Source organism: Lepidochelys olivacea (genome assembly GCF_965140295.1).
Source record: "Lepidochelys olivacea isolate rLepOli2 genome assembly, chromosome: 2".
Taxonomy (NCBI): Eukaryota; Metazoa; Chordata; order Testudines; family Cheloniidae; genus Lepidochelys; species Lepidochelys olivacea.
In genome coordinates, this window is record NC_140412.1 from 74,341,031 (window position 1) to 74,462,926 (window position 121,896).

General features: G+C 41.5%; 1 pseudogene across 1 annotated transcript; it reads right to left on the reverse strand.

Annotated features, from left to right (window-relative positions):
• Positions 1-8,580: 8,580 nt before the first annotated feature.
• On the reverse strand, positions 8,581-120,944 carry LOC311516739 (chloride channel protein C-like; annotated as a pseudogene). Its single transcript, XR_014714624.1, has 17 exons — positions 120,913-120,944; positions 114,825-114,923; positions 112,426-112,555; positions 109,258-109,338; positions 108,150-108,325; positions 105,815-105,907; positions 101,431-101,677; positions 89,843-90,038; positions 83,076-83,173; positions 78,901-78,998; positions 78,207-78,378; positions 72,576-72,645; positions 54,074-54,239; positions 36,780-36,959; positions 17,061-17,157; positions 16,415-16,510; positions 8,581-9,162 (listed from the first exon to the last, which is right to left on the reverse strand). The product of XR_014714624.1 is annotated as a chloride channel protein C-like (transcript).
• Between the last annotated feature and the right edge of the window lie 952 nt (positions 120,945-121,896).

The following is a 121,896-nucleotide window of genomic DNA, read 5'->3' on the forward strand; positions in this document are numbered from 1 at the left end:
CAAATTGTAACCAAACTTGTTTGTCTGAGCGATTGGCTGAAGTAGGACTGAGTGGATTTGGATACAATTTTACATTATTTTATTATTTAATGCAGGGGTTTTTTGTACCTAATTCTACATTTGTAAGTTCAACTTTCATGATAAAGAGATTGCACTACAGTACTTGTAATTAGGTGAATTGAAAAATACTATTTCTTTTGTTTTTTTACAGTGCAAATATTTGTAATAAAAAATAAATATAAAGTGAGCACTGTACACTTTGTATTCTGTGTAGTAACTGAAATCAATATACTGGAAAATGTAGAAGACATCCAAAATTGTTTAAATAAATTATATTCTATTACTGTTTAGCAGTGCAATTAATCATACGATTAATTTGTTTAATCGTGCGATTAATTTTTTTAATCGCTTGACAGTCTTAGCTCAAACAATAAAATAATTTCCATTAAAAAGTGATAAGGAAGATGCAAACTCCATCAAAGAAATAAATGCAAACGAAGATAAAGGACAGAAATATGGGCAGGAAATGACACAATGAAATTCGGCTTGGAAAAATGCAGCTAATTCAGCTATAGAGAAATACTGGGAAACCCAGATATCCAATGGGAGAGAGAAATCTGAAATGCTCAGAGAGACTTAGGGGTGATCATGGACAGCAAATCCAATTTGATCTTACATGGCAAAGTGTCAACCAAAAAGGCCAACACCATTTCAAGTCCATACCCTCAAGAGCAAGTCTTGTAGAGGAGAAGCAGCAGTCCCTCTGTATGGGATTTGGGGAAGATCTCACCTGGAAAAATACATTCTGTTCAGGTCATCTGAAAGGAGTAGAAAAAGTGGAGGTAGGTCAGGGCAATCTAACAAAACAGACTATGGAATTGGCTGGAGTCCTCTATGAAGAAAGAAAGTAAGAGCTAAATGTCTCTAACTCAGCTCAGAGGTAACTAAAAGAAGATATAATCAGAGGCAGCCAATGGGCCTGCTCTCTTCTGTGGCATTCTCCTTTCAAGCTTTCCCTTCCAATCCCTCCTTCCTTCTTCCAGTTCCCAACTCTGGAGGCTCTTCCTTCTGGTCTTCTTTCCCATCCCCTCTCCTCCACCCATTTTTATGTTCCCCTTTTCTTTCCCTCAATCCCCTGTAAGGTTCCTGCTCTGTCTTCTCTCACTCAACTCATGGGAGGTTCCCTGTGCTCTCTCTTCTCCACATTCACTACAGGGTTCCCCGTTACTATCTCTGGTCTCCCAGCATCATCACCACCACTGAGTGACCTGGTACTTCTCCCCTCCTCTCGACGCACACCACCACTGCACACACTGCAGGGCTTTCCCCCTCTATGGGTTTTGAGCTGGAGCAGCCCCTTTCCTCTGCCTTTTCCTCAGGAAAGCAACAGAGGGGAGGAATCAACAGCAGTTGCAGAATGGGGTTCTATGGCTATTCAGCATCTCTCAGAGGAGCAGCCTCTGCTGTCCAGAGGGAAGACTTGCAACCCACAAAATGCTAGATTCGGGGCAGGGACTTGAACCTGTCTTCCCACAACACCGGTGAATGCCCTGACCACTGGACTATGCACTCAGTCTCTCCCTGGCCCGAGGAATGTTTGTTTATACAGAGTGGAACAGCTCCTGCGGGAGAACTTGAGAAAGAGACTCTATAGCCTGGTAATTAAGGCACTCACCTGGGAGGCAAGAAAGCTGGGTTCAAATCCCTGCTCCAAATCAGGCACAGGAGGGATTTGTATCTAGGTTTTCCATATCCAGGTGTATGCCCTAACCACTGAGCTAGTGGCTATTTGGGGTACTCTCACGCCCCGTGTGGAGCTGAGAAACCCTTCCTGATTTCATGGACCCTAGTATGTTCCCACAAAATAGTTCAGTTCGATGAATCACCACTTTCTGATGAGAAAAGGTTTTGCTGAAAAAGTCCAGACCAGCTTTAGAATGAATGTCCAAGACCCAGGCAATTGTGCTGAGAGCAAACCCCTTCCCTAAAATTAGAAGGTAATCAATTTATTGATCACCCAAGGTGCACTGACAGCTCTGTTGACTGAAATCCTCTCTTTATAAAAAGCAGGTATAGCACAGGCAACATTAACCCAGATTTTACTGCACTGCCTCACCAGTTATTCTCCAGATGTAGGCCCATGGGGACCTCCTCTTGCAGCAATGGGTAGTTCTTTTTCCATTCCCATTCAGTTTTTGGCTTCTCAGTGAAGAGGCTGGCATAAAGGATGCCGCTTGGAAAGGTGTCTTTCTGTGGTGTGAACACCTGATCACTAAGAATCTACACTTTTCACATATGTCAAAATACACATCAGATGACAATGCTTTAACCATCTGAACTAGATTCAAACAGAGGACCTGGAAGTAAGCAAGTCCAGAGCAGTTTACCAATACCTTGTGTCATACAGTTCCCCCAGACCACAGGACACTAACATACCTTTTTCCATAAAAAATAAATGTTCCTTTTGCTATTTCCAGTCTTGCAGGCTCCTTTCTCACTGGCCAGTAACTTCAACAGGGACAAGTATCATCATTTCCCATTGGAGAAGTAAGTAATGTGAGGTGGGGAGATAAACTTTTCCTCATTCTCCACTGGAAAGACCGTGATAACCTACTGAACGGATGCAGCCAAGAATATATAATACCTATTTAAAAGCAGAAGTGTTCAATCAAATTCCCCACTTGCAAGTTAGCTAACACCTGAATCAAGCCACATAGATCAACAGAACAAAAGGAAAAAAACCAACATATTTTGGGAACAAGATACATTTGAAGAGTCAGATTGTGTGTGTACTTCTCCACTGCCTCCTCATTCTCCAGTCCTAAACCAGAAACTTTTGGTTGCTAGGAGGAGTTTGAAAACCGAATCATACCAAATCCAAAGTCATGAAAATGTAACAATAAGCAAAGTTTTGCAAAGTTAAAAGAGAGTTTAAATTACCTTTGCCCTCTTTCAAGTATGACATTAAACATAGGTATATATACACTATAGGGCCTAGACAAATTGGAGGATTGGGCCAAAAGAAATCCAGTGAGGTTCAACAAGGATAAGTGCAGAGACCTGCACATAGGACGGAAGAATACCATGCACCGCTACAGGCTGCGGATAGACTGGCTAAGCAGCAGTTCTGTAGAAAAGGACCTGGAGATTACAGTGGATGAGAAGCTGGATATGAGTCAGCAGTGTGCCCTTGTTGCCAAGAAGGCTAACAGCATATTGGGCTGCATTAGTAGGAGCATTGCCAGCAGATTGAGGGAAGTGATTATTCCCCTCTATTCGGCACTGGTAAGGCCACATCTGGAATATTGCATCCAGATTTGGGCCCCCCTCTACAGAAAGGATGTGGAGAAATTGGAGAGAGTCCAGTGGAGGCCAACGTAAATTATCAGGGGCTGGTGCACATGACTTACGAGGAGAGGCTGAGGGAACTGGGCTTGTTTAGTTTGCAGAAGAGAAGAGAAGGGATTTGATAGCAGCCTTCAGCTACCTGAAAGGGGGTTCCAAAGAGGATGGAGGTAGGCTGTTCTCAGTGGTGGCAGATGACAGAACAAGGAGCAGTGGTCTCAAGTTGCAGTGAGGGAGGTCTAGGTTGGATATTAGGAAACACTATTTCACTAGCAAGGTGGTGAAGCACTGGAATGGGATACCTAGCGAGGCGGTGGAATCTCCATCCTTAGAGGCTTTTAAGACCTGGCTTGACAAAGCCCTGGCTGGGATGATTTAGTTGGGGTTGGTCCTGCTTTGAGCAGGGGGTTGGACTAAATGACCTCCTGAGGTCTCTTCCAACCCTAATCTTCTATTCATAGTGGCGATAATGATGTGTTTGGCTGCCAACAGTCCTCAGTGCTGAGCTGCGGTATTCTGAAGGCTAGCCAGATAGCTTGACCATTATATTTAACTATGTTCCTCGTAACTGGGACAATTTGATGCATGCCAGTACCATGGCTTCCTGTGTTAAGCAACATTCCTGTGTTAAGCACTCCTCCACACATCCATTGTGAGGATGCTACAGTCAGAATGGTTAAGAAGATCAGGGCAAACTCAAGTCTACCACAATACACAGGCTTCTACAACCTCTCAGGAGCAAGCTTGTCATCAAGGCACCTGTTGTATGCCTGCTGGCACTGCCCAGATTTCTCTGTGCCGTCGATGTGGCGTGAAGAGTTGTCTGCAGCTGATGTCAGAAACCAGTCTCTTATAACTGACCTGCCCACACACGTTCCTGGTTCCACCACATCACCAGTTTTGAATGGGCCAGGGTCAATGTGCAGGCAGTTTTCATACCTGGGACTAATGAGAAGATTCCACATGCAGCTGTGGCCGAAGACAGATGGACAATGTCTCACATCACTGACGACTGCCCTCTGACAAGATTTGATGGTGGTTTTAGGGCTCTGCACAGCTGATGAGGCTGCCACAAATTAGCTTGGCAAGCTCCACATCCAATATGAAGACATTCATAATGTGGGCTGCATTTTAATAGATAAATTGTCTTTATCACACGAATTACTTCACCATCACATAGCTTCCTTTTAGCAACTACAGCAACTGCTTACACGGAAAAGTAACATTTGGAACATATTTAATGTATTTAGAGCTTCTTTCAATGTAGTTTGGCAGCTAGCAACAAGGCAGAGGAGCCAGCACCATGTGACCAGCCAGCTGTCTGTGACTGGGGCTGCAAGTGCCCCAGTTTGAGAATCACTGGTGTACGATAATCTCCATAAAGTTACATTTTTAGGGATTAACATTTTGCAGAGTTCCAAGTGAACACAGATTATTTTTGCACCATATTACTTAAATAAATATAAAGTACAATGAGATCCTCAAAACATGGCACTATTGGAAACTGCTGGGAGAACCAATATGAAAATTAGTTTAGGGAAAAGAAAGTTCCAGTGGGATACCTTATACATAGAGCTATAGATTTTCTTTAGAAAGCTTTCTTACTACAAAAAAATCATTTTTCATCATTTGGGTGGATTTTGTGTTACTTTAGGGAAAGTGATGTAAATGATTTGCCATCACTGTAACCAGACCACCCACTCAAGAATGGGAGAAAAAGTTTAGGCACTATAAATAAAGATGAAGTGTGGCGTTAGTCTATACTTTGTAATGGTTATAATAAATAGAGCTCTTTGTTGGCTTTTGCGTAGTTGCCTTTTAGATATTCTAATAGTAATAATACTAATATAATGAACCCAATAACTCATTTAGAAACCAAGGAAATTAAAAAGGATCATGCATTATGATGAGTTACACTTTAAGTACTAAACAGCTAATTCCAAAGTACATATCAGCAGTGCCGTGTGATAGGAACACTAATACACTGAATACTGGAATAAGTACTTAAGAACACATGGGTCATAAAGTGGTATTACATTCTCTTAGGAGACATGTGGCAGAAAATTATTTACCTCAGCAATGGCCCTTTATAGGATTTTATGCTCACATACAGGGGATTTGTAATAGCTATTGTCAGACACAATGTTGATAAAAAGAAACCCTTTTAATTCAAAAGGGAGTTTTTTGTCTCAATATACTTTATTTTGGATCTTTCTGTCTCAAATCTGGACAAAACAAAAGCCATGTCATTTGCAAAATAGATTTCATTCTGGGGTACAAATAAGTGGTGGGAAACAATCATCATAAAAATGGAGTCAGTGGGAAGATGTATGACTGCATACAAAGACCAAAAATGATGGTGAAGGACTTGAAATGGACCTTCCCTTGAGGATTTCTTCCCCTTCTTCACTGGGATGTGTTGGCAAATTGTGAACATCCATAATCTAAATACATATCTCATGCAAAACCATAAGACAGTTTCATCTCAGTTTCTCAAATCATTATGCCTAAGTACCAAAAGGTTCACCTCTCAGTAAAGTGGCGCTCAAAAACAGAGAAGAGTAGCTGGCATCATCCCTTGTAAAAAACACACTTTGCTGAAGAGCCTGGTCTGTTTGCCATTTCCATTCTTTAGAAACCTGTTGGATGTGGGGATCATGAGAGCCAATGTGTTGATGAAGTATCACGAAGAGTAGACTGCAGAATGCCATTTCTTTTCACCATTTTGTACATAGTGTGTCATGAGTGTTGTCAGAGTCTCTGAGTGGGACACTTGACTGTGGGGCCCACAATCTCTCTCTTCCTTTGAGCCTCATCTTCATGTCTCTTGGGAAATGTTGAAAGGAATTCTATCTGTGGTAGTATATGCACATCTTACCCTTGTATCATGTATGATTTTACCATTTTAGGCATCGTCTGTTGGTGATATTGGGCGTAACATGTGGGAGAATGCAACCCCCATAATACATAACAGGGCATTTAGGTGATATGTGGTGAATGTTTCCTAAGAAACATTGTCATGATGGCAAAATTAGCACTGCTTTATCATTGGTATAAGATAAATAATTATAATTTAAAATTAATAGTTCATATTTTTATATAGAACTTTTCATATGCATTGCACAAAGCCCTTTACAGAGGTGGTTCACCATTAATGTCCCCATTTTTCAGATGGAGTAACTGAGGCACAGGAACTTAAGTGACTTGCTCAAGGTCATGTGATGAGACAGTGGCAGTGCTGGGATTTGACTCGATGAATCTTACTCTCTAAGCCTTATGTTCATTTCAGTAGACCACAACTACAGAACATAGTTGATACTGTTTTCCTGAGGTAATCAGCCTGAGATGTAATTAGTGGAAAGATGAAGGAGACTTACACTGCATGGGTGGGCACATAATGACTGAGTACTAGTGGAATGGCATTGTTTATGCACTCAAGGAATCAAGGAGCCCATTTACCAGCTGGAGTACTGGGCCTTGAACCAAGAGCACAAGTTTACAGCAAGCATGCTCCAGATATGGGATTAGTTGTTAGTTACCAGAGGGAGTGGGACTCAAAGCCAGCTTCATAGCACCAGTTTTTTAGGGGAATTCACAAGAGGGCTCTAGATTAGATCTATTGTCCTGCTGATGCTCAGTGATCCACAAAGCTCAGGACACTCCATCCCCACATCCCTGGAGTAGGTGAAGCACATGTCAGTAATGACGGTGACCCAGCCAATATACTAGTTATTATAATATTACTGGTTTGAAAGGGAGATGATTAAAAATCCACCTGTTCCCCACCACCTACCAGCTAGATGGTCAATAAGACATTCCTCGTTCATTATCTCTCCTATACCTAATTATGGCTTTGGACTGCAAGCTCTTTAGCATTTCATTCTCTGCCCTTTGTCTTGTAAACTTCAGACACTTTAATGCGCTCTGTACCCTCTGCAGTGCTAGAAAAACTGCATTACTAAGTGAAGAACTATATCGGGGGAAAGTCCTATAAATCTCTGACTAATAGGAGGCTAGAAGCTGCACAATTCAAATACCAGAAATCTACTTTCAGATAATCTGGCAACTTTTTATAACCAGTAAACAGTTACTAGTTTTTCTTGGTAATCATTATAACATTAATCATGGTAGACCCTTGGGACAAAAGTGTGGTTTTAATAAGCATGTTTATGGGAAATGCTTTATTATTTAGCAGAACAAAAATAACAATTAATTATGATGTCAGAGAGGAAGTCTACCAGTCTCTTATCCAAAAGATTTGTCATATTCATTTATCAACATTTAATGAAGTTTCCATGGAAGCATATAATGTTTGAAACCAAAAATCACAAAGGATGGGGCCTTGTATATTATATTCTGGGTGCCTGGTTTCCAAATATGCTAAAATATAAACAACAGCTACATCCAAACCAGAGAGCAATTGTGATCATCTCCTCTGTGTGTGACACTCAATACATATGAAATTACACCAGGTGGGTGAACAGAAAGAGAAACTGTTCTAATAGCTGCAAACATGAAAGGAAATGTAGTCAAGAGCAGATGTACTCAAACTTTGCACCACTGCGAGCCACATTAGCAGTTTGCCCCCTAGGGTCTCAGGACTACGCCTGCCTGGCATACTCACTGAAACTACGATTTTAAAATATATCTCAGACAAGTAGGATGCCCAATTTCCATTCATTTTAGTTGGTTGTACATTTTAAAAGCATGTACTTGTAGGCGGTGTTTAAAATCAGCCTACAAGTACATGCTTTTAAAATAAAAAAGAAAGGTGCACACAGTAAATTTTTTAAAAGCGTCTAAGTCAGTTAGGAGCCTAGGTCCTATTTTTTAAAAGTGAGTTAGACACTTAGGAACCTGAGCTCTAGTCTGCACTTAAAGTTTTACTGGCATAATTATGTAGCTAAGGGGTGTGATTTTTTTACTGACATAAATGTGTCAGTAAAAGCCTTAGAGTAGATACAGTTATAGTGATACGTTGTGATACTGATATAGGTTATTTTGTTTCGCCAAACCAGCATAAGTTTTACCAGTATAAGATCATCTGTGCTAGGGCATTTTTGCATCTAACTTTGCCAGCATAGTTATAGCAGTACAACTTTAAGTGCTGACAACGCCTAAGTGAAAATCAGCAGGCTGCTAAAAATTAGGCTGCTAAATGACTATGTCATTTTGAAAATAGATGCTTTTGGACACTTTAACCACAACCTTCATATCTGATTGTACTTCTGCCTTCCATGGTAGATGAGTAGAAAATTCCTGATTTAGTTCACAAGCCTTAAAAATATAAGAACATACATAAGAACAGCCATACTGGGTCAGGCCAATGGTCCATCTAACCCAGAGCCCTGCCAAATCTGCTGTCAGTGAACTTTGGCATCATCCTATGGTTCAAGGGAGCTAGTGGTAGGATACATTTAAGGGAGCTGTGTAGGATGCCTTTGAACTTCCCTGCTCTAAAGGAATCAAACAGTACAGTCTTATCCATTTTTCCTTTACCTAAGAAGAATGCAGGCTTATTAAAAACAAAAAAATAAAGTTTGTCAGCTTAACAAAACAAAACATTAACAGTTCTGTTCTCTTTTCCTAATCTAGGGGCTGCTCATCTGAGTCACGTTTTTGCAATGCCAGCTGGCACGCCAGCCTCTCCTCCAGCTGGAAAGACATCAGATCATTCCTGGTTATTATCCCAACAACTCGGTTCTGTAGGTCAACAACTGTCAGATGGCGAAGCCCCAAGGTCCGAAAGATGATGTATGTGCATTGCAGAGAGAAATGAGCCTGAACTGACACCGCTGATTTGTTTATGTACGGCTCCTGCAAGACAAAGAGAGAGAAGGTGGGGGTTGGAGAAAATAAGTGTGTAGCCATTCCTGTTGCAGCAGGCTTCATGAGTGGTGGGGGGTTAGATTACTACACATTCTTTTTTTATTTCAGCTGTGCCCAAATCAGTATAAAGTACACAGTAATAAGCCCTTTCTTTTCCACTAAAAGATCAGGTTCACATTAAGCTGTTATGACTGGAATATAACCAAATCTCACAGGCTGGAACAGCTAAGCTGAGCTCCATTGATATGATCTGAATTCCTGTTTGGAAATAGTAAATGACCAAGTATTTATTAAGTCAAAGAGATGTTTAATAATTGCTCTTTCATTAAACAACCCATTTATGACATCCTGTAATATTCTTTAGTTAATGTTAGTAAAAATCAGCAAATCAGAAATATATACTGCATGAGAGAGGACAAAAAGAAAAATTATATACTATGAGGTCTGCTGGGTGCTGAATGCTGATCATTGAATCCCACCTTAGACATAAATGTTTCTAGATTTAGCTATAGCTAATTTGGTAAGTTTCCCAGGTAAATATTGGTATTTTAAGTAGGTGTTCACCAAGTTTCTATATCTTACCTATCCATACAGCATCCTACTCATAACTTGGGCCAAATTCTATCCTTGAGTGCATATGGGTGCACAGGGAAATCAGTGGAAGCTCCCCACACCCACCTGAGGATGGTGCGTCTTGTAGTCTCTCCAGGAATATTTTTGGATAGTGGGTAGATTGGAACCAGAGGAGAGAGAGCATTCAGATTTCTTTGAAAAATAATTTTTTTAAAAGGACTAATGAAGGGCAAGATCCACCCAGAAAGTATTAGGAAATACAAATTGGACCTTTCTGCAACAGGGAGGCCCTCAGCAGGATTCATCCTCATAGGTCAGTTTGAGTTCTGACCAGGAGCTCTATAGGAGCCTATCAGCAAAGGCCATCAAGAGTTTGCTGCACTGAATCAGTGCATCTCTCAACTGCCCTGCCCATACCCTCACCCCAGCCATTTCTGGTATCTAGGCCACCTGGCAAAGTGAGGTTACAGCCACTTTATCCTCCACGAACTCCTCCATAGTAGACTTTCCACCACCAGAGACTCCATGCATTGGCTTATGCCTAAGTTAAGGTTGTATTTCACCCAAAAGGAAACACTACAAATATGCTCTCAAGCTCTTTCTACAGGCATTTTTCTCCCGTTAGCCCTGACCTGCTATATGGCTATTTGCCAGAGTTTCTTTTTCTGGTACTATGAAACAGATTTCCTTGCTTCCCATTGTCAAACTTTTGACATTTCTTGGTGCAAAACTGACTAAAACAGTGTGAAATGGGCAAGGTGTAACATAAAAAATGCAGAAACACCTCGCTGATTAACCTAGTAGGGAAATCAGCAAGTGTTGGTTAGTAGTTAAGATTAAAGCTCAGTGAATAATGCACTTTGTAGTTTGTTGGGAATTTTGAAAAATTGAAAAAAAATTGTTTCGTAAACATAATATTACAAACATAATATTAATTTCAACAACAGAACATTTTGTTTCAGTTTCAACCTTTTCATCATTCTGGAATTTTTAAAAAAAAACCTTAAAAGAAATTTTGAAAACATTATTTCAAGTAAAAATATAGAAACATTTCATTTAAAAAAATGTCAAAATAAGATGGGTCAACTTTTTTCAGAATTTTGGAGTTTGTGTTTCTTTGATTTTTAATTAACAATTCAGTGAAACAAACAAATTCATGAAATGTTTCAGTGCCACTGAATCTGCATTTTTGCAAAAGAAAAAAAAGTTTTGGCCAAAAAATTTTGCCCACTTCTACGTGCAGCCCAGATAGTCATCACAGACAAAGTAGTTTCCTTAAACCAAACAAATGTGCATGCTTTCCCTTGAAGGAACTTTTTTAGGGTTACCAACTTTTGTAATGAAAATTTCCAATTTAGCTGTCAGTTCAGGAAAAAAAAATGTCAAATCTGTTGAAAAATAGAAGCCTTAAATATACCTTCTTGCCAAGTCAAGTCTTCAGATGTACTTCACATTCTCCATTTAGTCTATTTAGAGAATAAACTATACTGCGGTTGAATAATAATATACTCCTTAGTATTCTTTTGTCTGGTCTGCAGTCACATCACCTCTCCAGATGTAATCTAGTCAAATCTCACAAACTAAATAGGGCCAATAGTGGTTGAGAGACTAGCAGGGAAAACTCAGAGGCTGCAGGAAATTAAATTCATTATCAAAAATCCCAAGCAAAATCTTTGCCTACTGCCAGTTTAATCAGCTGTAGGGAAATTTCTAATTAATGATCCACAATGAAGGAAATGAGCAACTACTTTTACCTTCACATTTCTCTACCATTTTGAGGAGCAGATAACTAAATGTGTAAAAACAAACATGAAATTCTTTAAACGTTTCAGAAGCAGAAAGCTCACAAAAGGATTAGTGGCTTCACTGGATCACCAGTGGATGAAGAGAGCAATTAAGGAAGATAAGGACACTGTTGAGATGCTACAGTCCTACTTCTTGTTCAGCCAATCGCTAAGAGAAACAAGTTTGTTTACATTTATGGGAGATAACACTGCCTGCTTCTTATTTACAATGTCACCAGAAAGTGAGAACAGGTGTTCAGATGGCACTTTTGTAACCAGTGTTGCAAGGTATTTATGTGCCAGATATGCTAAACATTCATATGCCCCTTCATGCTTTGGCCACCATTCCGAAGGACATGCTGACATGCTGATGATGCTCATTAAAAAAATAATGCGTTAATTAAATTTGTGACTGAACTAGGGGGAGAATTGTACGTCTCCTGCTCTGTTTTATCCACATTCTGCCATATATTTTGTGTTATAGCAGTCTCGGATGATGATCCAGCACATGTTGTTCGTTTTAAGAACACTTTCACAGCAGATTTGACAAAATGCAAAGAAGGTACCAATGTGAGATTTTTAAAAAATAGCTACAGCTCTCAACCCAAGGTTAAGAATCTGAAGTGCCTTCCAAAATCTGAGAGGGACGAGGTGTGGAGCATGCTTTCAGAAGTCTTAAAAAAGCAACACTCCAATGCAGAAACTACAGAACCCGAACCACCGAAAAAGAAAAATCACACTTCTGCTGGTGGCATCTGACTCAGATAATGAAAATGAACATGTGTTGGTCTGCACTGCTTTGGATTGTTATCAAGCAGAACCAGTCATCAGCATGGACGCATATCCTCTGGAATGGTGGTTGAAGCATGAAGGGACATATGAATCTTTAGCACATCTGGCATGTAAATATCTTGCGACGCCGGCTACAACAGTGGCATCTGAACGCCTGTTCTCAATTTCAGGTGACATTGTAAACAAAGAAGAGGGCAGCAGCATCTCCTGCAAATTGTAACCAAACTTGTTTGTCTGAGCGATTGACTGAAGGAGGACTGAGTGGATTTGGATATAATTTTACATTATTTTATTATTTAATGCAGGGGGTTTTTGTACATAATTCTACATTTGTAAGTTCAACTTTCATGACAAAGAGATTGCACTACAGTATTTGTAATTAGGTGAATTGAAATATACTATTTCTTTGGTTTTTTTACAGTGCAAATATTTTTAATAAAAAATAAATATAAAATGAGCACTGTGCTCTTTGTATTCTGTGTTGTAATTGAAATCAATATATTGGAAAATATAGAAGACATCCAAAAATACTGAAATAAATGGTATTCAATTATTGTTTAACAGTGCAATTAATCACATGATTAATTGAGATTAATTTTTTGAATCACGTGATTAATATTTTGAATCACTTGACAGCCCAATACGCATTACAGGTCATAAATTAACTTTATCAGCTCAGAAAAGGGACCTGGGGTTCCCTGTAGACAGCTCAATGAAGACCTCTGCTTAATGCGTAGCTGTGGGTTAAAAAAAAAAAAAAAAGCTAACAAAGTGTTAGGATGCATAAGGAATGGGACTGGAATAATACAAAGAATATTATAATAATTGTATCTATATCAGTGGCATGGCCTCATCTGGAATACTGTGTGCAATGCTGGTCAACCCATCTCAAAAAGAATACTGCAGAACTAAAGGGGTAGGGGCGGTCAAAGAAGAGCAGTGAGAATGATCAAGGGCCTGAGAAAACTCACAAATGAAAAAAGAGATTAAAAAGACAGATTGTTTTGTGACTCTTTCTCAGGATGCCCAAAATTACAGGTTACCATGCCTCTACCTCAGTAAGAGAGAGATTTGCTGGTGCTAAACTGGGTGAAACTCCCTGTTAGCCCAATCTGCTAGCTATCCCAGACAAATTTCTCAGGACTCTGATGGCCCTTACTTTGCTTTGCAGGTAATACGTGATGCACCCCTAGTCCTAAGCCCCTGAAAGATCGTTCTCCCGGAGTACCCAGCCCCTGTCACTGGACACTCACAAAAATTACCAACTTCATAGATTCTAAGGCCAGAATAGACCATTTTGACCATCTAGTCTGACTTCCTGCATAACACAGGCCATAGAACTTCCCAAAAAAGTCCACTATCTCCAAAGAGAGTGTGCACACCAGCTTGTTTGATTCACATTTTGCTAATATTACAGCACAGAGATCTACTCATAAAACACAGAAGTTTATTAACAAAGACAGAGGTTTAAGTGATATAAAGCAAGGATAATGAAAACAGAATTAGTTACAAATGAAACGAAAGTACAACACACTTCTAAGAGACTAAACATAACTTTAGCAAGCTACAAAATCCTTTGGATAAAGCCATTTTCTTACCCTCAGAGTTTTTCTGTAGAGCTTGCTGGTTTTCAATCAAATCCAGATCCAGATTTTCATGATTTCCCCTACTCATTACCAGAGGTCTCCTCAGTCAATGGATAACAGAACGTCCTTTTGCTTCTTCTTCTATTTCCCAAAGTTCCTAGGGAGTTTATTCCCAGAAACAGGGTGAACCGCTGGGGTTCAGATTACAGTGTTTTCCCAAGCAGAGTTCACACACCCCTATCAACCTGGCTTTTCCTGTTGACTTCCATGCAAAGGTAGTTCCCACTGTATTTGGCTCCACAATGCTCAATTTACATGAGAAACAGGGAGATAACTACCTTCCCTCCTGTCTGGGAAAAAAACCTGTTTCTCCTTTTGTTTGGTTACAGACTTTAAAGCATAATATCAGTGAGTATCCATAATTCTTCATATAGTACTAACACATACGTTTCACAATTATATTAATGGCTGTTATGTTACCAGTTTTCATCTGATACCTTACAAGACATTCTTTATAGGTAAATACTATGACAGCAATGTGTTAGGTGTAGTGAGTTTGTCAGGCCTGTTAAGAGTAGCTGTTACATGACAGTGAATCCTTTGCCAGTTGGAACTGTGGGGCTCTTAAGGTCACGTTTACTTTGGAAAGGAGAAAGAGAGGACAGAATAAGATAATGAATGATATCAAGAAGGTAGATCAGGAACTTGGGTTCTCCCAATCCTATAGTATAATACAAGAACAAGTGAACATTTACTGAAACTGAAAGAAAGGAAATTCAAAAACAATAAAAGGAAATATGTTTGCACCCAATGTGTTATTAAACTGTGGACATTGTCACAGGAAGTCATTGAGGTCAAGAATCAAAAGGAGATGAGACATTTATGTGGACATCAAGACTATACAGAGTTATCACAATTCATAACAAACATGTAGAAGGGATATTAAACCTTATGCCTCAGGGTTTAAACCCATCTCTAACTATTACAGATCAGGATGAGATCCATGTAAGAGGCAGGTTATCTTGGAAGGGAGGCAAGGTTCTTATGCTTTCCTCTGAAGCACCTGTTCCTGGCCAATGCCAGAGACAGAATACCAACCTATATGGACCTCGGTGTACGGGGAGACTTTGGCAAACCAGTAAAGTACCTGAAACCACTATGACTTATTGCTAAAAGCAGCCAAGTCAGCAGGCCGTAAATTAGCCAAGTCAGCAGGCTTAGCTTAACCAAGGCAGGAGGGGAGGGGGCTTTTTGGGTACCACAGAAAGGGCAGCTTGACCCCATGTCCTTCCTGATAAGAACTGTGTTGAAGTTGCTGATACATGCATCTTAGAAGAGCAGGATGTGCCCCAGGAATGTCTATTGGGGCCTCAAGGCTACAAACTCTGGAAAAACCCACAGCTGGTTAATCGATAATCAGAAGGAACCTCTCGCTTGACCATTGAAACTGCTTACTTAACAAGTTTGCTTTAAGGGACATGTCATTCTATTACTAATGTGTAAATAAGGGGGAAAAGTTTGAGGTAGTGGGACTCTTCAGGACTGGACTCTCTCTTTCTGGATGCATCTTGTGTTTCCCTGCGGCCTCTGGAGAGCCACACTCAGCTTTGGTAATTATCAAGGGTTGGGGGTGTTTTACTAACCTCTTGAGGACGTGTGTATAAGTGCTTGAGACTATGTAAAGTTTAGCTTTAAGTAAAAGCACTCTTGTGTTGTCCTCTTTGTGCCAGCCATCTATCGGTCGGAGGGCCGTGACTCCCCTGATTTATTTCCTGACACCACCTCGCACAGAGTAAAAGTTACTAAGAGCTTTGGGTTGAAAGAACCCTGGGTAACATCGGGTCTGACCCAGTATGGCAATTCTTGTGTTCAACAGAATCACTACAGTGAACTCAAGCAGAGCTCAAAATATATATATTTTTTACGTAAAAACCCTCTAAGTCAGTCCCAACTCTGAATTTCCCAGGGTGCCACATTTTATCCTTGTCTACTCTGTGCATTGTAAACTCATTGAGGCAAAGACTGGTTTTATTTAATTAATTATTTATTTTTCTTAAGCTTTGTACAGTGCACCAAAAACTATAATGTGCTTGGGCCCAATATTCTGGTGCAGTATTTAGGAAATAAACATGGAAATGCTTTCTGTTTGCTTTATAATGCTAAAGGAGCCAAATGATGACAGTTAAATGATCTATTCCATTAACGTTGTATCTTTTGGTCAATCTGGAATGTATTTTAATCAAAAGCCCCCTTGAAATGGTCTCCTTTGTTGTATTTTCTTGTTGGCTCATTTTATCAACATCTGTTACGTTTATACAATATGAATTAAAACTCTGGAATGCTCTTTGTACTCAGCTACTTTTGTTGAGAGTGTAACATCCCAGGATCGGCAGTGTTTATGTAAGTCAGTGCGGCTGACACAGCCATCATAAACAAATGAGAAAATATAACAAATACATTGTTCATGGAGGAAATGTTTGTTTTTAGAGTTGGCTTCACTCTTACCAGATTGATGAAGAGTTGCTGATACTGAGGATCTGTACTGTAGCGATTCAGCAGCGTGGTCGCCTGTGGTGGATCAGGCAACTTCTCCACTGTTATCTGCAATAGGCAAGATTCTATTTCTCCGTCCAAACCTTTCTAATTTGACTCTAAACCATATGATGGATTTTCATCTGCATCTGTACATCCTAATTTATTTTTACCAAGCTCACACTTAGGATTTTTTTAAATCCTTTCTTCATTTTGATAAATTAACTTAGCACTTCTATAGTTCTTTGCACCTTTGTTATGCTTTACCAACATTAATTAAAATTTGCAAAGGTGATTATGCTCACAGAGCTAAGTATTATCTGCCCCATTTTACAGACAGGAAACAGAGAGAAGATTGGAGTAGCTGATTTAAGGACAGTGTCAGAGCCAGGATTAGAACACAAAAATTTCTGGCTTCCACTCCTGCGTGCCTCCCAGGAGCGCCTGTAACTTATTGCAGTTTTATCTGGCTGTTTATGGGCTCCCCTTTTATTTAGTTTATAATTTTACTACTTATTTAACAACATATTAATAACTATTTTCATTCCTAGTACAATCCCTGGACATATCAAATAAGCATCAATTAACCAAATAGAGAAATAAAGAAAAAAGTGATTACCTTTTGGTAGAGGAGAAGAGGACAGCAGGAAAGAGAATCATGGTTAGTCTCTGTTTCAAAGACGGGTTCATGTTCCAGCAGCATGCATAGCTCTAACCTAGTTTTTACAAGGAATACATTCACCATCAAAGCCAAATTTTAAAAGGTCCAACGTAATAGATTATGATCTCCAGAAACTAATGCCTGACAATGCTAAAAATATACAGATATGATGAGTCTAATATTAGTGGGGAATACATTATTTATACAAAGCAAGTTTTGCTTTCCTAGATTTCCAACAAAAATTGTGTGCATGTCTTCGGGTTTTGGTGTGGAACTCCTCACAAACCTACATTTTTTTTAAATGGATTTATCTCCACTACATTTTTATTTTTTATCTGAATTAATATGATTGGCAAGAACTGCTTATGTAGTCTGTCTAGTTTGTTCCAATCAAGTCATAATTGCAGTTACAAAGGGGGTCAGGTTTGTCATCTTTGTTTGTATAGATTTTTTCAGTTCCACCTTATGTCCACATTAAAGCATGAGACCCATGTTTGTAAAATTCTTTCAGACTCATTGTGGTTTAAATAAGGGGTGAAATCCTGGAATGCAATTACTTCAGTGGGACCAGGATTGCACCCACGATCTGTGTGAGACATTCATCTTTGCTGTCTGAATCAAATTCAAATGGCCATCTTTATCGATATATGTAAAATTTGTGGCCACAGAGGTACACCTGGAATAGCAATCACACAACTTTTAATTAGGAGTTCGGCAGGGAAGAGATTGAAATACAAGGTGACTTTTCTAAACGGGGAAAGAAGAATTAGGGTCAAAGCTCCAGTTCACAAGTTGTTGTTATAAACTCCCATCAGTGTTCTCAGAGTGCAGAGTCTAGGGGAGTGTAATATGCTCACGTACACAGGGTTGAAGATGGAGACCCAACCTCAGATCCCTCGCTTCCAGACAGGAAACAGTAGGAACACTATCACTGCTCTCTAGTGAACCTTCTGGATGACAGAAGATGAGGCACTGACAGGCTCCCAGATGGAGGAACATCCAACTTTCCTAAGCCAGAAAATGATCAGAATGGCATGGGTCCTTCGAAGGTACTAGCAGTCCTCCTGGCTGATATAAGGGAAGACTATAATAGACTCCAGCAGGAGGAACATCCCCATCTCTCCCCAGCCAGAAGGAGGGTCACATGTCTGGTGCTAGTGGGGGAAACTAATGGAGGGGGATCCATCTATGGTGGGAAATGATGACAGAAACTTCCAGGATACGTATCAGTGCATAGCTCAATTCGTAGGCAGTAGGAGAAATTTAAATAAAGGGGGACTATGAGGAAAAATGACCAAAATATTTAATGAATTTGAAAATGAAAAACATCAGCAATATAGTGTTTTTCCCTCTGATTCCTGGGACTTTTTATAAAAGCGGGGGGGGAAGAAACGCATGTTGCCCATAGTAGCTAGAGACATGACCAAGTCACTAGTTTTGGTTACCTGGAAGTAAGTTAAAGAGGGATTTATGCTTTAGATGAATATACAGTAACTATAGATTTGCTGATCCAGTTTAATAGTGATTCAAGTTGTTCTTGGTTTACTCAAGATAATCTCCAGGAGACCGTGTTTCTCAATCTTGTGTTATGGCAGATAATCATAGAATATTAGGGTTGGAAGATACGTTAGGAGGTCATCTAGTCCAATCCCCTGCTCAAAGCAGGACCAACATCAACTAAATCATCCCAGCCAGGGTTTTGTCAAGCCAGGCCTTAAAAACCTCTAAGGATGGAGATTCTACCACCTCCCTAGGTAACCCATTCCAGGGCTTCACCACCCTGCTAGTGAAATAGTGTTTCCTAATATCCAACCTAGAGCTCCCCCATTGCAACTTCAGACCATTGCTCCTTGTTCTGTCATTTGCCACCACTGAGAACAGCCTAGCTCCATCCTCTTTGGAACCCCCCTTCAGGTAGTTGAAAGCTGCTGTCAAATCCCACCCTCACTATTCTCTTCTGCAGACTAAACAAGCCCAGTTCCCTCAGCCTCTCTTCTCTTCTATTTGTTCAGTATTTTGTAAAACACTTTTCATCAAACCTTCCTGAAATTTAAAATGAGATATTTCGCCCTTCTTCCAGGGCTCTCAAAGAGCTTTAGGATTATTAAGCATCCCTGTAAATGGGGCATATATATATGCCCTTTTCACAGATGAGGTACAAAGAGATTAAATGACTTGCCCAAGGTCACATAGTAAATCAGTGGCAGAGCCAGGAAGAGGTCCCAGGAGCCCTGAGTCCCAGTCAGCTGCTCCAACCATTAAACACACTTTCCCCTCCCAAGAAAAATGAGTAAATAACTAAACATAGCTCAGATTTACTGTTGCAACAAAATTACTCACTCCACATCCCCCCCAAACAACCTTTTTTGGCACTGACATTTTTTAAAATCACTTTCACATTATTAATGAGAGCAAAGCTCTGAGACAGCCCTCAGTCTGTACCTAACTAGTGCAGTTATAACTCTTGATAGACAGGTTTCAGAGTAGCAGCCATGTTAGTCTGTATTCGCAAAAAGAAAAGTACTCCTTCTCTTCTTGATAGACAGTTGTTTCTGAAGATCAGCAAGTACTCTTCCCCAAAACAGATACTACAGCCTGGGGACATGGACAACATGAAAATCCAGTAATGTCTGGTCTTTAATAGTATTATGCCCTCTGCTTGCAAGGATCGCCTGTTCAGTTATACTTATTGGTTCACATTATATAACATTTTTCACAAGCCTCCGAATCACATTAAGTAACTGTGAATTATACACCTGGGGCCAATATCTGCCCCCAGATATTCATTTACAACTCCTATGGGATCATTTCATTCACCACTGAAATGCAGCCACCTTCAGGGAGCAAAACTGTATGGTTGATCTCTGGGCCAGAATTCTATCTGTGGCTTTCAACGATACATTGCTATACCAACTAGACATGGGCCCCAAATGCTAAGTTTTGATCCATAGCGGTACTTTTCCAAAGTCTGGAGGTGTTCATATCCAGGATATGGTTTGAGCCTGTCCATGATACAAACCCTTTTGTTTTCCACTTTAACAGTGTCAGACTGGAGGAAAAAGCAGGCAACATTTACAATGAGCTTAAAGAGCAGAAACATTTGCTCATCACCAGTGGTTTCTTGGCTGGTTTTCGCAGCTTGCAATTTGCTCAACCGTTCTTAACTAAACTCAGTGGGGAGTCACTTAGCAGGGCTTTGAGAAGTGAGAGGAATTTGGCTAGTCAAAAAAGGCACACAGAAACACAATGAAGGAAATTGTTGGAACATTTCTGATAAGAATCCAATTCTATTAAAGCCTGCCATATTCAAGAGAAAAATGAGTGCACATTATTTGATTTAGGCCTCCAGAAGTCATGCTTTGGAGGTATAACATCACAACTCTTTGATGTTACACACAACATCCTTCCTATCACATCATCAAGCCTTAGAAAGAGCAGACCAAACATGTTCCTTGCACTATTTTTTGGACTTAACAGGAAGTGCTAGGATTCAAACTTGGACTCAGCAATTGTTCGTTTACTCTGTTTATTTAAGAAGGAAGAAAACCCTTAAGTAATGAATCTCATTTCAAAGACACTGTTGCAGTTTGATATACTATATCTGTTACAAAACATGCATCACGAGGACACACATAATTAAGATAACACATTATTATCACGACCTCCAAGTGTTACATTCGGCATGATACTCAGGAATTAAAAGTATCTGACAACTTAGAGTGTCACCCTTTTCTTGTCAAAAAAGCCTATTTACCAGAGGACACTGCAAATTCTGTGCATGGGGGACTGACATAAGAGGAACACAAGCTCAAAAATAGCTATAAATACAAAGACAGTAGATTAAACAATCCTATCACTGGCAAACCATTCAGGGCATGATTCTTTCACCATGAATGTAAAGGATAGCCATGGATTTTATTGAGAAAATTGGAGAACCTGGAGTATTTATTTCAGTTTTTTCACTGAAGTTTAAGACCCATTTTTTCTTCATTAATTCACCAAAGATACCTGCACTGCTTCTTGCATGTGTATTTTGTTTCTGAAATTTTATTGTCTATGTGTGGCTCGATATGGACTGTGAATTAATGTGTGTCATGTATGAAGCAGAGCACAGTGAAGGAACTTAATATAATTATCCCTCCATCTGCAAAAAGAGCCGCTTCTCTGTTGCATCTTCATTAAGGCATGATCCAAAGGTCCAGTGACAAGTCTTGGTTTCAATGGGCTTTGGGCCAGGCTCCATATCCTAGCTATGCTTTTTGTAAAGTAAAGGAGATAAATTTCAAAATAGGATGATAAAATGAGACAGAAGCCCCTCTGTGGTCTCTAATGATCCTAATTGTGTAGGGGTGCTGCTGATTGCCCCATCCACTGCACTGGCAGGCAAATCCTTAGTTAGGGTTGCCAACTCTCCAGGACTGCTAATCTTTAATTAAAGATTAGGTCATGTGATGAAACCTCCAGGAATATGTCCAACCAAAATCATCAATCCTATCCTTAGCTGGTGTAAGCTGTAAAAGCTCCATTGAAATCAATGGCGCTATGTCGGTTTCCTGCAACTGAGGATCTGCCACCATGTACCTTCAACTTTTTACAGAAGTCAATAAGAATTATGGGTGCTCAGCACCCTACAGGAAACCCTCAGCAGGACTGGATGATAACTGTACTACTCAGTAAAAGTTAAGCACTTTTTCTAATACTCACGGTAATGTGGCCTTCACAAGATAATACAATGGCAGAGACTTTATGCATGCAACTATAAGAGGGATAACCAGTTTGAGGCAAATAGGCCTACTTCTCTGAGTCATTTATATGCTTTGTATTAACATAGCTGCTGTTAAACTAGGAAAGATGATTTTCACATGTGTTTCTTTAAATTGTGGAAAAACTGACATTTTTGTAAAATGGGAAAATGATTTATTAAGTTTGGGGAGGATTAGCAAGGGGATGAGGATTAGATCCCTGGGTACATGGCATAGCTAGAGAGCTTAGATTTTTCATTTACGACAGGAAAATCTCAGAACGGTTAGAGGGTCAGTTCAGGTTAAGCAGCCAAAATTGCCAGTGTTTATCCAAACCACTTGAGCCTACAAACTTGGGCTGGAAACTGTAAGAACAAAAAGAAAAGGAGTACTTGTGGCACCTTAGAGACTAACCAATTTATTTGAGCATAAACTTTCGTGAGCTACAGCTCATTTCATCTGGAGTACTGTCATGGATGGTTATAAACTGTTCAGGAAGGACAGGCAGGGCAGAAAAGGTGGGGGAGTAGCACTGTATGTAAGGGAGCAGTATGACTGCTCAGAGCTCCGGTACGAAACTGCAGAAAAACCTGAGTGTCTCTGGATTAAGTTTAGAAGTGTGTGCAACAAGAGTGATGTAGTGGCAGGCGTCTGCTATAGACCACCGGACCAGGGGGATGAGGTGGATGAGGCTTTCTTCCGGCAGCTCACGGAAGCTACTAGATCGCATGCCCTGATTCTCATGGGTGACTTTAATTTTCCTGATATCTGCTGGGAGAGCAATACAGCGGTGCATAGACAATCCAGGAAGTTTTTGGAAAGCGTAGGGGACAATTTCCTGGCGCAAGTGCTAGAGGAGCCAACTAGGGGGGGCGCTTTTCTTGACCTGCTGCTCACAAACCGGGTAGAATTAGTGGGGGAAGCAAAAGTGGATGGGAATCTGGGAGGCAGTGACCATGAGTTGGTTGAGTTCAGGATCCTGACGCAGGGAAGAAAGGTAAGCAGCAGGATACGGACCCTGGACTTCAGGAAAGCAGACTTCGACTCCCTCAGGGAACAGATGGCCAGGATCCCATGGGGGACTAACTTGAAGGGGAAAGGAGTCCAGGAGAGCTGGCTGTATTTCAAGGAATCCCTGTTGAGGTTACAGGGACAAACCATCCCAATGAGTCGAAAGAATAGTAAATATGGCAGGTGACCAGCTTGGCTTAATGGTGAAATCCTAGCGGATCTTAAACATAAAAAAGAAGCTTACAAGAAGTGGAAGGTTGGACATATGACCAGGGAAGAGTATAAAAATATTGCTCGGGCATGTAGGAATGATATCAGGAGGGCCAAATCGCACCTGGAGCTGCAGCTAGCCAGAGATGTCAAGAGTAACAAGAAGGGTTTCTTCAGGTATGTTGGCAACAAGAAGAAAGCCAAGGAATGTGTGGGCCCCTTACTGAATGAGGGAGGCAACCTAGTGACAGAGGATGTGGAAAAAGCTAATGTACTCAATGCTTTTTTTGCCTCTGTTTTCACTAACAAGGTCAGCTCCCAGACTGCTGCGCTGGGCATCACAAAATGGGGAAGAGATGGCCAGCCCTCTGTGGAGATAGAGGTGGTTAGGGACTATTTAGAAAAGCTGGACGTGCACAAGTCCATGGGGCCGGACGAGTTGCATCCGAGAGTGCTGAAGGAATTGGCGGCTGTGATTGCAGAGCCATTGGCCATTATCTTTGAAAACTCGTGGCGAACCGGGGAAGTCCCGGATGACTGGAAAAAGGCTAATGTAGTGCCAATCTTTAAAAAAGGGAAGAAGGAGGATCCTGGGAACTACAGGCCAGTCAGCCTCACCTCAGTCCCTGGAAAAATCATGGAGCAGGTCCTCAAAGAATCAATCCTGAAGCACTTGCATGAGAGGAAAGTGATCAGGAACAGCCAGCATGGATTCACCAAGGGAAGGTCATGCCTGACTAATCTAATCGCCTTTTATGATGAGATTACTGGTTCTGTGGATGAAGGGAAAGCAGTGGATGTAGTGTTTCTTGACTTTAGCAAAGCTTTTGACACGGTCTCCCACAGTATTCTTGTCAGCAAGTTAAGGAAGTATGGGCTGGATGAATGCACTATAAGGTGGGTAGAAAGCTGGCTAGATTGTCGGGCTCAACGGGTAGTGATCAATGGCTCCATGTCTAGTTGGCAGCTGGTACCAAGTGGAGTGCCCCAAGGGTCGGTCCTGGGGCCGGTTTTGTTCAATATCTTCATAAATGATCTGGAGGATGGTGTGGATTGCACTCTCAGCAAATTTGCGGATGATACTAAACTGGGAGGAGTGGTAGATATGCTGGAGGGGAGGGATAGGATACAGAAGGACCTAGACAAATTGGAGGATTGGGCCAAAAGAAATCTGATGAGGTTCAATAAGGATAAGTGCAGGGTCCTGCACTTAGGACGGAAGAACCCAATGCACAGCTACAGACTAGGGACCGAATGGCTAGGCAGCAGTTCTGCGGAAAAGGACCTAGGGGTGACAGTGGACGAGAAGCTGGATATGAGTCAGCAGTGTGCCCTTGTTGCCAAGAAGGCCAATGGCATTTTAGGATGTATAAGTAGGGGCATAGCGAGCAGATCGAGGGACGTGATCGTTCCCCTCTATTCGACATTGGTGAGGCCTCATCTGGAGTACTGTGTCCAGTTTTGGGCCCCACACTTCAAGAAGGATGTGGATAAATTGGAGAGAGTCCAGCGAAGGGCAACAAAAATGATTAGGGGACTGGAACACATGAGTTATGAGGAGAGGCTGAGGGAGCTGGGATTGTTTAGCCTGCAGAAGAGAAGAATGAGGGGGGATTTGATAGCTGCTTTCAACTACCTGAAAGGGGGTTCCAAAGAGGATGGCTCTAGACTGTTCTCAATGGTAGCAGATGACAGAACGAGGAGTAATGGTCTCAAGTTGCAGTGGGGGAGGTTTAGATTGGATATTAGGAAAAACTTTTTCACTAAGAGGGTGGTGAAACACTGGAATGCGTTACCTAGGGAGGTGGTAGAATCTCCTTCCTTAGAGGTTTTTAAGGTCAGGCTTGACAAAGCCCTGGCTGGGATGATTTAACTGGGAATTGGTCCTGCTTCGAGCAGGGGGTTGGACTAGATGACCTTCTGGGGTCCCTTCCAACCCTGATATTCTATGATTCTATGCATACTGTGGAAAGTGTAGAAGATCTTTTATACACACAAAGCATGAAAAAATATACCTCCCCCACCCCACTCTCCTGCTGGCAATAGCTTATCTAAAGTGACCACTCTCCTTACAATGTGTATGATAATCAAGGTGGGCCATTTCCAGCACAAATCCAGGGTTTAACAAGAACGTCTCGGGGGACGGGGGGGTGTTAGGAAAAAACAAGGGGAAATAGGTTACCTTGTATAATGACTTAGCCACTCCCAGTCTCTATTCAAGCCTAAGTTAATTGTATCCAATTTGCAAATGAATTTCAATTCAGCAGTCTCTCGCTGGAGTCTGGTTTTGAAGTTTTTCTGTTGTAATATCGCAACTTTCATGTCTGTAATCGCGTGACCAGAGAGATTGAAGTGTTCTCCTACTGGTTTATGAATGTTATAATTCTTGACATCTGATTTGTGTCCATTTATTCTTTTACGTAGAGACTGTCCAGTTTGACCAATGTACATGGCAGAGGGGCATTGCTGGCACATGATGGCATATATCACATTGGTGGATGTGCAGGTGAACGAGCCTCTGATAGTGTGGCTGATGTTATTAGGCCCTGTGATGGTGTCCCCTGAATAGATATGTGGGCACAGTTGGCAACAGGCTTTGTTGCAAGGATAGGTTCCTGGGTTAGTGGTTCTGTTGTGTGGTATGTGGTTGCTGGTGAGTATTTGCTTCAGGTTGGGGGGCTGTCTGTAGGCAAGGACTGGCCTGTCTCCCAAGATTTGTGAGAGTGTTGGGTCATCCTTCAGGATAGGTTGTAGATCCTTAATAATGCGTTGGAGGGGTTTTAGTTGGGGGCTGAAGGTGACGGCTAGTGGCGTTCTGTTATTTTCTTTGTTAGGCCTATCCTGTAGTAGGTGACTTCTGGGAACTCTTCAGGCTCTATCAATCTGTTTCTTCAATTCCGCAGGTGGGTATTGTAGTTGTAAGAATGCTTGATAGAGATCTTGTAGGTGTTTGTCTCTGTCTGAGGGGTTGGAGCAAATGCAGTTGTATCGCAGAGCTTGGCTGTAGACGATGGATCGTGTGGTGTGGTCAGGGTGAAAGCTGGAGGCATGTAGGTAGGAATAGCGGTCAGTAGGTTTCGGGTATAGGGTGGTGTTTATGTGACCATCATTTATGAGCACTGTAGTGTCCAGAAAGTGGATCTCTTGTGTGGACTGGACCAGGCTGAGGTTGATGGTGGGATGGAAATTGTTGAAATCATGGTGGAATTCCTCAAGGGCTTCTTTTCCATGGGTCCAGATGATGAAGATGTCATCAATATAGCGCAAGTAGAGTAGGGGCGTTAGGGGACGAGAGCTGAGGAAGCGTTGTTCTAAGTCAGCCATAAAAATGTTGGCAGACTGTGGGGCCATGTGGGTACCCATAGCAGTGCCACTGATCTGAAGGTATACATTGTCCCCAAATGTAAAATAGTTATGGGTAAGGACAAAGTCACAAAGTTCAGCCACCAGGTTAGCTGTGACATTATCGGGGATAGTGTTCTTGACGGCTTGTAGTCCATCTTTGTGTGGAATGTTGGTGTAGAGGGCTTCTACATCCATAGTGGCCAGGATGGTGTTATCAGGAAGATCACCGATGGATTGCAGTTTCCTCAGGAAGTCAGTGGTGTCTCGAAGGTAGCTGGGAGTGCTGGTAGCGTAGGGCCTGAGGAGGGAGTCTACATAGCTAGACAATCCTGCTGTCAGGGTGCCAATGTCTGAGATGATGGGGCGCCCAGGATTTCCAGGTTTATGGATCTTGGGTAGTAGATAGAATATCCCAGGTCAGGGTTCCAGGGGTGTGTCTGTGCGGATTTGATCTTGTGCTTTTTCAGGGAGTTTCTTGAGCACATGCTGTAGTTTCTTTTGGTAACTCTCAGTGGGATCAGAGGGTAATGGCTTGTAGAAAGTGGTGTTGGCAGGAGAGTGGGGTGGGGGGAGGTATATTTTTTCATGCTTTGTGTGTATAAAAGATCTTCTACACTTTCCACAGTATGCATCCGATGAAGTGAGCTGTAGCTCACGAAAGCTTATGCTCAAATAAATTGGTTAGTCTCTAAGGTGCCACAAGTACTCCTTTTCTTTTTGCGAATACAGACTAACACGGCTGTTACTCTGAAACCTGTGTAAGAACAGTCTTTGATTAGATTTTGGCACTCTGACTTCCAAAGGGATCGTCTTGTGGGTGATGCACTGGACTTGGATCCTCAAATTCTGGGATCACAAACTGTCTATGCCACAAGCTTCCCATGTGACCTGGGGCAAGAAATTTAATCTCAGTGCCTCAGTTTCCAACTCTGTAAAATGAGGATCATCTTCCCTACCTCAACGGCATGTTATGAAGTCAAATATTTAAAGGTCGCAAAGTTCTCAGATACATATTTATTAGGACCCCATCACTGCAATAAGTAAATGAGAGAATGAATAAATAGACATAGTCCTAGCCTCAACGTGAAAATGCAGAGATCACACCAAAATTGGAAAATAAATGGGGAAATGCAAACTTAATATTTCTGAATTTTCAAAAGGTTCCATTTGGTTTGATTCTAGAAATGGACAAAAGCCCAGAATTGGATTCATATTTGTTCCTCTCCCCCAAAATCTGGTTTGTTACCATCCAGATTTTCAATTTTAGAACTTAACCACACATTTAAACTATAGAACAAAATATGTGATCAGTCTTTCCATACACACACCAGTTTTCCCCATGCCCATATTTGATTTCCACATTAACAACAGTCTGCACTTGCCTAAAAGCCACCCACATGTGGCTGAATACTTTTTTAATTTAGCTTTGTGAGTTAAGCACATACACTCTGCATCACTCTGGCTGTGTGGCAGAATCCTGCAACACCTGCACAATTATTTGTATAATGAAACAGGCCCACTCATTTTGAAAGTATCAAATAATGTTGTTCTTTGTAAGAAGTTTCACATTAAGATCCAAAATAAAAATCTCTGCCATAAACTCCGTAACCTTCCTCCATCTTCATTGCCCATGAGCTACACTGTCCTAGGAGTCTGACAATATATGGGGAGGAGTATAATGTCAAAGGGGTTTTTTGAAAGTGCTGGATTCAATTTATTTTAACAAGCAACCCAAATCAGCAATAGAGTGCTCTCAGTGAGTTGTTCTAATTTAAATGTCAGGTTCCTGTATACTGTATCTTTTTTTTTTTAAATCTCACATTTAAACTAACTGGGTCAGCTTTTCAAACTCAGGAATTTATGACATCATACAAACAAACATGTTCTCAGATCCCATACTTGTACTCAAATAATTTCAAAAGCACCTTTATATGCAGTCAACTACCCCATTTGCACACACGCAAAGTTTTCATGTACGTAATGTGCTTTTTTCTTTTATTGTTGGCTCAATTTAAATTCAGCATTTTAAAGTGTAGTCCACATAATTTGCTCATTTCTATCACTGATCAGTGCTCGAAGGATCACCATTATGAAGAAGGGATGATGGGAAGACCATGCATGATCTTCTAGAAGAAAAGAAAATCTTTATGCAATACATTTATCTCCTCACGTATTGCATGAACTTTGCAGCCTTCTGTATCAGATTGAGTAACTTTGCATTCCTGGGATCTAAATTTAGTATCCTCTCAACAAAGTGCCAGAAGGAAAAGGTTCTCCAACTTGCAAAATGACAAATTATTTCAGAGGGTGCCAGCAGAGAGAGACTTTGCTGATATTAAGGTAAATCTTTCCACAGTCACACTCAAGAATTACTTCACATATTAAGTGTTTTGGGCATCATGAATGTTAGGATCTTTTCTTAAACCTTCCATTCACTCCCAAACTGTTGCACTGCATTTTTCTTTCCAAATGCAAATGCTTCTCATACAAAATATAGGGACATTGGCTTATTAAAAGGGTGTGAGAGAATGTGTGTGTATATGTGGGGAGCCATCTGGTGAAGTGGATGCAAGTAAACTAGAAAAAACCGTCCCCTCTTATGGATGCATTCAAGTGATAGAATCATAGAAATGCTTCTATGTCCTGAACACATCTGTAACTTTTCACAGTGCCATATTCCTTTCCCAGCAGCACATATCAGCAGTCTTTACCCTGCCACAAAAGATTCTTCACTCACAATGGTTTCTATTCACTTTGCTGACCAGATACAAATCATACCTTTAATAAACTGCCATGAAATATACATATATACAGTACTTTGGAGCAATTATTTCCCTGTTAAAGGATGTTACTGTGTAATACAGCTTTAAGTTTTCAACTTTGTCATATTTTCTAAACTATGATCTCTTCGATTTACTTTCAGGTCTGTGACATTCCCCTTTACTGGAGTGAAAGCATGCAATAGCTAAACAATGTGGTTTGGATTTAGTGTTCCCATGCATCATCATGAAAATGTTTGTCTCAGCAATAGTGTCATTATTGTTACTTGGAACAGCTGCTCTACCATCTCTTTAAATTGAGGAAAACAAAGCATCTCCTTTCCTTACTAGTTTACAAGCAGGGAATTTAAAACAATTTAAAACAAGACTAGCCAATAGAGGGTTTATGAATATAGTGTTTCCTCACAAAGGAAGCAGAATGACCAGTACAACAACAACAAATAATAGTGTTGCAAATATAAATGCTGTTTGGTTCCCTCTGTTGGTAGCAATCTGGATCTGGATTTGCATCTGGATAGAAGGTTATTGGAAGTTCAAGCCCCACACTATAGCTTGGACTCCTGTGTGGACTGCAGCACTGGACATTAAAGGTGTCCTCTGAATGGAAAGTCAAAGAGAATTTTCTAATGGCTGTGTAGTTGAAGGTTCACTATCTCAATGCACATCCTGAAATGAGTAAAGAATAACCCTGGGTATCCTGGCCAGCATTCCCTGCCTAACTAAAACAGGTACTAACATCCAGTGCTGTGCAGGAACTGTTCATGAGAGCATAACAGCAGCTCTGTTTGTCTGTGTGGTAACTACCAGTTTTCCTGTTCTCCAGGAATGCAAACTTTCAACCTTTAATCACAAAAGGAGTCTTACTCACACAAGTAATACCAATTTTATTGAAAGTTCTCACGTGAATACAGACTACTCACATGATTAGGGCACCAATATGCTGGATCAAGCCCTAATTCGGCTTTTAAGCCAAGATTTTCAAAAGTCATTTTGAAACCCATTTGGACCCATTTTCACAAGTATGTACCTTCTTTCCCTCTGCACAACCCCCTCAGATTTCTTTCTTGATTAAAAGGAGGGATAAGCTTGTACGGAATCCTATGCTTACGTTTGGGTGCCTCAAACTTTTCAGTACGCAAAAGTATGATATACTTTAAAGGAGCCTGACTTTCAAACAATGCCAAGTACCAACTCTGAAAAAAAAAATAATAGATCCCTTTAAGATGTCTGAAGATGGACACCCATTATTTGAAGCATTTAGAATCATTAGCCACTTTTGAAATCTTGACCTCAGTTTCCACCTTTTCAATTAGAGGAAGAGTAAAAATGAACTAAGGTGCCTAAGTGACTGGGGACCCTAATTTCCATTTCCCAAAGGAACAAACTCAAGTTAGTTTTGAAAAATGGGACTTAGGCACCTAAAATCATTGAGATATTTTTACCTGAAAGCTTTTAAGCTGAGGTAGTTTGATCTGAGGGCGACAATTGCACAGGACACAGCCACTCCTGGTCCCGTGCAGCATATCCAAAACAGCTAAAATAGCTGCAACCAAAGTGAAATTGGTTTGTTTGTTTGTGCTTTGTGACAGTTTCAGTTTGGATGTAAAATTTTTGGCACTTTTATTTATTTTTGTCTGAAGTATAATAATTTCCATTAACCATAAATGCTGACGTCTCAGTGAACATCATGGGTGGGAGGAAATGGGGTTTCCTAGGTGAAAAAAGTACACACACAAAATGTGGGCAAGATGCCAGAAATATCCCACTCAGTGGCAATAAGCCAAGATTTTACCAGTTTTTCATTAGATCCAACATATTCTGTAAAGTCCTGCTTAGACTCTATGACATTGTGGTTTCTGTGCAATTACCTTCTCCTGATCAAACTAAATCAACCTAAAAAAATTCCTTCAGTTAAAATGGGAAATAATGGATAACAGCTGTGCAGGTAATGATGCAATGGCAAAAATACGGAAAAGTGCCCCCGTCCCTTCCAGCAGATAAATTGTGTAAGATACAAAGCCTACAGGTTTAGGTATAAAGAAAATGGCCTGTTTTGTGTTACCGATACCCAAATAGGCTAGTCAGTGACCACTTTGTAGGCAATCTCTATGATACAGCTGTAGCACTGGGTACTCAGTGCCCTGTCTGAGCAGAGTTTAAAGCTGCAGCAATTAGGATAGGGTGGGAAGAACTCAGGCTATGAAAAATTCTTCCCTCACTCCTCAGTGTCACCTCATCAAAAGGAAGCAGAAGAAACAGATCCTGCCATGAGAAGCCATCCATCCACCTGCCTTTCCTGGGTGAATGTTGGGAGGATCTGACTGAAGAAATACCCAGTATTTCACTTTCTTAGACAATGTGGAATTAAGTCTTGAGATGCTATCCCTGGTTTTGGAAGAGACACTGGGTAAAAGGTGCTATTTCCTCACTCCTCAAAGAAAGAAAGAGAGCAAGTTGGAGAGGTACACTTGCATGGGGGTGGAGAAGGCCAGTGTCTTGGGAGGCACAAATGTTGCCAGGCTAGATATCATGAAGGATGGTGCCCATATAAGGGTTGTCAAGTGGAGGGAGGACACCACGTCTGAGCGGCACATGTTGTCTCACAGAGGAGTGAGACACATGCCACAGCAGCCAAGACAATGGGAAGGCCAGAGCATCTCCCAGGCAGCTTCTGCTGAAAATGCTCTTATTGATCCCCAGCAAGAGTTTAAAGATGCACCTCGTTTCTCCTACAGAACCCCATGGGAGGGTAGAAGCAGTACCTCTGGCCTCTGTCAAGGGTAAATCCCATCTTGGACACAGTTACTTCCATAGGAGCAGGGCAATGCAATTTACAGCCCTCTGAACCTCCAGGGGTGACCCATTTATACAATGCTTTTCATTTGCTGTGTTTGCTAAGCATCCTGCTTCACCTGCCCTGATAGAAAATAGCTTATTTTGGCGAGCTGGGATCATCTGGGACATTTTTAAAGCCAGACTCTGAATGTCCTATATTCAGCAGCATAAATCCCCCATTCTTATTAATTCCATGCATCAAGTTCTCCAGACACACGTTCCTCAATCTGAATTCTGTGCGGGTTTCCCTGGACTGCACTGTGTACTGAATGTGGCAAAATGGCAAGATCCTTACTCTAAGGAGTCATTTGCTTTGGAAGCTTGTGCTTCAGTTATAGCTCCTTTCTCTTTAACAATTTTAGTCTCTGTTGCAAATATGTTATTAGTTTCATATAGGACTTTCTCAGCCAGGGAAGACCTCACGCTTAGGTCACCCAAGCAAAAATAAGTGTGGTGATCTCATCCTAACCCCAAGTGGATGTGTGTCCATATCACAAAAGCTAACACAAAATTTGGCTCTATTAAGCAAGGCTGAAAGTCTGAACAGGGTTGGACTAGTAGGGTGTTTGTTACAAGTCAGCACAGAGGTGCATTTGTAGACCTGTGCGAGAAAGCTCACAAAGTGCCTGCCAACACTGTCTGGCTTTAGTCTTTGCTTTCATAAGAACTAAAGTTCACCAGCCTTTTCTTGTTAGAGGCAGAATAATTCACACTTACAATAAATAATACTTTGCCCTCATACAGCACCTTTCATCTCCAGCATCTCACAGTGTGGGAAAGTTCAGTATATGCTTTTATATTCACTGTGGGGTAGCCATAGCTATTTCATGAGGAGAAATGGCAGAGAAACACCAATGACTGAAAATCTTCAAATGAGAAATAGTTTTAAGATTATGTGCTCCAAGTCCTGGTGCATGAAAGAAGCTAGTTTAGCACAGAGTTCATGGCTGAGCTGTTACTTTTCCCCTCTTTGTTCCTCTTTCTGATTTATTTTTACATATTACCATCATATTTTGGTGCCAGAGGAAGCCCATTTGATAATATAATTGCAATGTCGAAACAGGTCCATATGAAAACTTTGGGGCACTGTACATTTTTTTAAAATGGAAAAACGTTGAAACTGAAATTTTTTTGCCTGTAATCACACCACCTTGGCTTGTGATCATGTCAGATCTCATAACATAAGCAGAGTCAGGCAGCTTCAGTACTTGGATGGGAGACATCTAAATGAAATCAAAGGAGCTACAGAGAATGGTGTCTTAGATTCAGTAAGCAACACTCTTCCCTCTGAATCAGTTCTAAAGCATTTCTCATCATGGTCTTACAAGACACAGTGGGTATATCTAAACTGCAATTAAAAACTCATGGCTGGCCCATGCCAGCTAACTTAGGCTCGGGCTAAGAGGCTGTTGAATTGTGGTGCAGAAATTCAGGCTTGGGTTGGAGTCCAGGCTCTAGGACCCTGCAAGGAGGGACAGTCCCAGAGCTCAGGCTGCAGTCCAAGCCCAAAAGTCTGCAGCACAATTAAACAGACCTTTAGCTTGAGCCCCATGGCCCCAAACCAGCTGGCATGGACCAGCCATGGGTGTCTAATTGCAGTGTAGAAATACCTTGTGTTACAGGAGGTAAGTCATAAAATCAAGCCCTAACTATCCATGACACATCACAAGTTCAATGGATAGATTCAGACAATGGCTACACAGAATTCCACTCATGAGGGTGTAGGGGTGACACAGCAATACAAGGAAATTGTCCACAACCTTCATTTCACCAAGGCAGCTTAAGCTGGCTAGCAAAGCTTCTGCTGTGATTGACCCTGGAGAGGGCAAGTTGTTAATTAGAGTCCTCAGGCCACCAGGATTCAGCACATCCCCTGCAGTCTTTGCCTGCAGAACTCCACTGAACTGAGCGACAAACTCTAAGACAGTCAAAACAACATCTTCTACCTTCTTCTTGTTGTCTCCCCAGCCTACAAGCATTACCTCGGTCTTTTTCCAGATTGAGACTCAGATAATATATCATGTATACCACAAATCCTACAGAAAAGTCATTTCCATTCACCCATCTGTAAAATATGGTACTAATTGATTTGACTCTTCTTTTGACATAAATTAATAAATGAAATAAATGAATGTGTTAGTTTATGTTATGAAACATCTTCAAACCAGCACACTGCAGCTTGTCAACCATTGGATTTGTGTTTCAATGGTTTATCCTTTACTAATAACATTAACAAGAGCAATAGTATGAGGGAACAAGCAAATCTGTGTTATCTATGTGACATTCCACTTTATTGGTGCCTACATTCTGTTTGGAAAACTGCACACCAAGCAAACCTAACAGTGGATTTCCTTGTACTAAGCAGTTATTTCCCTCCCTTTGGGAATCCCACACAGTGTTGTCCCTCTTAGTGAAGCATAGTCAGTTTTTATTAAAGCAAATGTTCTCGAACACCTTTTTGCCCTCAATTGTTCACCTAAACTTTATCTGACCACAAAGCCATCAGATAAGCCTAATAATGACCAAGTGGAAACTGCTAAGTATCAGTCTATTTATTTATTTGAAAACAGACATCTAAGAACAAAACTGTAAGCTCTGGGGGATAAGGACTATCTTTGTGTTATGTGTTTGTACAGTACCTAGCAAAATGGGGCTTTGATTGGGGGCTTGCAGGTGCTACCCTCATACAGACAAATAATAATAAGTACAAGGTTTAAAATCAAGTTCTCCTCTTTTTAGGGATTGCTTTGATAACTGGAACACCCAAAATATGTGGGCAGCCTGATCCTGTTGAAAGCTCATCAGTCTCAATTTGCTGGAACTAAAATGTTAAAGAGGACCTTATGTACATACAGAGTTACTTCCAAATTTCCCTCAGGAAAAACACATTAATGGTTAGGGTGTGGGAAGGACATTTTCTGGGCAGTCACAGAAAAAGATGTTATTTAAATGTTCCCAGGCTCCCGCCTCCCAACCCGCAATGAACTCATTCACACACTTCTTGATGTTTGTCCATCAGGGTAGGGCTAGAGGTGGTAATGTGAGTCTTTCCAAAAAACAGTTAATGCTGTGCCTCAAGCTGAGTGTCATTTTGGGACAGTAATTTGGCTAGCAGGTTTTGCGCAAGAATCTATAGAAGTCATCAGCATGGCCTATGAGGAACAGAGGCAATGGTTCTTGGCTAGACACTTCCAACAGAATGGAGAGATTATGATACACCTCTCCTAAGTGGTGTTTCTAGACCTCTGATGTGTCGGTTTGGAGAGGATTTTAGCTGTAACTTCCAGAGGCCAGGTCTACACAATGGACCTATATCTGTATGATGACATTGCTCAGGGGTATAAAAAAATCCACACACTGAGTGATATAGTTATGCCGACCTCCCCCACCACCTCCAGGTAGACAGCACTGCATTGATGGGAGAGCTCCTCCTGCTGACATAGCTACCACTTCTCCCGTCAAACTAATAGCATCTTCTCTAAAGCACTACACTGGTGCAGCATACCAGTACAGCTGTGCCACAAAGAGCTGTACATGAAGACAAGCCCTTAGTCTTGTTCCAGGGGTTAATTCAAACAGATGATAAATGCCATCTCATTGACTTGTCCATAAAGATCCTTGACTCATTGATTATCCATAAAGATCCTTTAGTACTTCTTCTAAGAATAAGTCCTGGCCAAATTTCAATTGAAGAGCCTCTCCCTTTACTCTACCAGTTTAGTTGGATACAGTATTTGTATCCTTGTGTTGTTATTAAACAGCTTCTGGCTTCCACTCCAGTGGTGGTAGAATTCCAGCAATAGATTAAAGGACTTCTTTTAAGGAAAGTTTGAAAAGACTCAAGAGTTTGAAAAGACTCAAGAGGAACTTGTATCTACATAGTGTCTTTCATTGCACAAGACACTATAATATTATTATTATGAAACTGAGTGGCTGCATGTTTATGGTATGGTGATTATATGGATTAATATTTTATTGCTTTTTGAGATGTGAATTCCTGTTTACCAGCATTTTTGTGCATTATTTTCCTTCTCTTCCCCCCCGCCCCATAAGCAAGGTTGTGATTAAGCTGCAATTTCTTCCACTTCTGGCTCACCCTTCCCAAGAACCAATCTTAAGGTCCATTCCTACAGGAATGGAGTCAAACTTGTGTTATTATGAAATGGAGTTCCAGCAATAGTTTCTTTATCAAGAGATTTTCTTTACCCTTTGATAGTCCTCACTATGACAGAGTTTGCTTAGACTAAATCCTGTTTACGGTAATCTGTTGTTTGCGCTTCTGACTTTGTTGTTTTATCTTGACTATGATATGTTTTATCTTATAGCATTTAATTCTAATAAAAGCACATATTAAAAAAGGAAGATAATTGTGATTACTCAGCAGGTTATTTTTGTTTTGACGTGGCTTATTTTTATGGTTAGTTTGATCACCTAATTCCTTCTGCTTTATAATTCTTGTGAGTCGTCAAGGATTAGGGGTATTTCCCATTTCCTGTGGACCCACACATACCACACATACCACACAGGGTCACCTCTTTGGAGCTCTTCAAGCAATATCTGATACGACACACATCAGCATCCCAAATCTGCTTCAATCAAAGGGAGATTTGCTATTGGCTTCAATGAAAGCAGGACCAAGACCTGTATTTACATCCTGTAATCTTAATAAACACAGTGTGTGAAACATTTCTTTCATAACCTGAACGATGGCCAGAAAGGCCACACAACAAAGAAATAGCTTGATAATGTTTTACCTTGTAATAGTTCCTAGGAACACCTCTGCTTGGTCTGGCTTGGGTTTGTAAACCACTGGGAATCCACCATGGCTGGTGCTAGCAAGAAACTGAGCCAGTGAGGCAATGTTTTCCCTTCAGTGGAGGACTCTAACACAAGGCTCCATGACATCTCTGGCAAAAAACAATTCCAGGTTTAACCTGAAAGACACAAAACAGACGTCCAAAGGATTATTTAGTAAACAGGAAATGAGGCGTACTGTACCATGTTAGCATCTGACGAGTTTATAATGTGTTAGTAAATTACTTCAAGCTGGAAATCAATCTGTTTTATTTGCGAATATAAAAAAAGTAATTATCCAATAAAATTGCTTATCAAGCTTTGCCTCTCTGTGTGTTAAGATACATATGCATGCCAGGATGTTGTAAAAGCTATTCATCAACCTCCATGACTTTTCTCACTTTAAAAGAATCTTAATCCGAACTAAAATCCTCTGGAAATCTGTCCCAGATTAGACAGTTTGAAGTAAAGCACTTTGGAAAAATTCAAGCTTCCACTCAACTTTGCTGAAGTATTCATGGTAAAGGTGGTGACTGGGGGGTGAGCCTTTGAAGATTTCTGACAAACCAAATGTAAGGAATTTTTTTAAGTCTCTTGTAGCATCTTTAAGGTCCTGGTCAAGCTTTATGGGTTGTAGCTCTGCTGTTCATTAATTGCAAATTATGTAGATACACTTTATGGGTGGGGGTTGTTTTTTTTTAATGGTGGAAAGAGATGTAAAATAAAGATATTTTCTGCAAAATTCTAAAGTAACCTCTAAAGACATACACTGGGATAGAGCCTTACCACTGAGGTCAATGGAACTACATCTGTATACCTGGCCTGTGTTGTTTTATTATTTTATTGTCTTTCATTTTAGGTAATGTATTCATTTTTAAAGAGGTCTGTGAGACAATCATGGAGACCAAAATCCTTTAACATCAGGATAAACTTATCTACATCCTGACTTATGAAGGTACCTTTCAGCCCTGTCCTGAAAATACCACCTCAGGAGGTACAAGAAGAATGCTGTCAGTTGTTGTCCTCCCTGTTGAGAGTCGCAACAAAGGTACTAAATAATGCCAGCTGTAGTGGTGGTTTTGTGATGTGTCACCTGTCCAGGAAGACCTGAACTGAGATGACAAACTCACTTCCCGTGTGGCATTAAGTACCCATGAAACAACAATGAGTTTCGGCCACTACCAATCTGGACTGGATTTTTGAACAAGTCATATACAGGTGCAAAGTCCTGTAATCCCTTTGCAAGTCCCCCTGCACCACACAGTACTCTATTCCTACTGATCCCACACAGGCTTCAGGCAATAACAGACACGGCACACCATCCTCAGTTCTTATGGCCAAATAAAAATCTAGTGGCCACATTCTGTCACTCTTATTCACACTTACATGGATCTGCATGCAGAATGTAATGCTATTCAGTGCAAATAAGGCTGCTAGAACCAGGTCAGATTCTTCTATCCTCACTCTCATTGAGTAACATCAATTCTTCCTTTTTAACCAATGGAAGTACTCACAAAGTAAAGGTGCTACTCTTCATGACATGACTGGCAGAATTGTTGGGTAAATTGCTGTATTTGGGTAACCTTTTATTTTTTTAATATCCCTGTTTCCCCAACATTTAAATAGACTACTTAAAATATACTTCCCATTTTAAATTATATCTCCACAAATCATTAGTTATACTATTTCAAAATGTACTGCACGTAGTGTACTGGATTTGAATGCAAAAATACGATTAACTCTTTCCAGTATTACAAGATGCAAATGAAAGATGTATATAATTTGTAAATAAAATAAATGTGGAAATCAATGCTAGGTGATTACAATTGAACAGCAGCAGCTTCTACAATTTATTTTTATTGGTGAAAAATTGTTTCTTCACCACCAAAGAGTATCTGGGCTTTGCTCTCCGCTCACCCCTCAACATTGCTATTTAGCATGCAGGATGAATGTTTCAAATTATTGTAATATGCCATGAAACGTCCTTAAGTTTGCTCAAATAAGTCATTAGTGTAGGAGAAACAGCTGGCTTGTTATATGGTTAACTATTCTTGGCTGTGCCTGGGATCACGAAGAGTCTATTACAGCTATTGTAATGGCAGAGCCTGAATTATCACAGGTCAGCTTTTACAGATGTGAGACAATTCACGTTTCTGTTCAACGTCAGCAGTAATTTTTTTTTTTTTTTACTTGTCCATTATTCTAAGGGAGAACACTGCTTTAAGGAAAAGCATACAACAGTATTGTTTATAAAACAGAGTTACATGGCAAAGGGAAATTTAAACATAATTGGCCAATTTCATCCCTTTCCGATTTGGTGCTTCTTGGAGGACATCAAGCCACAGTGGAGTTATATCCACTTATGCAATGTGTCCCTTGACTTCATCAACCAGGCTGAATTCTAAGCAACAACATTTAAATTTGTCTCTCTTCAAAGTCCCTTTAAAGAGTTTAGACTTGAAACGACAGATACTTAACTATGGATCTATATCCTTTAGACCTTTCTGATGTGAGTAGTCAATAAGGGAGGGATGCAGGATTGGATTTGACAGTGGCATTGCCTAAATACTGTTATATCACTAAAATAGAGATGACACAGGTCTTCTTTTATTAAGACACATGAGAACAATGTTTTCCAATGGGAATCACTAAGTATAACATACCATACAATAGCACTGGGGTATTTCAAAGGACACCAAAGTTTCAGATTCTTTTTTCACCAGAGCACAGATGTCTTGCATAGTTCCTATGAACAGTAACAATTGCATAGACAATTCTTCAAGCAATACAGAACAAAAAATATCTGCCCCTTAATCAACAGGAACTCAGCAAGACACATTCATTTGGTAAAAAAAATGAATATCCCAAGAGGTAGGCTGTCTTGAAATGGTTAATGAAAATATAGGTTCTGGTCCTGCTACTCTCTAATTCAATGGAAATTTTCCCATTTAACTACATTGCAAAAGGGTCTTCTAATAATACAGAGGTCTCCTTAGACAACAGCTCACTTAATAAAAGGGGACAACACTTTGCCTCTTCAAATATAGTTTTCTCTTAATTTTGAGCAACTTTTAAATGACTAAAGGATTTAAAGTTATTTTTTAAAAATCCAAATCAGACCATTTTCTAAGGATTGAGTTGCATTAAGAACACAGGACATACTGCTTGTTCAGATTTATTTGCTTTCCTCTTTTTAGCAGTGACTCCAACCCTTCACTTTATGTGGTGAGAATGTTTAGCTATTGACTAGCTACAGACCATCTTGCTCAGAAGAGCATTGGATTTTATTTGGGCTTCTTGTAAACTATTGTTTTATTATCCTGTCTGATTATTGGCTTTTATATAAATAGTTCTCAAAAGTTTGTTGTTGGGTTTGCTTTATGTTTGTGATGGTTGCCAAGAGCATTTAGACAGAACAATTCAAACTCCTAATAATTGAAAGTTCAGCGTGATTAACTTAAAGGGACAATTCCTAGGTGGAAATTGTAAAAAATACTTACTTGTGTTATTAACACCATTGATCATCAAAACTGTTCAATTGTTTAAATATAATTTATGTTCACCAGGTATGCTTTAAAAAATACACTCAGTTTGGACAGTGAAACTAGCTGGATTTGTTTCATTACTTCTATTCAAGTACAGCACCCACTCTTATTACTGGGGCCTCTGGGCTCTACTGCATTAACGTTCACTTTCTGGTTCTCAAGCATACAGGAATCCAGCTGTGCTGGGGCTCACAGCATAGCAGGGGACTGTTTACATTTAAAATCCACTTTCTTTTTTTAACTTAATAAAAAGGTTTCAGTGCATATTAGCTATGTATTAACCCCTTTTCTTTTACACAAATTTTTAGCTTAAAAGTACACACTGTCATTAATAAAAGCCCAGCAATGAAAGTATCCTAATCAGGAACCTTGCATTCTAGAATTGATCTGGTCATATTTTGGAGTCAGGATAATAATACATACAACATATATACTGCCCTTAGAGACCAATCCTGTACCACTAAAGGCAACGGGAGCTTTGACACTGATTTCACAGGGAGAATTCCCACTGATGTCAATGTATGCAAGTCAAGAGCAGTATAAGACCCTGTCTCTGCTAGAAAAATCACACTGGTTAACTAGATTTATTTTAAAATTGATCTACTTAAATCCATGCAAGCACCTAAGATACAGGTATTTAAATTTATTAAAAATTACCAAACTAAACCAATAAAAGCAAGATTTAAACCTATTGAAGTGTGTCTACAGTGTGGGTATGCACTGTTTGAACTAGATCTATTTAAAATCAATTTTAGATAAACTTTCTAATACAGATATGACCTGGGACTCTATGCCATCTACTGGTTAGCTGAGTACTAACTGAGAGTGCCTTCTAGTTAAATCAGGAGGCAAAGGTTTGGCAGAGACTTCAACCTCAGTTCAATACAGTTACAAGGGTATGTATGTATATATATATATATATATAGATCTCAAAAAGGCAAGCTTCCCAGCATCCTCTGGTCCTGGCTTTCTCAAGCTGTTCAAATGAGAGGAGATTTGGCTGTTCCCGCTAGAAGTCATTTAGATAGTACAGTACTTAGTTTGAAATGTGTTGTTTAGGTTAGCTGAATGTCTCTGTCACTTGTTTCCCAGAGAGGATTTAAAAGGTCTATCTGTTTAGCCACTACTGTACACGGATGACAAATGGATTTCCACATGGTCTCAGATGTCTGTTGGGAAACAGGACCCCTCTACAATGTGAGAACATGCAGAGCAAAAACGGGGGGGGGGAATGGATGAGAATGCTTATGACTAAGGCTAAAATTTTGTCACAGAGCTCACGGAAGAATCTATGACTTCCAGGGACCGCCCTGACATTTTCCGCTTCAGCCCAGGGGCAGCGTGACTGGATGTATCAGCTGGTGGAGACCCCACAGCTCCCAGCCACCGTGGGCTGCGGTAGGGACCCCACAGCTCCCAACTAGCAGTAGCACTATGGCGGACCTTGCACTCTTAGCCACTGTGGGCAGCAGGGGGAACCTCTGAGCCCCAGCAGCCATGGTGGCTGGACCCTCCTCACTTCCCATTTTGTCATAGTTATTTCCAGAAAAAGTCAGGGACAGATCACAGGCTTCAGTGATTTTTTGGTTATTGCCTGTGACTTTTACTAAAAATAACCATGGCAAACTCTTAGTCTTACTTATGATTTCTGGAAAGGAGACATTCTGCAGCTTAGGGCGTTTGCAGAAAACAACACAAACATTTTTTAAAAACACAAATCCTGATGCTTTGTTGCTGTTCCTAGGGTTGCCAGGATTGTCCTGGAGTCTCTAGGAATTAAAGATTAATATTTAATTAAAGATTATGTCATGTGATCAAACCTCCAGAAATATGTCCAGCCAAAATAGGCTACCCTAGCTGTTCGCCTTGTGAAGTCTTTTACATCAGTGCAAAGTGAAGATACAATACTAGCTATTCAGAACAGCAGCAGTTTAGACCCAGTTTGAGAAGGTATAAATGATGGCACAAGGAACAGGCCAGTAGAAAACCATGCCCATTGTGTGTAGGGCTGCCAGGCGTCCGGTTTTCAATCAGCACGCCTGGTAGAAAAGAGACCCTGGAGGCTCCGGTCACCACCGCCAACCGGGCCGTTCAAAGTCCAGCGGTGCTGCGGATCTAATGCAGGCTAGTCCCTACCTGCCCTGGCACAGCGCTGCACCCCAGAAGCGGCCAGCAGGTCCGGCTCGTAGGCAGGGGAACCACAGGGCTCCATGCGCTGCCTGTGCCCCGAGCACTAGCTGCGCACTCCGATTGGCTGGGAACCGCAGCCAATGGGAGCTGGGTCGGGGGGGGGGGAGTTGGTGGTGCCTGCAGGTGAGGCCCCCCCCACATACACACACACACATACCTCCACCTAGGAACTGGACCTGCTCCTGGCCACTTCCAGGGCACAGCACAGAGTCAGGACAGGCAGTGAGCCTGCCTTAGCCCCGCTGCGCCACTGACCGAGAGCTGCCCAAGGTAAGCCCCTGCTCCAACCCCAAGCCCCAACCTCCTGCCCCAGCCCTGAGCCCCCCCTGCACCCCAAACCCCTCATTCCCGGTCCCACCCCAGAGTCTGCATCCCCAGTTAGAGCCCTCACCTCTTCCCGCACCCTGACCCCCTACCCTAGACCCGTGAAAGTGAGTGAGGGTCGGGGACAGCGAGCCACCCAGGGAGGGGGAATGTAGTGAGCGGGGACGGGGCCACAGGAAGGCGCCGAGCTAAGGCGTTCAGTTTTGTGCGATTAGAAAGTTGGCAACCCTAATTGTCTGTTTAATTAATTTTTAATGTGATTATCTAACCCACTGAGGTAGACAAAATACTGTCTGAGACATTTGTTAGCATGATCAATGTGCTGGAGGCATCCAAGTGGCTTCTTAACCTAGTCATGCCTCAACATACTCAAAACTGAGTGGTTATGGTCTGGGTACAAAATATGAAAAATGCAGTTCTTGACTACATTTCCACAGGGCATGGCGCAACTCTGAGAATTGCCTCAGGAACTGTGACTCCCTTTGCCCTTTCTACTCCACCAGTAATACCAGCCACAGCCCTCCTATTTATCTGCTTCTCCAACAGTCTTTGTGTTCTCTTCCACACTGCCATTTACATATGGAAAGCCTTCCCTGAACTAGTTCACAAAGCCATTATCCTCTCTTGCTTCAGATCCTGTCACAGACCATCTTCTAACTGCGATGCCACTGGAAAATTAGCCAAGGATACAGTTAAAGATATCTGATACTGACAAAATAAATAGAAAGTAAAATTATTGTATGTTGTATCCTTTCCCTGCACCCTCAGTTCTGCTGCTTCTGGTCTTAGATTGGAAACTCTTCAGTGCAGGAATTGGGTCTTGTGTGCATGTAGAGTGCCTAGAATATTGTGAGCACTAACAAAATACAAATAGTAACAATATAAATGGCTCCTAAATATTGAAAGATAACCATATACACAATTCCCTATTCCTCTCTAATCAAATCATAATAAAGCATGCCAGCAAGAGATGAACTCAAGCCATTAGGTTCTGACCTCAATCTGCACATTCCCCAGTTTTGATTGCACAGTCTAGGGAATCCAAATTCCAGGGCTGGAGCTCGTCGCTCTTACTGGCATAATTCAAAACAGGAAAAAGTACTTGATACAAACCTGCTACAAAAATGAACTTCAAATCCATTCATTCCAATTGGATTGCACCAGTGAAGTATTTAGCCTATTATAGTTTATTATTCAGGGAATATTTACAGCATAAGTAGCTACGTTCATTAAAAGCAGGAGACATTGATACACCTTGTGGAACTTACAGTCTAAGGACCTGATCTTGAGGTGCTCCAAGCACCCATAATGTCCACTGACTTCACACTTAGCACTTCCAAATGTCAGGCCCTAAACAGGGAGGCAAAACAATACACACCACTGTGTGCTGAACTGAAGGCCGGGGTGGGTGGGGAGGATACATGGACATACCCTTACTGATGGGAACCTATCCCACAGAGGAGAATGGGACCGCGAGACACATGAACTACAGCTCCCAAGAGCTACTAGCAGCATTTCAGAATTGAAACCCTTTAGTTTATGGCCAGAAACATTTTGGGTTTTGGACATGCCATTTTTTGTAATGAAAAATTGAATTTTTTTCACAGAAAGCAGACACTTTTCATGAAATATTGTTTAGACGATGATCCAATTTTTTCATAGAACAGCAGTTTTCTTGGAAATTTTTGACTAGCTGTAATTCTTATCCACACTGACATATCCAGGAGGGAAGGGCAGGACTGATGCATGCAGAGGATACGTGGACAGATGGAAATATATAATGCATATGAGTGAGAAAACAAAGAAAGAGAGAGATAATTATGTTTGTATATATGTAGCCGCTGACTTAAATGGGTTAACACTGGTAGAGATAGGGTATGTCTACACTGTGATAAAAGACCCCTAGTACAGACACAGCTGGCTTGGGTCAGCCTACTCAGGCCCATGGATCTCAGGCTGTGGGGCTATAAAATTGCAGCATAGACATTCAGGCTCAGGCTGGACCCCAGGTTCTGAGACTCTCCCACCTTGAAGGGTCTCAGAGCCCAAGCTCCAGCCCAAGCCCAAATGTCTATACTGCAGTTTTACAGCCCTGCAGCCCAAGCCCCGCAAGCCTGAGTCAGCTGACGCAAGCACTGAGATTTGGTGCTGCGGGGTTATTTCACAGGAGTTGTATGGTAATAATTCAGCTATCCCTACGTTCTCCAGACCATTACAAGAGTCTGCAAAAATGTTCACTTAAAAAGCTAGGCCTGTCCACAATCCAGCTGTTCTGGCAGTATAACCAATTAGAGTCCGAGAAAGTTATTTCCCAAAATGCAAGTTATTTAAATTCAAACAAATGTTCCAAACAAAATTCCAAAGGCATAAAGAGAGAAACCTGTAATACTGTGTGCTAAAATAAATAGCCCATAATCCGAACAGGGAAATAAACATTTTTTGGATGGATCATTTCAGAGCACCTTCCATGGGAAATTTGAAAAATACTAAATTGGCTCTTGCTGTTCAGATGCAATAATCTGATGAGTTTCTTGCAGTCTGTGCCAATAAAGCTATTTCAAAATTGGAGAGATGGAGGAGGGCTCCTGTGGGTCCATTTTTCTGAAAGCTTCATGCAAGGCCTCCGCCATCATATACAGTACCAGCCACCTTAACATTTCCATTCTGGCTGATGCACGATAGCACAGACTAAAATTCGAAACCCTGACTAACACAGTATTTGGACAGGGCAGAATGACAACAAGTGTTTTAATGTTCAGGTAGAGTTTATCAGATGGCCTTTCAAACAAACTGAAGTTTGGAGGTCTGGGACTTAGGGAGACCATAAAAGTGGAGATTGCAGTCATCAAGATGAGGGAATATAAACTCATGGATTTGAGGGCACTTGGCCTGTCTTTGGATCAGGCCGTTAATGTCGGAAAAGGCTAGTCTTGTGGCTAAAGCACAGCAGTGGCAGACAGGAGATGGGGGTGAAATCCTGGCCACAGTAAATTCAGTGGGAGTTTTGCCATTGACTTCAATGAGGCTAGGATTTCACCCATGGACTCTTTTCCCAGCTGTACTACAAACATCCTGTATGACCTTAGGAAAGTTGTTTCACCCCCTCAAGCCTCAGTGTTCCAGTGTGTAAAATGAGGATGATACTAAATCCTACTTCGCAAAGATATTGCCAGGTTACATTTACTATTTGTACAAGTACAGATATTAAAAAAAAAAAAAAGAAGATACTATACAAATCGCCAAAACTCATCGTCATTGTTAGAGATATTCCCTTAACCAAAAACATAGATCTATAAGCACCACCCCTATTTTATACGGTTTTGGTCCCAGATCAGAAATTCATAGCTTTGACCCATCTATAATTATTGGCCCATCTATAATGTATGTTTGTCATGGCCATGACAAAAAAATTGACTTTCAGGATTTGGTTCTTTCCTCCTCCTCCTCCTCCCCCCCCCTCCTTTCTGCACCCCCCACCCCCAAAAATCATGATTGTGTCACCTTGGCCATTCTACAGCTGAGCAATTCTCCTCCATGTATTTTTCCTAATCTGATTCTACATATTTCCAGTGTACTGAAGTATGGGTTCCTCCAATGACTATTTGTCAAATACTATAAAAATGTTTTTAAATAATTTATATTATTTTGAAAAGGATATTTGACTTCTCATGACGTGCACTGACAAACAACTGAATATTAATTAAAGTACTGTATGCTTCCACTTTTATTGTAAATAAAGGATAATTTCTGCTGTGACAACCACAATTGCTAATTAATTATTATTATTGAGGATGAGGCAAAAAGTGGGAAGGGCTATAATAGAGAAGAAATTATAGATTTGAATATCAGCAAAAAATAACAATAATAATTTCAGCTTGCAGTGAATTTGGAAAGGTTTCCAAGAAGGATAATAAACATATCATTGTACCTCAACAGCATTAAAACATTTACAATGAATATATTTATTCTGATACCATAACATAGACATGCGTTTTCCCCTATACACTCACTCATAGGCCTGATCCAAAGCCCCTTGAAGTTAATATAAAGACTCCTAAATGACTTCAATGGGCTTTGGTTCAAACTAGTTATTCTGCTGAACAACTGTTTGAATTCAAATCACTTGTAATGACATCTTCAAAAAAATGGGCTTGTCTGACTGGCTGCTGTGAAAGCATAGCTGGCTTTCTGGTGGGTTTGGTTGTTAAGTGGAAAATGTCAGTAATTTGTTGTGTCTGCCAACTGGAGGCCAGACATTAGAACAGGCTTAACCAATTAGTGGAATATCCCATCCGGTTGCTGAACTTGCTGTGTGTTCCACCTGTACATTACCACATCTGAAAGCTGAACTGCGACCCTCCTGATCCACAGGCAGCAAGTTGCACCAGGTGAGCCAAAAAGGAGTCTCCCTCTAGCTGAGCCAGGAGAAACTGTATCAAGCTTCCCCCAGCTGGAAGTGACTCAATGCATCTTTTAGATAATGGCCTATAGGAAGCTGGAATGGCTCATGCACTACTGCTGAAATAAAACTTATTCATTTCATGTGCTGCTGTAGTGCATTTCTTTCTGTGGAAAGTGTGTAGAAGTCTCTCCTTTTGGTTTTGTGGGACTCCTCAGAAATAGAAAACATATCAAGAGACAGTATGGATTTGACATTCTCCTCCCTCAACAGAAAATGAGTTATACTGGTAACTAAGATGTTTTTGGAAAGAGTTCTGCAGGATCTAAAAAGCTGCCTTGGTGAGATGTCTAAAGTTGCTAGCGAGGTAGATTCTGTTCTCACTAACACCAGTTTTACATTGTTGTAGTACCACTGGTTTAAATTATGTTACTTCTGATCTATACCAGTGTAAATGTCTGATTCTACTGGCTCTCAAGTCAATGTTGAAACACCCTTGACTTCAATAGTGCAAGATCAGACCCTAAATGAAAGACAATGATTCTACAAGGTCAGATGCACAGTAAGGTGCATATTGTGGGCCAAATTCTGTGCTCACACCAGTATAAATCCAGAGTGACTCTATTAAATAAAACTTCATCATACTGCCCTTCTGGTTGGTAAATTGCTTGTCTTAAGACCTCCACTCCAGACTGGATCAAGTCCCCATGTATTTTTACCAAGACAGAATTTGATGATTTATGCTTACATACACAGAGCCAAATTCCAATCTTAATTAACGCTTCTCTGTATTTACAGCAGTATAACAGAGACCAGAATTTGACTCTGTGTATCTAAGCCTTTGGGTTAGTCTTAATTGTGTAAATTATCACCCATGAAAATTCTGTCTTGATAAAAGACCAGCTGACATGATCCTGTCCAGACAGGAGGACCTAAAAATATGCATTTTACAAACCAGAATGGCACCATAATCAGACAAATTACACAGCCAATGAATCCCATGGTAAGATCCAAAGGACAAGGTACAAAGCAAAAATGTCAAGAAGAAATAGGACAGGTAGGTTCAAAGATGTAAATCTGATAAGGAGAAACTTATATCAGAAACATCAAAGATTTATGGGAAGGAAAGAAATGCTCTTGGCATGTGGTCTGATGTAATATCCTCTCTCAAACATACCTGGCTCACCAAAACCAGGTCTCACCATACAGGATCTAGGTTCAAGAAGGGGTATCCTTTCTCACCTCAGAGCCTATCCTTTAAGTCCCCATTTACACCATCATTAAAACAAATCAAGGGACCCGGTTGCAATATAGTTGTCCCCTGATCCATTTATTATGTATGGCACAAACAGGTGCTTTCTGGTTTAAGCTTTGGGCATGTTAGAACTTTGGCATACTAACTGGTCATGGAACCACCCAGCATTAAGCATCCAAATTTGTAGAGGCACAAGTGGCACTCAGCCTACAAACTAAGACTGACTAGCCACAGCTCTGTGATGGTCTTACACGTCCAGGGCTTCACTTGCAGTGCACTGACTGGTTCCATGTGTGTCCACTCCATGTCAACAGGAGCAAGTAACCTGGAGAACACCATTCATGCTGGAGGTTGAAGTACGAATCACTGTACTTTGTACAGTTTGTACACGTCACATACTTAAGCCAGATTTGACATCTTTAAAGTTCCATTCACATGACAACTTGAAACCATCTTGTAAATGGATCAGAGAACAACATGATTTATGAATGATATAATATTAATATATTAAGAAATCCATTCAAATTATCTAGGAACAAACTTCATATTTTAAAATTACTTGAATCTATCAGAGAAAGAGAGAGAGAGCGAGAGAGAGAGAGAGAGAGAGAGAGATTATCCACCTTGCATTAATATATAATCGTTATGACCACCATTCCATATCTTGAGCAAGACTGATTTTTAGAAAGACAGACTTTTTCTATTATGGCAAGAATAAAGAAACTGTATGTGTACACACACACACTTTATTTATTTGTGCCATAATAGAAAAAGTCTGTCTATTAGAAATCAGCCTTGCTAGAAATCTAGAACAATCAACATAATAAGATAATATATATTGTAACGTGGAGAGAGAAGGACAGCATATATAGAAGGATAGACAGATAGATCAGATCTCATACAAAGAAAAATGCAAAATAGCCCTGGCTATGGTTACCTGACAGTTAGAAAAACTCAAAAAAAAAAAATTGGGCATTCAGGTGAACACACAGTAGTAAGACTACATCTGGCAATAATTTCAGCATCTCATTCATGTTCACATAAAACAACATTTCTCACTCGGTTACAAATCTACAAAATCCTGATATTTTTATGAATGGTTCTTGAGAGTTCAGAACCATACATAACCTGGAGGCTTGTTCACAGGTAAGTGGGCTGACCAAAACTCCTCTCTCAATTAACAGAACTTATAAATGGAGACTGGTTGTACTTTAATAAGTATCTTTACTATTAGGCTGTAGATACTGTATTTGGCTTCCCAGGTAATGAATGTTACTAAAATTCTCAGCTATGCTGAGCAGCAGAGCTGAAAGGGGAAGAGAACAAAGATGGCTTTATGCCACCTTTACACTCCTCTAAAACTGAGGCCATTTTGGGGCCCCAGATTAACTTAGAACACACTCACTCATCTTCCAGCTTGTCTCATGTGCCAGTTGAATGGCACCCCACACTAGGGAACCCTCAGCTGTTCCGTTAGGGAAACTCTCTCCTCCCTTGTGCTGCCAATGCAGGGACCAGGATTTGCCCTGAATTCTCCCTAACAGATGGGCCAGTGCCCTCTGATGTGCAAATATTTCTCTCTCCATTTCTCTTTTGTTTTGTTATAATGCTCATCAGGATGTAAGCACTGATTATGCATGAAATGCATCTGCTTTGAACAGAGGTTTAACAAGATGTGCTGTGTATGTCTTGGAAAGCTCTATTTGAATTAAGACTTGCATCAGCAAAATGAGTATGGAATCTTTTAGTTTGGTTGTTACCAAAACCCCAAGGCTGATCACCCCCAAAGCCTAGGGATTTTCAAAATCCGAAACCACATCTGAAATTCACTAATTGCCCCTATCTTCATAATGAGCCAAACCAAGACCTTGGATCCAAAACAATGCTCAAACTCTGGTTAGTTTGATATCTGGATCTGAAGTCTGCAGCATGAGCTCAGGGAAAAGTAGACAGAGAAGGAAAATCTCATCCTTATTCCATGGATCTTTAATATGAAACCACTTCTGATATACTTTTTTTAAAAAAAAAGGAGGGGACATATAATGAGCCCACTACAACATACTCTGCAGCCAGAATTCTTGGCTCCCAAATATATCTTTATATGGTATGTAATACAGAAACACCCAGGAGACTATAAGAACCTTGACAAGGCTAATATTAAGCTAGAACAAAACAGAACTACTGGCACCAGATCGACTCAGCTCTTAAATAAACTTGTTCCATTAAAAAGTAGCCTCTAAGATACTTTCTCTCTGAAGTGTATAGTAGCTTATAAAAAGCAGGAAGAGTTGCCAGGTTGTAGATGTGTTCAAGTACTCTTTACCCTCATTAAAGAGCATTCCCTGGCAGCTAGCAGCTTTGAGTGTTCCAGTGAACTAGATTTTATAAGGAGGGTGTTTATAGTGGTGTGCAGTATAGCTGGTGCTCTGTAGTGGTGCTCTGTCGCAGCTATGAATTAGATACAGCTGTATTGGGAGCCTTATCATCCAGAGCACAGAATGTAACAGACTGTAAGATCAATGAGGTTCAGAAATGCAGAACAAAGTGAGTTTCTCTGCTCCATAGCAAGAAAGGCAACAAAAGAGTTGGGCCTAATTGTTCACCTGTTTTTTGATGTACAGTTTGCTGGTCTCAGTTTAATATCTGACACATCTTCTGTCTGGGATTGATTATATCCGGCCTTGGAAGGCAGCTGGGATTGGATGACAGGGGATGGATCACTTGATACATTGCACTGTTCTGTTCACTCCCTCTGAAGCATCTGGCACCAGCCACTGTTTGAAGACAGGATCCTTGGCTAGATAGACCTTTGGTCTGACCAAGTATGGCCATTCTTATGTTCCTAAAGGACTAGATGAGCTAATGGAAAAGTTCTTTTCCATCTCTAACATCTATGATGTACTGGGAAAGGGGAGACCCAAGCTGGGCCTCTTTAGCTATGGGTGCTGAAGACCAAAAATGTAGGACCTCTCTCTTTCCCTCATTTCCACCTCATTACCAAATAATAAGTTATTATAATTTAAGAATGGCCATACTGGGTCTGATCAATGGTCCATCTAGCCCAGTATTCTGTCTTCCCACAGTGGCCAATGCTGGCAATCATCAAGCGATCCATCCCCTGTCGTCCACTCCCAGCATCTAGCAAACAGAGACTAGAGACACTCAGCAGGGTGTTGAATCCTTGGCCATTCTGGCTAATAGCCATTGATGGACCTGTCCTCTATGAACTTATCTAATTTTTTTTTTAATCCTGTTATATTTTGGTCTTCACAACATCCCCTGACAATGAGTTCCACAGGTTGACTGTGCATTGTGTGAAGAAGTACTTCCTTTTGTTTGTTTTAAACCTGCTGACTATTAGTTTCATTGGGTGAACCCTAATTTTTGTGTTATGTGAAGGGGTAAATAACACTTCCTTATTCACTTTCTCCACACCAGTCAAGATTTTATAGACCTCTATCATATCCCCTCTTAGTTGTCTCTTTTCCAGGCTGAAAAGGCTTTTTAATCTCTCCTCATACGGAAGCTGTTCCATTTTTGTTGCCCTTCTCTGTAACTTTTCCATTTCTAATATATCTTTTTGGAGATGGGGTGACCAGATCGACACATAGATAGTCCAAGTTCTTTCCAGTTTTATTTGAAGGAGCCAAGTGGAATTTATTATGGCTTTTGAGAAAGCAATTCCAGATATGTCTTAATTGTGTGTGGGTGTTTGTGTTTGTGAGTGTGTAGATAACTTGGCTATGCAAATTATCAGTTGTTTTCAAGGGTAAATTCATCGCTAGTTTCTGTATTGCTGACCTTGCTATCTTTTGTGTCTTATTTAAAAGAACATTAATATGCAGAGCAACTGAGCTGTTTCAAAAAGCTCTTTGAAAAAAATGGCCCTGGGAGGAGACTGAAAGGGAGGAAAGGGAACAGAGTGGGAGGTAAATGACTGAGAGGATATATTTTTCTGTCTGTGCCTTCAAATGCATGAGACCTCACTCTGAACCAGGGAAATTAGCTGCAATTCTTTCCATGGCCATGTCATTTGACTGGACTACCAAGGGAGACTTTATCTCCCTTTCTGCTCTATTTTATCTGCCATGTTACATACATAGGACATAGATAATTTTGCAGATTGTTTTTATTTCCTCCTACCACATTGCTAGCTCTCTCTTGCATCAAATGCAGTTAGTATCCCCTGTGCCTGATAGAGACTTTTTATCAAATGTAATGGTACCCAAAAGTGACAAAGCATAGACAGTAAGAATCCCTGATAGTTCTCATTCTTCCAAAGGTTCCTTTGAGGAATCAAAACTGTCCAATGGACCATAATATTGGAGGAAATAGGTAATACAGCAGTAGTCATCTATGAAGAGCTATTGGACCTGGCTAACTATTATTTAAATGAGTCTGTTAAACAGAAAGAAACTTTGGGTGTCTACACTTTGAGCTGGAGGTATAATTTCCAGTTCCAGTAGACATACCTTCATTATCTCTCATCAAGCTCATGCACTAAGAACAGAAGTGTAGCCATTGTGTCAGGAGATACTAGCCATCCCAGGTCCAATCCTGTCTGAGACACTAGGCAAGTACTTGGGGCATCTAACCCCTCCCACTGTTAGCACTGCTGCAGAAACACTTTTATTTTTAGAGCGCTAACTCAGTCATGGTTAGCATACGTATGCCTCCTTGATCTGGGAATTACACCTCGAGCTCAAAGCGTAGACATAATCTCAGTCAGTCAGAACCCAGATCGATAAATAAATAAAGAGTTTCACTTTTTCCCCTCATAGTTTCCTCAAGATTGCTCTACTTTACTCCTGGTTAGCAAATATTATGTGGAACAAGGATTAGGGCTGTTTAGTTTACAGAAGAGAAAAATAATGAATGGTACAGAGAATGTAAATTAGACACTCCATTTTACCTTCTCTTATAGTACAAGAGCAAGGAGACTTCTAATTAAACTGAAATTTATATGGATAATGAGAAAATACACAGTTACTTTAGACAACATAAAAATATAAGACCCATAAAACTTCATGCTTTGCAAAACCAGCCACCCTGTAGGAAATAACTTCCCCATATGGGTCAGATATTACATGAGAGTCCACTACAGTGATGAAGCTTTTGGCAGTGGCTGCTGTTAGAGGCAGACTAATGCACTAGACAAATACTAGTTGGATGTGGCATAGCAATTCCTATGCTCCAGGCCAAGAATCACATTAGCCAATAACCAAACCATAAAAATTATCATGAGTCCCTCACAAGTCTCAGAGAATCTCTATTAGACCCATCAGACCTTTCTTTTAAATACTGCCTACCTAGCTATCTTAGGCGTTGCTAGAGCACATATCACAGTCATATCTGAGTCTTGAACACAGTAATTTAATTTGCATGGCATTGTCCATAGTATTTGCGTGGCACATGCCCTGTCTTTGGTCCTTTATTCAATATTCCAGAGCATCAGGTTCTAAATTAACAAAGATCACCCTTGTATCTGAGGGCAGAATTAGGCCCATAATCTTTTAACACCAGAAAAATTAGTAAACTCACCGTTTTTTCCTGTGGCTAGCAAGAGGTTCAGAGTCTAAGTAGGGAATGCCTTTCAACTTCAGTAAAGAGCTATATAGGGACATGTTACACCAGTCGCCGATGATCTTGGCCACATGACAGCCAGTATCACAAGTAGCAAGGACTGTACATCGTTTGTGATCTCTACCTGAAAAGGAGAATGAGGAACTTTCCGTTACTTTATTAACATATTTGGAGAGAACAGTGGTAGCAATGGCTGTGATGCATATCCAATGGGAATTGGAACAAGACCACAACTCCTTGACATAATACAGGGGTTAAGGTAAAAGGAGGGAGGGAGGGGCACCACTCTCTTTCCCTGCTGAAAGTAGAAGTGAACTCCTCATCCTATAACAACTGCCCTTATATTTAAAATACATTTGACTCCTAGATTTCAAGTAGCTCGTGACAATCTCTCTCACTGGGCCAGAGTAAGGAGAGATGGAGCAACCAGATTTGTAATGCCTTGCCACTGTGACAAATACTTTCAAAGAAAAACAAACAAATCAAATTATTATTTTTCCTTTCTTGCTGGGTTCACGATAGATTAGTCAGACAAACAGTTTCCCCACAATTCTCCTTCCTGACAGAGCAAGCTTCTTGTACAGGCTGCCTTGGGTGAACATCATTCTAGAGGATGCTGGAGAAGGAAACAAGAAGCCCCCAAGTAAAAGCCCAGGTTCAAGACACACAAAACCTGAGGAGGAAGAACATTAGCAGTGTGACACTATTACTGCTACAAATATTTAATTGGATTCCCCATGATTAGGCATGCTTCTCGGGCTGTTCTTTCCTAGCAAAACAGCACCCTGCCCCTCATTCTCCACAACCCCAGGATTAACAATTGCAGACCAGACTGTAGATGTGCAATGTATGTGTGTACAGTGTGTTATCATAAAATGGTCTAAAAATCTAGTAGGAATAAACTGAAGATAATCACTCTTCCTTTCTTTCTAAACACTAACTACATTTCACTATACAAGACTACATTCTTGGTTACAGGACAGCAGTGCAGCGTCATAAAAAAAGTGACATGGATGAAACCAACACAATTTATGCACAACTGACAACTGAGCCATTAACAAATATTTATGCTGGCTAAGATAATTGTGCAGCATCACTCCATCGCAAATTTTCTTTTTAAAACATTTTTATCCAGTCTCCGTATTCTCCAACTGACCATTATTTCCCCTACACTTACATTCTAAAGATACGTTTTTTGTTTCTTTTCCATTCAAACTTCCTTCCCAGTGTGCTGCAAGACAGACAGACACACACACAAAGACCTTACTCCATTTTAGATAAAGTGAATTATAGCATAATATCTGTTAAACTGCAACAGCTAGAGAATAATAATAAGGACCCCCAAAAAATCTATGTTCAAAGAATGTCAGTAAGCCTGCCTGATAAACTGGTAGCCGTAGCACATTTGCCCAATGATTACACTCTCACCCCTATCCTGCCCTCATTTCTGTGTTCCAAATCATAACATCAAGGGTGATTTAAAGGGTTTCGTGTAGTATGTGAGACCTTGTACGGCAGGGTCATGTGACTGTCCTTTCTGTTTGGACATAGTTAATATGACATCTAATAACTTTGCAGCATTCTTTGAATGTCTTCATAAGCCTAGAATCCAACTGCTTTATTTTAAAAACACCAGTGAAATGTCATTTAAAAGAAAAACATCAACTGTGGGATTTTTAAAATTGCTTCATCATATGTGCCACAACTCACTCATTTGGAAGGAGACTCAGTTGTGGATTCCTTTTAAGGCTATTTAAAAAGCATCTTGCCATTCTCCCTTATGGAAAAGCTTTTATAGAATCAATAGGCATAAAACCAATAGGATTCTATAGAAACTACTTTAAAAAGCAATAAAGAATGGTATTGTTCCTACAGAATTCTTAAGTCAACATATAGAATTTAATAGAGCATTACATTATAGAATTCTCTACATTGGTATATAATTCTATAGAAAGATCATTATTTCTACTAAATTCTAAAGGACTTCTCATGAAGGACAGATGAAGAATTTTGCTAAGTTTTTCAGTTACACATTTACAATCTTTACAAAATTTTAGCCTCTAATGGTCATGGACAATCTTGTCTGTCCCGCATGTAAGCATGTTTGTGGTTCTTGCATTGGTCTGAACTCACATATACATGTTCTTCTTCAGTGTTTGTTGAATACTCATGTCAACATCAACATGAGATTCCATCATTTATAATCTTCTTCAGAATATGTTGAGATCTCATTCATTAAATTGCCTAGATCTTAACAGTCCTGCTTTATAATTAATATTAAAGTTTCTATGTTCACTAGTTTTTAATCCCTTCTTCAGTTCTATTTCAACCTACGTGCTTCCTCCTTTCTTTCAGTTGCAGACAGCAGACTGTTCAACAAACAGCAAACGAGACATGCACTGAAATAGGCAAAAGGTATTTGCTATAATGGGCCATAGCTGCAAAGTGCAGGTGCAGATCTGAAATTTCCCAAAGTTCTGGGGTGTTGTGATCCCGGGGTTTGGTTCAGATCCTTCTCTATAATGGAGCATTCAATATTTGTAATGCACCATCCAGAGTAAGAAACAATAGCCATTGTGTGTAACATTAGCCACTGGAGTCAGTGAATTCTAACTACTGTTGTGCACCAAAGATACTAATTTTGATAAGACAGGTCTATGTGAGATGGTTAGGGCCAATTAATAAAGACAGGTAAGTAACCCGAACTCTTGCATGTCACATCTTTATTACATGGGGGCAGAAGTAAACTAAATATCTGCCAAAAATAGAGCAAATGAAGTTCCCCTGCATCTTCATTAGATAAGGGAACTGAAGGAGGCGATTACAGTGCTTTGAAATTTTCCTGGAAGCAAGTGGTACTGAAGCTAAAATGGGGAGGGCAAAAATATCAGAGGCCTTGGGAAACAACAATTCATTCAAAGTGGGAATATGAAGGGGAGAGCAAACTGCTAAATAAAATAAGATTCATAAATGTCAAGGAAACTTTGATCTGTGAAAGAATGTCACATGATATAGGCACTTTTTCTTTTTAAGCAAACCAGATGCCAAGTAAGACCATTGATCCTTACCTTAAAGACCTGATAGTCACATGAATTTGAATAGTTAACATATAAACCAATTAGAGAACAAATTGTTTTTGGTTATTGGCACAACCAATAACCAGTTTAAAGTAAGTTTGTCACGAAAAACGGTCTTGGCTTCGCAGAGCTAAAGAAGATTGAGCTTCCCAAATGATACTGTTAGCAAGCAGTAAGGCGACCATATTTCCATAAGATGAATACGGGACACCTGGTAAAATTACTCATATTCAAGTGAGTTCAATGGCAATCAGAACTATGCAATACAAACATTCAAATTACCATCAAGTTGGCTGAGCTCCTGTTAAAAAGAAATGCTACGTAGTTGGATTCTTTTTATTTACCTTCTTATCTTTAAGGCTTTAGGGTTCACATGGGGCAGGGTGACACACACACACACACACACACACACACACACACACACTCCCGTACACCTCTCTCACACAGGGGTGGGGGGTGACCAACCTACCCAACCCTCCCTGCCCGGCGCTCTCCGCGCTCCATGCCTGGCTGGGCCCCCGGGACTGACCCGCCTCTACTGGTACCTGGTGCTGCACATGGGCGGGGGGGCACACAGGGTCACATGCCCCCTCTCCCCAGATTTCTGCCAGGATTCACACCAAAATGTGGCCAGCAGCAGCCTTTCAGAACTGTGCGGGAGGGAAGAGATGGGAACTGCTTCCAGCCACAGGGGAGGAGGAGTGTAGGGAAGGGATGACGTGGCCCATATCTTTGCAGAGCTCATCTCTTCTCATCTCTCCCCTGCCATGTGGCTGGAAGCAGCTTGTCCCTTCCTGCCCGCACAGGGTCAAAAGGCAGCTAACACTTCCAGGCTGCTGCTGGCCACCTACATAACCCAGTCACCGCTGGCTACAGTGCGGGCAGGAAGGGGTTAAGCCCTCAGGATGCATTGAACACCAGGGCCCAGGGAACCTCACTGCAGGGGGTTCTGCGAACTTGGCCAGAGAGATGGCTCAGCAGGGAGGGTGCCTAAGGGACGGAGCAGCCCCGTGTTCCCTGGAGGCAGGACCCAGGTGGGAGGGGGTGGGTGAAGAGGGTGCTAAGCCCCTGCCCCAGGGGCTGCTGTGGAGGCTGCAGGTTCAGGGCAGGAACAGGCTGGAAATCACTTTTCCCCCCACCACTCCAGAGCTTAGCTAATGGGCGGAGAAGCTTCCCCGTGCCAGTGCTGTGTGGGGCTTTGGCACATGTGCACAGGCCAGAGGGTCTTGGGCTTTCCCAGGGGGCCAGCCCAGCCATAGGCAATGGGGGAAGGAAGGAGCCTGCCCACCAGGCTGTTGGTGAGTTGAGCGCTCCGACCAGGGGCTGATTCTCCGCACAGCACTGGGAGTGGGACGTGCCCCTCTGGGTGGGATATGGAGAGCAACAGGACTAGGCGGGGTGAAGGGGCAAAGCAGGGAGAGGACAGAGAGGGGGGGAGCACATAAAGGAACAATGGGTGGGCAGCAGAGGAGACAACTGGCAGCCACCTGGCACCTGCCCACACACACCATCCACTGCAGCGTGCAGCCAGCCCCATCCGGAAATGGGACAGGGGGTGGGGCCCCACTGGCCAAGAACCAGCACACAGCAGGGTTTGCACTGACAGACCAACGGGGGAAGTGGTCAGCCCTGCGCGCTGCATCTTTGCCCCACCACCAGCCTTGCACACCCACCCCCATCATCAGCCACTGGACACCCCTCCTCCCCCCACTCAGTGCTGGTGGGCCGGCAACTGGCAAGCAGGGATCTGGCCAGCATCAGGACCCGCCAGTACTTGGGAGGAGGGAGACAGAAAATATGGGACAATTTGCCCATTTTTAAGAAAGTCAGGACACCTACAGGAGGGCTTAAATACAGGACTGTCCCTTTAAAAATCAGATATCTGGTCACCCTAGCAAGCAGTGAAAGGCTTGAAGTGCATCTCATTAAAAATGCACACAAAGGCACACAGAATACAAGGCTAGAACAAACAGAGTTCTGATTTGATTGCAATATGCGGGGAAAGAATCACAACACACAAAAGGTGTCCAGCACAAGGTGTACAGTGTCATGAGTAAAATAAAAGCAACCATTCTGTAAAAATGTCACTCTTAGCACTAACTGCATAGAAATGCATCAGCAAAAACTAGTCAAAAACATACAGCTGAAGGACAAAGTTCTGCTGATGATTCAAAGTGATGATGCAAAGTAATGATACAAAAATGGTCTTTTGAGGTCTCGCAGTAAGATTTAAGAAGCAAAGAACTTGATTTGTAAAACCTCTGGTGGATTCACGTGATCTAAATATTTAACATACAGCACTGCTAACAATACCTTATTAGCATCCTCAGCTCAGAGAAGTGCCATCTGCTCCCTGCTGCTGAGAGGTTCAAAGTATAGAGCCTTAAACGTGCACAACAGCAGCAACTCAGCCCAGCCCTAGCCCAACACCAAAAGGAACTTTGGCCCAGGCTGGAGGATCATTAGGCCTGCCCAGACTGTGAAAGAAGAATCTTCAGGCTAATCCCAGTGTGGAAGAAGACATGGAGGGGAACAAAACAGGTGTGGAGAGAGACAGAAAAGCAAGTGGGAGATAGAACAAGATAAAGACATGGAAGCAAAGGAAAGGTTGGAACAAACAAAAACACTTACATGTTCATCCAGCATTTTAGGGGTAGTTCTTGAAGATGTAGTTTAGTTTTATAGACATATATATTCAAAGTGGGCGCACATATTTTTAATATATAGCCAAACTTTTTTCCTTTTGATCTCATTGGCGCAACAGGCCATGCCAAAAAATCCTTTGCCCAAAGCCAGCAGTGCTGATAGAGTATGGAAACACTCTGAGCTGGCACTTCATAGATCAGCAAGCTAGTAAGTTTCACCTTCCTTTTGCTATGCAATTAGTTTACTAGCAAAATGTGTCAAAACAATATCTCCTTTTGTTACCCATGTCACTTTTCAGCAAGCTTCATGGCCCTGAGTTTCACAGGCCTTCACATCATTATAATCCATTAGACACATTCATGTTCGTTCTGTTTTATTACATAACACATAATTATGTATTTTATTAACAGCATCACCAGGCATGACACATCAAAGCGAGAGGGCAGATGCTCAGGAAAGTTTAAAAGATGCAGTTTACTTAAAACAGGCTGTTAAAAACCTCCCCCAGTTTTCAATCAAACTATGGTTAACATGTTTCTGGGTTTTGTTTTACCTTTGTGAATACAGTCACAACAGAACTTAATTCTACTCAAGGCTGCTGATATAGAAAAAACACTTCCCCCAAAGACTTTTTTATTTCCATTCATGAAAAAGTAATACCCAGTCACAGGGAATGAATCACCTTCTTCTAGTGAATAGTCATTTGGCAAGACAACTTATTTACACTTATCATTACAAATACAGAAAGGGCATAGTTCATGATTACATTCATGAACAGGAAAGATGCAAATGACTGCAATACGTATGACTGTTCTTTCAAACATACAAGCTGCCTTCCTCATTGAGCAGAAATCAAGGAAGGGACCCCCTCTCTCCCCAGATCTACAGACCGTTGTCCATGGTAGGCAGGACTCCTTTGTAAGAATTCATCATTCTTGACAAATATAATATTCACCCTGCTTGGCTATTTAGAATTTGGGAAGATACTGAACAGCCTCTCGCAAGTATAAAACAATTTAGCGCTTCAGGGGAGAATTAAGCAATGGGCATTCTAGTCCTGCTAGGTCTTTAAATCCCATGGTTTCCATGTAAAGACCGGCACTTGGCATGCCCTTAGAGACCTTCACTCTACAAAATTTTACAGAAAAGGAGATGCAAGGAAAGCATCTCTTTTCTGACAAGTGGAAGCAGAGCTGTTCCACTTTAAGCTTATGCTGCCATGAGCTGAATGCAGCCAAAGAAAACACTTATGGCTTCAGCAGCTGTTTCCGTTTTCTGTAGTCAACAGAAACCTTTATATCATTTATCTTATTTCCCATGAGGAAATGTCATATCATAGGCTTGTTGGCCATATATACATATACATACATACATATACATACACATATATACACACACACACACCCCATTTAGGATATGGGTTTTACAGCAGTAATGGTGGTACCTATGCCACCCCAGTCTAAAGGTATTTGACAGTGTCAGTACCAGCTCATGGGGTACAGACAGTTGAATCAAAAGTTTCCAGTAAACAAACTTGTTGATCTATATATAGGATATGATCAGGTGGTCCTTCATAATTTTATTCTCTCCAAAATAATAATATACCTACAACACTTCTGACTATTGGTTGGATTGTCAAACTCCCCCGTTTTTAATTTGGGATCTGACCATGGGGAAGGCCTTCTCAGGGTAGGAACATCCTCTGTGTATTTCCCCGCTAAGCAGGTCTCCTAGTCTGTGTAATTGTCTTCAACATTTGGAGAAAAGACAGTTCAGGACAGTTCATCTTTAAAGAAAACTATCCTGTCTAAGACCATGTCCATTAACAGGAATTTCTTTTCTGTCACCATTCTTCTTCAGATAGTCTGTAAATGAGTATGTCTCTCCCATCCAGACATATATGCTTATTATTTTATTCTTAAACACTGATACAAAAAATTCACTCTGAGTGGTTCAGTAAGCATAAATTGATGAAAAACAGATTAATTAAGAACTGTAAAGTCAGTCACTTCCTTAATAAACCATCTCTGATGGAGGTAGCTGTAGAAATGGAATGCTGAGATATAGTAAGCAAGAATAATAAATCCGCTCGAAAGACTCTATTGTCACACTGGTCCTGAAAAGTTATGATTTCCAGCTCTTCGCACTGCTGAAAAATATTACTTCTTAAAGCATCTCACATATGGGGATTGTGCATCAAACTCCACAAAGACAACACACCGTGAGTAGATTTACAGTCTATAAGGACTTCATGCCAAATTACAAATGCTATGAGAATTGCACAATTCAATTCAGAGCTTGCAGGTCCTCAGTAATTTCTGGGCTGTGGAGAGGAGTGGGAAGTCTCTAGCATCCTAGAGACAAGTAATCTCCAGGACCCACAAATATGTAGCCCAAATATCTGAAAACAGGGGTCTGACATAGCTCATTTCTCTAAAAGAAGAGTGGCTCTAGCCTCACTATAGCAATCTTATTCCAAGATGAACCAACTGACAAAGGTGTCTTCTGTTCTTCTGAAATATTGTCTCCCACAGTTAATGTACAGGAAGGCTCTAGAGCATAGAAAGAACTTTAGGTAATACTCATTTTAATGACATTGATGTACCCAACTTCTGTGACCTATAAATACACTTCTGTATGCTAACTTTTAATTTGCTTTGATAGAAAAAAAATTCAGGGTGATCTAGTCTAATTCTCCACGTGAGCCTAAATATTTGCACTTGTCTGAAGCCACCAAAAAGGCAGAATGCTCAGCTTTTTTTTTTTTTTTTGGGGGGGGGGGTGAATTGCTCATTCAAGACTAATGCCGTGGAATCCCAAGTAAAGGTAAAACATAACAACAAGTTTGGGAAAGAGAACTGTAAATAGATTAAAGCAGAATAACATCTGAAAAAGAGAAACATCCAGAGCCTCAGAAAAGTGCTGTGAGATCTTTGGATGGAAGATGCTACACAAAAGCGTGAAATATTTTATTTCTGATTTCAATCCATAAAGACCTATAGATGTATCCATTCTAATAGGTGTGCCAATGATTCTCCTGACAGGGCAAACAATAAAGGTTATAATAGATATCTCCTTACCAATATTCCCTGGAAAGAGACCTAGACACCCATGAACTTTTTTAGTCTTGCACCTTGTCCTCGGACACAATACACACCCAGCCCTGAAAGCAGCTCTCAACTCCATCTAAATCAGCATCTCAATGTGTTCAAAAGCCTGCTCTGTGCCAAGTAAGTCTACTGCATATAGACAGACTAAGATCTTTATTGAAACCACCAAAGTAGGGATCCTTTTGAAAGTATAGCTGTTGAGTGTTACTAAACCAGCAGTTCTCAAACTTTGAATGGGGTCACCAGGGCTGGCTTAGACTTTCTGGGGCCCAGGGGTGAAGCCCAAGCCACACTCCCCAGGGCCGAAGCCAAAGCCCGAGAGCTTCAGCCCTGGGTGGCAGAGTTCAGGTCGCAGGCCCCCTGACTAGGGGCTGAAGCCCTTGAGCTTCAGCTTTGGCCCCCCTGCCTAAAGCAGTGGGGCTCAGGCTTTGCCTCGCCCCTGGGGGCAGTGCGGCTTGGGCAGGGTCAGGCTTCGCTCCCCCCTCCCGGGATCGTGAAGTAATATTTGTTGTCAGAAGGGGGTCATGGTGCAATGAAGTTTGAGAACCCCTGTACTAAACAAACCCAGATTGGACATTGTATGTTAACCAGGTAAATACCCTTCAACTCTCCTACCTTGCATTTGAGCTTAAAATCTTAAAATCGTTGTTCGCAGGGATTACTTGTTCATAGGAAGGAGTCAGGAGTGGATCTCTTCCCAATTTAAGCAGTACTGAAACCAGAAACTTTCAAATGCCCCTGTCATGAACTGGGTTAAACCTTGTTATGGGCAGACTTAAAACCTTGTTCAAACTGTTGTGTGAATGTATCCTTCGCTTAAGGTACAGTAATTGTGAGACAGTTAACAGGCCGCACCTAAAACAAGGTCTATTACAGCAGTGGTTCTCAAACTAGGGCCACCGCTTGTTCAGGGAAAGCCCCTGGTGGGCTGGGCTGGTTTGTTTACCTTCCACGTCCGCAGGTTCAGCTGATTGCAGCTCCTGCTAGCCACAGTTCACCGTTCCAGGCCAATGGGAGCTGCGGGAAGCGGCACGAGCCGAGGGATGTGCTGGCCGCATCTTCCTGGAACCCCCAATGGCCTGGAGCAACGAACCACGGCTAGTGGGAGCCACGATCGGCTGAACCTGCAGACGCAGCAGGTAAACAAACCAGCCCAGCCTGCCGGGGGCTTACCCTGGCAGGCCGCACACCAAATGTTGCCAATCCTTGGGTTGATTAGGAGTTTTGGACTGTGGCAGGAGGGCTTTTTCCTGAGTATTGTGGAGGAGGAGCAGATGTAAACAGAGAGACTCAGAGGAGGAACAAAGCCAAGCAACATCCCGTGAGCACAGTGTGATCCTGGAAAAAGCTAGCAAGTGTGCTTTTGGGTCTGGTGTTGGCTGATGAGTGTTCGTGGTGCTGTGAGAAAAAGAAGCTGTTTCCTGCTATTTGATTCTTTCCGAGTTCAGAGAAACAGGACTTTGTACATTCTTGGTTTAAAAAAAAAAAACACACTGTATCAAAGAAATAGCTTTGACTATCACCAATTTCTACTCCCAGCTGGAACATCCCCAGGCCCCTAAACTTTGACTAGCTTCTCGGGTAGAAAAAGAGACAAAAATCCAGTTCTGTATATAACTAATATATTTGAGGTTTTGTGATTATCCTGATGTATAAAGATCTGTAATTGCAATTCTGAAGCCGGGATAATTTAAATAAAACTGGAGTTAATTCCTTTTAGAGATTCCAAATTCAGAAGGGACCATTGTGATCATCTAGGCTGACCTCCTGTATAATTCAGGTTTTAGAACTTCCCTCAAATAATTCTAGAGCATAAATTTGGGGCATAAACACTAGCATGTGTCACCCTTTCTTTACAAAAGGTGCTAGACTTCATAATCTATGAGGCTCTGGTGCTGCTTTTTGAAATAAGATGAACTATAGTAGTTCCTCATGACAGCAAAGATAAGGCAGAATGAAACACTTGTCCTACCACGAAAGTCTGAAGGCCAAGATATTTTTAAAGAATAGGTCTTAGCAGCTTAGTATAGTTTAAATTCCCATAGTTTAAAAATCAGACAACTGAGTGACAGGAAACCAGACCCCGTCAACACAACTTTTGTGAAGCATCTAAGATGTTGGGATAAAATGTTAATTGAGCCCTAAAGTATTTTAGTGAGACTGGCTGGTTCACTAGACATTCTATCCCTGAGAAGAACTTGCTGGGTGAGTTTCCAGTTAATTAAAGCACTTCCTTTCAGTCAGCAAAGAGAAGATGCTTCCTTGAAAAGTCCACTCTCAGCTTTGAAGGAAAAATATGGTGTTGTCAACATTTCTTTCACTAAGCTTGCCCTTGCTTCTCAAAAGACTTATGCTTTTTTAAAAGCTTTCCGACCAAAACTAGTAGGAAAAACAACAATGCAGAACCCTTGGTGGTGGTTTTGCTAAAATATTTGGCTGCTTGAAGGACCCTGACTATGAGCCAAATTTGGCCTTGAGCGACACCATTGTAAATTTGGAGTAACTCCATTAAAGTCAAAAAAGTATCTCTACATTTAATATGGGCATAGCTGAGAGCAGAATTTGATCTCGTCTTAGGAGTGGATGCATGTCTGCTCTTGCTAGCCAAAAAAGCAGCCTCTGGGTGAAGTCCCTGTAGTATGTGCTTTGTCAATGACTAGTGGTGCAGGAAATGCTTCATGCTCCAGAGGTTTAACTCACAAATCCTGCAGAAAATCCTCTACACTGCCTGTGTCTGAGCCCTCAGGTAGTTCCAGCAGCCTCATATTATTTCTACATGACCTATTTTCCAGGTCATCTAATATTTATTTATACCAAAACAGTTCTTTCTTAATGGCAGGAGTGTCTTTCCTACTGCTTTCTCTCAAGATTGCTGATGCAAGTTTCTTCAGCTGAAATGCACTTGTCCAGTCAGTTTGATTTCCCTTTAAGGCATTTCATTGTCTTGAGGTGTATGGTGTGGTGGTGGTTTACACACACTCACACACACACACACACACACACACACAGCGCGCGCCAAATCGGTGTTGCCATCAGGACAGTAAGGAAAGCCTTTTACAGCCCTCTCTCTCTCATTGTCTGCGTCCCCCTCAGAATTGGGTGCAGCATTCCTAGGCAAGGAGAAGGAAGGGAAAGATGAGCCTTACAAGTAAATGCACTCTTCTCTTACCCTTTTGTTTTGGGGCTTAGTGTTAAGTTTGGCAGAAAGAGCTGCATCAGAAGCTGTTTACATTGTACTGCCTGCTATTTTAATATAAAAGCTTTTTGAGGAGGCTGTTTTGAGGTTAAAACTGGGCTGGAAGGACAGAAAGGCAATACAGCTCTTTCAACAAGCCTGACCGCCAAATAAATGTTTTAAAAGACATTTTTGTTCATAGCATCTTCTAACGCTCACATATAATGTTCTCTTATGTTTTTCCGTAAGGGATGCTGATATATATCAATGTATGGGATGGGGCACCCATGTCTTTTAAAAAAAAAATCTACATAGTTACTTATATGGTCCTTATCACCCTAGTATCTGAATGGCTCACTCTCATTAGTGGAGTTTATCCTCACAGCACTCCTGTGAGATAAGGAAGTATTATTCTCTCCATTTTACATCACTGGCTAGATTTGTGTGATCTTGGGTAAATCCATGTGGTAGTCAGGAATTCAACCAGGGTCTCCCAAATCACTGCCCAGTGCCATTCTTCCTCCCAAGCATTAGTAAAAATTAATGCTTGTAGAAGGTAACTAACAGACAGGAAAGGAGGAAAGATGCTCCCATGGTTGCAACACTGATCACAGCAGTGCAAGTTTCTTCACTGATATGTTCTGACCTGGATTGACCACTTCTCGGATCGTGCCTCCATTGGCACATTTTGGGACATTTCTTATGGTCACATTACTGCCATTGGAAACGCTAGTGTAGGCAAGGCATAGGATCTTCATGACCATGTAACTGAACCCAGAGCAGGTCTTGATTCTGCACATCATTTGTACAATGCTACATGTGTAAGTACAAAAGAGCATTGAGCAGGACAGCAAACACAAGAGAACTCAACTCTGCATTCACAAGAGGACTGCTGTGCATCTGCTAAGTTACCCCTGTCTCAGAGGAGGAGCAGCAGCAAGGCCAGAGAGGGAAACTCAGTAGAACTAGTCACAACATTGTGATTCCCCATCCCCTCAGGAAAAATTTCAATGAAAATTTTTTTTTTCCTTTTTGTCAAAAATATTTGAGTTTGAGGAAAACAAAACATTTTCTTTTTGGTAGTCAAAAAAACCACGTGAAAACACAAACAATTTTGTAGTAATAAAAAAATACAAAACTATTTTTGACCAAACCCCATTTTTTATAAAAATACTTTTAGTTGAAAATATTTTGACTAGCTCTAGAGTTCAGCATACTGAACCCTGGCCATTTGCAATACTGTAGAGTGTGCCAGTATACGTATTATAAATCCTAGGGCTTTTTCATTCTGATGATGATAAATACTCCATGCTGAAAGAAACTTGTTGTACCAGACTTTGTCCCAGAAATAATTCATTTTCTCAAAATTTGGAAAAATTGTGTCAGTATTCTAGAGTTGCATAAATTAAAAATAAAATATAACTTAATGGTTTCAGATACTTTTTATGACCGTGTAGCTTCAAAATGGATTTAATTTGGAAACAAATTACATTTGGCAAGGATTTAATTTGTAGCAGAATCCAACTGCTTTTTGTAATTTGAAATACATTAAAAACAAAGATATGAATTAAAAATAACTTCTGCACAGTAAATTCTCATGAATTTTCATTTATATTTGTACTACATGTCCCAAATGTATAATTATACAATGGAATATATTAGATCATTTGATAAATAACTTTTAAATCTACTGTAAGATATGGTCAGAAAAGTGACTATATAATTATATCTTCTTACACTACAGTTCTGTTTTTAATGCGTACTTACAGCAGAGATGAATCTGAGTGGCAAAATTCAGCTCCAGGTCTGAACTTTCCCACAATACAAGGATTTTTGAATCTTGAGTTTTGATTTTGGTCTATTTCTAATTCAGAATCATGTCTACTTATTTAACTGACAAAGAAATTTTACTGTATTTTATTTCAGGTAGCCAAGCGTGTATCACTATCAAAAACACAAACCTGGATTTTCTTCTGGCTTGCAATATCTACACAATCTTTAACTATATTCTATTCTAGCTGTAGAGACGTTTCTCTACTGGTGATTATGCATGAACCAGTAAGAGCCCAGTTTGACTTTTGGCTCACAGCTTGAGTTTTCAGGGCCAGAAGAGGGGGAAAAACCCCACCTATTTAAACTATACAATTTTTTATGGTACCAGGGTTAGATTTGTTAAACAACAAATCAGCTGTTTTCCCTGCAGAAAATTTTCAATTTGTCAAAAAAAAAATCTAAAATCAAAAATTTTGATATGGAAATGCTGTCGCAATCCCTCATGGAAATCATCATTTCAGAGCCTCCCGTGCTTCCATCTTCTTCTGTGGATTGCGCTCCCTGGCCAGTCTTCTCCCTTACTGTTCCTCTGTGCTATATCACAGAAATCTCTAGCCATGGTGTATCATGGGAGATGTCATCTGGCTGGAGAGCCCAGTCACAGTAAAATGAGACAACCACTTCTTGCAAAATAATTTGTCAAAAAAAACAATTTTCTGTCAGAAAATAGTTTTGATATAAAATGTTCAACCCACTCTAACCAGTTTGACTCTATAAACATGGAATTCTGCCATGCCATTTTTGCAGTCACTTTATTTGCTGTATTTAACTGCAAGCCTGTTTAGGTCTATCAAACATAAAACTCATTTCTTTTAAAACAGTGTGTAATTGTTGTGCTGCTCTCACCACCCAGGAGACCTTGGGTCAATTCTCAGCCTAGGCACTTGCTCAGCAAGGACTGCTGGTGCAACAAAAGCAGAACACACAGCTCCTGAAGGAAGCGTTTGTAATCAGGCAACACCTGTTAACCATGAACCCTATTGCTTTTTAAAGGAATGACAACCTCAGAAGGGAATCCCATCCTGTCTCACTAGCTGGCCAATACTTCTCATTTTGGGAGAGTGTTCTGAAAACAAGATGTATAGGTTTTAAGGCCACAGGGGACCATTCAGATCATCTAGTCTGACCTTCTCTATAACTGCCAATTACCCCTGTACTGAGCCTAATAAATTTTGTTTGACTTCCAGAAAAGCATCCAGTCTGGATCTGAAGACTTGAAGAGACAGAGAATCCGCACCCACTTTGGTAGTTTCTTAACCTTTGCACCATCCTCACTAAACCATTCCCACTGGCTATTGCCAGCTCTAGGAAGGAACGTTAAGGCCCCACTGTGGGGGAGGGAAGGCACCCCAAGCCCACATCTCCTGCTTTTCAGAGGTCTATACCCCATCACTCCAACTCCTTACCACCTGATCCTCAAAAGCTCAAGGTCAGCCACCCCCCACCCCCACATTCTGGAAGGGCATGAGGCACCAATGGGCAACCTGAACTCTGGACCAATATATTTGGGGCACTTGAGAATATATTTAACAAACACTAATGCAAAATAGAGAAAACTATGGCTCCAAAGAGAGAGACCTGTAGTGGGGAATTAGTGGATGTTTTAAAGTCAAGAGATACCTTGATTAAAAAGGAGGGTATGGGAAGAATAGGATTAATTAGTACTACCCCTCCCTTACACCAAATCACTGGAGCTAGGGAACAGGTAGTTTGGAAGGAAGAGCAGATGAACGAGTCTCTCCCCCACATATGCAGACCTCACACTCCTCACCCCCAACTCCTTCCTAGTCATTCAACTTGGGGGGAGAGGGGAAGACCCCCTCTCCCATCACTCTCCCAAGTAACACCCAGCCCGCATTATAGGTCCCACCTCCCTCACAAGTGAGAAAGTTCTCACAAAACCACAAAATAAGGGGGAACACCAAGGCAGAAAACTATGAGACTGAGAATATAGATCCTCTAGGCTACAGTTCTGCTACCTGTGTACTTTCTCCTCCCTCTGCCAAAAAAGATCCTGCCTATATATTAGAGTCTCAAAGAGGGGAAGTGAAAGAGCATAGTAAAGAGGCAGATACCGTGATTATTAGCACAGTATACAACATAATACAGTAGACATAGTGTAACAGCTCGTGCAACTGACAGTGTGGAGGAACCATTTGAGCTCTGATAGGAACTCCCCAGGAAAACAAAGTTGCTTGCTTATCACTCCTTCTCATCAGAGGACAGAATACTTAGGAGTTTTAAAACATTATATGGACTACTCAGCGTTTCAAGTTCTTGAAACAAGATCAACCCAGTAAAGGATGAAGCGAATGGCATGGAACAAAACCCTTCAGAAAGAGCACAGAATTAGTGACACACAAAGTAGCAGAGAAAATTCACAGAAATGCCACAACATAAAACTGGGGAGCTTAAAAACAAACCACAGCTGCTGGCAAACTAATTTGTGGCTCTTATGTATCCCAGAGGAGGAGGCTGAAGTGGAGAATACACAATCCAGCTACTCACAGCCTGATACAAGGCACACCTATAGTGGCATTTTTCTTGAATCTCATCAAGCTAGAAAGTACACTCTGGTGTTTACAGTCCAAGCTTAATCTGGGTGCAATAAGTTCCATGATTTTATTGCACAAACTAGCCATTTTCACTTGCTAAATTTTCACCTGTTAAACAGGAGAACTGGGGTCCATTGTGTCAACACTGCTCATATAGTGCAGAATTGATTTGCCTACAATGATGCTGCTGCCTCCCTTTACCCAAGACAGTCTCTTTGCAGATGGCATAAACAACCAAAGTCCCTGCCATTGACTATTAGATTGTATTTTCATCATATTGCCTCATGTCCCGGTCTGTAATGTATTGCCAGAATCAGAGCTTCACTCAGTAAAGGAGGATTTAGAATTTCTGGTCAGCAATTTTAGTGTTTTCAAAGCCAGATTATTGCAAGTCTGTCTTGTTTTCAGGAACTCCAGCTTTTATCAGATCTACCGTAGGATGCAGCTCATTCAAAATCCAGCAGATTGCATCCTAATAAGCATTTGGTTGTCTGAGCAGATGCCTCCTATTTTTAAATCTTTCTACTGGCTTCCTGTCAAAATTCACATTGATTTTAAATTCCTTATACTTTATATTTTCAGCTTTGAATAGCTGTAGCCCATCTTCTATAACCAGTCTGCTGTACTTATACATCACCAGCCATTCAATTGGATCTGAATTATGGATCATTTGCTTTGTTTGTGCTATAAGCTTGTCTCCGTTTAGGCATTTCTAAGATGTCCATCACTACAGTATGTACTGTTGATGCCAACATTTGATGTATTACCAGAATCTCATGTGAACACTCAAAGGACCCACAAGCCTGTTGAAAACACTTCTCAATACATTCTGTTGTACGTTCTAATGCCCTACAACATTGCTGTGAAGGATGCCATATAACATGTACTATTAAAATCTATGCCTTCACACAGTATTGGCAACATAACCTAGATTTCGCAAGAATGCCATTGCATGATAGGGAGTAAGGAGACAATGGATAGACTCTGTCTAGTTACCGGTTTCAGAGTAACAGCCGTGTTAGTCTGTATTCGCAAAAAGAAAAGGAGTACTTGTGGCACCTTAGAGACTAACCAATTTATTTGAGCATAAGCTTTCGTGAGCTACAGCTCACTTCATCAGATGCATACCGTGGAAACTGCAGCAGACTTTATATATACACAGAGAATATGAAACAATACCTCCTCCCACCCCACTGTCCTGCTGGTAATAGCTTATCTAAAGTGATCATCAGGTGGGCCATTTCCAGCACAAATCCAGGTTTTCTCACCCTCCACCCCCCCACACAAATTCACTCACCTAAGATTTGACTGCTGGGTTGCAATACCTGACCAAAGCTGAACTGGAAGTGCCAGGATTTGCCATGTGTAATATTCAAATATCCTATACACTTTAGACAAAGTTAAGCTTTTGAAAAAGCACTGTACTAGAAGGAATAAAGGAACAGAAGCTGATAATCTGTAGGGAAAGCGATTTTTAAAGAGGAAAAAAGGTATGCTAAGAATACAATTTGGGTGCCCCTTCCACACTTGGGCAGGGCTGGCTGGAAATTTTCCAGAAGGAAAAGTGCTGAGGATCTCCACTTCATGGAAATTTTCAAAATGTCCAAATTTCACATGAACTAGAAATTCGGAGTTTTGGCCAGCTCTACATTTAGATGCTCATACATCAATAGGAAGTAGCGTACATGAAAAGAAAGGTAGACCAGATTCAACTATTCCCAAAGTATAGGACAAGAGGTTCATTTGCAATGTTCTTTGATTAACTACAATCAACGCCCTACCAACGTGGCTCAGTCTTGATCTGGGCACTTGTGAGGCTAAGATGCGAGGTAAATCTCCATTCCTCATCAATCTTTGGATTGGCTGCTGAACTAGCATCAAGTGATAGTGCCATTTGTGGTTTCTGCGATACAAACATGTGTCCATTAGGAAATGGACTCAGACAATATCACACAGTCTACTGAACCACCATCAGATGGTTAGCAATTTTAATTCACTACCAGGGTTCCCCTACCACTCCCAAGCACATGCTTATGCAGCCACACCCTCTGCTGGCAGGGATACAGCAAGAGGGTGAAAAGGTGGGAGAGGAAGAGACTCAAATTCTAAACTTGAGGTCTGGGAGTTGTTCATTCTGAACACAGAAAAAAATTAAATGAATATTTCTCGTTATGGACCAGAGTCAGATTCAGACTGGTGCCCCAAGGTTAAATGCTCTGTACTCTATTACTAGGCCGCTGACCTATCCAGCCCATTTTTCGTTTAAGTTTGCTTTATGTAAAACTATGCTTGCCCTTCTTTCCTGAGCATGAGGGAAATCTTCTGAGCCCCAAGGACATCCCACATTTTCTCCTTTTTATCACCCTTCCTACAAAGGCCTAGTGTCAAACAGACTCTCCCTCCAGAGATGGAGCATTGGGTATAGCTCCATCTAAATGCCAGCAACTCCATTCCCCATATCCACCAGAAGAGGGAGCCCTTACTGATAAGGGGCTGGTGTATACACAGTTTTGGACTGATTTAATTATTTCAGGCAGGGGTGTGATTTTCTACCAAAATAGTTAAGTCAAAGCAACCCCTAGTTTAGATATCAGCATAATAGTGCCTCATACCAGTATAACTTATTCCCCTTTGCTAAAAGAGAAAGCAATGTCAGCATAACTGCATCCAATAGCAGGGGTTGTAGCACTTTAATTATACTAGTAAAAGAGAAGACCATTTGTGTCTGGAGACAAGCCCTGAGTAAGGATTTGAAATCTAATCTCACACCAGGACAGCCCCATCCTCCCTTTTTAACACCTGGGAAGCCATGTAAGTCAGATACAGCTTTCCAAGTATCTACGTCTAGTCACAAACAAAAAAGTTATTGAGACAAAAATCTCTTTCAATAAAATGTGGTCTTGCCCCCTGAGCATCCTCTTGCAATGGACTCAGGACAATTATACAACCTTGAGAAACAGGAGAATGTGGGGACAGAGGTCTTGCCCTTCTTGTGGTGATGTTTCCCTTGGAGAGTACATCTACCATTTGCCACAACGGGCAGACGAGGAGGGTCAAGTGTCAATATGAAGGGGTGGGGAGGGGCGTAGAAAGAGGCAGCCAAGAAAGAAGAGGTGGCCAGATGCCTGTGGGGTCTGCCACAAAAGGAAAAGAAAGCATTTTACAAACCTGTTCACTACAAGCCCCACATTTATAACTGTTTCCAAATGGAAGGCCATGTGGAAAGCCAAAGCAAACATTCCCAATTCTTTTTGAACCTATCAGACTATACAGGAAAATATGCGCATTTTATGGTTTGGGGGCACAACCTTATAACTATGTTTTTGCATTGTCATGTCCAAGTCCTTTTATTCCCCCTCAAAAAATTAATATTTCCTAAAGCAATACAGCTATTTATTTTGGGTGAACTTGAATTGAAGCACAATCTCCCTTTGCAAAACAACGAGGCACAGAGGAGTTGGAACATGACACCTAGGGGATTTCAGAGCACACTGCAGTGCAACCATAATCATTTTTCTGGTGCCTTTTCAATTGATTTTTGTGCCGTTGTCTTAGCAGTTCAATGTTAATTTTGTGAGCTCCTAAGTTGGCACTCAGAAAAACAGGCGTCAGGGAAGGGGGGCTGTAAAGAACAAAAATTACAGTGTCTGCCTCTTTATTAGAATTGTGTTAAACACAGTTCTGGTTTAAGTGTACTGGCAAGAAATAATTTTGAATTTCCCTGCTGTGAACCACAGCCTTTAAGGCACCAAGCTAAGGAAGACGTCAATCAACTGCCTTCCCACTGAGGTGCTAGATCAGCAACAAGCTCTTAAAGTGACAGGATACAAATGATATTTAAATTGGATTTTCATAGAGTCAGTGCGTGTACATCCAGGCATTAAAGATGCTAGTGCCATCTTGTAGCTTTCAGAAACCTTGAAGCAGCTGTATAGGGAGTAACTATCCCAGCTCCAGTTCCTCCAGATTTCACAACCGGTCACAATCAACCCTGAATTTTCAATACCCCAACTTCAAAAAAAATGTAACATCTATAATCTGATAATCAGCAGGAGAGAACTTTAGCAGATACACACTTAAAAGGCAAGGAAGTGGGCATGGGATAGAGAGGACTTCAGTAAACAATAGCATCTGTTCATCATTTCATAATAAAAAAAGAATATTTTATGTATACATAACACTTTTCATCCTGAAGGAGCCAAAAAATGCTTTACAAACCATATACATAAAGCATTCTGACATGTAGCCACCTCTGGGTTAATGGTGACAAATAGAGCTGGTTGGAGAAATTTCCACTATAAACTGTCAGAATACACAGTTCCATCAAAAACACAATGCTTTGTAAAACCCTATGGATTTCCCCAGAAATTTTTTTCAGAATAAAATTGGTGGAAAAGGATTCTGACTATGTCAAAATGTCCTGTTTCAACATTTTTTTGAACTAAGCTTATTTTTCATTTTGAAACTGCTTTTCATTTTATTTTATATAATATAATCACGATCATCTAGTCTGACCTCCTGCACATTGCAGGCCACAGAACCTCACCCACTCGTTCCTGTAATAGACCCCTAACCTGGGGCTGAATTAGTGAAGTCCTCAAATCATGATTTAAAGATTTCAAGTTATAGAAAAATCTGCCATTTACACTAATTTAAACCTGCAAGTGACCCTTGCCCCATACTGCAGGGGAAGGGAAAGAACCCCAGGGTCTCGGACAATCTGACCCAGGGGAAAATTCCTTCCTAACTCCAAATATGATGATCAGTTGAACCCTGAGCATGTGGGCAAGATCCACCAGCCAGACACCTGGGAAAGAATTCTCTGTAGTAACTCAGAGCCCTGCCCAGCGGTGAGCTGGAGCCAGTTTGCACCGGTTCGCTAGAACCAGTTGTTAAATTTAGAAGCCCTTTTAGAACCAGTTGTCCTGCGAGGGAGAACCGGTTCTAAAAGGCCTTCTAAATTTAACCACCCACCAAAACTGGCACCTCCTCACCCCGCGCCTAGCCCCAGCTCACCTCACCTACGCTCTGCCTCCTCCCCTGAACGCGCTGCGCCGCCCCGCTCTGCTTCTCCGCACCACCCCCACCCAGCTTCCTGCTAATCAGCTGTTCATGCGGGAAGAGTGGGAGTGCTGAGAAGTAGGCAGCGGCTTCGCGCTCAGGCCCAGGGAGGCGGAGCGGAGGTGAGCTGGGGCGGGGAGGTGCGAGGAGGGCCGCCTGCACCGCAGCAGGTAACCTAGGGAGGGAGGGCAGCTGCACAGGGGAACCGCTCCCCACCCCAGTTCACCTCCACCTCCCTGTGGAAGCCGAAGCTGCTGCCTGCATCTCAGCCCTCCCCAGCTTTCCCACGCAAACAGCTGATTTGCGGGAAGCTGGGGGAGGGGGCGGAGAAGCAGAGCAGGGGGCGCTTTCAGGGGAGGAGGCGGAGGCAGAGCGGCGGAGAGCTGGGGCTGGGCGGGGAGCTGCCGGTGGGTGCTCTGCATCCGCCAAATTTTCCCCGTGGGGGCTCCAGCCCCGGAGCACCCAGGGAGTCAGCGCCTAAGGCACCACTTTTGATGTGATCAGTGGGGGGAGCAGCCACTCCCCCTGCTCCCCCCAGCTTCGCTACCCTGCCCCTAGGAGCCAGAGAGACCTGCCGGATGCTTCCTGGGAGCTGCCCCAGGTAAGCACCGCCGGGGCTCCCCACCTTGCCCCAGCAGGTCCCTCTGGCTCTTAGGGGTGGGATGGGCACCCACTACAGTGGCCCACGAGACCCTCCCGCCCGGTTCTGGTGGCAGTCAGGGGACAGGGGAGGGGTAGATGGGGCAGGGATCCTGGGGGGGGGAGTCAAGGAATGTGGGGAGTTGGATGGGGCAGGAGTCCTGGGGGGCGGGGGTGGGCCACGACCCCCTTGCGGGGTGAGGAGGGAACCGGTTGTTAAGATTTTGGCAGCTCATTACTGGCCCTGCCTATCTAGTGTCCCATCTCCAGCCATTAGGAATATCTGCTACTAGCAGTTTCAGATCAGCTACATGCCATTGTAGACAATCTCATCATACCATCTCCTCCATAAAACTTATCAAACCCAGTCTTGAAGCCAGTTAGCATTTTTTGTCTCCCATTGCTCCCCTGGGAAGGCTATTCCAGAACTTCACTCCTCTGATGGATAGAAATCTACATCTAATTTCAAGCATAAACTTGTTGATGGCCAGTTTGTATCATTTGTTCTTGTATCCACATTGGCACTTAACTTATGGCACTGATGTTTTTATAGAGAGCAATCACATCTCCCCTCAACCTTCTTTTGATTAGGCTCAACAAGCCAAGCTCTTTGAGTCTCTTCTCATAAGGCCAGTTTTCCATTCCTTGGCTCATCCTAGTAGCCCTTCTTTGCACGTGTTCCAGTTTGAATTCATCTTTCTTAAATATGGAAAACCAGAATTGCACACACTATTGCAGATGACATCCCACCAGTGCCTTGCATAAGGGTATTAACACTTCCCTATCTCTACTGGAAATACCTCACCCGATACATCCTAGCACTGCATTAGCCTTTTTCACAGCCACATCACATTGGTGGCTCAGAGTCATCCTGTGAGCATCCAGTACACCCAGGTCTTTCTCCTCCTCTGTCACTTCCAATTAATATGCCACAAGAACAGCCATATTGGATCGACGAAAGGTCCATCTAGCCTAGTATCCGGTCTTCAGACAGTGGCCAATGTCAGGTGCTTCAGAGGGAATTAACAGAACAGTGATCAAACTGATCCATCCCCTCTTGACCATTCCCAACTTCTGGAAAACAGAGGCTAGGGACACCACCCCTGCCCATCCTAGCTAATAGCCATTGATGGACCTATCCTCCATGAAATTATTTTTTGAACCCTGTTATAGTCTTGGCCTTCACAACATCCTCTGACAAAGAGTTCCATGGATTGATTGTGCGTTGTGTGAAAAAATACTTCCTTTTGTTTGTTTTAAACCTGCTGCCAATTAATTTCATTTGGTGATCCCTAGGTCTTGTATTATGTGAAGGAGTAACTAACACTTCCTTATTTATTTTCTCCACACCAGCCATGATTTTATAGACCTCTATCATATCCCCTCTTAGTCATCTCTTTTCCAAGATGAAAAGTCCCAGTCTTTTTCATCTCTCCTCATATGGAAGCTGTTCCATATCTCTAATCATTTTTGTTGCTCTTTTCTGTACCTTTTTCCAAATCCAATATATCTTTTTGGAGATGGGGCAACCAGATCTGCACTCAGTATTCAAGATGTGTACACACCATGGGTTTATATAGTGGCAAAATGATATTTTCTACATAATTATCTATCCCTTTCCTAATGATTCCCAACATTCTGCTAGCTTTTTTGACTGCAGTGGGATGTTTTCAGAGAACTATCCACAATGATTCCAAACTACTGTTACAGAGACAAAACCAGCTTACTCCAAATGTCAGGGGTTTCCAAGTTTAGGGTTTTGGTTATGGCCTATCCATAGCTACATGGGGATGTTTTCTCCCTCATTTCCCTTCTGCAATTTTATCCCTCTACCCAACTAAACTCCTGCTGCATCACCCTGTTCCAGCAAGGTGACCCAGTGAAAGCAATGATAGCACTCCTATTGACAGCCTTCATTTTCCAACCCCTATGACTGCCTCACCAACATAGACCTTTCCTATATATAAGCTATGAATTTAGATATGCAGTACTTACAGCATGGGTATAACCAAGCCACTAGCAACAGCAGAACCCGCAGTCCAGCAAGAGAGAAGGAAATAAAATGCCAGAGCTGTAATGAGAGAGGTATATCCAAACTCTTCATGAGTCCCACATTTGAACAAGTACATGATTCCTTGCTTACCATTCTCAGCTAGGAGTGCAGCTGCTTCAAGGGAGAGAGAAAAGAAAAGCAGGGGTACAGATAGTTAAATAGATCCATTAAAAGTACCCACTAACAGTTCTTATATCTTTCAACCTTGATTATGATTGAATAAAGTTCAGTCAACAGGTTGATCCTACAGTGCTAGTTGAGGTATACTAGACTTCAGGAAAATAAGTGTCATTTGTGTTTGCAGTCTGCAGTCTGATATTTTTTAGATGACCTAAATGGAGAGAAACAGTAGCCATCTAGCCAAGAAAAAGGAACTTCTTGGCTTCTCCCTTTCTTAATCTCTCTGATAGACTCTCTTTTCCTCTCGTATAAACCTCAGAAGTGCTATAATTCACAAACTTCCCAACTCACACATTTTAAATGGGGGGACTCAGTTCTTCTGGTATGTCTCTGGAGAGGGAAAATAAAATCCACTTTAAAGAAAACCTTTGTTGCAGCTGAAGATATTTGGAGACCAAGTTCAAATTACACAAGCACAATTTATTCTTAGCCACCTTTCAGCAGACTTCTCCTTACCTTCATTAAAGGTTTGACTGGAATATTTGACTTCATCTGGTCCCATCCAAGATGTGCCTGATGGACAACTATATTCTGAAATTTCTCTCTCAAATGGGCTTATGGGAATTAGAGGGAAAAGGATTATATTAAATGGATGAGTGTAACACAGAGCATCTGTACAAAATATATTTATTGGACACTTCTGATAGATATCTCCCGGAAGGAATGCCCTTCTGTATCTTCTCTAGTAGCCCAATCCAACTCCCTTAAAGTTGACTACTAATAAACTAGGGCTGTGTTCCACTAGATATTCTCCTGCCACTGAAAAAGCTAGTTTCCAAAATTAAGGAGTCATGGGTTTCATTCTACAATGCTGGACAAAAAAAATCTATTTTAAAAATCCAGTGTCCAATCTGGTCACGATCTCCTTACCAGGTGAGTATTATTGTAATACTATAAAATATCATCAGCACACCAAATTGTTCCTAATAGATATTTCTCTCTATGTAAGTCCAAATCACAGGAGCCCCGAGACCAGAGTGGAGTTTGCAGTTTGGATTGTTTTTTGCAAAGGAGAGAAGAGTGCACCTTGTCGGTACTAGGTATTTCATTTCATACAAACTTGTAACCAATGAGATGTGCCTGTTAGCATTACTTTCGCCACCCTTCTTCCCTGTCTCTTTGTCCTTTTAGACTGTGTGTGTGTTAGGGCATGGATTGTGTCTTTCTTTGGGTTTGGAAAGTACCCACCACATTTTGGCCATTACCACAAACAATATGAACCCCATTTGTCCCACCAACAGCAGGAAATTGGTGGTAACTAGCCCACCTGATCCCTGCTCAGAACTCCAGAAGAAAGTGAAAACACATCAAGATTCTAGCCAACATCCAGAGCAAGAAAATTTCTTCCAGACCCCAAATTGGCAACCAAAGGAACACAGGATTCAACCCAATTTTTGATTTGCCTTCTTACATCAGTCTCACCCACACAAAAGAGATGAATTGCCAATTTTTAAAAAAGTGACACACACAATAGCCCAAGAAAAACAACCTTCTTATCCCCATCTGGGGTCAGAAATTGTATAATTGGTCCATACACTCATCAGCAACATCTCATGTCTTTTCCTCTCTCACTCCCATATTGCAAGAATGCCCTAACCCCTGGGCAATAGGATAGTGTGAGGTGGGTTTCTCTCAATCTGTTCTGCTGGAGCTGATCCATTTTGTATAAAATATTTGAATAGTAATTGGGCCAAAGAGAGAGAATCATTATGGCACTAACCTAAGATGTGGAAGACCCAAAATTCAAGTCCCTGCTCCAATGGCTATTTAAATTATTTATACACAGTGGAACAGCTTTAAGAGCAGAGACTGAGCACACTCTGCCCCAGACGATCCCACAGCCCAGTGATTAGCACACTCACCTACACTGTGGGAGACCCCAGTTCAAATCCCTACTCCACATCAGGCTGAGGGGGGAACCGACCCTGAGTTTCCACATCCTGGGTCAGTGTGGTCCTCCTGGCCATTTTGTGAATTTAGCCGTTCTTCTTAAAAACAGAGCTCTGAAAACAAAATATTTTGTTTGACTGAAACTAATTTTTGTTGACTTCTTCAATTCGACACCATGTTTCAGAATTTTCCATTTCAATTGGACCCAACTGCAGTTTATTTGTTGTTTTGCTTTTTCGGGGTTGGGTAGTTTGTGGGGGGTTTTTTCAAAAACCGCCAATGGACTGAGGAATCAGTTATTTGCCCAGCTCTAGCATAGGCCAGGCCTAGATGTGTTATGACAGGATGTGTTCTATGAAAAAAAGGCATTGGGGAAAGAATTTTTGCTATTTTTGGGGAGGCACTGAAATGAGCACTGAGTGAGGGGTCATAATACATTGGAATAGGCATATCCCGGATCATAGAATACGAGGGTTGGGAGGGACCTCAGGAGGTCATCTAATCCAACCCCCTGCTCAAAGCAGGACCAATCCCCAATTTTTGCCCCATATCCCTAAATGGCCCCCTCAAGAACTGAGCTCACAACCCTGGGTTTAGCAGGCCAAAGCTCAAACCACTGAGCTATCCCTTCCCCGCTAGTACAGATGATCAGTACTAACGTCCTACAATGGCAAGGATCAATGAATCTGTCATACACTGCCTGCTTCTTAGTTTCTGAGAGAATCGTGAACAAGGCTTTAGTCCACTTTCATTCTTGTGATTTATTATAGCCAGAAGCCTGGCGAGACTATGTATAGCCTGGTACAGTTCATGACAACCTATCATTTACTTCTCTTTAGGTCTATCCAGTTTCACTGGGATGGAGTCTTTATGACTGGGCCTATTTAAGCTGCATCACACTAAAAGTTGGCGCTAAGACTGACAGCTTCTAACACAGATCAGCTGGACAATTTTTGATTCAAAGACAGGCAAAAAGACATAAAATTCTTGTGATTTCAGATGCACTTTCTATGCAACTTTAGAACAAAAGCAGCTTTGTTTTGAAAAAAAATGAATTTTGCAAGTAGTTAGCCCTTAAAATATATAAAAAAAAAAAGATGTCGGGGTGAAAGAAAAGGCTTTTCCCTATAAAGATCCAAAGAGTTGTGATAAGTTTGCCAAATCCTGATATTAAGAAGGTGACAAGTTTTTATGTTTTTTCAAAAGAAAAGAAAATCTTTACTATAGCACACAGCATTTATTCATGTAACATAGATCAAATGATACTCTGAAACTAGTGGTATACAAAGTAATATATGTCTGCATTTTTATTTGACTTTTGTAAGGCACTCAGAGTCCATTGTCTTGAGTAGCAAATAAATCTTCATAGAAAATTAATGCAATATAATATAATGTGCTGCCATCCTTTTCTACAGAGTAATTGTACCATATTCATCCTTGTAAACTGGTGAAAATTCTGAGATAAACTGTCATTTAACTTAAACTTTGTTCAAATCCCCTAGATTCTTCACAGATACTAGCTAGAAAAAGATATATACTTGGCTGCAAGATCAAAATCAAATCTGAGGCTCACCACCTATAACACATCCCTATAAAATTTACATACATTTGATTGTATCACTCTTACATGACACTTGCCATCTTAGGCCCCTACCTGAAACTTATTCCTTGCTGGTGTACCCTTCTATCATGCAAAGGCCTGTTGAAGTCAAGTGAGAGTCATAGGTACAGATGGAACAAGTTGAAGGTTGCATGGAACACGTTGAAGGTTCAGTCCACTACAGTCTAATCCAAAGCCTACCAAAGTCTGTGGGATCTTTCCATGGGCTTTGAACCAGGCCCTTAAAGTGTAAGTTACTTGAGCTAGGGACCATGTGCTCCTATATGTTTGTACTATACGTGGTAAAATGGGGACCCATTCTGATTGGGTATTCTGGCTTCTACCACAATACTAACATTAATCCAATTACTTCTTCTCTCTTAATGGATCAGACATGGATAAGTAAAATGCACCCCATTCCAGAGGATCGGTGGAAGGCCCTCCACCCCTATAAACTCCAGGTAAAATCTTAAAGTAAGTTTTCTGCATGGCTTAATGCATGGACCCTCTGCCTTGCACCAAGTTCCACCCCAAGTATTTCTTGCATAGTCAGGGCTGTTAGGTATATGTTACCTTGTTCTACTTTGATTTATATGGTTTCTTGTTTCTGAAAAACTGATTTGTTCACTTTTGTTATGTATTTTATCACAATTAATGATGGGCTTTTGTCGTTGCTTTTTAAAATTAGGGACAAAGCAATACAAGGGAAATTTAAAAGAAAACAAAGAAAATGATAAGTTCACAATCAAATATGCCCCTTAGCAAATGGATTGGTTAGAAATTGAGAGCAAAATAATTTTTCTTTAATTCTGAGTTCTTCGAACATAGATATTTATCATCGATAAACTTTAAAGCAAAACCTAAGTTGAAAATGCACTTGTAGGCTCAATTATATGAATGGTCATATCCCAGGCCTGCTCATTCATTTTTGCATTTGTCTTTAAGCATGCACTGGTTGTTGCATTCCCAACTGCCACATTGGAAAAGTTCACATGCATAAATAAAATTGTGCATTTCAAACACCCAATTCTGGTGCATCTATATGAATTTTTATCCCTGGATGTTCATAGAGACTAATGGAAATAATGTAGTAATAACTAGCATTTCACACAAAGATGCTTGCGCCATTCTCACCACTTACATTTCTGAACTGTTCTTCAGCTGCAAAGTTCTCAGACTCATGACTGGAGTGCAAGAAAAGAAATACGGCAAGTAGACTGTAACAGTGACGGTGCACACCTGCAGATGTAAAAAGTCAAAAACATCATGTGAGGTAGAAACACAGAAGAAGAAAACGTGAAGGATCTAGAATCACCAACACCAGCAGCTATCACAAGAAGATTGTTCTGTGGGATGTGCCCAACATATATTGAGAGATCAACCTTGTTTGACTACAGTCACTTAAACCTCAATCCTGAAACATCCCCCACACAGTGAGACAGCTGTGTCCACACCAAACCCTAGTGAAGTCAATGGGAGTCCACCTGTGACAGCCACCACCTTGGCCAACACATAGGGATTGAACTGGAGATCTCCAGAGCTAAAAGCATGAGCTGAGCTGCTACAGCTTGAGTTAAAGAATCAAGATTTTGTAGCTCGGGGTATATCAACTCCTATTCTCTGTGGATCGGCATGGAGGGGGACCTGTAAAAACACAAACACAGGTGGGTTACAGAGCCCAAATAGAGCTCCTTGCAAAATAGAGATCTTAGACTGTAAACTGTGTTCTATGTACCTTTTGGGAAAAATCTAGCACACTTTGGGGCACCTTAAAATTATCCGTGCTCTAAAAAAAGTCCCAAGCCCACCCCCCTATAACCCTGTCATGTCTGGCTATTTCTATTTAACTACAGTATTACTTATAGACATGCTTACAGCACTCATCATCATAGTACTCAGGTACTTATTTCTGCCTTGTAGCCTCATTGCTTAACCAATCCACTCAAAAGAGACCTCTGAAAGGTTTGAAAGAAATATTGTTCTGCTGTTCAGTGACAGAAAGCTCTTAGACACTATAGTATAGTGATGGGCATCTTACAAATGCCTGAAATAAATTAGATAAAATATTGTACAGTGACAAGTAGAGATTAGGTTTAGCCAGGTACTGTAATCCTTCATAAAAGAGAGGCCTCACCATCCATGTTCCTTCTGCTAGTTCTATTGTACCATTTGGAAGAGGATACTAAAAATAAAACTAATGAGGGTTTTTTTTCCTGTTTGTTTTGCTCTTGTTTAAAAAGCACCCACAGTGTGTAAATCAGAAGTCTGAATGTATTCCAGCTACAGACAGAACCAAGCCACAATGCTGAAATCTTAATCCTGACTGCCCCAAACCTCAAAACTGGTTGGACCTTGAACTATGATTTAGGTCCATCTATAGTTCTAGCCAAATAAAGATAAAATTACTGTAAGGAAAGGGAGAAGATTTTTTTAATCGATCTGCCCTACAACTGCAGGTGTCCATGAGGAAATTACTGAAACACACTGGGCCATTATAAAAGTGCTCTTTTTTAGGCATGAGTGAGACATTCAGACTTACTCTGGACTGTAAAGTGCTACACTTAGGAAAGAAAAAACAAATGCAGAATGGGGGATAACTGGGTTGGCAGCAGCACTGGTGAGAAAGATCTGGGAGTTGTGGTGGATCACAACCTCAACATGACTCAGCAAAGCGATGCTGTTGCAAAAAAAGGAAATGCAATTTTAGTTTGCATTAACAGAGGCACAGCATGCAAGTCACAGGAGGGGATAGTACTGCTCTGCTCGGCGCTAGTAGGCCTCAGCCATAGCACTGTGTCCAATTTTGGTCACCAATGTATAGAAAGGATGCAGAGGCAAGCGATAGGATGATCAAAGGGCTGGAATGCAAGCTATACAGGCAAAGGCTGAAGGAACTGGGTATATTTAGTTTGGAAAACGGAGATTGAAGGGGAACATGATAGAGGTTTTCAAATACTTGAAAGGCTGCCATAAAAAATATGGAGAAATGTTGTTCTCTCTTGCCACAGAGAGCAGGACAAGAGGCAGTGGGTTCAAACTACAGCATAGCAGATTGAAATTAAAACTTCCTAACTGTAAAAACAGTAGGACAATGGAACAGATTGCCTAGGGAGGTTTTCAAAAGGTGGCTGTATAGCCCTCTGTCCTGGATGGTTTAGACACAACAAATCCTGCATCTTAGCAGGGGTTTAGACTGGATGACCCTTGTAGTCCTTTTTAACCCTATGATTCTATATAGTTATTAAAACACATTTGGTAGTACATTTATGGAAACCAAGGAGCTAAGATACAACTGTATCTGCAATTATAGCTGCTTGTCATACAATTGTATCTCAGTCTTTGTTTCCCTAGATCTCAAACATAACAAGCTTATGGGCATAGCCCTTCTAAAACAGAACTGGGAATGGTTTGGGTCTTACAAAACATAAGTTGGGTTTTGATTTTGCAAAATCAAAATCAGGTATGGTTCAGATCCAGCTCAAACTTTATCCGAAGCCCCCAACATTTGTAGGTGGGTGTGAGACAGGTGATTGGCTAGAGGATTCCAGTTATGGCTGGTTTTCATTGCTAAGTCAAGCAACTTTTAAAAGTTTTGATAATTTTAAAACATGTGCCATGAAACTGTTCACCCAACCTAGGGAAACCGAGTTTTTGGAACTTAACAATTAGTCATCACGATAAAAATACAAAGAAAATGAAAGATATGTTCCCTAGATTTTTGGCAAACACTATCCGCATTGTGATTTCCTTTTTTCAGGGAAAGGTGATGAATTATGGAGAAGCAAATATGGCCATAGGTCAGTATGGCACTTTATAAAGACAACCACCCCTTTTCTAAGGGCTGGAGATTAGGAATTCAGTTCCCGTTACAGGGAAGGTGCTCAGGGTTATCTTGTGGGAGTGGGAGATACCACTGTGATTTCTTTCCAAGTTTAAATGCTGACTTGTTTATGTAGGATTAGTCTTGGTTAATTAAAGTCACAGTGACATAGATTATTTTAGTTGTCTGACTCTATATCATTTCAATAAATGCATTATATGGTTCCTTTCAGATCAAATCACTACTGCCCTGCCTTGCTTTGACCAAGACATGATAAAACAAGGCTTGTAACCTTCTAAAGCTAATAAAAAGGAAAGAACCTGAGTAGGAGTTCACTTTGTTGCTTTCATTAACTTTGGTGAAGAACTTACATAAAATGTTTATTTTAAAAAGTAAAGGGGGGGAAGGGATGAAATACTTAAACCATGGGAAATATGAAGCTTTAAGCAAAGCTATTTTTAATAGCTAAAATATTTGGACTATTTTGAGGACTTTAGCAAGATGCTGAATGCACTCAACTCCCATGGACTCCAACTGAGGACTATCTTTATTATTTTTAGGAATACTGTGCATGCCTCTGTGTGTTTATGTTGGGTTACTTGCTATGAGGGGAGATCAAAAGGGGATTTAGAGGAATCAAACAGGAAAGGCAAAACAAAAACCTAGATAAGAAGCATCCCACAATAGCCAGGTTAATTGGCTGTAAAGAAGCTGGTGCCAACAAAGTTACTAAGATATCAGAAAAGAGAGAAAAAACCCAACACTTGTCAGTTAAAGGATTCATGGCAGAAGGGGAGGGGTAGAAAGATTGAGGCTAACACACAGGCTGACAGACACACTCAGGCAACGTCTACAGTTGGAGCTGGGGCGGGCAATTCCCAGCTTGAGCAGACATACTCGTGGCTACCTCTCATCAAGCTAGCACACTAAAAATAGTAGCGTAGCTGAAGCAGCCCAGGCTTTTCCCCTAAGTACGTACCCACAGGGTCCGGGTGGGTTTATACTCAGGGCAGCGATCCCTGCACCGCCGTTGCCACTGCTTGTGCTACCATGACTACTATTTGTACTAGCTCAATGTCTGCTCAAGCTGGGACTCACACCCCCAGCTCCAAGACTAGACATAGCCACAGAAGGAGGGAGAAGCTGCAACAGTCATCTGCTTCTCGCAGCCAGAGATGGGGTAACTGGGCTGAAGGGAATTTACCAAGCCTGCAAGAAAAGATTAAGATGTAAATAAGACCCATGGTTTTAGGCTTTTCATTGTTTGATCCCTTTACTCTGCATCTTTGGGTGAATATATAATGTTTTGTTTTGAAGAAGCTATTTGAGTCTCTTTAATCAATTGCTGTCACAGGCACCCCGAGGGTGAAAGGACTTATAGGTCCTAACCCCAGTTGGGCCTCTTGTGTTAATGTATTTGGTCAAGAGGAGGTGGGGCTGCAGTCCAGAGATCAGTCTAAGAGTGGTTCCACACACAGTGAGGTGCAGGGCAAGCCAGCTCTGCCACGTGAGGTGTGCACTCAAGACTGACTGAGAGGGCTCTAAAGCACTGCTCACCTGGTAATTGTGACACTCTCTGAATCTTGCTGGTGCTCAGTATCATGTGGGATTGGCCCTTTAGCGATATAAAATAAACATTTTATTACATCTTGTTTTCTCTTTATATCTGACCCCAGATCTCAGCTAGCTGGTCCTAAATTTAAATCCCATCCTGTGTCCTGATAAAGTAATAGTCTGTTTTCGTACATGTAAGTAGTTCATGCAAGGAGTTTGTAATGTATTTATGAGAAGGCAACAGGTGAAGCTGTAGAGGGAAGAAGCAAAGGCTTCCATAGCTCAGACAATCTACAAATGATAAATGAATAGTTGCAATTCATGACATTATGCAGCAAGGAAAAGCATGAAGCTTTCTGGACATAGAAAAGCCCCTGGTTATTATTAGGCCTCAATGGCATTGCAATTCTGTTTGGAGCCTCCCATCAGCATAATTACTCCACTTCTGTGAGAGATGGAAGCTATGTCAGAGGGAGAGTGTCGCCCACCAACACAGCACCAGTGTGGACAGCACTAAGGTCAATGTAACTTATGTTGCTCAGAGTGGGGTGTCTTTTTCACACCCCTGAGTGACTTAAGTGGCAGCGGGGATGAGCCCTTAGGCTTTAGAACAAGACCATCTCACTTTTACCTCTTCTAAATGAGGTAAGTAAGTGAAGGAATACAAGAAATTCTGAAGTAAAACATCAGAGACTGATAAGGGGCAGGGGTTTCAAGAGGTTTATGGAAATCAGTTTTTGTACATATGGTTTAATGCCTCATTTAATTAAGTCTTTTATACACTATCATAACAATTACTAGCATCCCCTTGGGGCATTCAGCTACAATGAGGTTGTGACCCAATCACATTCTAAAACTGTTGGGTTTTGCCCAGGGCCACAGTATGGCTCTTTTTTATATATATTTATTTATAATTATATACCCTGTTATAACAGAGGTGGATGCTGCCTATACCAATGGGGTACAACTGTGTGGTAAATTGATACTCTCTACTCCAGTTGTAATTGTGTTGTAGAGCAGGACCTAATGTCAGTATATCTCAAAAAGTATAGAAGAATTAAACCAGTAACCATTGTTCTCCTCTGACACCAATATCCTTTTGCTGTCTCAGAGCAGAGGTTGGCTGATAGGGTTATTCGGGCCGACAGGCAGGCAAGGATTTGCATGGGTAGGCTCAGTGCCCTTTAATAAAGTTTCCTCTTCAGGAGGGAGCTTGAACTCAGTAAATAAACTGGCAAGTCGCCTAAGAGATGTCAACAGCATGAGGTTTTGGTTTGCACTCGTTTCTCTGAAGAAAAGAGTACAATAGGGTCATTCAGGCACTTTAAAATATCGGAAAACCCTGCAAACTTCTGCAAAAAATGGAGAAAGGAAAATAATGAAAAGTCGGCATTCAGAAGATAAAACTGGTGGAGAAATCCAGCTCAGAGTAATCTACAAATAAAGTACAGAAGAATTCTCTAAACACTTCAACCTCTCCACCCCAAAGCCCCCTCTCCATGTCTTTCATCATATTTTTGAATTGAAAATGATGGAAAGACACACACACACAAACAAACCTTTTAGGCTCGCAGTACTTTTCTAGTTCTTATGGAAACATCCTTCCCACAAACTAAAAGCTGTACTCAGTGGGAGACTAGATAGCTCAAAGGACTGGAAATAGGATAGATCCTTTCACATCTAGCCCAGGCCTCAATCCAGCTATGAAGCAACATTTAAAAAGTTCTCAAAATTCATCCAAAGTTCTGAGGTGCTCTCAAACCCTTATGCCCCATGCATCTTCCATTTCCCCAACAAATAGAGATCCCTCTTCATGGTGTGTCATGTTACTTGGATATGTCACACTCCCAATTGCCTTTTACATTTTAGAGGTGCAGATGTAGCAGAGGGATCTAATTGATTATTTTGCACCAAAGCAGGGAAATAGACTGACCCCACAAGATGACAAGTGGATTAGAGGGGAAACAGGCCTGCCAGACTGCCACCTGAAGATACCAAAGGCCAGGGAGGAGAACATGTTATCCCTTGATGAGAGCAGAGAGGATGGAGAGAGGATGCTGGCAACCATGCCTCTCCCAAATGCCAAGGTGGTCTGTCATTGATGAGGAAGAATGAGGGGAAAGGAAATGTTTGGAACCAACTGGTGGCAACCATCCAAAACACCAAAAATGAATGTGACAGCCATCAACCCAGCAAAACAGTTCTCCATACTGCTAAATAAATGTAGTATCATGAGAATGAAGGAGTGGCTGGGGTCAATACGGAAAGTACCTTGGTAAGTGCTATAAAAAAATAATGAACAACAACAAATAAACACTGTACACTTCTACCCATGTACACACACACTGAAAATCCCTGTACAACATTTTGGGTCCCCTCTGCCCATTGCACATCAATTATGCTAAATCGTGCACCAGAAAGTCACTTTTCCCTGTCATCCGCTGTTCCATCTAGCCACCCTGTGACTGGCCTTCACTCTTACCTGAACCATTTTAAACATGACTTCAATTGAGAAACACACATTATTTACTTACAAGAAACAGCACAGATTCCAAGAGCTTGCTTGTTTTTCTGGAGGGATGTTTTTTTAACTGAGCTAAAGAAACGCTCACGTAATTTATTAATCTTTATATTTAGGGAAACAAAGAGAGCTCCAAAAAGTTCTCCAAGTATTCCAAGGAAAATGGTCGGAACGAAGGCCAAGACACTCATATCCAGCAAATTTTTAACCTGAATTGAAGGAGAAAAGAAAGACTATACGGTCTAAGAATTCTGCCAGTGATTTGAAATACAGCAGCTACTCTGTGAAGTGAAACATGATATAACAATGCAACAAATAAGCAAAATTTACTTTATAAGAAACAGACCTTTCCTTGCAAATTAAGGAGTGCAGTTCTCAAATTTAGGGATGTTCCCATGAGGAGCCAAGAGACGTCTCCTCAGAACCTTGCAGGATCAGGATCAGAAAATACAAACCCAGGCAGCACATAGCGCCACCAGACAGTTGTTTGATTTTTAAAAAGATTGGAAAGGACTTGATCAAATCAGGCTGAAGACTTAGTACTGCAGCTCCTTCTTGGGCCTCTCTTTCCATGAGTAGAAGCAGTCCATCAGGCAGAAATCTTTGTGATGCATCTCTTATTACTGAGAGAGCTCAGAACTTCAGGGTATAATGCAGAAACTTACCTTGACTTCAGCGAGGCCAGGATTCCACTCACTGTACCTTAAACCACCTCATTATTCATAATCATTTATTAAGCTTCAATCTGCAACTACCTATTTCAAAATCACTGAATAAACTGCAAGTAAAACTGAAGGAGGTATGGCTAATCTGTAAATGTGTATTAATACTGTGTATGACCTAGTTATTTGGACAGTTATTTTATACTTATATTGGAATGTTTACTGTATGCATATGTTGGTTTATAGCAGAACTGTTAGGAAACCAGCAGGAACTCTATGTACTCTAGACCAGTAGCCTCCTAGTAAACATGGCAAGGGTCATTAAGAATCAACACCGGGCTATTAAGCCCTGGTCTACACTAGGACTTTAGGTCGAATTTAGCAGCGTTAAATCGATTTAAACCTGCACCCGTCCACACAATGAAGCCCTTTATTTCGACTTAAAGGGCTCTTAAAATCGATTTCCTTACTCCACCCCTGACAAGTGGATTAGCGCTTAAATCGACGTTGCCGGCTCGAGTTTGGGGTACTGTGGACACAATTCGATGGTATTGGCCTCCGGGAGCTATCCCAGAGTGCTCCATTATGACCGCTCTGGACAGCACTCTCAACTCAGATGCACTGGCCAGGTAGACAGGAAAAGAACCGCAAACTTTTGAATCTCATTTCCTGTTTGGCCAGCGTGGCAAGCTGCAGGTGACCATGCAGAGCTCATCAGCACAGGTGACCATGATGGAGTCCCAGAATCGCAAAAGAGCTCCAGCATGGACCGAACGGGAGGTACGGGATCTGATCGCTGTTTGGGGAGAGGAATCCGTGCTATCAGAACTCCGTTCCAGTTTTCGAAATGCCAAAACCTTTGTCAAAATCTCCCAGGGCATGAAGGACAGAGGCCATAACAGGGACCCGAAGCAGTGCCGCGTGAAACTGAAGGAGCTGAGGCAAGCCTACCAGAAAACCAGAGAGGCGAACTGCCGCTCTGGGTCAGAGCCCCAAACATGCCGCTTCTATGATGAGCTGCATGCCATTTTAGGGGGTTCAGCCACCACTACCCCAGCCGTGTTGTTTGACTCCTTCAATGGAGATGGAGGCAATACGGAAGCAGGTTTTGGGGACGAAGAAGATGATGATGAGGAGGAGGTTGTAGATAGCTCACAGCAAGCAAGCGGAGAAACCGGTTTTCCCGACAGCCAGGAACTGTTTCTCACCCTAGACCTGGAGCCAGTACCCCCCGAACCCACCCAAGGCTGCCTCCTGGACCCAGCAGGCGGAGAAGGGACCTCTGGTGAGTGTACCTTTTAAAATGCTATACATGGTTTAAAAGCAAGCATGTGAAAGGATTACTTTGCCCTGGCATTTGCGGTTCTCCTAGATGTAGTCCTAAAGCCTTTGCAAAAGGTTTCTGGGGAGGGCAGCCTTATTTCGTCCTTCATGGTAGGACACTTTACCACTCCAGGCCAGTAACACGTACTCGGGAATCACTGTAGAACAAAGCATTGCAGTGTATGTTTGCTGGCATTCAACCAAAATCCGTTCTTTATCTCTCTGTGTTATCCTCAGGAGAGTGAGATATAATTCATGGTCACCTGGTTGAAATAGAGTGCTTTTCTTCAGGGGACACTCAGAGGAGCCCATTCCTGCTGGGCTGTTTGCCTGTGGCTAAACAGAAATGTTCCCCGCTGTTAGCCACAGGGAGGGGGGAAGGTTGAGGGGGTAGTCACGCGGTGGGAGGAGGCAAAATGCGACCTTGTAACAAAAGCACATGTGCTATGTATGTAATGTTAACAGCAAGGTTTACCCTGAAAAAGTGTAGCGACTGTTTTATAAAATGTGTCTTTTTAAATACCGCTGTCCCTTTTTTTTTCTCCACCAGCTGCATGTGTTTCAATGATCACAGGATCTTCTCCTTCCCAGAGGCTAGTGAAGCTTAGAAAGAAAAAAAAACGCACTCGTGATGAAATGTTCTCCGAGCTCATGCTGTCCTCCCACACTGACAGAGCACAGACGAATGCGTGGAGGCAAATAATGTCAGAGTGCAGGAAAGCACAAAATGACCGGGAGGAGAGGTGGAGGGCTGAAGAGAGTAAGTGGCGGGCTGAAGACAGGGCTGAAGCTCAAATGTGGCGGCAGCGTGATGAGAGGAGGCAGGATTCAATGCTGAGGCTGCTGCAGGACCAAACCAGTATGCTCCAGTGTATGGTTGAGCTGCAGCAAAGGCAGCTGGAGCACAGACTGCCACTGCTGCCCCTCTGTAACCAACCGCCCTCCTCCCCAAGTTCCATAGCCTCCACACCGAGACGCCCAAGAACGCGGTGGGGGGGCCTCCGGCCAACCAGCCACTCCACCACAGAGGATTGCCCAAAAAAAAGAAGGCTGTCATTCAATAAATTTTAAAGTTGTAAACTTTTAAAGTGCTGTGCTTAAAGTGCTGTGTGGCATTTTCCTTCCCTCCTCCACCACCCCTCCTGGGATACCTTGGTAGTCATCTCCCTATTTGTGTGATGAATGAATAACGAATGCATGACTGTGAAGCAGCAATGACTTTATTGCCTCTGCAAGCAATGATTAAAGGGAGGAGGGGAGGGTGGTTAGCTTACAGGGAAGTAGAGTGAACCAAGGGGCGGGGGGTTTCATCAAGGAGAAACAAACAGAACTTTCACACCGTAGCCTGGCCAGTCATGAAACTGGTTTTCAAAGCTTCTCTGATGCGTACCGCGCCCTCCTGTGCTCTTCTAACCGCCCTGGTGTCTGGCTGTGCGTAACCAGCAGCTAGGCGATTTGCCTCAACCTCCCACCCTGCCATAAACGTCTCCCCCTTACTCTCACAGATATTGTGGAGCACACAGCAAGCAGTAATAACAGTGGGAATATTGGTTTCGCTGAGGTCTAAGCGAGTCAGTAAACTGCGCCAGCGCGCCTTTAAACGTCCAAATGCACATTCTACCACCATTCTGCACTTGCTCAGCCTGTAGTTGAACAGCTCCTGACTACTGTCCAGGCTGCCTGTGTACGGCTTCATGAGCCATGGCATTAAGGGGTAGGCTGGGTCCCCAAGGATACATATAGGCATTTCAACATCCCCAACAGTTATTTTCTGGTCTGGGAATAAAGTCCCTTCCTGCAGCTTTTGAAACAGACCAGAGTTCCTGAAGATGCGAGCATCATGCACCTTTCCCGGCCATCCCACGTTGATGCTGGTGAAACGTCCCTTGTGATCCACCAGAGCTTGCAGCACTATCGAAAAGTACCCCTTGCGGTTTATGTACTCGGCGGCTTGGTGCTCCGGTGCCAAGATAGGGATATGGGTTCCGTCTATAGCCCCACCACAGTTAGGGAATCCCATTGCAGCAAAGCCATCCACTATGACCTGCACATTTCCCAGGGTCACTACCCTTGATATCAGCAGATCTTTGATTGTGTGAGCTACTTGCATCACAGCAGCCCCCACAGTAGATTTGCCCACTCCAAATTGATTCCCAACTGACCAGTAGCTGTCTGGCGTTGCAAGCTTCCACAGGGCTATCGCCACTCGCTTCTCAACTGTGAGGGCTGCTCTCATCTTGGTATTCATGCGCTTCAGGGCAGGGGAAAGCAAGTCACAAAGTTCCATGAAAGTGCCCCTACGCATGCGAAAGTTTCGCAGCCACTGGGAATCATCCCAGACCTGCAACACTATGCGGTCCCACCAGTCTGTGCTTGTTTCCCGAACCCAGAATCGGCGTTCCACAGCATGAACCTGCCCCATTAGCACCATGATGCATGCATTGGCAGGGCCCATGCTTTCAGATAAATCTGTGTCCATGTCCTGATCACTCACGGGACCGCGCTGACGTCGCCTCCTCGCCCGGTATCGCGTTGCCATGTTCTGGTGCTGCATATACTGCTGGATAATGCGTGTGGTGGTTAATGTGCTCCTAATTGCCAAAATGAGCTCAGCGGCCTCCATGCTTGCCTTGGTATGGCATCCGCACAGAAAAAAGGCGCGGAACGATTGTCTGCCGTTGCTCTGACGGAGGGAGGGGCGACTGACGACACGGCTTACAGGGTTGGCTTCAGGGAGCTAAAATCAACAAAGGGTGTGCCTGTACATCAAGGAGTATTTCAGGCAGGACTGCACGGAGGGTTCCAATAAGAAATGGTGCACCTAAGTTATCGGTGTTATTGGAACAAGGAGGTTAGCCTGGCCTCTGATTGATACATGGCTAGATTTACCTCGCTGCACCTTCTCTGTGAGTGACTGCAGTGTGATCTAGACAGGGGAGGAGGCAAATGAGTACAAAACAAATCTGGTCTATTTCTTGTTCTGACCCACTCCATCTATCTTTTACATCTTTGGCTGGCAGCAGACGGTGCAGAAGGACTGCATGCCATCCACATCTCATGGCTGCTCGGCAGAAGATGGTACAGTACGACTGCTAGCCATCTTCATCTCTTGCCTGCCTGGCATAAGATGGTACAATACGACTGCTAGCAATCCTCATCTCTTGCCTGCCTGGCAGAAGATGGTACAGTACGACTGCTAGCAGTCCGTATCGCCTGCCCGCTCACCATAAGACGGTTCAATAGGACTGCAGGACCAAAGAGAATGACCTGGTCAAGTCACTCCAAATTTAGTCCCTGCGCCCATGTCTGCCCAGGCGCTCCCAGCCGACGTGGCCAGGAGCACCTCAGACACGACGAGGACGACTACCAGTCGTATTGCACCGTCTGCTGCCAGAAGGCAATGGGTTGCTGCTACTGTGCAGCAAAGCCGTACCGCGTCTGCCAGCACCCAGGAGACATAGGGTGACGGTTACCTGAGCGGGCTCCATGCTTGCCGTGGTATGGCGTCTGCACAGGTAACTCAGGAAAAAAGGCGCGAAATGATTGTCTGCCCTTGCTTTCACGGGGGGAGGGAGGGAACGGGGGCCTGACGATATGTACCCAGAACCACCCGCGACAATGTTTTAGCCCCATCAGGCATTGGGATCTCAACCCAGAATTCCAATGGGCAGCGGAGACTGTGGGATAGCTACCCACAGTGCAACGCTCCAGAAGTCGATGCTTGCCTCGGTACTGTGGAAGCGCTCCGCCGAGTTAATGCACTTAATGCACTTAGAGCATTTTCTGTGGGGACACACACACTCGAATATATAAAACCGATTTCTAAAAAACTGACTTCTATAAATTCGACCTAATTTCGTAGTGTAGACATACCCTAAGTTAGGTAAATGCTACTTCTTTTGCTCCAACCCAAAGTTACACTGCTGTTTTGCCAAGGCTGGGAACAGACAGATCAAAAGGACACAAAACAGTTAAAAGGTGACTCACTAGAAGAGGGGGCAGGGGCAGTTGTCAGGGACTGCAAAGCGGATTTGAAGTCATGAGGCCTTCTTTATCTTCCAGGGCATGGAAAGCCTCAAGTGAGATAGATGTGTATAGACTTAACTGTTTTAAAACCTTTTTTGTCTTATGCTTTGTTCCTACTGTTAAGATTAAACAATACTTAGTTTTAAGAAAGCTGCTTGGTCACCGTATTAACCACTGGGCATAGCACCTACAGGAAAGGCATGCATGGGCTAAATCCAACTGGGACTGCTAAGCACTCATGTGTTGATACACAGGATGCTGTAGCCCTGGGATAAGGTCTAAGAGTGGGAGAATTATGGGATTCCAACTCAGAAAAGATGAAGGCAAGAGGCCTGATACCTGATGGGGTGCACTCGGAAAAACTATGAAAGGGACAAAAGTGCAGCTAGCCCTCTAACTGGGACAAAAACCTTTTCCAAACATTTGCACAGATACAGAGTAGTGTCAGGGCTTTAACAATGCTATCTGACCATGATGTACAACCCTGGCATTATTTTCAGCAATTGCTACAACAAAATCATCCTCTTTATTACAATATCCTGTCTACACAGACCTAACTGTTTAAATATAGAGGGCAGCTGCTAAATCTGAAATAGCAAGAATTCTATTCTGTTCAGTTTCTCACACTATCCTCAGCACTGTAGTATTGGAGTGCCTTCCAAGACTGCATTAAGTTATGTGACTAACCTCAGTCATGAGTGGTTCTTTCTTTCTGCCTCCCTTTCTCTGGGAGAAATTGCATGAGGACTTTTTTATATATATATTTTAATATATTACATGTACGCTGTGCGTTTGTATTAGCAAAGGCAAGGACAAGCAAGTAGGCCTTGCATTTGGAACAAAAAGTGGCAAGGTGTATTGGTGGATCTTAGTTCCTGTGACAGTTCGAGCTGCAATCTGAGACCAGCCCCCAAGAGAAATCTGTAGCCTGCCCCAGTGAGCTTCACCCTTGGAAATAACCCAGCGGTCCAAGTAACAATAAATAAAGTCAAGCTTCCTAAAAATCTTGAGCTCTGCAGAATCACATAGAGCTGCCATGCAATAAATTCCTCTTGTAACATTATCCTGTGTAGAGTGAAACTGAGGAAAATAAATATTTTTCTTGAGAAACATAACCCACCAACTTTCAATTCAGAGTTTATTCACTATAAACTGTGTTGGTTAATGCCACAAACATGAAAGAAGTTAAATTTCCCCTGTGTCTGAAACTAACTGAAGTGAAAATACTTCTGATTATCTGTACCATCTGGACAGCCAAAACCTATAGAACTCCAGCAGAAGTCATGTGGTGGTAATTCTATCCAGTTTTTCCTCTGACACTAAAAGAAGATGGAGAGGGCCAACATCCACTCCCTTTTTCTGAAGATGTCCTAATATGAGTTTGTAAAGGGCTACAAATACTAAAAACAGCAGTCATTCTTGTATTTTACCCTCTTGTGTGTTTTTGGTACAGAAAGGTTCTCCTTTTGTGTTGGATCAACCTTCAGTTTGTTTTCATAATTGCTATGTATATTTATATACTTTTCCAATACTGTATGGCAGAATTGAGACGTTTTCAACTGCAGTTCATGATAACTAGTTTGAGTGGGGTATTGAATTCACAGAACACAACAGTACAAATATGTTACAATTCAGGACCGAAAATGTCAAGGAATTAAAAAACAGGGCGCTGTTGACATCTGTGAAAAGACATGTACACAGCAGAGGTATTAAAATGTGTCCGTGTGAAAGAAGACTGGGAAATTTTAAAAGATGCCCTAACTAGACAGCAGGAGACTTCAGTTTTTCTGTAAAAAGAGAATTCAAAAAACAGGGAGGGACTATTGTGATTTCACGAGGAATAGCTAAGAAACATGAGGTTTAAAAAAAAAAAAAGTTACCAGAAATGCAAAAGGAGGTTGGTAACTAAACAAGCATGCTGAGTTAATAAAAGCCTGCGGCGATAAGATACCAGTTACAGAAAGTTAGATGCAAGTCTAATATGAAATGGAAGCAGAAGTGCCCAGTACAATTTTGCACAGAACATGCAGAGTCAGCATAGCATGGAGCATGCAAGTAATGAATCCTACCTACACAGCCAGGAATACTGCCTCAGTTGTGGGCACTACATTACCAGAAATGCAGAGACAAACTGGAGGGAATTAGAGAAAAGCAATGAAAAATGATCCGGAGCCAGTGAAGTCTACTTATGAGGAATGCACTAAGGAACACATACTCGGCTGGGACTCAGTAGAGCTAGGTTCTAGTCCCAGTTCTGCCATTGGCCTGTTGTGTGACTTTGGGCAAGTTATTTCATCTCTCCCTGCCTAAATTTCCTCACCTGTAAAATAAGGATAATGATACTTACCTCCATTATAAAGTGCTTTATAAGCGACAGATGAAAAGCATTACATAACAGTTGGGTAATATTTATAGGTTAAGACAAGCTAATAATGTATAAGTATTTTAGAGTGCTCACACACCAAAGAGAGTTAGAGTGGAACATGAAGATAACAAAGTAGCAGGAAGAAAATCAAGAAAGGGAGAATGTAGCCTGACTCTGCATTGTCTTCCTGACAATGAAATTCTGAGATGAGAAGTCCCCACACAAACAAGGTAGTGTGTACACATAACAGTGTGTACCCTGGGGAAGTGGTGCAGATTTCCTGGCAGCTAAATGGAGTGAAAGAAATGGTTTCTGGTCTTTCCGCTGCTCTATGCTCCCATACCTAATTTTGCATGGATAGCATGCGGTTGCTTCCCTCCATACCATGGTACAGAAAGAAGCATATGGCTTGGTATTAATGCAATGTGTAATTAACCTATGAAGGAAGTAGCTGTCAAAAATATTATTGAAGTAAAAATCTTAGTAGAATTCAAAATAGGGCGAGACATTTATGTGAATAATAAAAATATCCAGTGCTATACCAGACAGAATAAAAATTCAAAAGGAATATCAAAACCCTCAGACTTCAGGATGTTCTCCAACCATTAACTACTTAGGGTTAGGAAAAAAACTTCCTTCAAAGGAAAAATGATTGCATTATTGTCCACTTACATCCCCCCTCAGAAACAAAGGGTAGTATTTTTGAGTAGCATCTGCAAAGAGTCTTTCTTCTTCTAGGGTGATGGACAATTGTTGGTACTTATGATGAAGAATACGTATTACTAAGCACTGGTTAGAGGCAGGGATATTGCAAGCAATATTGTTCGGTGCAAACTTCCCCACACAGCTTGTCCAGTGGATCTCAAATCTGACCAACACCACACAGTTCTATGGGGTTTTGAGTGCTCTTATCTCTGCTTGAAGTCACTGGGAACCAAGGACACTCACTCAGCACTTTGCAGAATACAGACCCAAGCCCTCAACAGTACTTGAGCAAAGATTGACAGCTATTGTCCTATGGTTATTTTATACATGCTGCTTTTGATAAACAAAGAAAATGATGGAATTTCATGTCTGTGGTTGTATAGTCTTCCTGAGATCAAACAAAATTTGTGTGGGGGTGGGAAGTTTGTTTGAGTGCCATGATCCGGCATGTTCAACAATATCTTTTAGCATGTAAATAAATACTTGTGTCTTCCAAGTATTATTTATTTTTCTTTGTATTTGTATCCATTTACAGGCAACAGCTGGCAAACAGCAACAAAGAGAGAGCTTCCCAGGAAGCTATTCAAGACTTAGCTGAGCCAAGTGTTAAACCACCACCAAAGTCTCCCCACCTATTGTTGCAGAAACGATCTGCTATTTTTCCAATGTATCCTGTGTTTTGAGTATCATCAAATTTTAAAAAACAACATGTCACAGATTTTGGCCCCAGCAGGTTGAAAATGATGGATATTAATGTTATGCCCAAAAAAAAAAAAAAAAAAAAAAAAAAGATACCTTTGCCCCCAATACCTCACATTTTTTGGTATGTTTCTTGCTTATCCCAGGGCACCCCATATTGTTCTCTGGTAACAGCCGGGGCTGGGATTTTGAAAAGTTCCTAATAAAAAGGAGCTATATGCCCAATTCCCAGTTCAGTAGAATTTGGGCAGCTAACCCTTTGATAATCCCAGCCAAAAACACTGCAAGCTGTTGGCCATCTAATAGCCTGAGCTCAATGCAAGGATCCCCACGGGGAAGGAAAAGGGCTTTGGAAATAATTGTTCTGTTATGTTAAGAGCTAAACATTTTCTATTAATTACCAGGAATGCAGTTCCCACTCCAAGGCTGAGCCATTAAAGAGAAACCACATGCAGAAATCAACATGGTTGCCCTTGGCGTTGTTTCACTCTAATGCCAGCTCAGCAAAAACTGCAACAGTTAAAGTAACTACAGTCAAACCTATCTAAGCTTCCACCCATGCATGTAGCAAAATTCAGCTAATAGAGTTTGTTCTAACTAATAGTTGACCGAAATCATATTGGACAGGTTGGAGGAGACTTTAAGACGGGGTGGCCAACCTGAGCCTGAGAAGGAGCCAGAATTTACCAATGTACATTGCCAAAGAGCCACAGTAATATGTCAGCAGCCCCCCTCCCCTGCCTGCATCAGCTCCCCTGCCCTGCTCCCAGCACCTCCCGACGAGCTGTTTCATAGCATGCAGGAGGCTCGCACAAAGAGGGGGAGGAGCGAGGGCATAGCAGGCTCAGGAGAGGGGGCGGGAAGGGGTGGAGTGGAGTAGGGGCAGGGCCTGTGGCAGAGCCAGGGGTTGAGCAGTGAGCACCCCCCGGCACATGGGAAAATTGGCGCCTGTAGCTCCAGCCCCGGAGTCGGTGCCTGTACACGGAGCCGCGTATTAACCTCTGAAGAGCCGCATGTGGCTCCGGAGCCACAGGTTCGCCACCCCTGCTTTAAGAAGTTGCTTAAGAAAAAAAAATTGCATACAGAAGATGGTCCTGAGAGAAAGTTTAACTGAATGGGCCAGATTCACATCAAGGAAAATTGGAAATTGCAATTCTCCGCATTTCCTACCCACAGGTGTAGCATGCTCAGGGAGGGAAATTTACCCCTCAGATAAGGTGACAACAAGAGAGTGCAGCTTTAAATGTAGTGCCTCTCCTGGCTGGGCTGGTCCCCCCCCTTCTTTGTCAGCCTCTCTCACCTTGGAGATTTCACTGACTAGCTCCAGCATTAAGGTGGAGCCTTGGGTTTACTTTGAATTGCTAATACAGTTAAAATACAAACTGCCTCAGCTTCACTAGGATATACCTCATGTTAGTTACCACTTGTTAATGAATACTTGGTAAGAACACACCTCTTTTCCTTGTTAAGATAAGGCCTAAGACTGTATCATTAAGTGCTTCATCAGAAATGATGTTGCTGTCAGAGGTAGTCATTTAATATTAGCTGGTATGCAGCATGGCATGGTAAGAGAAGGGGTCCTCTGGTCAGTGTCAATTGCTGCTGGAGCCCCAAAGGCTTAAAAACAGTCCATATGCTAGTTTTAATTTTCATGGGCTAATTTCCATTTATGCTTTTCAAGATCCTTGACTGAAAACAGGATTTGTGCCACAGATTATTTATTCCCAGATTCCATCACAGGCCCAAAGAGATATGGGTATTTGCCATATACATTACAAATCCATGAGCTATATTTTTATTCAAAAACAGTTCATTTGGTACATACCCAAAATAAATTCTTTTCTCTGCTTTGAAAAATCCAAAATGACCTCTGTAAACAAACCCAGAAAGAGATGAAGAGAGTAAATCCGTAGTGAAGGAAGCCATCAAGCAGCAGAAGAAAGTTTGCCAGGCCAGTCTGATGTCCCAGAAAGAGGCCACCTCTTCCAGTGTGAACAAGAGTCCACCCACTGGGGCACGGAATACCAAGGCTATTCCTGCTCCTGCACCAGCTGTGATGAAATTCCTCCTACAACATGGAGAAAAATAATTCATCGGAAAACAGTGAGGCACAGCAAGGCATGCTTTAAGACTTATATGTTTAGAAAACTGATCAATGGTAAAAAAAATCCTTGCCTATTTATTGTTAAAGCAAACAGGTTTTAAAAGGCTGAATATAGGGGGACTGGGGTGTTCAGGGCCTTGTTTTGGGGACATAGAGCTTTTCACCTCTGGAGTCTAAATTCAAACCTGACCCACAACAACTGTAATAACTAGTGGCTGTTTGGCAGCATAGGAGAAGTGAGCTGATTTCAGTCAACTGCCAAGGACACAAAGGTCCATGTCAAACTAGGCTGCCAAAAGAGGGGTCAGTGAGCCCAAAGATAAGCAAAAATCTTGGAACTGTTACCTGTGCATCCATATGTTAGTAATACTATGAGGGTTACATTCTGAGGCCTAAACGGGCTGTGGACTGGGCAGCAGGGGATGTGTTGATTGGTTAACTGATTAATATCTTATAAAGCAAATAGAAAAATCAGTTTCTCTCTTTTTTAACCCTGTCCCCAATGAACTTCTCTCCTAGTGCATTGCATTAGGAACTCAGAGTGTGTTTGTATGCTGATCAATTTCTTGATTCCTCAGAGCACTGCCTGTATTTTATGTAGCGACACCATAGTTAAGTTTTCTCAACACTTTCTATTATAACACTCTGTTTTCATTTGTTTATAATTTTGCCAAACTTTTGGGTTGAAATTTCCCATATTGGGTGTCTGGTCAGGCTGACATTTTCTATACATTTTCAATTCACATGGTTCACCAGTTTATTAAAGAAAAATACATTGTTTTGCCAATAATAAAAAAAAATCTTTCCAACTGTTTAACTGTGAAACTCTACTGCCTCCATGCTTTTCAGCAGGGACTTGAAATTTGGCAATGAGGGGGACCAGGAGGCGTATCACCCAGTTATCAGGGATGTGCCTTTTGCCAGCGTTGTGAAAATCCATCCAAATTTGGTCAAGTTATGGGCCTCTGAAAAATCTCAGTTTGCACACCCTCAGTGGAGATTTCTTAGAACTTGACTGCTAAATTCTCTGAACACTCTGTCTTCAGGGAGCATGCTCCAGTTTGACACTGAAGGGGCAGAGCAGGATTTTCCCTGCAATTGCTCCTCCACACTGCCGGGAGCGGCTATGACGCCGGCACAGGAGCTGAGAACGAGTGTCACTTTTGTGCTCTCAGTGCTTCCACTACTAGTATCCATGCAGTGAAGAGGAGGACAAGGAAGTGGCCTGGACTACAGATGGGCAAGGAGGAAGACTAGGACATGGAGGGGAGACTGGGACAAGCTAGAGAGGCCAAGGGCTGAAAGGGGTCAGATTTGCAGAGAGAGAGGGGAAGAAGGATCTGAAACCGTAACCGTACACTCCCATATGAATCTGGAATAAAACCTATGATTCCTGAGTCTTACCATTCCCCCGCTGTCAGCAAATGGCTGCGGAACCCACTGGGAAAATATGTGCCTCACCTCCCTCCAGTGGCTGGGCCCCAGAGTCTGACAACCTACTATTGCTATAGTTACTCTGTTAGCTCAAGTGGCACATGTCTCTGCTGTTGAACTAAAAATCCAAACCCAACTGATGAACCATGTGGGAGTCAATATAGTTTCACATGATTAATTTGTTTTTTCAGTTTGCTTTTCTTAAAAAAAAATCAAGGAAGTTATATTCAAAAAGTTATGTTACAAGAACATTACATTTGCCGAGTCGAGCACACAAAAGTTAAGAAATACCAGAATTAAGGTTGCAGCGCAAGGGCAGCACTGGAAACACTATAACAGGAAATGGTGGATTCTCCATCTCTTGATCTCTTCACATCATGACTGGATGCCTTTCTGTAAGATATGCTTTAAGCTCAACACCAGGGTAACTGGTTGAAATTTAATGGCCAGAGAGATACAGGAGGTCAAACTTCATGATCTAATGGTCCCTTCTGATCTTAAAATCTTTTAATCTTCTTGTATGAAATGTGGATACCACCACCACCTCACAGGGGTTTTACAAAGATGAATTAATTCATTGTTTGTGATGCCATAGAAAAGCTGATCAGGAAATAAATAATTCAGTCTTCAGAGCAAGGTTTGACCAGCATGCAACAAATAAGGCTTGGGACCACACAAATAAGGAGAAAACAAATTACTGAATTTCTGCTCATTCAGTGAGCACTGTCCATCCTGTGCACTGAATGATGCAGAGGTGTGGTGGAAAAAATAGTAGGTGACGATGTCATTAAAGACCATATCATAATGCATATGCACAAAAGGGCTGAGTTAAGGCTATGCAGGCAACCTTAAGTCTGGCATTTCCTAATTTTTGACTGCTTGACTTTGGAGACTTTACCTTCTTTTAACATAGTTTTTCTGAGAGTAACATGGCCATAGCTGACCCAGTTCAGCTGACTCAGGCTTGTGGGACTCAGGCTGCAGGGCTAAATATCACAGTGTAGACATTTGGGCTGGGGCTAGAACCTGGGCACTGAAACCTCACGAGGCGGGGAGGGTCTCAGAGGCCGGGCTCCAGTCTGAGCAGGAATGTCTGCACAGCAATTTTCAGCCTCACAACCAGAGCTCTGCAAGCCCAAATCAGACAACTCTGAGACTCAGTGCCACAGGGCTTTTTTTATTGCTGCGTAGACATGCCCTTATACATATCAACTAGTGCTGTCTAGTGGAGTAAGGGTTACATGATGCCTGAATACTTACTGAAATGTTGCTTCACCTCTGAAACAACAACATTTACTTTAAAAAAAAAAAACTTTTAAAAGTGTACCAAACCTATTTGCTGCTCCAGAAATACACCAGAGAGAAGTTAGCATGCTTCTCAGCCCACATCCCAAAAGACAACAACAAGGAAGAGAAGCTAAAGTGAGCTTGCTGTTCACAGTTAATCCTTTCTGTATAAACAGGATTTCTAGATGACATGTTTCTCCCAGGAGTTTTCCTGCCTCTGTAAATCAATTGTTCTCTAATTATCTTATATTGTATTATTACAAAACAAAAGCAAAATCTTTTACTGCTCCTCTCACAGCAATTACTAATTTCTTCCATGAGTAACAATTTGTTTTAATAGGCATGTCTCAGGATTTATTTCACTAACTGAAGATGAAAGTTAAAAGACAAAGCATATCACATATCGTTCGAGCTGTACTTTATGATTATACTTTGAGCCACAGATCGTTCACAGTGGCCTTTTCTTTTGGCAAATGAGGGGTTTTCCCTGCTTTGCCCTTGCCTTGGGAACAAAAAAACAAAAACAAAAAAACACAATACAGTATGGGGCTTTTTATTTATTACTTTAATGAGCAATATCCAGAAGACAGAGCCTGACCCTGCAAATCCTTACTGATGCAAGTAATCCTTACTCATGTGAGTAATCCCTTTGACTTCAGTGGGAATATTTACAAAAGCAGGTTTGCAGGATCCAGCCCGTAGATGTTCATAAGCAGAGAAGATTCGGATTAAAGAAAGTATGAACGGTCTATATCATTTTACAGTGGGGAAAAGAGGAAACAAACCTGTGCCTCCTATGCACAGTGTGTAGGTTGAACTGAAACTGTGGAATCCTCAGGAAAGCCAGGAAGAAAAAAGGTTTTAACTAAATATAGAAGTATCTTAATGTTGTATTAATTTAGACAAATCTAAATTCAAAAGTCTAGTATTTTACACTCACTTTGTAGCGCCGTTAATGACAACACGAGGTGCAAAGCAATGGAGAATTAGGCCCCAAATGTTAAGCACACTGTTTTCATAAGCATTCAGCATACCTATTTATCACAAGTTGTTTTAATTATGGCTCTACATTTGCTAGAGTCCAGCACAGCTCAGCAATGGAAATCACAGGGGGAGGAAGAGATTACTTTCTGATGGAGAGGGCCAGGAATATCTCCCAGTCTCATTCACTTCCCCAAACTCAGGGGTGTATTTTCTGCCTAAGATCAGAGATATCAGAGATGATTAGAATCTTATTAGATCATTCACTCCAACACTCTGCCAGATTCTATTAGGCCCTAGCTTTTTGATTAACCCCTTGATACATCTGATTTGAGAGTCAGCATATGGCAACTGTCTCTCAAAAGACTTTCTAACAATTACATTTGATCAGTTACATACTTATCAGCTGAATTCCAAAACCTGGTGAAGAAGGGCAGCTGAATTCCAAGGGTGTCTGACTTGAACTGGGTCAGGCCACATCCTATTATTGCCCTAAAATAATGATATAAAAGTTAGTGTTATTTTTAATATGCTATTCACATATCAACTGAAGTTAAAGATAAAAGGGCCAGATCCTCAGCTGCTGTAGAGCAGCAAAGCTAAATTGACTTCAACAAGTGTAAAATGGGACTGTAGAACACATTTGCTTTTCAGTATGCAAAGTCCTGTTGACACAAGAGAGGAAGCTATTAAAGGCTTCCAAGTTAATAATTCAGAGATTAAAAGGGCCCCTCAGAACATGTACTGTGAAGAAAGACTCTAAAGGCTCCTTTGACAAGCTGCATGTTAACATCTGCCTAAGAGTACTGACATGATGGATTAGAGAGAGAGAGAGACAGAAACAGACAAGGTGGCTGAGATATTATCTTGTACTGGACCAACTTCTGTGCGTCTCAAAAGCTCGTCTCTTTCACCAACAGAAGTTGGTCCAATAAAAGATATTACCTCACCCACCTTATGTCTCTAATATCCTGGGACCAACATGGCTACAAGTACACTGCATACAACAATGGATTATAGTTAAGGCTAAGATTTTGTCACGATTATTTTTAGTACAAGTCACAGACAGGTCATGGGCAATGACCAAAAATTCCCAAAAGCCTGTGATTGGTCCCTGACTTTCACTAGAAATAACTACGACAAAATGGGAAGTGAGGAGGGTCCAGCACCCACAGCTGCTTGGGCTCCGTGGTCCCCCCTCATTAACCACAGTGGCTGGGACACAGAAACCCCACTGTCATCGGTGACTGGGAGGCTCCCACCCACCTGCATTGGTTTGGTGCTGAAGGGTCTCCCCACTACCTGCGGTGGCTGAGAGCTGGCAACTGAGAACTACTGGGCCCCCGCCAACTGACACCTCCAGCCACACTGCCCTGGTGCTGAAGCAGAAAATGTCACGGAGGTCTCTGGAAGATCTTGCGTGACAAAATGGTAACCTTAATTATAGTCCATTTCAAGTTTAATTACCATTGAGAGCAATGCAGTTTCACTCCCAGTGGAAGATGCATAGTGATTTCATTTACTATGCCATGTCTCAGACAATGCTTCAGGGCTGCATTTAAATCCAAGAAAACAGTTTTCATTGAAATTTAAAATCATGAAAACGTTTATATTCTCTGTACAAGACTCTTTAACAAAATTGTGTGTGTTGATGTACAATAAAAATTGGATACTTTAAAAAATAAATTCAATTCAATTGGTTCTTTATGCCACTGTTTTAAGGCACTAAGTTAATACTATGCTGATTTTCTTTATGGAAATTTGATTGCAGTTTTTTGGTTCATGCATCACTATTACAAAACTAAACACGGGGGGGTGGGGTGGAATCACAGCTGCAGCCACTGAGCGCCTGGAGACAAAAGTCTGAAAGTAAAGCAAACAAAAAAAAATCTAAAAAAAGAGAGCTAGGCCTTAGTAATCATTGTCTGAAATGGTTGTGGTCACCTCTGACTAAACCTTACTCTCTTATTTTTGAAAACCTGAGTCATCCTTGAGGGCTGCTGCACCTACGTACAAGTAAAATGATAAGAGTGGAGAAAAGGGGTTTGATGGAGATGAGGAGAGCAAACCTCAAGGATAAATACTTTACAGGAAAAAAAAGGTGTGGGGGAGAGTCAGAAATAAAATAATAAGTCATCCAAAAAAGGAAATGTTACTACACACATAGAAAGAACCTGATTTTAATCACCTCTACTCATGAGACTGCTTAGTAGGAGGAAATAAAAGGAGAGGATTCCTCTCCCACAGACCCAGCTGAAGGACTGGGAAGATTTCTGTTTGTTTCTTTTTATTTAAATAGGAAAAAAATAAATCAAATGTTTCTTTCAACAAAAGCGTATTCTGATATTATTTTCCCAAACTACAAATCTGACACCACACTGGGATTTAAATAATTTGCAGCTCTATTCTGACTTGCAATCTACTATCCTGTGGGAATTGCAAAGAGAAGCAGTTTTGACCAATTCTGTGGTCACTATTGACTATAACTGGGGGTTGTCTTCTTTGTAATCTAGGGATCTTACAGAACCTGAGCATCCAATTTTCCACTCTTTTGCACCTTGTGCAGGCATTTACCCCATGAAAAGAGGGTGTAAAATGCCACCACTTGTGTGAGAAAACAATTCTGATTTGAGCATTTTATACCCACTTTGCACAGGTGTAAGTGATTACACAAGATGTAGAGCAATGGACAATCAGCCCCTGATAGTTTAAACTCTTGCATGGTGTTCCTTACCCCAAGTGAATCATAGGGCCATCCAGTCCACAGAAGAGCCCAGAAGCCACAGCCAGCACACAAGAAACAAACGTCCCAAAAAAAGTCTTGATATTAAAAATGTGTTGAATAGAAGCACCATTCAGAAGCCCAATGACTTCTGGAAGCCCATACAGTGCACCTCCTGGGCAAAAGAACTGTAAAGAGAAAGTCAAAAATTATTTCCAAATACATTAATTCAGATCCACCTGCAGCTAATAACTGCAGCTTTCACAAACAGTTCATAACTTCTCACAACTTACAGTTACTTGTTCTATCAAGTCATCCATTCTTTCAGTTCCTCCTCCTACATAGCTCAAGACTTCTGTATTAAGTGAATAGATATGTGTACCCCACATATACCTTTTCCTTAGATTTTTTGGAAAGTTCAATGAAATGTTTATTTTTCTCTTCCCTCCCCCACCCTCCTATGAGGCTACTAGCTGCCTTCTTGTGATTAAATTGAACCCAGTAAGATGGTAGATGGGAAACCAGCTTTCTGTGTTGGCTTTGCAGTCTGGTAGAGGAGATGGAGCCTCAAAGGAGAACTGGAAATGTAAGTTACGTTCATTTTACACAGAAGTCTGAGCCAAACCCCATTTGAAGTCATTGTGAGTGTTTATTTTAGGATCAGGCACCAACTCTGTGCAAATTACACTAATTTGCCACTTGTATCCATTTTATGACCAATGTATATCTAAAGTATAACTTACACAACCACTTACACAACCATTTACACCACCATTTAATTTGCCCGAGACTTCCATAGGAATTGCAGGTGCTCACAGGGCCTGAATTTGGATCTCAGACTGGATATCAATCCCAGACTCCCTACATAGCCAGTAAAACAGAAATCATAGGGAAATCCTGATCATGCTTAACTACAGTAGAAGGCACTGCCACAACAACAACAAAAAACACAAGAGCAAGGCATTTGTCTGATCTCAGCATTATAGAACTGTGTTGGGCCTCTTTTTCCCAGTGAGGACTATACAGGGTGTATGTTCTAAGACTCCTTTTCTGTAATTAAGCCTCCATCTCTCAGAACTCCACTGATATTTTACAGTACTTGAGTAAGAGACATACTTACCACCACTAACCCTGAAGATACAACAATCATGGCCAGCCCTGACCCAAGTATGCAAATCCAGGTCATGTGGAAGTTGCTGTTCTGCCAGTTTTACAAATAATTTATTAGCATCAGCAATAGTATAGAACACAAGTACATGTATGCCCCAAACCCTCTGCCAACACTATATAGTGATATATATTTAGAGATATATTTTCCTGTTCATTTGTCCATTTTCTTACATAACCCACTGTAGAAAGTTCTACAATTTACAGCATACAAGAATGAAAACAGGGGAAAGAGTGTTGCAGACTATTCAAAAATGTGGGGTTGAGTCTGGGTTTTAGATAAGGACAAAGGTTCACAGTGGCTCTTAGTTTTCCAAACCAATTTGCCCAGGCTCATACAACATAGCAAACGGTATTTTAGTGTTCCCTGAAGGCCCCAAATCAAGACAGAATGCATCCAATGAAGTGAGCTGTAGCTCACAAAAGCTTATGCTCAAATAAATTGGTTAGTCTCTAAGGTGCCACTAGTACGCCTTTTCTTTTTGCGAATACAGACTAACACGGCTGTTACTCTGAAACCTGTCAAGTTCCATTGACTCCATTGCTTATGTGCTTAAGTAGTATACTGAATGAAGCTTTCCTGAACTTTGGCCTGAATCTATTACAATAATTAACTCTTTATATTTTACTGAGTAATGCTAACCATAAATTCATCTAGGTAGTTCCCTTGTTATTTGTTTAATAAAGTGACATATCTTGCACTCAGTCTTTTCAATTTAAACATGTTTCAGTCTGTTGCCGGCACAGAGTGCCCAAGGCAAGCAACAGCTGGGTTTGTTGCCCGGTATGCGTCACGCCAATGACCACAACGGAGTGGAGAAGCAGAAAGATTTATTTGGAGCTCCAAATAGGGTGCAAGGAGACTGAGCTGTCTCAAATCCTGCGGCAGTGCAGCAGATTCCAGTATACATTTTATACCTTTTCCTACTTCACTACACAAGCTTATGCAACCAATTACCTGTTGCCCCATACAATACCGTAGCCAATCAGCTAAAGCAGCCAGTTGTATTTTTCCTCAGTAGCATTGCCCAAGCCTTGCCTTATTTGGTCCTATTTGTTACTAGTTTTTGCTAAACATTTCTGCCTTATCTATCTGTTTCCCAGGCCGAAGCTGGCCTTGGCTGGCGAGCCGTGTGCAAACCTGTCTGTCTGTGTGCTAGCTTCCTCAGAGTTATGCAGGATCACAGAGGGTTCAAGAAGCAAAGGGGCCTTGGTTTATCCGGGCCTAGAGCAGGAGGGTTTCCTCGACACTCGTGGTCTTCCACCCTCCTGAGTTACCTAGTGTAGTGCCCAGTGTCCCCAACAAGTCTGCTGGGGTTTTTTGGTCTGTTTGTGTTTGGATTAACCACAGTCATGCTGTCTCCAGAACTCATCACAAGCACATCAGCACCCAGGTACCTTATAAAATTCCCAGCTGTTGGGCTTTGATTCACTGTGTATGCAAGCCAAAGCTGTCCTCTTTGTTTCCCAAATCATAGTGGTACAGCAGGCCACATCAGCCTTCCTGTCTGCACTTCATGTCAGGTCTTTTTTTTAAGTGTACTGTACAGAGCAGCAAAACTGGAAGGCAAGGTACACAGAAGTGAACTCAGCTGCTCTCTAGTTGGAGAATGAAGGTAGGTTGTGGGGTCTTTATGGCAGGAACCGTCTCAATACTTGTTTGTACTGCAACTAGCACTAAGGGACCCTGATCTTAGTGTGGTCTCTGGCACTACTGTAATGCAACGCCACCACCACCACCAGGACAGTGGGCTGAGTTCTGCCTACTGTTTGGAAGCAGTGACACACACAGTGGAAATTTGTGTGATCCAGTACAATGACGGTTACAATACCCTGGGGACAAAGTCTAGTTTTTTGGCAGATTTGGACTCAGAGCATCATATAGGTCATACTACTGGAATCCATTTTAATTCTTCTCATATCTCAGAGGTACACTGATCTTCTCATCCCCCATCTCCTGTAGATGTCAAGTCCACTTCTGCATTTTCCTGGGGTGCTCAAAGTGAGAAGGCCTTGAAAGCATTATTTCAAAGTCCTGACTTCTCAAGAGACAACAAACACATTAGGTATTCATACCATGCTCATCACTGATATCTGAACACCTGTCTCTACCCATGATCATTGTGCTCAGGTATCGAAGTCCAGCCTAGAATGTCTAGATGTTTCTGCTCAAGATGGCAAAGCTCCTTTCCTGTTATGAACCTCTTAACTGTGGGCTTGCCAAGTACTAACAACCAGCTTCCTTCTTTCCCATCCATCAGGTCCACATCTCCTCCTATCTATCAATCTATCTATAAATAAATAAATAAAATAAATAAGCACACAATAAACTGCATGGTACTCAGTTTGTCTGTCTTAGAAAGACTGAGCCTGAGTTAACTCCACCAGGATTTGTACCTTTGGTTCCAGCGTATGTAACCATTACAAACCTGAAGCATAGGCATCCAAGTCACCCTTCTAGTTGCTTTTGTATTATCCGTTATGCAGATGAACTGTATTTATAACTGCTACCATAGGCATGTACATATTTAGTTCCAATTTCAAGACACAATGTATTAAAATTCAGATGCAAATTTGACTCTCAAACCAGCTATCCTTACTCATGCAATAAATCACATTGGCCATGTGATTACTCATGAGAGTAGTGGGTTGTATAACTGGGCCCATAATTTGCTACAGAGGTATATAGTAACTGACATGCATAGTGTTACTTTTTCAAGACGTGGGGAAATCTCTTAAATTTTGGTTAATAGAAATAGAAGTCTTTTGAGACAGTGATTGATGGAAACAGCTTTCTAGAAAATTAAACCTAGCTTCATTCTCCTTTCAGATCTGCAGATCAGTCCAGAATAGTTTGTTATGATCGCATTTACCGAATAGTGGCCTGTATATGCAGAAGAGTTGCTAAACCAACTGCTTATCATGTACTGAACGTCAGCTATTGTATTTCCCAATGAGTCAGCAGATGCTTCATTCAAGGCTTTAGGAAGAAATTCTTCAGCAAAAATATCATTTACAAAAGATGCCAGTAGAGTAGCTGAGTAAAAACTTCACGCTCATGGAGTTTTATTACCAATCAGAACAAAGTAAAAAGAGGCCAATTTATTTTTCCTCTGCTCACCTGGAGGTAATTTTTCACCAGTTCCCATTTTAGTTTGATGAGATAGTCAATTATCTGGTGTGTCAGGAATCCCAGCATTCCTACTCCTGTTCCAATTAGCCCCATCAACAGCCATCGATCCCAGTCAGTTCTAAAGATGGAATAGTAACATTAGTCCTTTGCAGTGAGCTCAGGGTGGTTTGTCAAATTGCTTCCCGCAAAAAGTTATGCATGTTTTGATTACTACCTATGACTGAAAGAGACACCAAACCACACAAACCTGATATATTAAGCAGAAGACTACATCTACTCACAAAAAGCAATCTTCCTTTGGGCTAAGGAGCTAGATAGAGCTACTTTAAAATATATTTTATAGTAGATACAACATAACAAACACTCAGAGGGATGTCAAAACTTTTTAACAAGTAGGGCCAAGTAGTAGTATTTCTGTATCCAAGCACCAAAAAAAAGAAAGGTGTTTTTCCTCCTCTCTTGTGAATTCAGTGCTCATGAAGGTTCCAGACTCTCAGCTCTGAAAACTGAAGTTTTCTATTGTCCACGGCCATGCTACAGCTGTGCTATTGGCATTGCACATATCCCCACCCCGCCCCATCCCTGACTTGAAGGGACCATCCCATTGGCAGTCTCTTCAGGTCTATGTAACTCTTGGTCTCTGCTGAGAGAAGAAGGGGCTCCCAATAAGCATCAACTGTAGTGAAGATTTTCACAGGGGGAATACTTGTGAAGTCATCTGAGGTCACCAACTCATTTCAGAGCAATCGCCTAACAGGCATCATCACATAGTAAAACCAACTTTAGGACACTACCATCCTGGGCAAGATTTTTTGACCAATAACTTATTGGGAAAAGGCTCTAAAATCTGACATATACACAACCATAGGGTCTGGTGGCACTATAATCTCCCTCCAGGTGGGCCCAGGCAGAGCCCAGCACTAAAGAATGTTTGCTGAAATCATGCAATTTAGTTATTTTGAGGCCTAATAGGGCAGATATTACTCAGCCATCAGTCCCATGTACATCTGAGTCAATGTTTGCACTCAGAAGAAGCAAAGTGCTATAGAAGGCTATTAAGTAGCATTAAATATTGAATGGCAGCAGTGGCTTTATCTCTATCATAATGGCCTCAAAAGTTTTACTGTGTTTTCCCCAGTTTTAGTTAATGCATTTACACAAAGCATAAACTATATAAAATTATGCCTTTGCCTCTAGTTTATATATCCCTTAAATACAGTGCACATCTATGGTGCTAAACAAATAATTCCTGGTTAGCATAAGACATCATTTACTGCTAAATCATCCCTGACAGAGATTACTTATTTCTTGGGCTCATAAAATATTTCTGGAGAGAACATTTTTGACTTTAGAATACAACATGGTCAGATATTTGCAAGCAATTTCCCCTGAAGAGGGTACCCCAAAATCCCTTGCAAAGTCTTTAACCCGCCTTTTCCTTCCAAATTGTACAGATTGAACAATGGGTTACACTATTTGTATGCTCAGTAAGGTATAAGCATTTCCAGGGAAGTGACATTGAATAAAAAGGTTAGTTGTCCAGTTGCCTCCCTTCTTGGCTATGATTACGTGAAAACATTTTCTTAAATAGAGAAATAAATGAAAAGGCCACTCATTCCCTTACCCCCTTCATTTTGTGAGCATCTTTCATAAGTACTAAACTCACTTTATTGTTTTTAAAATAAGGCTTTGCAGTTCAGTAGCAACTTGCATCTAATTAGCTAAGTGCACTTTGTGAGTATTAGTGAATTGAGTCTCTCAGAACCCCTCTGAGATATAAAATGGTTGAAGTCTACATATTCTGACCTAGAGAAAGGGGCGTAAGAAAATGTTCTATGACAGATGCACAAGGGAATGGGGTATGTTTACATAGCTAGAAATGGAACAAAATCTAGGTCTTCTGATGTCCAGTCCAGGGTATGAGCCACAAGACCATTCTGCCTCCCCAACTCCACAAATAAAATATTTTCTCATCTCATGATTCTAGTATCTGCTTAACTTATTGACCTCCACCCTTCTGAGCAGCAGTCACAAAAAGAAAGATAGAGCTAGCTTAAACTTCTTGTGTGACCTTAGCCCAAATAATTTATTCTGTGCCTCAGACACCAGCTGTAAAATGGAGATAGCACTTTTCTATCTCTCAGGAGTGTTACAAAGATGAATTCATCAGTATTTGTGAGGCACTCAGAAACTACAATGGAGAGGTGCACACATCAGTAAATAGACTTTTTACTCCCCAATTTTCCACAATTGAAGAAATTTACTCTCTAGAAAGACCTACACACTTCAATTTTTTTGTTTATCTACAGTTTGATGCTAATCAGAGTTAAAAGAAGTTGCCTGCGATCTAGGAGGAACAGGACAGTACATATTGGGGGCACTGTTACCTGTATGTTTTCTCCTGTAGCCACTTCTTGTAAACTCTACTGTGTGAAGGTAAATAATCCAAACTCTCATGGGGTGCTTGACATTCTCTCTCCTCCTTTCTGCAATTAGAGTTTGCTAAGCCATCTCACTTGCTGCTGCAATGCCTCCTAGGATCCAGAAAATGAATCAAATCAGGCCTTTCTTCTGTCAGCAGCATCTGCTCTTCACTATTATCCATGTACCTCTTACAGGAAAGAAGGGACGACATTTCCAAAACCCCAAGAATCGTTGGAGTGTTGACAAGAACTATTTGAGACAGAACACGCTAGTCACTTTGCTACCCAATGAAGGGTAAAGATGGAAAAATACACCAGGGGGGTGTACTCTACCTGTTCAGCGGAGATTGGCTGACTTATGTTGTGGGTTTGGTTTATTGTGACCGTACATAGATCTGGCTTGTTTGTGTCACTGAGAGCTTGACCAGGAAGCATGCATGCCAAATCTGAACAAATCTGCTGTAACTTTTCCATATTATCTCATTGCAGAGCCAACAGGTGGTGTTTTAGGTTCACAACCCCTTTTCCAGTCAGACTTAAATCTAGACATAACCCCTCCAAAAGCTGGTGAACTGTGTGGCAAATTAATGAAGCCACACAGTGCAGTGCAGATGTAAAAATTGTAATGCAACAGAGAACATTCAACACTTTGAAAGGGCTTTTCTACCCACTACAGGAGTAGTGCTTTCGAGGGACTCTCAGTTGGCCAATGTTTTTATGTCCATTTTCTGAAATTAAAACTCTGCTTAATTCCTTCGGATAGGCAGTTCTTTGGAGGACTGGTTAGGCCCTGTAATATGCTTCCACATGAACCTATGGAAATTTTTAATTAAGAAATTTCTTAGTGACCAAAGTCACTGCACAGAGCTCAGTTTGATCTCTGCTGGGAGGATGAAGGGCTTTTTCATCCATGTCAGAATTCAAACTTGAGTCCTAAAGAGTCTAGAATGTTTCAAAACTCATGATTAGACAACTAAACCATCTACTTTGCTTTTTCTAACATCGGTGAGCATGAATTTTCCCTTTTATTCAAATAAAGGTCCTTTTAGGGTACACATCTTTGTCTTGCATAGTATGAATGAGGAAGAAGAGCTCTACTGCTTTCTATGACAGATTCTCTCTTTTCCCAGCATGGATTTTGGAGCTCTCTCCTTGATCTTAGGCCTTCCTCCAAAGCTGACTCCTCACTGAATTCTGGAAGGTGATCACTGGTGAATTCTACCATCATTGCCTCCACAATATTAGATGTTGAAATCCCTCACAATAGAGCAGAGGAGAAATTTCTGGAAGGAGAATGAAGACTTGCTTGTGTAACCTTAAGGTCAGAATCCCCAAAGGAAAAAGTGCTGCCACAGAGTGCATAGGCTACCATAATTCCTTTACAGAAACTTGACATCACCATAAATATACATGAACTTTGGGGGCTACTCTGCTCCCTGAGAGAGGAAGGAGCTCATTTCCAAGAAGCTAGGATCCTAAGTTCTCTTGTCTCCCATTCACACAGGGGTTCTGCAGCAAGTGATAACGCAGATTGAGAAAACTTCTCTTTGAGAGGCAACACAGAGGACAGACAGCTCCGGTGAGGCCCTGCATACCCAAAGCTGAATTGCTAAGCTGGGTCAGGTGGTGGTGCCTCCAGGCAAAGCACCTCTCTTGGGACTGGAGGCAGACCTGTAAAGAGGCACTTGAACTACTGCTACTCACTGATCCAAACCATTAGTGGGGTGTGGTGGATGGGTGAGTTGATATGGCCAAGCAACTGTGGGACAGTCTTGCCAGTTGGTGGGAAAAGGAAGTTGACGGACCATTGCCAATGTTAGTCTGTGTGTGGTGGTGGGGGGAGTATTTCACTCTTGATTTGCATATATGTTCTGTTGCCATGATTTCACATGTTCACTTTGAAAATATAGAAATAAAACAGGTTCCAGACATTAAACAAAAAGATTTATTACACATTAGAACCCCCGATTAGGAGGCTATAATTCTAACTTTTGATTTAGGGAATATTGAACCACTCAAGGTTCACTCTCATAATTCTGATGGCACACCAACAGCTATCTCTGTAGGTATGAAGTGCCCAATTGCCATTTTATCTAGGTGACTCTCCTGTGGAATTTCAGCTTTCTGCACCGGAAGGTGTACAGACACCAGACAGCTGCTCAGTTGCTTGGCACCCCAGTTCAAATCAGGTGAGATGTTTTCTAAGAAACATACAGTGTACATATAAAAACTGTATACACTTAATTGTACCCATCTCCCTCACCCTCCATATATCACTTATCTTCTTAGATTATAAGAATTTGGGAGGCAGGGATCATGCCTTTACATCAAGCACAACAGTACATAGTCTTCCTTGGGTACTATTGTAATACAGATAATAGTAACTGTGCATCATTATACCCATATGTCATAAATATAAAGGGAAGGGTGTCAGATATAAAGGGAAGGGTAAACACCTTTAAAATCCCTGCTGGCCAGAGGAAAAACCGTTTCACCTGTAAAGGGTTAAGAAGCTAGGATAACCTCGCTGGCACCTGACTAAAATGACCAATGAGGAGACAAGATACTTTCAAAGTTGGAGGGGGGGGGGAAAAAACAAAGGTTCTCGCTGTCTGTGTGATGTTTTTGCCAGGAACAGAAAAGGAATGGAGTCTTAGAACTTAGTAAGTAATCTAGCTAGATATGCGTTAGATTTGGTTTTGTTTAAATGGCTGATAAAATAAGCTGTGCTGAATGGAATGTATATTCCTGTTTTTGTGTCTTTTTGTAACTTAAGGTTTTGCCTATAGGGATTCTCTATGTTTTGAATCTGATTACCCTGTAAGGTATTTACCATCCTGATTTTACAGAGGTGATTCTTTTACTTTTTTTTCAATTAAAATTCTTCTTTTAAGAACCTGATTGCTTTTTCATTGTTCTTAAGATACAAGGGTTTGGGTGTGTTCACCTATGCAAATTGGTGAGGATTTTTATCAAGCCTTCCCCAGGAAAGGGGGTGTAGGGTTTGGGAGGATTTTGGGGGGGGAAGATGTTTCCAAGCGGGCTCTTTCCCGGTTATATATTTGTTAGATGCTTGGTGTTGGCAGCAATAAAGTCCAAGGGCAAAAGGTAAAATAGTTTGTACCTTGGGGAAGTTTTAACCTAAGATGGTAAAAATAAGCTTAGTGGATTTTTCATGGAGGTCCCCCCATCTGTACCCCACAGTTCAGAGTGGGGAAGGAACCTTGACAAAGGGTAACCACCTTTCTGTATACAGTGCTATAAAATCCCTCCTGGACAGAGGCAAAACCCTTTCACTTGTAAAGGGTTAGGAAGCTAAGGTAACCTTGCTGGCACCTGACCCAAAATGACCAATGAGGGGACAAGATACTTTCCAATCTAGAGAAGGGGAGAACAAAGGGTTTGGGCTGTCTGTGTGATGCTTTTGCCAGGAACAGATCAGGAATGCAAGCCTTACAACTCCTGTAAAGTTAGTAAGTAATCTAGCTAGACAATGCATTAGATTTTCTTTTGTTTAATAGCTTGTAAAATAAGCTGTGCTGGAGGGAATGTATATTCCTGTTTTTGCGTCTTTTTGTAACTTAAGGTTTTGCCTAGAGGGATTCTCTCTGTTTTGAATCTGATTCCCTGTAAGGTATTTACCATCCTGATTTTAGAGGTGATTCTTTTACCTTTCCTTAATTAAAATTCTTCTTTTAAGAACCTGATTGATTTTTCATTGTTCTTAAGATCCAAGGGTTTGGGTCTGTGTTCACCTGTACCAATTGGTGAGGATTATTATCAAGCCTTCCCCAGGAAAGGGGGCGTAGGGCTTGGGGGGGGGATATTTCGGGGGGAAGACGTCTCCAAGTGGTCTCTTTCCCTGGTCTTTGTTTAAAACGCTTGGTAGTGGCAGCATACCGTTCAAGGACAAGGCAAGGTTTGTGCCTCGGGGAAGTTTTTAACCTAAGCTGGTAAGAATAAGTTCAGGGGGTCTTTCATGCTGGTCCCCACATCTGTACCCTAGAGTTCAGAGTGGGGAAGGAACCTTGACACCATACAGTCTAGATCATAAATCACAAAAGGAATGCGGAATTGTTTCCTGAATACAATAGAGCACTGGAGGTTGACATGTAACTTTGTTATGTTATTTGTATAACAAAGAAGTTTCAATCAAATTCAAGAAGATAATCCAGTATGTTTTCAACTATATTGTATTTTTTTTAAACTGCTGGGAAGCTATGTTCATTACTGTCAGTCACCAGTGCTAGAAGCTTATAACTCTGACAGATTGAAAGCAAAACAGTTTAATGGAGAACTTGAATTTTATACTCTATCTATTCAAGATGTCACTAAAACCCCAATCTGTTACATTACCAATCAGGTTAAGATTATTATGGGATTTAAAAACAACAAATCAATGTTAAATACCCACATTCTGAGTGACAATTTAACAGAAAAATGTAAATATCATCAATAATAGTGACAAAAACATCTCATTATCTAGAAACATCTACAAACATCACAATAGCATGAAAATCTGCAACCAGGTTCTTCCAGTATTTCAAATGGCAAACCGTGTTTTTTGAAGGAAAAAAAAAAAATCAAACAAGAAATTTGTGGTAAAAATTCTCATCCTGTGGAGTTTCACACAAGATGCTGAATTTTATATAAATACATGGTTAAATTAACACTTTTGGTATGAGCATGAAGTTTAAATATTGCAAATAAGATGTGCTGCTTCAGGGCAATAATACAGGGCAGAAGATCAGAGATTTTTCTGGTTTGGTAGAAATTTCTTTGGTTTGGACAGTCACGTTAAGAGATAATCCTACATATACAGAAAGTAAAGAGGAAAGAAACAACGTTTAGAAAACAAAATTAAAATAACTGTAAATTGCTTGTAAACCAGACAGCCTCCATTCAATTTGGGAACACAATTTTTTCCAGAAAGAGGTTCTATCTTATTTCACTGAGATTTCTCACATCCAGGAAGGCCTCATGGCCACCAAGGGGAACAAACCAGCCATAAGACCAAAAACCCTCCTTTCAAGATTTCAGCCCAGTCATACATAGTAGCTATGGAAGTACTCATTCTAATCAGAACCACCACCTGCGACACTTGCCTTTCCTAGGCTGTAAAAGACAAACAGAGATCTCATGGGGCCCCTAGTAACAAGGGGAATCTGTCATCCATGTAAAAACATGGAAGTCTAACCAGTGCTAAAGAAGCCATCACTCAAACCACTTAATGTCTCGCTTCCCTTTTTAAGCAAGTTAATCAAGAATCTAGCAAAAGTATCATCTCGTCAGTATCCTAGATTCTTCTCCCTCAGGCTTCAGGCTAGGGCACACAGAGCAATTGTTGCTCTTAGGTGGTGACTTTCTCCTGTCCACAGCCAAGGGGAAATGTGCCCAAATTCATCTTGCTGGACCTCACTGCAAATTTAATAATGTTGAAAACCAAATATTCCTGTCCTACCTCTGAAAGGTGGGACAGATGAATGGAAAATGGGTCAGGTCCATCCTCTCAGATTGAACTTAGAGGGCTGTTATGGGAAAATGCTAGTTCACCTCTCAAGCCTTCCTCACAGAGTCTCCCACAAGACTTAATCCTCTCCCCCATATTATTCAATATCTACATAGTGCCATAGCAAGACTTTGAAGACAACACCGCCTGAAGTGCCAGAAGCACACCAAGACATCCAGCTCTGTATCTCCTTCATGTCATACGTAAACAGCATTACTATTAATTTGTATTATCATAGCGCATAGGAGTCACAGTCAAAGACAGGACTCCATTGTGCTAGGCACTGCACAAACACCAAACAAAAAGATAGCCCCTGCCTCAAAGAGCTTCTATTTTTTTGAAAACAGCACATGGAGCAGCTGGCTAATGCTAAGGCTGAATCTAGCATCAAGACAGAGGTGATACTACTAGGAAAAGTGAAGTCCCTCAAAGAACTTGAGTACTCAACAGCACTTCCTACCAATGAGGGCATCTGTCCTCAGATTGTTAAATTGATCTAGCAGCCTGGGGTCCTTTTGGATGCCTAAATAGCTAAACACCTACTTGTGATTAGCTGAAAGGTTGTACTGCATCATGTCAGCCATAGATTTGGCCACTACATTTTCGTGAGTTCCGGTCTGGATTATTTTAATTCATACTCAAAACTAGGAATGAAGCCACATGCTGTGAAAATGCTGCAGTCTTTCCAAATACACCAACACACATGTTTAGAGGTTACCATGAGCTCATGATCTGGTGACCAGTTCTCTACACTGGCTCTGAATTAGATACAGAGTCAAATTCAGTTAATTGAAGTCAGCAGGAGCTGTGGATGCTCACCACTTCCAAAAATCATACCACTCAAATTTCAAGTTCATCATCTCCAGTATTGCTAACTGCTTCATTATAAATTATATCAGAGAAACACAATATGAATAAATTTAAGCTTTGATCTTTATAGAAGGCATTGAAAACCAGTTAATATAATCAGATTAGTTTAGACTATTTGCCTAATGTATTGGCAGTCTGAATAATTAATTATACATAGAAAAGCCTATTACTGTGATGCCTAGCAATCTATTTTGTTCAGTTTTGAACTGAACTGAAAGGAGGGTATTTTTATATCTTCAGGGCCTGATTCAATGTTCGTTAAGTAAATATGAGTCTTCCCATCAATCTCAGAGGGCACCCAAAAGCTCTAAACAACTTTCTTGCATATTTCTGTTAATGTCTCTTTTCTTTGTGGCATGTTATAGTATTTAGTAATGTATGCTGAAATTAAAAATAGGGCAAATATAGGAAACAATATTCCCCCCTCCTCATTTCACATATGCACTTTTGCTCATCCTCAGCAAACATGATACATTAAGTATTTAACCTCCTTATGCCAGGGGAAAACATTTAAAGAAGTTATTTTAATGAGTGCCACAAATAGAATGCACTATTTACCAGCAGAATGAGGGAATTCAAATACCCATTTTATCACAGTCTGAGCCACAGAACAGCCTATTTAGAAGGCCTTTAATCCAACACTGAGAATTGCTTTAT